At 49.3% G+C, this 144,179-nt stretch overlaps 1 protein-coding gene across 1 annotated transcript; it reads right to left on the minus strand.

The window, feature by feature from the left end:
- Window positions 1-642: 642 nt before the first annotated feature.
- On the minus strand, window positions 643-70,536 carry Fbrsl1 (fibrosin like 1). Its single transcript, XM_051176392.1, has 19 exons — window positions 70,233-70,536; window positions 56,550-56,750; window positions 44,432-44,536; window positions 42,567-42,602; window positions 25,872-25,901; window positions 14,224-14,269; window positions 12,484-12,796; window positions 12,108-12,328; window positions 11,710-11,778; window positions 11,310-11,539; window positions 10,695-10,745; window positions 9,758-9,826; window positions 9,640-9,669; window positions 9,394-9,465; window positions 7,598-7,727; window positions 5,688-5,765; window positions 5,380-5,463; window positions 5,002-5,206; window positions 643-2,126 (listed from the first exon to the last, which is right to left on the minus strand). Exons 1-19 carry the CDS (start codon window positions 70,518-70,520, stop codon window positions 1,271-1,273), a joined length of 3,114 nt encoding a protein of 1,037 aa, XP_051032349.1. The 5' UTR covers window positions 70,521-70,536; the 3' UTR covers window positions 643-1,270.
- Window positions 70,537-144,179: the final 73,643 nt, after the last annotated feature.

Here is a 144,179-nt window from a genome sequence, read left to right on the forward strand (position 1 = left end):
GCTGTATTTATCACTGCTGATTGACATGAAAAGACTGTTGAAAATAACCAGAGTTCACAGTGGAATCACAGGGCTGGGAGGGAGGAATTGAACAAAGCAGACAGGGGTGCTGAAGCTTGATTAGGCACAAAAGTGGTGGTCAAGAAACCAAAAAGGGACAAGCTGACAACACATGGGAAAGGCTTGAGAGTATGAATGCAAAACCCAAAGCTAAGGAGCTATGATAGTCTTAGTGCTGGGAATGGTAGTGGGGAGGGCAACACCCAGACAGACAGATGCCGGTGTAGGAGGAAGAAAACCAATCTTTTTCCCGGAACCAACTTCTAAGATTCTGTCTGGCTTATGCAGATCCAGAGAACACTGCACTAAGGTTAGCACATGGGCACAGGTTTGTCCTTGTAACTAGAGTCAGTCCTGAAGTCCACAGTGATCCTCAGCAGATGCCCAGAAGTGTGGCTCTCTGGGAGGTCCAACCACCCTGACAGGAAGCTCAGATCCTTCTCCCCTTAAAACATCCTGTCCTGCCTGCGAGGCTTGCATAGTTGAAGGACAGTCGCTGTTGCTGAGTGTGTTCACAACTAACAGCCACAGAGTGGGCTTTTGTGACCATGTACACAAATAACCAGAGAGGTTTCTAGAAACTTGTTATAGACTGTCCAGGTTAAGAATTTAATAAGTTTTATAATTATATCAACAGAATATTTACATTTTTTTCTAAAAAAACAAACCAAAGAAATCCTCTTACATCTATGCATAATAGAATAAGGCAGAAAAACCAGTTTTGTACATTATTATTAATTATTATTTTAATATACATACATATATATATATCTGTAACTTCGGTTCCAAGTACCAAGGGAAGGCCAGAGCCGGGCCTGAGTGCGGAGCCTCACAGTGCGCTGACAGAAAGACCGTTTCTTTCCATAAATAAGACAAACTCTGGGGCTCAAATGGGATCTGAGAAGTGAAACAACTGTAAATCCCAACTAAAAATTCTTTTTCTTTTTTCTTTTTTTTTTTTTTTGGTTCTTTAAAATGTTAGAGCACAAAATTAAGAAAAATACAAAACCATTAGAAATGCTTGTCACCTGTGGGGGGGGGTACAAAGCTAAATTTCTCCCAGTGACCTAATCGCAAGCTCGGAAAATGAAGTCACCCCCAGAAAGCTTAAAGTTCTCGACTATGCAAGCTGCAGCCTGCAGCGAGCTGTGCTGCTCCTGTGCGTGCTCAGGTCCCAGGAATTCAAGTGAGCCAGTCCGTCATGCCGGGACTACCGCGCCTCCACCTCGGGCGGGTTGCACGTTGCTGGCGAGTAGTCGCGCCCCTCGCCAGGTCCGAGCGCCAGCGGCGTCGTCCTGGGGCGCGCAGGTGGCGTGGACACTCCTCCTGCAGCCACCAGTGGAGGAGGCGCACCAAGTGCGGCGGCAGCCGGCGGGGTCCGGGCCAGGAGCGCACCATGCAGCGCGCCAGGGGCCAGGCGCGGGTAGTGCATTGCGGGCAACAGCGCGGCGGCGTCTGGGTCGGGCGCGTGCGCGTGCGCGTGCTCCAGCTCCTCCCGGCGCACCTCCCTCAGGCGCTCTGGGCTGTAGTCGTGAGGCTCGCGGTCGCGATAGGCGCGCTCAGAGAGCTCGAAGGGAGCGGGGCCCGCAGCGGGCGGCGGGGCGGGAAAGGCGCGACGAGGCAGCTCTAGGCTCCGGTAGGAGTCACGCGGCGGGTCCCACACGAAGCCCGACGTGCCCAGGCCCATGTGTGTGGCCGTGGAGTGCACACTGACGCCCATGAGCTCCGGTGTCTCGTCTTCCCTGCGCTCCTCTTTTACCTTCACGTCGCCCTGAGGCCTCTCAGGCGTCTGCTTCCCGGACTCCCGACCCAACAGGCCTGCCAGGCGCAAGCAGTCACCCAGGGCTGCCTTGCAATAGGGAGATGGAGGTCGCACGGCCAGTTTGGCGCCATCCTCTTTGCCAGGTGAGTGGCTCTCCTTGATCCGAGGCTCAGCCTCTCGCTCTGTGAGGATCCCAGGGCGGCCCAGCTCGCTGGGGCCCCGCTGCAGGAGGCTGCTGATGGGGTGGCCCACTGGTGCTGCAGGTGAGGCGTGGCTCAGCAGGCGCGTCTTCTCCAGGAGGTCCCTGGGGACAATAGGATAGGGCTATCACCTACAGCAGCTATAGCTCCTAGAAAGCTGTGAAGTTCCTGGGACCTCAAGATTCCTGCTGTGTGGAGCCTCTGTATCCCGGGCTCCAGGGCTTGTCCAGGGTTAGAAGTACCCCAGCTGACACATTCCTTCCTCGGTTTTTGGCTACAGTTCTCTATACTGCCCTGAGTGGCTGCAGGATGGCAAATTGCTCGAGTTCTCCCACTTGGGAGTTGGGGCTGGGGAGGCAAGGCAACATGACTGCCCCAACCCTGGAATTCCCTGCTCAAAACGTAAACATTCTCAGGCTCAGGGGTGTGCAGTTGCTTTCTGGTGATTTAACCACAGGCGGCTGGCTATCTGCCTTAATTAAATACCCTCAGCACTAGCCTAGTAATGCAGGCCCGTTATTGCAGTTGAGAGGCTTAGACTGGAAGACTGAAAGGTTCAAGACCAGCTATAGAGTTCAGGGTTAGGTTGGGCCACTTGCCCTTGGGCTCTTGAGGGTCCTGTGGCAAGGATAATGCCACCATAGGGCGAGGAGAGGACCCTGAAAACCCTCCTCTACAACCACTTTTTCTGGTAGGGTCCCCAGCTGTGCCTACAGCAGGCCCTTCTCATAGTATGGGGAATTTGCTCATAGTATGGGGAAGCCCAGGGCTCACCTAGATGAGTCTGTCACACTGGCCAACTCTGCTCTCACAAGGCAAAGGACCCTGCTCCTTTGGCCCACGTGCAGGACAGAGGCCCCAGAGCCTGACCAGGGACCTCGGAGAGCATCCTAAGGAGTGTGTGCCTGCTGTGGGAGCCTTTGCCTCCCATGGAGAGCCCTGATCTCTCATCCTACCTTCAATTATATCCTCGGTGCTGACTGTGGGCCGCAGCACATGTGTAGGCCCGAGGACATCCTAAGTTCCGGGTACTCTGACCCACACATCTGCTTTATACCTTTATTCCCTTGTAAGTTCTTCTTTCCAAACAGCTTCTGCTGTTGTGAAAGTGATCTGTAGGGTAGCCCTCACCCAAGCAGGGCCCCCAGTGCATGGCTTTGACCTGACCTCAGATCAGCTGTCTCACGGACCCCCATGAGGACAGGCTGTCAAGAGTCCACCTGTCCCTGGGTATGGACTTTAGCTCCAGCACTAGGTTACTGTAATTGGGGAGGCCTGGTACAGGCCCTGGTCAGTTGCTTCCAGTCATTCTCCAGTTGTAGGTGACCCCTTATTAGCAGAAACAAGTTCCACACTTACCTGGCCTAACATAGGGTACAAGATTTCCATTCTACACACTTTTGGCTTGCCTTAAACCTGAAGACAATAGAAAGTCTGTTGACTGAGGTCTGGACCCAACACAAACTGGATAATACTGGCTTTTAACGTCTCACTCCCTCAAGAGACTTCAGAAGACAGAAGGGCAGGAGCTCTGCAAGCCTCTGGCTACCTCCACTCCTGCCATTCCCTACACTTCTCCATTTTTGCACATCAGCTGTTATGAGCTCAAACTTTTTTATTCCTTTGAGACAGGGTTTCACTATATAGCCCTAGCTGTCCTGGAACTAGCTCTGTAGACCAGGCTGGCCTCAAACTCACAAAGATCCTCCTGCCTCTGCCTTCTGAGTACTGGGACTGAGGACATGTCTGGCCCACATTAGAATTGCATGGAAGCCTGGTACCCCTCCCCATCCTGAAATTGGGCTGGTGACATCCTTAGGGAGATTCAGAAGTTACTTTCCACCTGGAGACAAACGTTTTTTAAACAAGCACCTTTACCTCTTTTTCCTTTTCTTGTCTATTAAGCAACTCTGAGAAGTCAGGCTGTGATCTCTCTGTTAGCTAAGCTACCTATGAACTCTGTTTCCTCCACCTGAGACTATGGCATTCTTTCCTGTTTATTTGGCTTTTGGGCCTGCCTCTTAGGCCATAGATACCACCTCCTCCTGTATCCATCCATATTAACTGAGGTGTCTTCTTAAAGAAAAGGGTATAACCCACATTTGAACTGGGAGATGGTGGGTTCCACAGGGACTTGTGCTCTGGTGGAGGATGGACTCACTTTGCAAGGAGCTGAGCTCGCCAACAGAAAGGAATCGTGTGGTTTGCTGCCATCTTAGCTGGAAGCAACCATGTGAGATGGTCACCATCTAATGATATCATAAAGAAGGCAAATGCCATGTGACCTTGCCACAATCTTGGTTAATATAGCACGTGGCATCAAAAACAAGCAAATAAACAAACAGCATCTGTAAAATTCTGTACTACTAAGTCCTCTGGGGAATCACTGTATCCCTTTTATGTTAAATTACGGATGAATCAGCCTGCTTCCATCTTGGGATTGAAAGCCATCTTTAAAAGAAAAGTCAATGAAATGATTCCTAATGATAGTCTACTATACTCATAGATTGCCTAACCCAATGGTCATCAAAGAATCTTCACCCAGTAACTGATGGAAACAGATACAGAGACCCACAACCAAATACTAGGCAGAGCTTGGAGAATTCTGTAGAAGAGGGGGGAAGGAGGATTGTAGGAGCCACAGGGGTCAAGGACACTACAAGAAAACCCATAGAATCAACTAACTTGGGCTGATAGGGGTTCACAGAGACTGAACTGACAACCAGGAAGCCTAGGCCCTTTGTTGGTATTTACAGCTTTGAGACGGAAAGGGAATAGATCTGAAGATGGAATCTCCCACCTCAAAGTTCCCTTTTCTGCTCTATAAAACCTCTAATCCACCCTGTGTCTGCATGCAGTCTGCACTCCCACGGAGAGGTAAGGACAGTTGTCAGCCTTTTATTTTAGTGTCATTTCTTTGATCAATCCCAGTCTAACAGACTAGACAGGTAAAGAGGTCTCAGGGCCAGATGAACTCACCGCTCATGCTCTTCCTGGCTCTTGTCAGGCTCTCGGTCGTGGTTGGTCAGGGCTGAGAAGCGCTCTGTATCCATTGGCTTGGGCCATGGGGGTGGGGTGGGGAAGGAAGGTGGTGCCCGGTGCAGCCGGTTCCAGGTGTCATGGGGGCTGGTCAGGCCAAGTAAAGCTGTGCCCTCCTTGGGGGCAAAGATGCTACCCCCTGGTGCTGAATCGGGAGATAAGGACAGAGGGCCAGGAGTGAGTTGGCAAGATGCTCCTCAACACTGTGCATTGCCCAACCCTAACAGGCTGTAAGAAGCCTTAGCCTAGAGGGAGGTTAAACGTGCAGGACAGACAGGAGGGTCAGGGGCAGTGGAATGGATGTGGTCAGTTACTCACTCAGTGCATGGCTCCCAAGACCTCCAAAAGCGTGGCTGCTCAGGCTCCCCAAGCCTCCAAAGGTGCTGGATCTGCTGAAGGGGTCTGCGGGGAGGGAGGGGTGTGTGTGAGGGGAGGGCAACAAGGGGTCAGGAATCCGCAAGGCTTCCACCCTGCCCCAGTCTAAAAGGGTGACCCAGAAGCTTCTTAGTCTGGACAGCTGCCACCCATATTGATCCAAGAGGATGTGGTCTTCCTTCACACCCATTCACATCCTTCTAGCCTTGAGGTCTGTGGAAGATGCCACCCAGGCTTCTCAGTTCACCTACCTGTCAGATGACCAGTGGACAGGAAGCTGCCATGATGAGCTGAGGGTCCAAATGGGTTGGCGGTTGGATGAGTGGCACCTAGGTGGAGGGTAGCCAGGTTGATAAGAGTCCCCCAGACCTGGGACTCCCTGCCTCTGGTAGTGGGGTCACAGGTGGACCACCCCAGCTTACTTTGGGAGCCTCTCTCTCCCATTCGCTCACCTCTGCATTACTGACAGGTGTATGGTTAGACCATGAGGTGGAAATTCAGCCTGTATCCTAGATCTGAGGCCCCAAGGTGGACAGGGGCAGTGGCAGTGGTACCTACTGTAGTAGAGCTCCCTCACTTTCCCAGAGAAGGAAGCCAAGATGTGGGTAAAAATGGGGAGGGAAGGCCCAAGTGGGTGAGCCGTAATAGGACTGATCCCCAGGCTAGTTACTCCAGGGTTTAAAACGGGAGCTAAAAATGATCCTGGCTAACCCAAGGGAGGCAGGTGGTCTTGGGTCCATAGTCTTGGATACACCCTTTATTTTCTAGCTAAATAAATTTTAAATGAGTAATGAGAAAGAAACAAAACACCCAGAGGATGCTTCTGTAACTCCTAAACACCTTGTTGGTGGGTTAGAAGATGATAGCCGAAAGGAATGAGTTTCCTTTTTCAGGTCATCTCAACTCAATCCCAGTAAAAACATAACATATCAGATGTCTGGTGGACACTAGGCAGGTTTAAGAAATAGAGAACTTTGGGGAGTGCAGAGAAGGTAATGATCATCTAAGATAGGGACTGAAGCATGGAGGAGAGACCAGTTACAGAACATGACACCTTGCAGAGCAATAAAGGTATGTTATAGGGTTTGAGCCAGCTCTGTTAGCTAGCCTAACATGCTAACGAAGATGAAAACATACTTGCCCTAGTCCACCTACAAGTGGATACCAAGTGGGAAGAGGATGAAAAGGACTAGGGTAGGCTGGGCGGTAGTGGTACATGCCTTTAATACCAGCACTCGGAAGGCAGGGGCAGGCACACCTCTTTGAGGTCAAGGCCAGCCTGGTCTACAAAGCAGATGCCAAAAATGTTACATGGAGAAACCCTGTTTCCAAAAACCACAAAAATAGATAGATGGATAGATATATGGACAGACAGACAGACAGATGATGGATAAAGAAGAAAGAAAAAAAAGGAATAGGGTAGCTGGGGCTCTGAGGAGAAAGACCTGAGACCTGCTTGTGGACGAAGAGGGATCCTGCAGAGGGAAAGGCAGACAGCATCCACATATGTCTTTTGTACGTGTGTGCATGCATATACACAGGTTTAAATGACATTCTCAGAAAGGCCTGAAATTGATGCTGGCCCTCGATCTGTCTCTACCAATTATCTAGGTTCAGATTTTGAGTTTAAGAAGTTCCTTTTATGACCCCAAGTGCACACACACACTGTCTAGACTTTACTCATGTAACCTCACACTGAGTCGCTTTTATCTGGGGTTTGGATACATGTCAGGTAGTTGTCCCCAATAAATCCTGGGCATCCGGGTTCCCAGGGCTGAAAGCATATAACGCTACACTGCCATGCACTTAGGGAAAGCTGGGACACAGTTGTTGGGAACAGTTCCCTGCATGTCCTGGATGTGTTGAGCTTAGAAAAGATAGGGCCCCCACAATGATGAGGAGGGACCAGGTCACCAAGCATCCAGTAATGTGGGATAGAGGCCCAGGTGATGTACACTGGTTAGGACCTTTAGGAACTAGCACCAGGGTCCCAGGGTACTTGGGCTAGATTTGGGAAGTTTGGGGACTTAGGCCTGGGGCCAGCAGTAGATATAAAGAACACTGTGCAAGGGCCCTGGAGAGTTTTCTTCCTCCCAACACAGGATAAAATAGATGTTTTGACCCCACTCAGACCCCTGATCCCAGCTACTGTTGGTCTCACCTGTGCTGGAGAAGAGGGGCCGGGCCAGGTCCTGTGGGTAGTGGAACCCAGAGAACATGCCTGGGGCAGGAGGCCTGCTGAACAGGTCCAGCTTTGTGCCAACCTCCAGCTTGTGAGGATCCAGCTGCATCTGCAAGGGGACAGAGTGTGTTCCAGGGCTGTGTGCGGGGGCTTGACCACTGCTCCAGGTAAAGCCTCAACTGGTGGCCTGGACTACACAGACACTTCACTGGCGGCGCCTCCTGAGGAACTGCCCATGTTCTGGCAGCCCCAGATAAGGGGAAGGAAAGGCAGTTTTAGTGGGCTTCATCTGGGACAGAAGAACCAAAACCTTACTACAGTACGCAATGCATGGAGTCACAACGACACGCTCCACTCCACTTTATATCATAGCTTTCAATTGGTGTGCTTTTTTTTTTTTCTTTCCAGACAGGGTTTCTCTGTATTGTTTTGGAGCCTGTCCTGGAACTAATTCTGTAGACCAGGCTGGCCTTCAACTCACAGAGATCCGTCTGCCTCTGCCTCCTGAGTGCTTGGACTAAAGGCATGCGCCACTAATGTGTGGCTTTGGTGTGCTTTTCAAATAACAGCATATTTGCTCATATCATTTCATAGAAAATACCTTCATTTAGATTTCACAAAATTCAGTTGGAAAAGCATATCCATAGGCCTGAGTTGTTCCAAACATGCTTGCTTTCCATCAATGCAATTTATGTTTAGAAACAGGAATCTATAGCTGTAAGATGGCTTAGCAGATAGCTCCTGCCAGCAAGCCTGAGGACCTGAGCTCAAACCTTAGAACCCACATGGTAGAGAGATCCATCTCCCACAAATTGTCCTCTGACTTCCACATGCATGCCATGGCACACATGTATTGCATGTACAGATGCACACACATTTACACACACACACACACACACTACAAGACCCCTCCCAAACCATGACTCTATTAAAATTATATAGACCTGAGGTGCTTGTCCTCCTTTGTGCTGCCCATCCCTTGAGGGCTCTGTGTTCAGAGGTGGCCCTGTGGCTCTGGAGACCATAAGGACAAGGTCTTTGTCCCTCTACCCTCGCCTGTATGACCTGCCCTGCCACACCTTGCTATGGCCAGGAATTGGGGGCTCACATTCCTCCCAGTATGTTACTGAGTGTGTGTGAGGGTGGTGTCTGCACATCATGTAGAGTGCTCAGTGCTAGGTGGGAGCAAGTGGGAGGCATGTAGACTTTCTATGTCTACAGCTGCCTATTCAACCAGGGTCACAAACTAATCTCAGTTGATTAAGAACCATGCATTTACTTATTCCCAAAGGTATTCACCAGGGATCACTGTGGGCAGACCCTAAATTTTACCACTCCTGTCCTGGAAATCCCACACTGCCAGCACCTACCCACCTCCCCTAAGCATGGGCACTGGAATATAAATAGCACTCTTTCTCAGGAGTCCCTCTCTGGTGACTTCTTTAAGGTCTTTTAGGAGATGATTTTTACAGCTGCACACAAAGGTGCGGTGTCATGGGTAACATCTGTATTGCAGACTGTGCTGACTGTAAAGACCCTCTCCCACTCCCAGCCCCACCCACCACCTGCCCTCCAGACACTTGTGCACATGCATGTGGCCCTCATCCATGGCCTCTGCACTGTCTTCCCAACCCAGGTTCCTCCCAGGCAGTTCCGTGAGTCCTCGTCACTGCAACCTTGGAGCTGGACAGAGCCTCTCATCACACACCCTAGAGTCCTCCCAAATGGCCCCACCAGGGAGGCCCCAGCAGTGCACCCGCCTGGCCCGGCCTCACCTTCATCTTCTGCTGCTGGTGGTAGATCTGCCAGGCGATCTGCACGTGTACCGCACACCACTTCCCTGGTTTCTGTGGCAGGACCGGGATGTGCTCAGAGAGCCCAGCGCCTCTTCCCAGGCCTCATCTTCCCCAGATTTCTACCATCGGGACCACCCCAAGGCCACCCAGGAGAGAACCGGAGTCCTTCCCAGCCATAGCCCTGGGTATGCTTCCAACTCCTCCTCCCCACATGCACTCACTCACCCTGACTGCTGTCCGGTAAGGATCTGACACCTGTGGTGAGAAGGACAGATGGGTCATGTCCAGGCTCTCTAGGAGAGACAGTGTGCTGCCAACTATGTGAGTGAGTGCCAACACCTACCCCAGGGGCTTTCTGCAGCAAAGTGTGAACCGCACTGGCCCGGCCCGTTATCTCGATTGAGTTTGAAGTCTGAAGGTGCAAGGGAGAGAGGGAGAGAGCATTAGCAACCCATATGCTGAGGAGGAAGGAAGCAGGAGGCCTCTCGGGAGTCCCAAGTTCTGGGGTGGTTGTAGTTTGGCCTACCAGTGGGACCCTGCACACTGTTACATCAGTCTCATCACAGGACCCCCACCCCCACCCCCTAGTCAAAAGGCAGAAAGACTGGCTAATGACATCACCTGGGAGAGTGGACTGCCTCACCATGAGAAGCACTTACATACCATGATTAAGGCAGTAACTAGGGGAAGGCAGCAAGCCCGGGCCTTAACCTGGAGGCTTGGGGAGCTGTTTGGACATAAGTGGGCTTAAGCGAGATGGGGCCCACATTCCCTGTTTGGAGGGAGAGGCCGTGGAACCTCTCCTACTCAGCTCCTGGCTCTTCAGCACCTTCCCTCCTGGGTAAGGCTTGAACACTGTGTCAGGTAGGCAAACTCATGTACTGCTCAGGGACAGGCTTTCTGACTGCAAACAGGCCCCCAACCAGAAGGGGGCGTTCATTCGGAGGCCAGATTGCAATAAAAACTGGAGCTACTTTGTAGCCTTGCCTCATGCCCTAGACCCACCCACCTGCCAGTCACCTCCCTACCAGGAGCAGTTGTACCTTGGGCTGAAATGTACCCTGCAGGGACCCAAAGGGGCCAGGGTGTATAAGCAGGATGGGCAGCCCAGGGCCTGTGGGGGGGAGGAAGGGCAGGAGGAGCTACGAGAGAGAGTGTTCTGGGCTATGACCCTTGAACCCTGCTTCTCCCTCCCTAGGTACCCAGAAGGAAGCACAGAAAAGTCTGAGCTTCCCACACCCTAAACAGACAGTAAGATGGACTTGAGCACAGGGACTCACGTTGGAATGTCGGAAGTAGGGGCTGTCCAGCTTGGGTGAGAATTTGTCAAACTGCAAGGGAAGAAAGCAAAGGTAAGGCTTCCTGTACAGGCGTGAGGCCTTCCATTGGCTCAGAACCCGCCTACAGCTGGGTTGGGCAGTGACCAGGATGGTACTGCTTTCTGAAGAAGGTGACCTGGTGTCACCTGGCTCCTTGAGAACACTGGCCTCAGGCCCCATGGGGCCCAGGCTTCTGGTTCAGCTGGGTGTACCCAGCTAAGGCTCTAGGTAGGGGAGTAGGCGTGAAGCCCTGGCTGTGGAGGTAGGATGGGAAAGTGATGAATGACCCAGGCTGCTGACAAAGAGAGGAAATGGCTGCACACGAGGTGGACATGGACTAATGGACACACAAGAGAGCTGCAGTGGACTGGTCCTCATAGCCCAGTTCTGTCTAGGGTCCAGACCTGGTTTCAGTCCTAAGACCCAGGACTAGTGGAGCCAGCCCAGGCCCACAGTCCAACACCCAGCATGGGCCTAAGTGCATGGGAATGAGCGTGCGTCTAAGTGTACAGTTGCCTGTCCCACCCAGCCCGCCCCGCCCCGCCCGGCCAGCAGCCAGCACTTGGGCCTACGCACCGGCGAGGGTGCGGTGGGCGGCATGAGCGGCGTCGGGGGCAGCCCCGCGAAGGGGGCAAATGTGTGTTGGTGCTGGTGTGTGTGCTGGTGTGTGTGCTGGTGCGTGTGCTGGTGCGTGTGCTGGTGGAACTCGGCCCGCAGCAGAGCCCCCGGGCCCAGGGAGGCGCCAGGCCGCTCGGCGTTCTGCACCAGAAACCGCGTGTTCAGCTCTTGCCTGAGCAGTTCGTGATCTATAAGAGAAAAAGAGAGAGAGACGGAGAGGCACGTCGGCCGCGGGCTCCCAGTGGGGCGAGGCGGATAGTCACCTGGCACTCCCGGGGTCGGCAGGCCAAGCCGTGGTGGCCGCTCGCTAGGTGTGGGCCCAGGGGTGGAGGTAAGAGAGGAGCCTGTGACCAAGTACCAATCAGAATCCCCGAATGAGGCTGGCAATACATGATTGGTTGGTTGAATGAGATCAACAGGCTGGCATCTAGAGGCAAGGAGAGAAGTCGGTGAGCCCGCGGTGCGCGGCCCAAGGTCAGGGCTGGGATAACTGCCCTAGGTAGAGTTCCTGCCTCTGCGGGATGGCTGGCTGACTCCATTTAGAAATCTTTCAAAGATTAAAACTTAATGAAGGTTCCAGCCAGAAGTAAGGGGAGCGACGTGTGCCCCACTTGGGGGTCTTCTGGAGGTCTGGAGCAGCAAAGGCAGGCATATGACCCGAGTCGTCTAAGACCCAAACCCTGAATCTTCAACTCTTCCGTCTTGCCCCCGGACCCCATCAAAGTTAAGCATGCATCCCTGGGTGTTAACACTTACCGGCGGGGTGTCCTGGGATGACCAGGCTGCTGGCGGGCAATGCCGGGGGCGGGGGCAGTGTTGGGGGCGCAGCGAACATTGCCGCGGTGGGGTGCTGGTGCTGCGCCTGGGACCTGAGCGCCAGGTGTGAGGTAGACAGGTGGGGGCCAGGGCCGTGCGGCGACAGTGTCACGTGTTTCGTCAGGCCCAGAGGGGTGCCGCTGACCGTGCTGCTGTTCCTGCTGTAGGACACAGGACTCAGAGGCATGCTTTCTCTCAGAACCTGGCTGCCCCATAGCCACACACTCCTCCCAGGGCCAGCAGGGCCTCCCTCAGTCCTGAGGTGGGTAGGAAGTCATAGCCCCCACCCCAGGACATGGTCTCACCCACTTCCCACCTGAGGCTGTGTAGGCTGTTGGGTGCCACCTGGCCAGAGCCAGGGCCCACGAAGGCGCCCAAGGACAGAGGCACGTGTGCTGGGAGTGAGTCGCGATGCTGCGGGGTGATCTGTGGCTGCGGGAGGTGGTGAGGTACTATAGGGGCTTCCCTCTTCACCAAGGGGCTGGCTGGAGCTCCTGGCGGAGGTCCTGAGGGCGCAGGTGCTGTGGCAGGCAGGAAAGACTCGGTGCTGAGCTCACGGCTGCGCTCCAGGCCTGACACCTTGGGCACTGCCCCCGCCTTGGCCTCTGACTTCTCACCTCTCCCAGAGCCTGCAGAGAAAGGGTTAAGTGTGCTGTTGGACCTGGTTCTATGTGCCCAAGCACCACCTGCCACTAACCAGAATGTTCAGACCCTGCCATTGCTCCTGGCACAGTGTCAAAGGTTCTGTGGGGACACATGAACAGAGAGAGGTTAGTTGTGTTCATGACCTGAAGTCACACAGGTAAACTCAGCCTATGTGCTCACCTCTTCCCTGGTGTCCAGCCCCAGGTCTTTCCATAACTCCAAAGGACTAGGCCCCAAAGTAAGGCCAGGGTAGAAGGCTATAATAACCCCATTTTAAAAGTTGCTGTGAGGTTTTTCTTTTTGCTTTCTCATCTATATTTTATGTGTGAGTTTGGCTGCATGTATACCTGTACACCACCAGACTGCCTGTGGAGGCCACAACCCTAGTCCTTCAGGAGAGCAATCAGCACCCTTAATCTCCCCAGCCCCCCTCCTTCTCTTTTAAAATAATTATTTTTAAAATTATGTCTTTGTATGGATATGTGCAAGGGTCTGAGGTAGATTAGAGGCACTGGATCTCTTTGAGCTGGAGTTACCGGCATTTGTGAGCTGCTGGATGTGGGTGTTGGAACCTGAACTCCAGTCCTTTGACAGAGCAGTATAATTTCTTAACCACTGAGCCATTTCTCCTGCCCCTTCTCTCTCACTATCTTGAGACAGGGTCTCCCTATATAGTCCTGGAGCTTGCTCTGTAGACCAGTCCGGCCTCAACACAAGATATCTCTTGCGCCTGCCTCCCAAGTGCTAGGACTAAAGGCAGGTGCAGTGTCCGGTTCCCCTTTTCCTCTTCACACTGTGCACATGAGCTTGTGTGTGCACATGCCATGGTGCACACTTGGAGCTCAGAGGATGACTTGTGGGAGTCAGTTCTCTCCTGTCACGAGGATTCAGGTCTTCAAGCTTGGCAGCACCCGAACACTGAGCCATCTCACTGTTGTCTTGAACGTTCTAAGGGAGTACTCTACTACTGAACCATCTATTTAGCCCTCTTTGACTTTATTTTGAGACAGGACTGCTTTAAGTCACCCAGGATGGTCTTGAACTCACTCTTTAATCCTCCTACCTCAACTTCCCGAGTAGCTGCCACTAGGCCCAGCTCTTATAACCCCATTTTGTAGACAAGATTAAGGTTCTATAAGGACTTGCCAAGGGTGATACTTGTCCAACTTCTACTTACTCCCTTGGCTGCAGCATGCATTAACATACATCCATGCAGCCACACATGCATGCACTGATTCCTGCAGTGGGCAGTGGAAGCTGGCTCTTACACTAAGACTACTTATTTCTCTTTGCCCCACTGCATCTTGACCACCATCCCTACCCAATAAGATAAACAAGCCCACCCGAGGCTCCTACTGCTCTTGAGTCTCTACAACCTGAGACCCAGGAGCTGGGCTGGGGATGCACTCACCTTTGTCAGGTGCCGGGGCAAAGAGCTTCTCAGAGCCCACAGATGCCTGAGGAGAGAGAAGAGGCTAACAGGCTGAGCTGGGAGCGACTATTACCCATCACCCCAGCAGAACCCAATCCCTGGTGTACTGCACACTTCTGAGGAAGACACACTTAGTTCTAGACTTGGCAGTGTGCACACATGCTTACAATGTCCATATTGCTCCTCTCTGCTTAGAGCAATGGACTTCCTCAAAATGGGGCATGACAGCCTTGTCGTGAAATGAGCTGAGAATGCCACCAGGCTGGCTCATCTCTGTGCTCAGGGCTCTGCTGGGTCTCATGCACAGGCTGAAGGCAGAGAATGGAGGAGAGTCCTTACTGTGTATCCCTCTTGTCCACTGACAGCACAGTGTCAACACCAAGAGAATTAGAGAGGGAAAAAGAACCATCATGGATATGCAACCCTTTGACATTGTGGCTTGACTATGTCATTTACAAATGTGCCAGGCTACATTCATAGCTATCTTGGGATACATTCAGCTGTGGGTCATAGTTGGTCATACTAGGTACCAGGTGGGAGATGTGCCTGTTCACATGCTGTGGTACAACCATTCATTCTCAGTGTCTGGGACTGGCCAGACATGTGACCACTCTGAGGGGATCTATGGTTCTCTTTCCATTTCTCCTAGAAAAACATAGTTGCATATGTTGAACTGAGCAGGCACTCGCATCTGTGCAAGTAGTTAGGATGAGAATGTGGACATGGAAATGAATGCAGGGCCCGTACTCTGAAGGACTTTGCAGTTTGGAACACTGAAACTCTTAATGTGATGGCACAGGCAAACTGATCTGTGGGCAATGAAGAAATGTGTGAAGCTGTGGTGAACGGGATCAGGGTGCCCTTGTGACAGAAGCCCTGACACTCCACCACGACAGGCAATGCTAGGCTGTGTCTGTGTCGACGACCGTATCCACCTAGTACATTTCTGAACAGACCTCAGACACTGCTTCAAAAAGGGATCAATTATGAGATGTCATGCATCGGCCACAGACATGCTTACACAAGCTGCCTGTGTATGTGCACTGTACATGTGTTTTATTTTCATGGGCACTGTACAGGTATATGCACACACCTAGATATCTGTTCTTGTATATGCATGAATTTTGCATGCCTGTACTGTACTGTACTGTACAGGCATAAGTCTGATCATGTGTAAGCAAGTATATGGGTAGACACATTAGTGTACATGTCTATGTATATGAGTGTGTGTGTGTGTATGTGTGATTATGTCAGTAAGGCCTTAGGAAGATCCAACTGGAGATTGGTGGATGTGGGACCGTGGACCTGGATCAAACTCTTCTAATTTATGATTTTACAAAGAAGGAATTCAGTTTTCACTGAAAATGATGGCATAGCTTCTGCAGGGAGAGGGAGGACAGGCTTGCCCCAGTGTAATTCATGGGAGACGGCTCATAAGAGTGGTCTCAAGCCAAGGAGCCCATACATGGAGGACACATAACACACCACAGTGTAACTCTAACTACAGCTTCCCAAGCTCAATAAAACAGGACAATGTCCACAGAGCCTCTAAATGGTCCAGCCCAAGGCCTAGGGTGGGGTAGAGTGTGGACACCCAGGGTCTATCAGTCTGCCTACCTCAGCACAACCAGGAAGAGCTATGGACACAGGCAATATGATGAATCTCAACTGCCCAAAGAGCACATGCTGCAGGTTGCCATCTGCACATTCAAGCAAGTGAAAGGCAGCCAGAGGGTGCTGTGACTTGGTGGGTGCTCTCAGAATGCATCAAATCAGTTTTGGTGCATTTTATTGAACATAAACTATAATCCCCAAATCAACAAAAAGATGTGGTTTTGAAGCTTGAACAGGCTTAGGGGGGTACCCAAGCATGTCTATGGGAGGCGCCCTCACTTAGGAGAGCAGAGAGCTAGGCCTTACTGTTTTCTAAGTCAAAATAACCTCAGGCAGATCTCTGATAGGAATGCAAAAAAGACTGTAACGGTACAAAGCCATCATGGGCATAAAAATGGGGCCTTCCCTGCCCACACTTCAGGAACTCATGCCACAGAAGAGGCAACAGATTCAAGCCTTTTACATCCCTACCTGTCTCCAAAGGCTCTAGCAAAGGCCAGGACAATAAACTACCCTTGGGCCGCACTGACCATTAACATGCTTAAGTTGGGATCCATTTCCTTCTTTTTGATTGGTAAAGTTAAGAAAAACCCCAGAACACTGGAGCTAGGCAGAGATGGCTCACTGTTTAAGAGCACTGGCTGTTCTTCCAGAAGACCAGGGTTCAATTCCCAGCAACCACGTGGTGGTTCACAGGCATCTGTAACACCAATCAATCCCAAGGGATCTTCTGTCCTATTTGGTATATGTTGTGCATACATGCAGGCAGAGCACCATGCACATATTAATTAATTTTTTTTGTTTGAGACAGGGTCCCATTTTGTGCCCTGGCTGGCTTGGAACTCACTGTGTATAGCAGGTTGACTGTAAACTCAGAGATAGACCTGCCTGCCTGCCTGCCTTTGCCTTCTGGGTGCTGAGATTAAAGGTGTACACCACCATCCCAGCCTTTTTTTCTTTTCTAGTTAAAAACAAGTACCCTAGAACAGTGAGAGACAGAGAGGTGGTAAGCAAGGAGGCAGGGCCCTACACATAGGCCAATCCGACCACCCAACTTTGTTCTCTCCTGGTGACAGGCTATCTCCCATGCTAAGGTACGTACTACAAACTGGGTGAGTGTGGTGCTTTTAAGCATAGTGCAGTCCACCTCACCCCCGTACCAGAGTTTTCAGGGTCCCGATCTTGGATGTCCAGTCTCACCAGTGAGCTGTGAACTTCTGCAGTCTATAAGCCTCTGTGCTATCTCACACACATGATATAGAACCAGCGGTGCTTCCAATTCCCTGGAGGTAAAGGGTCTACCGGTCTACCAGCTAGGGTTGGGTAGGAAGAGAGGCTACAACTCCAAGTGTGGTGTGTGCTGGTTTTCAGTCCTGGGAGGTGGAGCAGAGTAGCTTCAGATACAAGTGAGCACACAGCCCAGGTCCCATCATAGGTCTTTACAGTTAATGCCAGTGAGGCCCAAGATTACGCCAAGTCACCTAAATGCTGAGAACACTCTGCCCACCTCAGTCCTTTTGTCTCATGTCATACCCTGTAGCTGGGGCTTCCCCAACCCTGACTCTCTCTGCCCTTCCTACAGCCACCACAAGCTAGTTTGGTTTAGGACAAACACGATTCCTAAAGGTCGAGACTGTGTTCCTTCTTAATCCTGCTGCTGGGGTGCTGGGAGGCGTGACCATTGTAGAGTCTGCCCTACACAGGACCAGTGAGTCAGTCAGGGACTTGCTCAGCAGGTAAAGAGGACCTTGTGGAGTTAGAATCAGCTGTCACTTATGACGGCTGTCTGCAGACAGGAACACCAGGGTACTGGAGATGACTGGGCTTCCCTGACCAAGCATTGCCCCTTATTACTATCCCCGGTCTAACAGGACACCCAAGGTCACAGGGGGTTCTGATGGGAGATGTCATTCCGTAAATATGTTTTTCTTACCCTATTAGCTAAGGTAGCCACTTGGTCATCAGATCTTATACTCAAGGGCCATTTGAGCTAGATTAACTTTTACAAAGTTCTTTACAATAAACCAAAGAAGAACTAGTAGCCCCCAGCAGAGAAAATGTTAGGCTCACCCCAGTCCAGAGCCCAAACATCTCTATGGCTGTGGTGGAATTCTGTAGAATCCCTGAACCCCTACTATCCCATTCTTTTGCACACAGGGCTGCCAAGGTCCCTATTAATCTCTCTTGGCATCTCATAAGGCCCCTCTGGGGTACCATCTGACAGCATCTGTCCTGTCTCTACAGCCTCCTATGTGGCAGCTCTGGGAACCCCAAGTGTTGGTATCCTGCTACATAACTAGCACCACAAGGCACCTGGGGATGGCAGCTAGCATCCCTCTGCGGAGGCTGTCCTAGGGTCTTCATTACTAACAGAGCCCCGTAGACGGGCCTCTAAGCCCTTACCGCGCAGGAATTTCAGCATGTGCTCCACATGCAGCCTCCAAGTGAGCTTGGGGCCCAAGCTACCACCTGTAAGCCAGAAAGGAAGAACTCTGGTCTCCCTAGGCAGTAAATGAAACAAGACATCAGGATCTGCAATCCTGCCAGCTGGTGGTGGCACATGCTTTTAATCCCAGCACTTGGGAGGCAGAGGTAGGTGGATCTCAGTGAGTTTGAGGCCAGCCTGATCTACAAAGCAAGTTTCAGGACAGCTAGGACAGTTACACAAGAAAACTCCATGGGGGGGGGGGGTGATCTGCAATTCCACATCCAATCCAAAAGGCAACTTCCAAACCTCCAAGATTAAGACCTTGTTTCTTGCAACAAACAGTAAGTAGCAAATGAAAACACCTGAGTTTGGGTGGGGAGAGAGAGGGTGGAGTGACCACTCTGCTCTGCCTGCCTCTAATTGAGACCTAATGACTCCTTACTGTACCTCTTAGGAATGTTATGTCCCAGAGGGGCCATGAGCTCCTCGGTCCTCAATCTGCTGGGGGGGGGGGTCCCAGAGGGAACTGCTCCCTCCAAGGGTAGTCGTGAAACCCAAACATGCTTGTGGACTCAGATCCATACCCTATACTCCAGGAGAGTCAAGGGGAATAGTGTGGAGGTAGGGAGCAGAGTGGTGAAAAGCTGGGGTGGCATATTCTCCCCATCACAGGACAGAGCCTGGCATGGCCACAGCCAGTTCCCTTCATCCATGGGCAAATCTGGTCAGGAAGACATGTGCAAGCAGGAATCCTAGTGCTTTGCAGGGTTTTTCGAATACATGGCCAGGCTGGTTGTCCCTGTTCCAGAAAGCTCTGACCTAGAAGACCCCAGTTTCCAGGAGCACGGGGGAACCAGTGGTGTCAGTGGCACAGGTTTGAGCTGCAAGCACAGAAATGTTCCTTCAGCCTTTTCCTTTCTGCCAAACTTCAGAGCTGACTAGTTAAGCCAAGACGGGTGGGTGTTTTACGGGGTCTGCCAGACCTGCGTTAATAACTTTCTGGGCATTATCTACTGGGACATGACTCAGGCACTAAGTCTTCCTCCAATTTTGGTATGCAGCCAGAGTACAGAATAAAAGAATATGGTCACTTCATATCAAAATGCATACGGGAAATTCCCAAGTTGCAGGCTTGTGGGTCTATGCAAAAGGCATGTTAGAAAGACACCACTAATCCTCAGAGGAGTGTCAATCTGGCCCGGGGCTAGGGTCACCCTGCGCTTTGTTTGAGACTATTGGACCCTAGGGGCAGCCTCGGATCAGTCAGGAAGCGTAGTCTCTGCCGGCCGCACCCCGCCCCAGACAAAGAACTCAACTCCAGGCAGGTGAGCAAGGCACCACGCACCCGGTGGCGGACTGCGCACAGGGGTACAGACAAAGACGCGCGTACCCACCGTGCCCCGCCTGCCTATGACGCGCGCCCGACGGGCCCGGGACCCTCGCCAGACAACACCCCTGCTGCTTGCCACCACGTGCACCCCCTGGGTACAGCTTCGTGAACACGGAGACTCTGAACGACCTGCTCCAGCATAGGATGCATGAGCAGGGCTCCCAGGGTCCTCCTCTTGCCCATTCCTCAAAGGGGTCGGTGCTTCCCCACCCGCGACGCCCAAAGTCCCGCTTTGCTCTTCGGAGCCCACAACGCGCACTGACCTCGCGGGCACCCAGATCCCGCGCGCTCCGCAGCGTTCGTCGAAGGTCTGAACCCTAGGCGCTGCACGAGCGCGGGTGGCAGCGAAACTCCTGCGGGCCTGCCACCCAGGTAGCCTCTTTCTGCATGCCCTGCTGAGCCGGGGCTGGGGGGCGCGCGGGGCACACAAGTCCCCGCGCCTTCTCTGAGCGCTGCGGGCGCTCTAGGCGCAGCGGCCAGGAGCCGTCGGACGGGCGGGTGGCGGTGGCGCGGGCAGGCGGGGCGCTGTGTGGGCGGGGCACGGGCAGGCCCAACTAATCCAACCCCGAGGCGTGGATCTGCCCGTGCTGGGCGGCTGGCCTCATTCTGACTTTCTGATCTGACCTAGTACCCCGGGCTCTGGCGCATCAACCACAAGAAATGCCCGTGGGCTTGATTCCATGATCATTTTAAAAACAAGTTACAGACAACTGATACTCCGCTTATATTAGGGGAAACAGAAAGAAGCGTGATCACTGGCAAGTACAGGAACTGGGACCTGAAAGGCTGACAGGAACCAATAGCAAATATGCCAACCAACTCTGTTTTTCCTATGAATCCAGTTTGGACTCTAAGCCATTGTCATACTGAAAAGGGCCGTGTGCCCCAGTGACTTTACAGAAAGCTGGTGATGCAAAGCATCTGGCATGTTTTTTGTTTTTGGTGAGGCCTGGGAAGCTGACCTGGGTCCACAAGAAAGCTTAGTATACCTGTTTACCACATAGACCTTAACACAATGACAAGGCCTCTAAGCCACGTGGACACAACTTAAAAACAACTCAGAACAATCCCATGCAACCCATTGCAATAGTCTGTGGGATCTATGGACCCACAAAGCTTAAAGGGGAAGAAACAGCCCCCCCCCCTTGAGCTTCAGAGGCCTGGTTCAGGATGGGCATCCACTTTGTGTGAACTCAGCCATTCCTAGGACTGTGGGGGGCCAGCTCCATGGTTTGCAATAGAAGCAGAATAACAGGCTGGGCCAGCATTTATCTTCTCAAATGAATATACACAAACACAGCACTTGGAAATCCAGTGATTCTAGAGACCTGTCAGAAGTGCCAGCCTCAAACAGTATCTTCAGCCCTTTCATTGTATTTGAGTTATTTACCAAATAAAGGCCCTCTTCTTACAAAGGGAGAAAATTAACAAAAGCAAGACCACCATCAAATCCTGATATTTACTCCCAAAAAACAAAAAGCATTGTGCTAGATGTCTGACAGCTTCACAAGCATCAAGTCACCAATAAGGAAACTGAGACAGGGGGGAAACTGTTGACACCTTATCAAACAGTTAGATTATGGCAGAGGGAGGGAGGCTGGGCTCTGTTGTGAGATGTCAGGGACCTGGGAGAGATACAAGCAATTCTGACTGCAGGAGGGTAGACCGTGTGTGTGTGTGTGTGTGTGTGTGTGTGTGTGTGTGTGTGTGTAAGGGGGGGCATGGTCACCTGGAGTGGGCACACACACCATGGTGAGGTCTACAGAAAGGCCAGCAGGGAATATGTGGGAAAGGGGATATCTAATCTAATGCTGGTTTTGACTCTCTGCATGCCAGGTCCAGGGCAGGGCCCTCCATCTATGATGGGCTTCTGGGACTTCACTCTGTACTGAGTGGCTGACTTGCTGGCTGGCTGGCTGGCTCTTTGAACTCTGGGCTATAGCTGGCCCTCTAATATCCAGGGGAGGCCAGAATTGGACTGTGCCATCTACCAAACCCTTGGTGTAGTTTCTTCCAAGCACCAACTGGCATAGAGATGTTTTGCCTTAGTTTTCAAGTAGGTTTGTGGTGGAGCGGTCTGTGTGGTACACACTTAGTCTGGAAAGGTTTACTGTCCTGGCGCTTTCTACATAGGCAGAAAGGCACAGAGGTATGACAATGACAGATCTCAACCCTCAGGTGGAGGCCAGAGAGGAGAACTGCATCCCTGGCAGTAATTTGGGACCCAGGAGCCAATGGAGTGGGACAGCATAGCTAGGAAATGAGTGACTGCTGCTGGAGAAACTTGGGGTCTATGAGAAGGCAAGACCCCTGACCTGAGGCTCCCTTCCAGAGGCCTTGTCTACTCACTTATCCAAACTACAGAAAAGTTATTTATCCTGGTGCAACCATGATTGTCATTTCTTGTCACTCCTGAGGCTACCTTGGGCAGAAGAGCTCTTGAAGAAGAATTAATCCAGGGTGGGAGGCTGTAGGCTTAAAATTCACAGCCAGGAGACAGTACCTAAACCTGCCTACAGCCTCCCACCCTGGTAGAGAAGTAAAATTAGACTTACAGAACCCGGGGCAGAGCTGTCTAATTTTATTTAGGAAGGAAAGCAGTTGTGATATTAGAGGTTTAATGAAGTTAGAAATTGAGAAGGAAGGAGTGGGAATAGATTACCATGGGAAATAAAGGCAGCCACCAGAGACAACACTGATATCAAACATCGGGCTTCCAAACCAAATATCTATAACACACTGGGGCTTAATGGTGGTTTGGGGGGCATATTTATCTAAAACCTATGGTTCAACAACTCATAAGTTCAACACTATCATTCTGTGTCTCTAGGGGAAGGATTTTGTCACTGGGGGGATCTATCTGGAACTGGGGCTGCTGGAAGTATCTGTCTGGGGTCATTTGCTTATGCCACTCTTGACAGTTCTGGGGTACCCAAACCTCCACTTGACTACAGCGAGTAACTGGGCCTCCTTGAGGGTCTAGCACTGTCCTACAATCCCACACCAAGCACGAACTGCTCCCTTTTGGCTGTTACTCAGCCACCAGATGAATGTGAGGCCACAGGGCAAACACCTATGAGGTGTGGCTACATAACAGTGGCATCCTCCAGGAGAGGCAAGGGCAAGTGTGCTGGTATTGGGATCTGGGGAACTGTTGCAGATCTGACATGAATAACTGAGCCAGCTAGATAAGACATCAGGATGGCAGTGGCTTCTTGGGCCAATGGCAGGACCATGGTGTTAAGTGTGTCAAATGCCAAAAAGTGCTGCCTAAAAATATTCACTAATGAGTGGCCCTAACACCACTCAGCATCTGTGGCCTGCAGGCCATGCTTTGAGAATTGCTGCGCAGAGGCATAGGGGAGGCAGCCATATATCAGAAATACCCTGAAGCTGCCAGGAGCTGGGCTAGGCAGGGGTTAAGTAAGCTGGGGCCTACAGATGGACAGGCTTGATAGCACCTTGACTTTGGGCTGCTGGGTTCCAGTATGGAGAGATCATCAGCTGCTGACATCAATGCTCAGCATGGGGTCAGCATTTAGACCAGTCATATCTCCTCACGGAGCCCCTATTCACAACAGGAAGTTTCTGACCCTCAAAGGCCTTGCCTGCTAACAAAGCTGACAAGTAGGAGATACCCTGGGGTTGTCTAAGGCCCAGGAAATACCTGCCACACAGTGGTAGATGCCTCCACACTCTTGGACTCCTTGCCCCTGCATCTTGTGGATGCAGACATCCACAGATGGACTGTAGACTAGTCCTAGAGGCTAGCCACAGGCTGAGGCCTCACATAGCAGGGAGGAGTCCTGGCCAGATTGCAGCTAGGGCCACTTGGGCAGAGCTGGCAGCCAGCTGCAACCTCATGAGCTGCCTAATGAGCCCCCACGCAATTTTTCACCCATATTTTTCCAATAAAAAAAGCAGTTAGACTCCAGCCACAGACCTGAGGAGGAGCCATCTGTCTGCCCACTCCTGAGCCTACAGCTAGCACTTCCTACACTGCCAGCTGCTGTAGTAGAGTGTAGCCCTGGTGGGTGGAGGTGCATAGCTGTCCTATGAAGGGCCAGTAGAGCTTGTGGGCTGCTGAGCTTTAGGAGACAGGTTAATAAGTCTATTTGAAAGAATTTGCCCAGAGGCTCTGCATCCTGACCTGCAGCAGAGCTCCAGGCTTGTCCCTGGAGGAGGGACACAGAGTACTAGATAGAGTCCTAAGCTCAGATTCTGTAGGCTTTGGAAGAAAGATGCTCAGATCACAGAAGCACCACCCTATCTAGGTGAGCTGTCCAGTCTCCCCTTCCTGTGACTACAGACCTAAGTCTATTGGACTCAGTGCCAAGGCTCTATACAGTGAACATATTGTGCCCTCCCCCACTCCAGAGTCTCTATGGCACTGGCTGTCCTGGAACACACAATATAGACCAGACCAGGATGGGCTCAAACTCACAGAGCTGTCTGCCTCTGCCCTATGGAGGGTCTAGCCACCACTTGTCAGTGACCCTGTTCAATGTTTCCAGGCCACATGTGTCAGGGAATGTGAGACGACAGTGCTGTGAAAAATCAAGTACAAGTTCCAGGACCCCCTGTGAATATGGGCTGCTGAAGGGCCTTTCTCCCTCCCAAGTTCTTGCTGTGTTGAAAAGATAGGGACATCACCACCTCAGAACAGGGCAGTGGCTTAGTCCTGACTTGCTTCTCAGTAGGGAACCTGGTCTGGGTATATAGCCTTGAGGCAAAACACTGGATAGCAGACCGGGCATCCTGGAGGCTCAGGGTCAACTCTGGCTACTGAGAATAGTTAATGGAGGGAGGTAATGGAAACCAGTTAGCCCTTCTGGCCACTTGTCCTCAAGAGAGGGATGCATTTGCTTCCTCTAGAAGATAGGATGAAGGAACAGGAGCTTGAAACAAACCCCTTCCTGTCTCCCTCCCATCCCACATACTATGAGCAGCTCTAGGCTACAGAGAGACTTTTCCTAAAGTTAGCTTTATACCAAAGGTGGTACCAAGGGACCTGCAGGCTCAGCACTTTCCCAGGTGCTTGTTTAACAGTTATGTCTGTGTAAGGCCTCTGTCAGCAAAGGAGGCAGCAGCTCCAGACAGGGGCACAAGTGCCCCGCCCTGAGCCCCAGTGTCTCCTTCTGGACATACTCATCTACAGGGCCTTGTTCCCCCCAGACGTGTTCTGTTCAAGGGACCTATAAGGAGATCCTGTACTGCAGAGGGACACAGTGGAGGCAGCAGAGGGACCTGAGACCAGATGATCCAGGCATGGAAACCACCAGAGCCAGAATGACCTGGCCCTGGGTCCTATTAATAATGCCCCTTCCACCATCTGAGACCAGTTGAGCTGAATCCTGCTCAAGACCGAGAGGTCAGACATGGCTCCATGGAGCCCTGCACTCTAAATAAAGTACGCATGAGCAGACACCAAATAGCCTTAAAGCACCCTCAAGATCCACACATACAAAACCCTTTTCACAAAACCTTGCCTCAAACCAAAGTCCAAGTCTAACTTCTAACCCCCTCCCATGCCGAGTCTGGGACACACCTTCTCCCTCTGTGTCCTCTCTTCCACATTTGGGATTGCCGTATCCAACCCCGGCTACCTGCACCCCAGTCCTCTTGGTTAGGCCTTTATTTGCTCAGAGGCCAACACCAGTAAGATGGGACCCTGCACCTGGCTACCCCAACTCATTTGAGAAGTGTGACCTTTGCTAAATCCCTTCCTTCCTGTCCTTAGATTCTTCAACCATCTTTGATAAAGTGCTACCTGGAGGGCCCTGAGAAGTTGTACTGATAGCAAGTTCTCCAACACTAAGCACTGAGGAGAACAAACCCCGGATTAATAGGCATATTTTGTTTTAAAAGGTAGAAAGCAATAATGACCAACAGCTCCCACCTGACCTCCTTGGAAGTGCCTGCAGCTGCTCAGCAAAAGCCCTGCTATTCTCCTTGAGGCCAGCCAGGGCATAGGGTGACCTTCATCAGTGTTTCAACAATGGCTGTCTATCTGAGGTCTACCGTTGGGATGCCTAAGCCACTATCATGGCAGGCACATCCAGCCAGGGAGAGGCTTCCTACTCTGCCTATAATAGGAGAGAATTCCCAGATACTGCCTCTTCCTACTATCAGGGCCTGCCCTGCTCTAGTGAGTAGGTATCCCAGGTCTACAAGGAAGGGAGAAGCCAGGCTCACCTTGTCATCCACGCCACTCTCACTGTCGCACTGTAGGTCAGAGAGAGAGAAAGAGAGAGAAGTAAGTCAGTGCCTTTTGTACTACCAGGGTAACAAGGGAACAGGATACAGGTGGGCATTCCTAGCCACATCTCAGCCAGGAGGAACAATGGAAAGGAACAGGGACAGATGAAAGGCATAATAAGGCTGGCTTGCTTCAGGGTAGGTAGATCCCAATATCCTAGGACCAGGCCAAACCCTGGAGCTTCTGAACGACCTGTGATGTTAGGGAATGTGCGAGGAGCTTTACCAGTCCAGATGAACCTAACTGTCCCAGGAAACCCCATGGGCCTTACCCCATGAAGAGTTTTATGATGAAGGCCTGGGTTGAAGGAGTCCCCCCCACCACACAAGAGATTTCCACTGCCAGGCAGCAGCTGCAACAGCTGTTCTACACCCAGATGAGATGGGGTACAGAGGAGACAGGTGGTACCACAAAGGCCAGTGGAACAGTAGACAGTGACACACTACCCAGCTCATGCACCTTCTCACGGTCTGAAACGGGGATTTAACTGGAGATGCCAGCATCCTACCCAGCTTCTCTGGCCTCTGGAGAAGACCACACTTATGCTCTGTAGCCTTGACGAGTCCCTTGACCTCTCAGTGCCTCAAGCCATGCTTCTGTAAAGCAGGGACAACAGCTTCTCTTGGTGGGAGTGTAAGGGGCACAGGACATTGGCTTTCAGTTTGGACTTGCCTGGGATACCCAGGGTGGAACTCAGGGTAGTCAGACTGTAAGAGATCCATTTCTGAGTACAGCTGGTTAACTCAAGAGTGTGATAATCAAGAAAACAAATCTTTGCTTCCCGTTTTCAGTAAGCAGATCTGAATAGGACATACTTCTATAGAACAATGCAGTTTCCTCTGAAATAAAAGGGGGGAAAATTTGCTAGCAACTGCAATTATGATACATTCACGTCAAATGAATTATATTGCTGAAAATAAATCTCCTCCAAGATGCATGAGATGATGGAGATTGGGCTGTAGTCAGATGTGTGTGGTATTGGCTTTATAAGTTGTGCTCAACTTGATTAATACACATCATCAAATTATACTTCCTTCTACTGCCCCAACTGAAGGCCATTCCATCTTCAATGACCAAGGTCAGATGGATAAAAATGTGTTCACCAGCCACTCACTGCAGCTGAAGCTCTATTCTAGCTCAAGGACAACTTGTCAAGAACCAGGGATGGGCATACAGGGGTCCACCCAGTCATGCAGTGTGGGTCATGGCCCCGGGTGGGCAAGCACTGAGACTCTGGATGCTAAGCCCACAGGTAGGCATCATTTCCTAGACCAGTGTGGTTCTCAGTCTTCCTAAAGCTGCAACCATTTACTACAGTTCCTCATGCTACTGTGATCCCCAACCTTACAAGTATTTCATTGCAACTTCATGACTGTAAGTTTGCTACTGTTGTGAGTTGTCATATAAATATCTGATATGCAGGATATCTGATATGTGCCCCCCCAAAGAGATGGTCACCCACAGGTCCTAGAGTAAAGAACATACATGTGACTCTTCAGCTTTGCACATAGCCAGGCCCCTCCCAAGATCCAGCATCACTGGCCTTTCTCAGCAGGAGCTCAGCAAGGACTAGGCCTGGGCCCTTCAAAACCTTGGCACCCCCTCCTACTGTGAGGTACACAAGATCTGGTGAGATAGCATATAACAGGGTTATGAAGGAGTTTGTAAACGAGGACATGATTGTGGGGGAAGGAGGGATGACCAAAACAGAGCTCATGGGACCTTTGAGGAAAGTGGGGGATGAGAATATGGAGGTGAGTGGAGCCTGAATACAGCTGGGCTTCCTAGTGCCTCTGGAATAGGACACTGCAAAGGGCATGAGCCGCCCCTCAAGGTAGATTTTTTTTTTGGTCAGGTCACTGAAACAGGTAGAGGGGAAGTGGTGGGGGCTGACAGTCCCTCCCTCTTACCTTGCTGCCTGGGCTGCCAGGACCCATGGTTAGGCCTCTTACCATCAAACCTCGGTAAACTGTCCGTGGGGCAGCCTGAGGACAACCGGATCGCCTGCAAGCACTAACCTCTGTTCCTTCTTCAGCCCCAGAGCCCACCTGCACCAGATCCTATGGCCAGAACAGCAATTCACAGACCTAGACTGGCCACCGACTGCCCCATGGCTTTCAGGTCTGAAGCCAGACCAGCAGGGCTGAGCAGTAGATAGAGCCTGAGGAAGGGTTGCTTACGGTGTCTGCCAAGTGAGAGAGAACCCTCTAGAATGTACACAGGAGGCCACCCAGATCTTATAATTGCCAGTCAGTGTTACATCTGCAGCAATACGTAGGCAGGACCATAAAGACCGTAAACACAGTCATATGATTAAGTGCTACTGACTAACATCTAACTGCAATGGAGTTAGAATTGAGTGAGGCAAATAATCAGGGTGAGGAGGGGAAAAGAGACACATCCATGTTCTGAAAGCAGCCCGTGCCTCAGTTTATGCTTCCAGTAAAGCAGAGATGATAGGTCATTTATAGGAATGTATTGTGACTTATATGAATATATACACACACAACATTAGGACAGTGCTGGATACATAGTGTAAGACATGTGTGGCTGTATGGTAATAATACCATCACCATGATTATTACTTCTCCCATCCCCATTCTGATGGTTAATCTTGTGAACTTGACAGGATTTGGAATCGTCTAGGAGACGAACTTCCAAGCATGTCTCTGAGGGCAATTCCAAAAAGGTTTCATCAAGGTGGTAAGGCTCACCCTCAATACGGGTGGCATTGCCCCATTGTCTAGAGTCCTAGACTGGGAGAAAAGGAAAACCTGAGCTATACAGTATATACCTAGGAGTCTCGATCCTGCTGCCATACTTTCTGAAACATGATGGACTGTATCCTCTAATTGTGAGCTCAAATAAATCCTTCTTTAATTTGCTTATTCCAAGTATGTTGTCATAGCAACAGCAACAAACTAAGAAAACTGGAACCAAGAAGTTCTGTGAGATACCCAACCATATATATCGTTCATAGGCCTTTAGAATTGGTTTGTGGGAGGGATGTATAAGAGTCTGAACCTGTAGTCTAGGGAAGCCACAGAATGGTTTAAGCAGAGCCTTAATGGGCCATTCTGGTAGGAGTCTGGAAGGCTAGAATGCCAAAAGAAATACAGTTGGAGTTAAGCTCGTTAAGGTTTAGAGAACAGGCCTCTACTATGAATTGGGCTAGCAACTATTTGTAACATTTTTGTTAAAAACGTTTGCATTTTACCCATGTCTTAAGGACTTCAATGAGGCCAATTTAAACATGACAGAAGAATTCATTGGGTGGAGGACATTTCAAGACAGCACAGCATTCAAGCTGTAGCATGGCTACTGCTCACTGTCCTTACTCAGTTCTATAATGATAGCAGCAAGCAGGACTGAAAGAGAGGGAAAATGTATGGGTTGGCTAGGAAGGGTGTTTGAGCCTGTTTAAAGTTGCAGATGAAGAAGAATAGGGAAAGTGGTGGTAATTCTTGAAGAGGCTACTGCCATTAAGGAGATGGCAAAGCCAGGAAATTACTTGACACATGAACGTGAAGACCTAACTTTGAATAAAAATCCAGGCATGGTGGCATGTGCTTGTTATCAGCCTGGGGATATGGAGGAGCCAGCCTAGCCTCGTCAATGAGCCTTGAGCAGCAACTTTTGAGATGGGCTAAATGCATTTTGCATCAAATGGACATGCCACTTTAGGGACCAGGAGTAGAATGATGATGTATTTGGATTTCAAGTTCATACTGAGTGGGAACGTGATAATTAAGGTTAACATGACAGGATTTAGAATTGCCTAGTAGATATATTTTAGGATGTTTCTCCCTCCCTGAATGTGAGCATACAATCCCATAATTTCTTTCTTTCTTCCTTCCTTTCTTTCTTTTTATCATTCATTCATTCATTCATTCATTCCAGGCAGGGTTTCTTTATATAGTTGTGGCTATTTTGGTACTAGACCAGGAACTACAGACCAGGCTGGACTTGAATTCACATAGATACACACCTGCCTCTGCCTCCCAAGTGCTGGGTTTAAAGGTGTGTGCCACCACTGTCTGGATCTTTTTTTTTTTTTTTTTTAAAGACAGGGTCTCTCAAAGTAGTTCTGGATGTTCTGTAATGCACTCTGTAGACCAGGCTAGCCTCAAACAGAGATCCACTTGATTCTGCCTCCTAAGCACTGAGATTAGAGGTGTGCACTACTGCTCATGGCTAAATAAACCCTTTTCTGCCTCCTAAGCACTGAGATTAGAGGTGTGCACTACTGCTCATGGCTAAATAAACCCTTAAGTTGAATTCGTTAGGTATTTTGTCACAACTAGAAAAGCAATCACCATCGCTACCCATTGAAGCTCCATCCCTTCCTGTCACCTATTCACCTTTGCAGCCATCCCTCACATGGACTTCTTAGTTTCCCCATCAGCCAGGCTTTCCTACACTCCTTCTAGAAACCTGGTAAGCTGCCTTCTGGGGCGGAAACTACTTATCACTCCTACAGAGAAGTCAGCATGGTTAAGGCAGGAGCAACACTGTCCTTTCATTTCTGTGAGCACATTAATTACAGCTTACAACAGTATTCAGAGGCGCATCACTGTCTCTCACCACTCAAGCAAAAGCATGAAAATTCATGAGGAGACCTTGTAGCCAGAGTCACTCCCAGTGATAACCCAAAGCCCACCATGTGGATGGAGCAAGGAGGAGGGACAGAAAGGGCCAGGAGGCGGGCCTCCCCAGATCCCACAGGTCACCATACCTGGGCCAAGGCCGGGCTGCAGTAGGCTCACACAGTGCAAAGTGTAGGTTGGGTTTCTGCCCAGTTACCATGCAAGAGCTGTGCAGCTGCTGTGAGATATTACTTCAGAGCTGTTTGGGACAAGGAGGCCTGGCCCTCCTGACCAGCTGAAAGATGCTCCAATGGCACTGCCACCTGCAGAAGCCCAAGGAGATACAAACTAAACAGAATAAAGGAACCAGAACATCAGAAGATGTAGTTTTAAGGCCATGCTGTGCACAAGGAAGTCTCAGGATATTCTATGGAGCCTGGCCCAAGAATGGGGTGGGGTCTCAGCTACAAGGACATTGAATACCAAAGGTTATCACTGGGCTGTGTACAGGTTGTGTGTGGAATTGGTAGCATAACATACAGGTGCTCCACTGGCATTGTATATTCAGAGCAGGTGGCAACTTTATGGTAGGCATGAGGTCACCTGTGAGTGACCAAGTGACATGTCACTAACTGGGCTCAGGCTTCTCTGTCCTTAGCCTCCAACACTTGAATTCCAGCTTGCACACAGGCCTGGTGGTAGGAGCAAAGGCCCAGCCTAGAAGATGCATTGCCTCTGCAGGTGTGGAGTGGGAGAAGGCTCACCACCTCCATCTGTGCATGTTTTGCTTAGCAATCCAGTTAATTAATTAGTCATGAGTCAATGAGGGACGTCTTAGTCAATGAGGCTATGGGGGGCAAGTGAGGAGGTCATATGATGAGCTCAACATTGGAAAGTTCTGATGACCAGATTGGGATTAATATGTGGAACCACGTTGTTCACTTTTATGCTCACCTCTGAGAGTAAGTCAGTGAAATCCTTCTTCCCATCCATCCCCCACCTAGATGAAGTGAGTTGGCAGGTCAGTGTGTCTACCCCATGCAGCCAGGTCACCAGCTGGGTCCTCCTGTGGCTGCCCTGTACCCCTAGGGACCAGGCACCCCACAACTGTATGGACGGCTCCACAGACTTCTCTCCCACTTGTGCTTTGCAGTCCTTGGAGCTGATGCATTTTTTGAGGACAAGGGTACAGAGTGTGGATGCTAGGATGTGAGAAAGGAGCTGTGGCCAAACACTCCACGCTTACCTGTCCATTTCAGAGAAGACTTGGAGGCTTAGAGGGTAAAGGACCTGCTGTGGCAAGTTAGCCAGCAGAGACTGGGAACTTAGTTTGGGACCCAGAACCAGGTTTTAGGTCCTTTCTAATAATATAGGGCTGGTGACCGTTTAAGGTGAATCCAGGCAATTCAAGCATTGCTACCTAGTTCCCACACGCTAAAGCCAAGGTGATGGCCAATCAGAGACCAGGAGGTGCCAGGCAGGGCAAGACGTCCCTGACCAAACAAATGTGATATCCCTGTACTCCAAACTAGAGACATCAGTCTCTTGTGCCTCCCTCCATTCAGTGACTGCAATGATAGATCTTGTGGTGCACACCACAGACCCAACCTCAGAGAGAAGGCCAGTCACGGGAGAGTGAGCATGCACTATTGAAAGAAGAGGAGGCAGGGAAAGGGAAAGGCCTGGGAGGCCACAGAGAGAGATGGCTGGGAAGGTGAGAGGACTAAGATCCAGTGATAATGCTGCACATGGTGGAACCACAGGTAGCAGACTGAGCTGAGTGAGGATCAGTGTGGATCTGGGAACCCAGGCTGACACATGGTGCCCTTTGAAATGGACCAGCAGGGCCTGGTAGCTGGGGGTGGGGAGGGTGGAAAGAGAGCCACATAGTGTTCATATACAGTCAGCTTCCAAGATGGGGCTGGCTGGGACAGGACAGGACAGGGCCACATGGTTGGGTCAGCAGGACTTCTGCCCCAAGCTAGAATCTATAGCCTACCTGATCCTCATTGTCTCCTTCATACCTAGCTGGGTCTCTGGCAGTCACTGGCACAAGCCAGATGGGGGTGACATGCCTCATTCCGGGTCCCATCACATACCTGATCACTAAACTGAAGCCCAGAGGGGCGGGGCCAATCCCCAGGCACAACTAGGGGTAGCTGAGTCCTGGGTTTAGGTTGGGCACTCTGCCTAGTCAACCCTCTGCATGAGGCTATCACAATCATACCTGATTAATTATGTTGTATTTGGTAGACCTGGAAACTACTTTTCTGTCTACTCAGCTAATTCACTTTGAGTGTTTAGGCTTTAAAACCAAACAAAGCACTAATTATATAATTAGCAGTCAATTAAGTTACAGGCTAATAGCCTATGCAGACAAACCCATTGTGGGGCCATTTGACCACTCATGCAGCTATGGTCTCTGCATATGAACCTTGAATCCCTGCCAGTCTCCTCTGTAGCCTGAGCCTTTAGTACAGGAGGACAATGGGGACAATGGCCACCCACACTGGCATCCTGCCTCCTGCCAAACCTTAAGGTGTAATGTTCAGTCAGCCTGTTTAGGAACCTTGAATATCAGTTGGCACATTGGTGTGACATGGAGCAGTATCTGTGGGGAACAGCCTGGGGAAGAGGATTGTTCAAGGCAACCTAGAGTGAACCTGGTCCTCCACTCTGCCTCGGCCCCATCCCCCGACTAGGGATCCAGAGCAAGTGACTCCCTATCAGTCTGGCCCCTTCTCTAACCAGGCTCAGAAGTGCGAATCCTTCCTCAGCTGTGAGAGCTAGGCCTCAGCTCACTTAACAAATGTTTATAGCTTTGGTGGCTCAGCAATAATGCCATCACCCTCTCAGTAAGACAATTCTATCTTGAGGTCAGTCTAACAAGGTGAACAGGCCAGAGTATGATGCCCTGAGCCCCATACATTTGTCTGCAGGGTGACTGTCCTGGTGGGTGCTCTTCCTTGCTCTGTATGGGGGCTGGGGGTGGGCAGTCCTAAAAAGAATACTTTCCCAGCACCTTACATCATTTTGAAATGTTCCAACAATTTTCTCAGAGCTGAAAACCTGCTTAGGCCCGATTTATGGTTGAACCTAACTCTATTCTGAAAAGTGTTACTACTTTTCTCAGATTGTGTTTAAATAACAGCAAGGAAAAGCAAGACAAGTGTTTCCCATGTATTCTCTGTGGGGTCACCCTTTGGAAAAGCACAGAACACTAGAACTCATCTGTCTGCTCCATAGGATCATGTCTGGGACACTTGCTAGTTCTGCCTTTCAGACAGCCTGGCACTCAACACACAAGGGATTCTTTGTGATTTTGCTTGAAGCTTCCTTTCTATTTTCCATTCATTTCTCAAGGGTACACGCTCGCATTTTAATTATGTTATTGATTTCATGACCTTTGTGTTCCCAATCTCCAGTGAGGGCACTGCACAACTGTGACATGTCGCTTAAGTCCCACCCACCCCACCCACACCTGGACATCACTCCGTTCCTCAGCTGTCTACCCACTCTGCTTGGAGCTATCTAGGACACTGCATTATCTTCTGTCATTGTAGCATCACTAACACATAATTACAATCATACACAGGTGCAGTCACAGGCATATGCTTGAAAGAGTACAGGCAGCTCCTGGAACATCCCCTCCCCAATGCTCTGTGTAAGTCACATAGGGAATCCTTCACAACCAACAGGGGAGGGCATAGGGATCCTCCAGCTGCTCACTTTGTGTCAACTCTAACACAGTCCCTACTCCACTTCCCTTGCCTATAACATCCCTCCCTTAGATGTCCCCAATCCCTCCCTTAGATGTCCCCATAGCTGGGCCTGCCAGGTTTCTGACCCTTTAGCCATGGCCACAATCCCAGGAACTACTAACAGTAGCTATGCCCAGGCCTGGTGCTGTCATCGTTGCTCTGGCCCCTCTCATCCCCAACACGGCCTTGGTAAAGCTCTGGCCAGTATCAGGGGATAAATAAAGGATGACCAGGTCTAGAACATAGCTGACCTTTCTCAGAATCCACTGTATTAATATATTCTCATGTTGACAGACTCAGAGTGCTAATTGCCTCATGAATTATTTATCAACAAACTCTTAAGCAGAACCCCTGTTAACATTAATCCCTCACCTGTCACAGCAGCTGAATTTCTTCTCAATAACTGAATTTTTGGCTTTGATAGACACTATGCTTTGGCTTGGCAAGGTCATCCTCCAGAGAACCACCATCCAGTTTTGCTCCTAGTAGCCAGCTATGGCTTCTGAGGCCGAGGGGCCTTTTCCAGCTTTCAATCATAATTGGTCACCTACCTTGAATAGGAGGATTATTTTAGCACAGATAGCTGGGAGGTGTAAAGGGTGTGTGTGGAAAGATAGGGCAAGCAATCCAGGGCCTAGGCTGCCCTGAGAGGCCTGATATGGCTTAGGGTAGGGATGAACACACGAATTGGCTACCTGTAATGACAGGAAGTCATTGATAACCCCAGGAGGGGCAATGGAGGAATGGGGGCAGCAGACCATTGTACTCCTGGAGTTAGAACTCCTGGAGGGGGAGTACCCATCCATCTCCTTGTTGACCCACTGACCTGTGGGTCATGGACCCGAGGCCATGGAGCAGGATGCAGCTTCTATACTGGGTCAGCCCCAAGGACTGTCCAAAGAGCCTAGTCACTGCAGTCCAGGACAGGGTCCAGCTTGAAGAGCTGGGAAAGTGTGGTAGCCCCACAGACCCTCCTTATGCATGGTACACGTGGTACATCGTGCTAGCTGAAAGTCCAGTGCCCAGTGTGCCAAAACAGCTACGCCTTGTAGCTCCACTGTACAACACGAGGGAAGCTGGGCAGGAAGGGAAGTGGAACCTCTAGCCCATGAGATGCTCCCACTTCTCATGGCAAACATCACTAGCCCAGGCATATAGGTTAAGGGAGAATCATCTCAGAGCTAGAGACAAGAAAGGACTGACTCCTGAGAAGGCAGCAAGGAGGAATGCCCTAGGGGGAAATAGAATCCTTGTAGCACTGGGTCTATCCCCTGAGCCTAGAGCAGTACCACTGGGCCTAGGTTGATTTAGCTACAACTGGCTCCAGTTTCCAACAGCCTGGAACTATGATTCCCCACTGGGCAAACCCTGAGAAGGCCCAGGGTACCCGGGAGGACCCTGCCCACGACCCAGTAAGCAGACATAGTCACGATGGCCTCTGGTCCAGCCCAGCCACCAGCTTATGTACCCATTCACTGACACCTGAGGGTAGAAGTCGTTTGATGGCTAAGCTTAAGTCACAAGATAGAAAAGTGACAGAACCCCTCACATCAGAGGCCAGTGTGAGTAGAGGCTTGAGGTAGTCTCTGTAGAATCGTGTCCTATCTCTAGAGGTAAAATAGGGACAGGGAAGGACTATGTCCACTGTCCCCATCCAGACATGGCCCTCGAGGGAACCACTACTTCCCTATACAGGGTTCACACAGGGGATTTAAAAGCGTGCCTGAATCCCTAAGTTGAGCTATGCCTCTTTTAAGAGACAATTGCTACTCTGAAGTAAAATGACACGGAGGAGCTCTTAGAGGTGGTTGGGAATGCCGTGGGAGAAGAGCAGTCTTCACAATACTGCGGTTCATGCTGCACCCACACAACCTCCAAGCAGAACCACAAACCCACATGTCATTTGTGATTGATGTCCGGGCCCCAGTATTGCAGTCACTGGTTCCAGGCTGGCAGGTCATCTCCCAGATCCTACAAGAGTTACCTATGCACTAGCCGATAGTGCCTCCAAGCTCATCAGGGAGACCCCTCCAGACAAGACCCAAGTGCAGTTAAGTCTGAGCCACTGAGACAGTTCTCACCTCACATCACTCCCTCGGTCAAGGGTGTCTCACCACCTTTACCATCTAACCCAGCATGGGCAGATAAGGACAAATATGCTGCCTCACAGTCCCTCACCTCCACAGTCCATTCTCTGGGTTCTTCATCTGGCAACACATCAAACTACCACTGCGTAAGCCCTCGCCCGACTGCTTGCCAGTTCTCCTCTGACCACTAGGGTGGCGATCTCTCCAGAGTAACTCAGTGCCACTTCACTTTCTTCCAAGCAGTTACTCTGAGGTCACTCACCTGTCTTTTTTGGGGGGAGGGGGAGAGGCAGGTCAAGAAAAGGTTTCTCTTGTAGCCCTGGCTGTCCTAAAACTCACTCTGTAACCAGCCTGGCCTTGAACTCAAGAGATCTGCCTGCCTCTGCCTCCCATGTGCTGCTATTGAAGGCGTGTGCAACCACCACCCAGCTTCATTTGTCTGTCTTTGTGGGCTGCAGTCCTGCAGGATATACCCCTGTAGGGCTTCCTCTGAACTGGTAGCCATAACCCCAGTTCCCCCTGGGGAGGGACCAGCAAAACACAACTAGCTGTGCCCAAGCTGTTTCCCTCAGACTCACGGTCATTCTGAGAGGCTGATGAATGAGAGACATGGATTTAGTGTCCACTTCAGCTTTAAAGACTCCTGTGCAGAGAAACGAGGAGTAAGTGCCCCCCCACACACACGCCTGGGAGAGGCTGGCAGGTTTTATTGCTTTTGTTCAAATTATGATCACTTGGAAGTGGCCTTAGGAACAGCACAGTGGGTGTCATAAACCTGCCTCACGAAGATAGCCGACAACTGCAGGGTTGCAAGGCTGAGGCAGACTTGTGACTCTGACCAGGATAGGGCACTGGCAGCAGCCCTGAGTGGGACTCACTTTGTCACTGGAAAGCACAAAGTGGAATGAGTAAGTTAGAGGGGTTGTGTCCCCCTCAGGACTTTAGGAAGGGGTGACAGCCCCGCCCATGTGCACTGTTGGCCCAGACTGTGGCCCATGCCTACCTCAGAGCATCCCTATGCTGTTCCCTTTCTGATGCCTCAGCCACATGACCAAAGCACAAGTGATCCCTCCTCCTGGGGAAGTGGCAATGTGACCCTGTGCCCAAAGAGGTCCAAGTCTATCCTCCCTTTTAGGCAGAGCAGCCCTGACTGCTCAGATCCCACTGTCTGTAACCCAGGGAACTCAGTGACACTCAGGCCAGACCTGAGGGCCTCAGCCACACAGGATGGGCACAGGGGCTAGTAGTGGCCTGCCTGGGGTCTGGAAGAGCCCTGCATCCTCTCCTCCACAAACTGCGGCCCTTCCTTTGACTGTTCCTGTGATCAGGCAGGGCTCCCACTGCCTTGGAGTTTGCAAAGGCTGGCACCCTGGCTGAAGGCTGAGGTGACACCTCAAATAGAGGCCAATGCCCAGGAAGCATGCGGTCTCGAAATCATTCTCCCTGCCGTGAACAGCATTCCAGTTTACACTCAACCTCTGGGGATCCTTCCAGCTGTGCAAGGGAGTCCCAGGCTCCAGACACACACTAAAAATAATGAAAAACCTTTTTAAGTTACTCAAAAAATAACCATCATAACAATCAGCTAATTATACCCTGTGCAAGGTGGCTTTTCTGTCCGGTACCACTTTCTGATAGGATCCTAAGCCCTTCTGTACCTGACCTTGAGGCCTGCCCTCCCACAAAAGCATCCTCAGCCTACTCTACTCATCAAGGCTGGGAAAAGACAGTGCTGTTTTCTCCCCCATCACATCCTATTCTCCTGTAAACCCTCAAAGACTCTCTTACACGGCATCACAGCCAGATCTTCCCCTGGGCTCCACTGCCCAGGTGGAACCTCACTTCTACAGCTTCATTAGACTCTGCCTGTGGCTCCTCAATCTTTTACTCAGGCTTCTACTCCAAGGCCTTCCTATGGCCACCCTCAGGTAAAGCTGACACATGCCTACCTGCCCCTGCCACACTATGTAAATAAGGGCCTGCCTGGCCCTTCTGCTCCTCTTGCTCACCGCCCATAACGAGGCTTCTCCACACACAGTACCCAGAATGTTCTGGACGTACCCATGCCTAGAAAGTGTGGACTGCACCTGAGCCGACAGGACCAGTGTGATGGAGGCTGGAGGCTTATTTAGCCTATGACATGTTGCTAGGGCAGCCATGCATTTGTTGTCAGTAGGACTCTGAACTGTGTGCTACTGTGACTGACACACAGGAAATGTCACTGAACCCTTACTGGAGGAAGAGTAAAGAAATAAGTAATTCCTTTCTCAAATCTCTAGCTGGGTTCCAATAATGGAAAAGACTGCAGGATAATGGAGAGACCACAGGGAAGGCTGTCTGGGGGCTACCAGGGTTCCTTTAGGTGCTCCAGACACCAAGATGAAGGGTCTAGGCAGGACACTCCTTTCTAACATTGACAAGATACTAGGGGAATTTTGGGCCAAACTGCCCTGTGGAGGACCCTGGGTTGTGTGTGTATGGGGGACGGGGGCAGATGAAGGTCTTGGACCTGGCCTACTCTCCCTGAAGCCAGAGCCTGGTAGGTAGGTGCTGTAGCTTCTTTGAGCCTTGAGACCTCATCTGGAGAGCTAGGGTAATACTTGAAATTCAACACCACCTTACAAACTACCTAGGTCTCCAGGCCGCATCACACCAGCACTGGTCAGCTCAGCTCTACTATGGCTACTGCAACCCCCTCTGCTGCTGGTCCTAGACAATGTCTACACTTTCTGGGCATGGGCACTTCTACAAGTCTTGGTACTAGGTGTAAGGAGGCCGACTGGCATTTTTACATATGGAAATTGTTCTCATTTATTTTTCATAAAGGAAGTCTCTAAGCCCTGCTTTGCAAGAGACATATCATCATACCCTTGGCTTTGAGCAACCAAATTAAGAAAATCACTTTCTGACTAATTTTATGGCAGTAACAAACATTTGATGACATATTGGGAAGGTGGTGCCTAGCTTTTTAGATGAACGCTATTAAGGATGAGCAATAATTGGGGAATTTTCTGAAGATAAATCTTAGCAAAATTAACCTATTTTAAAATGCAGTTTGCAGGCTTGGGGTGTAATTTAGTGGAGGAATGCTTGCCTCGTATGTACAAGGCCCCTGCATTTGATTCCTAATACTACAAAATTAATTATTTGTTTTTTAAAAAAGTGCATCTGAAGGCAGGTGTTGTGGAACTATGTAAAGATAGGTTGCATTTATTTGCATTGCAGAAAAATTGATTAGCTATGTAAAGATGCATTGCTGTTTCACCTTGCCTGCATGAGTCACCTGATTGTCTAATAAAAAGCTGAATGGCCAATAGCTAGGCAGGAGGGATAGGCCCGACTAGTGGGTAGAAAGAAAAGGGGAGCTGGTCAGCCAGCAGGGGTCCAGCAAGCAAGACCCAGAAGAGGCAGGATGGACAGTACATAGATGTAAACGAGCCTCAGGACAGCACATAGATGGATAGAAATAGGTTTAGTTTTTAAAAAGTAGCTGGAAATAAGCCCAAGCTAAGGCTGAGCAGTCATAATTAATAATAGGTCTTTGTGTCATGATTTGGGGGCTGGCAGTCCAAGGAAGCCTGCTACAGCCTGGTATGGTGGAACATGCCTTTAATCTCAGCACTGGGGAGGCGGTGAATCTCTGTAAATTCAAGGCCAGTCTAGATAAGTGGTTCCCAGGACAGTGAGGACTACATAGAGAAACCTTGCCTCAAAAGCAAAACAGCCCTATGAAGCTAGGCTGAAAATACATACTGACGTCACTCAGCATGATGATGCTGTGGGGCAAGAAGAGGCTATGTCTTCTACAGATATTCAGGAATGCATAAACCACAGAATATAAAGATAGATACATAGGCCAAGGAAAGACAATACTCCACTATACACAAAAGCCAGAAGGCACATAGCCTCATTCTGTCTGTCTGGAGCTCAGTTCCCACCCGAACCCATGGACATGAATGAGGTCCCTCGTGGAGATAGCTTGCAGGTGTCAATACACTCTAGAGCAGGACATTCCACACAGGAGGACCCTAGGGATGTGTCACAGTTCAAGTCAGGTCTAATACACCTGCACATGCTAGAACCTGTCTGTGTAGGCCTAGGCTCTACGTGCAGACTCCCAGGCCCTCTTGGATTTTTGCTCAGATGAGAACCTTATAGCCTGCCATACTGTGGACCAGTTGGTTCCCTTCCTGCCACCATCTGTCACTCCTATGCAGCTGCCACAGGGGGCTAAACTACAAGCATCTGGCAAGTTAATTGTAGGCTTTCTAAGGAAACAATAGAAAAGCAAGGTTTGGGAGAATGCTTGGATGATGACTGTGGACTTTAGAAGCACAGGAGTGACCTAGTAGCTCAGAATAATGATGCCCCAGATACTCCAGGGGTCTCAGGTCTGTCTGCTTTATCTTAGGTAGGTCAGAGATCACCTGTTGTCTAATTTGCATTAGCTATATAACCTCTGCCTAACACTAACACACACACACACACACACACACACACACACACACACACATACACACACACAACACAGGGCCACAACATCAGGAACCTACCCATGAGATGTTTCAGACCCCTGGATATTTAGATGACAGAGATGGGGCTCGGATTTACCCCTCTGTCCAGGGGTATGGGTGACTCCAGTTGGCTTGAGTTTCCGCTGTTTCAGTCCCCATCGTTCCTAGTACTACCAACAGGATCTGCTGTGGCTATCGGAGCCCTCTTCAAAATAGGCTTTGGTCTGAGTTCTTAGCAGCTTACTCCCCAGTGCCCAACACAGCCCTGGGCAGAATGACATTCTCAGGAACATCAGGTCATGGTACAGGGGAAGCAGGTCCATCTTACCTGGGGCATCTACAACCACTCTCAAGGGCTGCTGTCCTCAATGCTCGGATGTTAACAAGGCTATAAAGAAGGGTGTAAGTCTCCCTATGAAAGGTCCCTGTAGGTGACTGTCTGCAGGAGCCACCTCTTCAAGATGTCCACAGACCCTAAGATCAAAGGTGCAAATACTGGACTTTTTTCAGTCACCCAGGCTGACAGTGGAGCAAGGTCTGATGAGCCCTGACCTTCTACATTCTCAGGCACAAAATGGGGTTAGGGGAGTAAGGAGTGCAGATGGACAGAGACTAGGCCCCTCCTCCAGCCAAGGCAGGTATCCCTACCCATGCTCTGGCCTCTGAAAGACCCACTGAGCCTGAGCTGCTGGCCCATCCCAATCCCTTCCTTGCTTTCTTCCCAGTGCCCAGGAATCCCAGGTAGATAGCAGGCTTGGGGGAGGTGCCCCACTGGGTAACTAATGGGTTAATTACATACCCCATAAAAAGCCACTGTGATTTAGAGAGTGAGCCAGGCAGGCTCTAATGCAGTAAATCAGAGCTGCAGGGATGAGGCAGGTGGAGTCCCAGCCCCAGCCCTCCAATGAGCCAAAACGGCAGTAAATCTGCAGAAATGGCTTTTATGAAGCTCTGGGTTTTATGATGTCATTAATGTTTCTCCTGATACTTAAGAGAAAATGAAGTAAGTCACGAGGAGGTGTCAGAGCGGCTAGGCCACTCCACAAACTCAGGTAGATGAGGGAATTGCCTGAACCTGAGTTCGTGCTCCTAGTGGGTTTCACAAGCGGGTATCAAGGACCCCCCAGTTGACTTGGGTATGCTTGTCCACCTGGGGAATTATGCAGCATGGGTTTATTGAATGCTAACCTGCCCCATTGGAGCTCGCCATGGACCAAGAGCCCATCATTTGAGCACACACTCATCCCCACAATCTCTCCACACAGGATTAGCTCTGGATTTGTGTCTAGTCTAAATCCAAGCTCCTTCAGCAGACAGATGAGGCTGGACACTGTTATCTTTTACAACAAAGAACCTTGGTCCCTAACCAGACCCCAGGGGCAGAAGCCTGTTCAACTTATTAACAGCAACTTGGCTCTCGACTTCTCAGCAACCCAAGGACCCACCTCAGGTTCCTGGCCAAAGTCCTGGAGACTCTGCCTTATGTGTGTCCCTGAACATCAAGCTCCCCATGCAGGGGCATGTCCACCCTGTGCCTGTCCAGCAGCTGTTGAGGTCAGAACCAGCCAGGATTCTGATGGGGAAGATTCCAGGGTGGTGGAGCCCTCTGGGCATAGGAGCTATGAGGCAGCTGTGGCTAAGGCAAGGACAAAAACAGCAGGGGAGGAGGGACTGGAGACTTACTGAGTAGCCTCTCCCGGAAACCGCCTGTGCAGAGCTCTGTGGGAAAAAGTAGAAAGACAGTCAGTGACAGGCCAGGGGACAGGAGGGCCTCACTGGAAAGGGGAAAACAGGGCTGAACATAGTCTTCTCATGCACCAGAGAGCTTCTGGAGTCTTCTTTGAAGCAGTAGTCTCTCTTCTGGTTTAGACAGGCCATCAGTTATTGCAATAGCTCTGGGTTAGCCTAGGAGACAGGCCCTACCTAATGAGGGGAAGGGGAGGGCACAAAGATGCCCTTAGACTATCCACAGCTCCTTCAGGACTAGGATGCTGAAGCCACGCCCCAAAGGGCAGCAGAAAGACCCTTGCTGATCTCACCACTTCTGCCTGGGGTCCACAGATAGACTCCTCTGGAGGAGGATGACAGCATGGGCCCTACAGGCCAGGCGGCTTGAGGGTTAGCTAACAACCATGGCGGAGGCTGGCATGAGAACCCAGGAGTACTGGAAAGGTTCTTTCTATTTGGCTTAAGAACCACCAGAACAGAGCCAGCTGCATCTCAAGCTGGGCCATGTACCAGGTTCAACCACTTGTGTGTGCACGTGCAGCAGAAGCTGTGGCAGGAGGGGGTGCAAATAGAGGGCTAGGCTACTGCGAAGTACATAGTTGGGGCTGGGGCTGTGTGGCAGGGGAACATGATGACTTGCGACAATAAGATGGGGACAGAAAGTAGCGGGCACAAAGGAGAGTCAGCAGAGGGAAATGGGACCCAGTAGCCAAGCTGCAAGTCCTTCCTTCCTTCGGAGCATCCCGATACCCTTTCCTATACATACAACACTGACAGGGCTAGGCCTAGGGTCTCGGCTTGGAGGGTGGAGCTCACCCAATCCCACCCCTGGTCAGATCCCACCTGCCAGACACAGGCAGCTGAAGGGGTGGGGGTGGGGCATAATTGGTGAGTTCTCAGCTTCATGTCGAGTTGTGTTCAGAATGCTGCTTCATTCATCCTGGGCTGCAATTAGAGTGCTAACTAGGGCAGCCCTGCGGCCCCAGACAATTACCAGCCTATTTTCCCATCTTGCGGCAACAAGATCAGGAGCCTGGCAATTATGCCTCCCTCTGCGGCAGCAGGCTGCACCCCCAATCCCCTATTTAAATGATAATGAGACACGGCTCATTCATTTTAGTCCTTAAAAAAAAAAAAAAAAAAAAAAAAAAAAAAAGTACCACCCTGAGGCCACTTCAGGAGCTGGGCAGGGTTGATGTCAGTGGTCATCTCCTGAGCCACCAACTCAGGGAGTAGCCCCTCTGTTTCTACCCCAGTAGTGGGCCAGCCCTGTGACAGGCTCCAGATCCCTTCCATGGGGCTTTGTGGATGAGACCTAGTACCCAGGAGCCTCTCTCAGGGACACTGGCACATCCCCAATTCAGATCATTGCATGTGCACCCCTACACTGCACCTCCAGCCCCAGGCACCTCAGGACCCATGGCAAGGTATGCAGCTAGCTGTCCACTCTGCTTTGGGCAAGGTTAGCCCCTGTTTTAAAATGGCCTGACATCTATGAAATCAGACACATTAGTGGAGTCATTTACACCCAGGCATCACTGCAAGATGCTGGTGTAGCATCTGCTCTAGGACACAAGGATGTCCATCTTAGGGTTCCAGGGCCAGTTTTCAGGCTGCTACACTGTACTATGAGATACTTAATATTCCTGATGGGCTCCTGCCAGCTCCTAACTGCTGTCCTTCATTTAAACCCCTCCTACTGGTGAGGTCCTAATTTAACTCCTAATTGCTCATGAGCAGCCTCCATGTAAACTGCCAGGCATGGTCAAAGCCCGGGACACCTGCAGGAGATCACCAGGATATCAGTGAGGGGTACTTACATCACTCAGCTGGTCCCGGGAGCTGCTATGCTGAGAGCTGGAAGCTTCAAGGACACTGTCATCATCACTGTTCCGCTCACCCCCTCTGGCCATAGTGACTTTCATCTGAGGACAGGGAGAAAGAGTCTCAGGCAAACATGCACTGACCAGTAAGACTTCCTGGCCAGGGTCATACCCTCCCCCACAAAAGCAATTGGAACTAGGCGCATTCCAGGGCTGCAAGTGCCCTTAACTTGAAGGCTTGGGTCTTTTGGGAGAAACAGCAGAAAGAACAGAGATGTTTGGCCAGGAACCTGCCTAGTTGACTGCTTACAAACTTATCACCTGACATGACAGGAAAATGCCCTAAGGAGCCACACAACCACTGGCTCTGTCCTCGAATCTTCCAGTCACTGACTTTGAAGACACCCCAGGGACCCAGAGGCTACAAACCAGGCCTACTCTCCCTGCCCAGAGCCTGACCTCTTCCTGATGAGGCCATGCTGGGCTGGGCTGCCCTTCCCAGCCCACATCAAGACATTAAACCATGCACCCTCAGTGCCTCCTTCAATGGGCACAGCAACTCCTTAGGTATATGACCTTGACTGCTTCTTAGCTCCTGGATGTCTTGGCTTGCCATTTGCTGGTCAAAGCTGTAGGTACACAAAAACATCCCAGGGGCCAATTGATAATGGCTGTCCAAAGTGCTTTGCATGTTCTGAGACTGTTGGCTGTTTGGAACAGCCCTTAGGACAACCCACTTCACTTTCAGCTTAGAAAAAGAAAACAGGCCCAGGCAAGGTGACAGATATCACTGACCTTGGTTGGCATTAGACACCAGCAACAACAGGGACATCCAGCTACATAACTAGGTTCATAACATCCTGGACTATTTGCAGAGGCCATCTTCTGGTCCCAGCCATGAACACAACTGTCCAGGTATGATGACCTCACATTTCTGCCCGTATAAGTCTGTGGTCTGTTTAATGGGGCACATTCCCACATACTTTTTTTTTTTTTTTTAATTATTATTTTGGTTTTTTTGAGACAGAGTTTCTCCGTAGCTTTGTTCTGGAACTTAGTCTGTATACCAGGCTGGCCTAAAACTCACAGAGATCAGCCTGCCTCTGCCTCCCGAGTGCTGGGATTAAAGGCACGTGCCGCTACTGCCTGGTGTGACATTTCCACATCTTATAATAGATGAACTTGGTCTCTTTATAAACAAACTGGGTGCAGGGTTCATCTAGCATGGGATGTTGAGGGGCTATGTGAATCCATGTGAACATTTGTCCTCCCCTGGTCTCACATCCCAGAACCACTGGTATAGGTTTGGTTAAAGTCCTTAGAATCTAGCCCAAGTATGTGCCAGACCTGGAATTTGTTTAGGGCCTGGAACTGGCTTAAGCCTCTGAATCTGCCAACTTTCCCCTAGTCCTAGACTTCCAGAAATCCACACCCTTTCCTCCTTGGATATGACAGGGTACCAAGGCCAAGGCACTGACTGGATGTTAGTTCATGTCCAGGTGGCTAAACTGGGGTCCCTCACCCAGGCAAAGTAGGGTGCAGATGAACTGGGCTAGCCTGAGGAGATGAAGGTGAACATAGTTACTGACTTAACTGCCCGTGGAGACTTTTCGTTATTGAGAATCTACTAGTATCTCTGTCATTGGTTTGTCTGCTACGAGGGCATTCTGTCTTCTGACCTACAGTGGACAAAGACTGCCAACTCATGAGGGTATTTCATATGCATACATATGCGTACAGAGGGCATGCTTCCTGCTTGACACATACATACATACATACATACATACATACATACATACATACATACATAAGTTATCTTTTCTGAGCCAGACACTGGAGTGAGTGATGAACCCTGTGACTCCACTTGTCTTTGCATCCGTAGGGCTGGGATTAAAGGCCTGTGCTACCATTGCCTAGCATGTAGAAGGATGAGATAAGTATACCTGGACTTTTGTGTCTGCCTGGAGCCAGAAGGTGGCCTGCTTGCTCCAGGAGGGCAGATGAGAGTACTTGTACTTATTTATACCCACCTTTGAACTTTGTAGACCAACCACCAGCCCATCCATCCACTTATCCGTTTGTTCACTAGTCCACCCCCGTAACCAGCCACAATCACTCATCCATCAATCCGTCCAACTATTTAGCTAGCATTCCCTGGGTAAGTTCTTATACATTTGGCTCTTCTGAACAATGGACATGCAGACACATATCCCTTTTCTCATGGAGCCTTCAAAAATCACATGGCTCTCAGTAAATGTAAGAAAGGAAAACAAACAAACAAACAAACAAACCAGCCTGAAATACAGCAGCAGGCACTAAGGCAAACTGCAGAGCTGGTGGGAGGATCACCAGAAAAGGCTGCTCTGTGCCACAAGGCAGGCAGACCCACTCACGACCTATGCTGGGCAGCTCTTCATTTGTTCTGTGACACAACCACTTTGATGGACGGAGTTGAACTAATTTGTACATTCCAGTTTGGGAGGCTCCGGACATGGAATGGAGGTCAAAGCTGGCCCAGTCACTTAAAGTTTGCTCCTGCAACATGTCTGGGTGACTGCCCTGCAAGCTCCTGTGCAACCTCAGCAGCCCAGGAGGTCTCCAGGGAATGGCTGGAAGCCAAGCCCCAAGGAGGAACCTGTTACTGTACCTCTCATAGCTCCCTTATAGGGAGGGCCACAGGCTGATGCTGTCTGTCCTCGTGGGCTAGGGTGTGGAGCAGGATCTCTCAACGTTAAGTCTCTGCAACTGCACATTCATCCCAGGTGGGCGCAGCCACATTCCGTCTCTATCTCTTCCTTATGGCCTCTGTGGGTTTCTGAGGTCTTGTAGGCTGGCCATGTTGGGCCTCACATCTGGTCTTTCATCCAGCCTCATATAGGAACTTAACATATACATTATCTTGTGTGTGTGTGTGTATGTGTGTGTGACTATGCATGCTACAGTGCACATGTAGAAGTTAGAGGAAAACTTGTGGGGCTCACTTCTTTCCTTTTACCAGGTGGGTCCCAGGGATTTGAACACAGGTTGTCAGGCTTGGCAGCAAGTGCTTTTTACCCATGAGCCCTCTCTCTAGCCCCATGGGTTTGATGGTTTATCTTTTATCTTTTTTAGGTTTAGTTTTTATTTTGTGTATAGGTGTACCCTACATATATGTCTGTGTACCATGTGCATTAGTGCCCATGGAGACCAGAAGAGGTCATCAGATCTTCTGGAACTGGAATCACAGATGTTTGTGAACAACCATCTGGATGCTGGGAATTGAATCCGAGTCCTCTAGAAGAGCAGCCACTGTTCTTACCACCAAACACCTCTCTAGTCCCAGGTTTTAATTGTTCTCAACCATGTACTCACCAGACAGCAACATGAGCCCAGGGCATCTCTGGACAGCACCTAGGGCTCACAGGCCTAGGGTCACTGGCAGCTCCAAGAAGCAGGTTTAGAAGCTAAGCTGGCAGCTTTGGTGCTAGAACTTTCATGGGCCCTTTGTCTTGGTGGGAGTCAGCCTTTGGCTGTACAGGACTATCTATGGGGGGAATTGCAAGGAGAAAGTAGGCTCTCAGCCAAGGGGACAAGAGAGTTCCAGAAAGAAACATGGAGGGAGGTGGGCAATGGTTAGGGGTCCAGACATACAGAGCTCAAAAGATCTCAGCGAAAGGCCAATATTATCCTGCTGGGTTCGCAAGCCTACAGTGCTGATCAGTGTCTTCTCTGCACCAACCTTGCAGCCCAGCATGTCCAACGATCCATAATGTGGGTGGGATAGACTATGAGGCAGGCCCCACCACCCAGAAGCCTCTGTTAGCATGTGCTAATGAAACACTCCCTATTTCCTCATGAGTATGAGCCTGGGCAGGACACTGAACATAAAAAACCACAATTAGCTGACAGGATCTGGCTATTTCTGTGAACATGCCACCAACTGGGCAGAGAATCTGAGGCACAGTCAGTGGTGCATTGACTTCTGCAGGTAGCACATGTGATAAATGGAAGCTTGAGTGGCATACTCCTTGGCTGCCAGTGCCTGCCAAACTCTCTGGAACCCAAGCAGGGTAAACAGAGGGGTAGGATGGAAGGAACCCTGGACTCACTCCAATTAGCAGGACCAAAGCAAAGCCAGTGTTGTGTGGTAAGCCAGCTTTATGGGAGGGAGGCCCCCAGGAATGCGTGCCAATTTCCAGAGTAAATGCTCACACCAAGGTGTGCCTGAAGCTACCAACAGTTTAGCAGCTTGTGAATTTTCTGGACACTTAGCAACCAGCTTCTGCAAGCTGGTGATCCTCTCTAAACAGGGCAAGCAGACTATCAGGCTGGGAAAGAGCTCCGGTAGCCAAACATGGTGACTCTAAGCAATGAGGTGTCTCCTTCCCCCTACTCAGCGGCAGGCTGCACATGGAAGTGATTGTTTCCAGGGCTGGTGGCCAAGTGCACTGCTGTCCCAGGCAGGAAACATGTGCTTTTTTCTGATGCTCACATATACTAGGGTTTGGGGCACAGAGCTAGCCTGTCCAAGGGTTGGGCCCTGAGCCATGTACTGCTTAAGATGAAGTATCACCTCTCACTTGCAGTTAGAAAAGTCTACAAACACTCAGAGCCAGAAAGAAACAAACATGAACATACATGCCAGCATTTACATACCCCAGGTTGTTTACGAAACATATATGTACCACCCATTGTACACACCTCATCTTCTCCCCAAGATACCTTCATGTTCTGACGCACTTCAAAGAGGCACCAAGGCCCACTGGACCCCAGAATCCCATTATTCAGGCTGAGAATACACACAAGACAGAAGGAACAGCTACTCTGAGTAAGGGCAGGGCATGACTAGGATGGTTTACATGGAAGTCGATGACTCACACAGGGAGACATGCACACTGCCTCAAACCGTTTCATACTCAGACAAATGCTTAACTTGTGAGCCCCTACAGCCCACCTAACCTCTGTACTTGTAAGATGGAGGCAGGGTCGGGTATTTCACTTCCTGGACTGAGGAGGAATACGGCTGCTTTCAACTGTAATCCCTGGGAAATCCTTGCAAAGGGCAGCAGGTCCCTTGGGCATCCCAGACCCAGAATTGGTTAGAGGTGGAAGAGGGCTTAGGCTCCCCACACCCCAGTATGCAAAACCAATGGAAGACATTCCTGTAGCACTACCACCTTACACACAGTATGTCCTGTATACACAGAATGTCAAATTTACGCACCATGCGTACATTTGTATGGTACCTACTGTATGCCACAGGTACATCTTGAATACATGGCATTTCATGAGCATAGTATATCCTATGTACACAATGTAGTCTATAGGCAGAATATACCATATGTGCATGGTGTGTCCCTGAACACACAGTACATTTCCATATGTGTTCCTCCAGCAGCCACTCTATGCCTACTCTTCTTGGGGGATTGACTCCTCCTCCCACATCCTCAGGTCACTGACCCCTCAGGTCCTGCTGTAGGCAATGGTTCCCCAGATAGAACACATCTTGGGTCCAAAGCTTGGCTCTGGCCTAAATTACCCAAATAACTGACACCCTCCTATAGTAAGCTGTGCCAGGAGTTCACAGCCAGAGTAATCCCGATTCACTTCAGCAGATCAAGACCATGCTTGTGAGCTGTGACTTTCTCTAATGCCTTCTGCTCCCCAACCCATAGCCCCTATTAATTGTCAGGCATGAGCCCTGGTTTCCCATGTCTTCTGACACCCCAGAACAGGTCCCAATACAGAAAAAAAAAAAAAAAAACCTCAGCCAGCCAGCAGCACAGCAATGAAACTCACTTTTCTGTTTTGCTGTTGCTAGGCCTGATGGTACCTTACCCCCAACCACAACACTCACTGAGCACTGTGGACTTCCCCTACACAGGTGCCCAGCTGTGGCTTCAGACCTGGGTACTCCATACAGTCCTCTCTCTTCAGAACTGAGCTTCCATGTCACCTGACCAGGAGGGGACCCATCTCAGATCTACCTCACCAAGACACTCCATTTACTTCCCCGTCCCCAATACTTAACACCAAGAAGTTATTGTTTACTGCTGTCCCCTGTGGAGGGTGGGGAGATGGCTCAGGTTAAGGGTAAGGGCATCAAGCTGCTTTGCATCCTTCTAGGATTTGTAAGTTCTGTGGTGAGGCAGCACAACATGAGGGGGAAACGAGACAGACTAGCAGGGTTCCAGGGACCCACAATGCCCTTCAGGAGCATGCATGCCTCCAATGATCTGACTTCCTCTTAAGCCCCACTTTCTAGGGTTTCCACTGCGTCCCTGTAGTGGCAGAGGCTAGCACCTTTAGCACATGGGTCTTGAGGAATGCCCAGATCTACACCACAGCACAGTCCCATTTCATTTTCATAGGGATTTGCAGTGGAACTTCACCACCTCTCACCAGCCTGCACTCTGGGTCCTGCATGCTCCTCCTTGACACCAACCCAAAGGTGCTTCTCCATGTAGCTGTCACACTCAAGACGGTCTCTGCTTGCTTTACTGTACTGAAGTGGGTCTCAATCTTTCTCATGCTATGGCAACCATTATTTTGTTGCTACTTTATAATTGTAATTTTGCTACAGTTATAAATTGTAAATATCTGATATGCAGGATATCTGAGAACCCCCACGTGGGTTGCAGCCCATAGGTTGAGAACCAGTGCTCTACTGTGTCTTCCAGACAAAACTGAATTTCATACAGAAAGAAGTCTTGTTCCTTCCTGAACCCCAGGACACTTCAAATCCTTGTGGTTCACATTACTTTTACCAACAATGCTGCTCTGAGTCCAGACCCTTTCCATACTCATTTCTCAGGAAACTGCCTAGGAGGTCCTGTAGTGGGATTAGGAAACCTGGGGACTTTCCCATCTCTGCCAACTGTGAGGGACATACACTTGCCATTGTTGCTTTTAAGCCGAGGAGGGGCACACTCTGCCACTTGTGTACTGAGCCCAGCTAGAAGGGTTGACAGGCAGCTAGAGATCCCAGGTCAGGCCATACCATATGGCCTACCCAGGTGTGGGGTCACATATATATATAAATACCTCATCTCAACCAGATAAGCTGCTCCAAGGCCTTAATACCTTGGCCCTTCTATTCTGGCCTGGCCTCACTTCCTTAGCTAGGTAGGTTGTAAATTGTTCCCTCTGCCATATGCCTTTCTTCTAAGACTGCTAGGGTGCAGCCATTGGGGCTTTGGCTAGAAGAGGTCCCATGAGGCAGAAGTCAGCAAGCTGGGACTGGTGTCTGTATGAAACCTGGTAAGCAGGTTGGGAAGGCTGGTAACTTCCATTTCACAGGCTGTGTTGTTAACACGGAGGGCAGGATAAGATGTCATGAGCATCCACCTAGCCAGACACACCTTGGCAGTCATGCAAAGCAAAGTGAGGTGTTCATGTATGCACGCATGTGCGTGCACATACACACACACACACACACACACACACACACACACACACACACACACACACACACGAGACTTGGGGATGTGCTGTTGTTCAAGGTAGCCCGTGCTTGCTTTCCTCCCTCCTAGGTTGTCCCAATTCACGTTGGTAGAACCCAAGGGTCATTCTAGTTCCAGGTATTATGACAGGGGCTACCCAGGCTCCCAGGGAATTTACCTCAAATACTACCAACTACTCACAAGGTTCGCCTTCCTGTTATAAGACCCAGCAGGGGAGCCTCTCTGGCTTCTTTAGGCTTCCCTTTCCCTTCTTGGTTACAGTACCTTGCCCGTGGTAAGGAGGGCTAGGCTGAACCTGGTGCAGAGTATGAGAGGCCCTAGCAGTAGTAAGTAGATGCTGATGGCCACTCAAGTGATAGCACTATCCCCAGACCCCATTTCCAAAAGGTCTTCTCTGGATCCCAGACTCATGCCACCCCAACAGATATGAGCCCACTGCCCAATACAGTGGTCAGGACCCAAGTCTCCTTCCAGGGCAGCTAGCTCCAAGCAACCTCTCCCCGGGGCTCCCACCTCTAGCAGCCTGTCCTTTGGTCAGATTGGTCAGCAACACTAGAATCTGCCAAATCCAGAAGAACCTGGGTCTCCAGCTGTTCTTGTGAACTTGCCTTAGAATTTTCTATTCCATGCAGCCAACCCTCCTCAGAAACACTGGCATGGAATTTTCTAAGTATATCACAACAGCAGCTCCCTAGACAGGCCCCAGAATGTGGCCCATGTAACCCAATCACCAGGGTCCTGGTGACGCTTCCCTCCCCAGGAACAACTCACAAGAGTCTGTCCTCTCCTGCCACCTTGTGGCATCTGAGGATCAGGGCCTGTACACTTTTTGACTACCACCTCTCAACCTGCTGGTCCACTAGGTTTAAGTAGTCTTCCTTAGCGAGCAAGTGTGTATAAATGCCACATCCTAGAAACCTATGGCAGCCTCAACTTTCTGGGCTGACCTGCCCTCCACTGTAAGTTTTGTATCTCCCTTCCTACGCACAACTAAGAGGCAGCTTAAGGACAGCAGGCAAGAGACACCTAGAGTGGTCTGGTACAAAAGATACCCTCAGGTACAATCAACCAGCCTTTCAACCCTGGAACAGGCTAAGCAGGGCAGTAGAGGATAGTAACAGGACTTTACAATGCACTTTCTGGCTCCAAACAGACACAGGGACTGGTATGTGTGTGCAGTGCAGCATCAAGAACAGAATTCACCTAATCCTTCACACAAGCTAATAATCTGCAGAGGGTAGATGCAGGGCAGTGTAACACAGGCCCTAGGTCCCTTGGGCCTCCCCCATGCAGCCAACCCTCCTCAGAAGCACTGGCATGGATGGGCCTGGTTCAGAGTGTGAATCCTGCCCTCAAGAGCTCCACCCAACACCCACCCCAAACCTCTGCTGCTCATGCCTGGGTGTTACAGCACTCTGAGGGTCATGGTCAGGACAGCACCTCCCCACACCAAGAAAGAATGTGACTCCCAAGCCTCTTGTCTAGCACTTAGTGAATGAAAGACCAAATCTAGACAGACAAAACCACTCAATGGAATAAATCATGGGACACATTATCTATTTGAATTATATAAAACACTAATACTGTTATAAAAATGGCATGGCACTTTATTTTTAAAATCAGAAAAATAAGTCCCAAATTCTCAGTTCATAGGCTGTAGTGGAGCATCGGAAAGGGGGAAAGGGAGGTCTCTTCAGTGTGAACAGGACTAAAGAGAACAGGTACTAGGTATGTGACTGAGGCCCCTGGCCCACTCAGCCAAGAAAGCTCCAGGTGGCCAGCACAGAGGTTCCAAGCCCAGGGTCCTCTGGCCACCTCCCCTTCGGGGGCTCAATCTAGCCACTGGAACTCCAGGGATTAGCTGCCCTGAGATGGGACTGGGGGCAGGGGTGAACAACCCCTGATCACAGGTAGTGGGCCCAAAGGTGGCTCTGTAGTAATAGGCATCAAAATCAGGGCGAATACTGTTTAACAGGGATGAAGAGTCTCGATAGAGGCTTCTAGGTGCCCAGTCAGTGCCTCTAGGGTGGAGAAAGAGCCCCAAGAGGTGAGGAAGCAGCCACTGGGTCTCCGCCCCTTCACATCTCTTAGGCAGCTGGAGGATCTTCAAGCAGACACTAACATCATCCCACAGCCAAGAGAAGGTGTGACCTGAAACTCGGGCCAGCCAAATCCATACCATAGCCCTGAGTCAACGAAGCCATTCTGTGCACAGGGCAGGGAATACAGTGCGTGGGAATTGGGGGGCAGGAGAGTGAAGCCTAGGCTGGCACTCCATCACACATGCCAGGCATACGTGTACACACCAGTCACACTTGCACACAAGCACGAAACTCAGAGATGCAAAGACATTGTTGGCAATTAGTTAGAGGCACCAAAAGATGCTGAAGGATCCCAACAGTCTCCAAGTCCTTGGGGTGGCTGCGTAACCTCTCCTAGGAGTGAGTTAGTTATCCAACACAAAGCAGCACATGTGACGAGCACAGTAACAGCAAGAGGCCTGACAACCATGGAGGGGACAGTAGGATGGTGGCATGCCAGAGTTCATCTCTCCTTCTGATGCGATGAGCCTGGGCTTAATCTTGGCACAGCAGGGGCTCCTGCCTTGGCCTCAGGCCCCAGTCAGCCAAACAGTCTGGATTCAGCCTCTGGGCCATCTAGGAAAGCATTTTAGGCCTAAAGAGAAAGGTTCTCACTAGCGCAGCCCCATCACAGCATGACAGATTCACCCAGGGAGTTATCTACAAGCCTCAGGCTCCAGGACTCACAGATGGGGCTTGGCGGGCCACCCCTGGGGCAGAGTGTCGAGTCCACTGTGTCCTCAGGGGTCTGAAGGGATGGCCCAGGATCGAAGGCGGGGGCTGAGGGGCTGGTATTAGACCCAGCAGGGACTGCCGCCTCAGCTGACAAGGGGGCCTTAGAAGAGGCTGGGGGGCCAGGCCTGGCTGCCCCAGAAGTGAAGGGCGATCAGGTAGGGGAAGTAATGGCTGGGGTTTGCGAGGTTGGTCTGGGCCCAGGAGCGACCTCAGGGGCTTCTTTGGGCCCATGAGGGGCTGTTTGGGTAGGTGGGATTGCTCCGGGCTAAGACGTGGGCACTTCTGTTGTTGTGACTGTCTAAGGGTCATCAGGGCAGGCTTGGGAGGGCTACTTTGCTCTGGGCCTTCAACCAATTGCTGGGGCTGACTGGGGCCCACCGATGACTGTTGGGGGCAGCTAGACTGGCCCAGGAGGGGTCTATGGGGCTGGCTCTGCTGACGTGGGGCCAAGAGTGCCTGCTGGGGGCAGCAGCACTGGCCAGAAAGGCAGCTGGTGGGGTGACGACGTGGTTGCAAGGTGAGAGTCCGAGGGGGCTGGCACTGCTGACACTGGGCTAGCAGAGACTGTGGGGGCTGGCACTGCTGTCCTGAGGCAGCCCTACAGGGCTGGTCACAGAGACACAATGTGGTCCACGACTGCAAAGGTCGGCAACGGTGCCACACGGTCAGTAGAGACCGGCAGAGGTGGCACGAGGTCAACATGGACCGAAGTGGATAGCGACGCCATGGAGTCTGGATGGACCGAAGGCGCTGCCTGGAGCCTGGAAGTGCCAAGAGTGGCCTGCGGGACTGAGCCAGGCGTGAGCGCTGGGTCTGGCTGAGCTGATCTGGGGCCGGAAGCAGATGCTGGGGCCGGTGGTGCTGACCAGGGCCCAGAAGTGGGCGCCGGGGCTGGCAAGGCTGTCTCAAGCCTAGAAGTGATCCATGGGGCCAAGCACGCTGACCCAGGGGTGGCCGCTGGGGCTGGCAGGGCTGCCCCGGGGCTGGGAGGGGCCCCTGGGGCTGGCTGGACTGGCTGGGCTGTTGCTGCTGCTGGTGCTGGGCCGGGCCGTTCTGGTGCCAGGGGCTGGCTGGGAGCGGCCCCCCTTCTGGGGAGCACACCTGCATGGAAGAAAGAGTATGTGTCCACCTGGGCAGGTGCGCCCGCGGACCCCCCCATCCAGCCCAGGCCCAAGACATGCTATTCCCTCTCCAGAGCCCAATACCCAAGGGAGCTCAGAACAGAGCCTTAACTGCCGAGAAAAGCCCTTTTCCATAAAGAGGGCACAGGCCTAGGGTCCCCAGCAGGAACGCAACTGCAGCACTGAGCCAATACCCAGGACAGGCCCATCCATGCTCAGGCAGCCCAGCCCAGTTTCTACCTGCTCTGACAGACCTCATCCTCCTTTCTCTTGTTGTCTCTCTCCTCTCACTGCTGGACCACCAACCTGAAGCCTTTGGCTGAACATTCCCCTCTCTTAGCAAGAGTCTGACTCCCAAATCCATTTACAGAGACACACTCTGGATGTCTCCAGACACCTAGTCGGCGGAACCTGACGGACGCAGTGGGAAACGGGGCCGGCCTATCAGCTTGGCACTGTCATCCATCCTGGCCAGCATACACCCCTGTACTCCTGGGGAGAAGCAATAGCACTGGCCAGGCAGGCCTTTCCAGCTGGGCAGACAAGACAGGTCCCCGAACCTCTGTGACCAGCCTGGCTCCTACCTGTCTACCCCATACCCCAAGCCCAGCAACGATGGAGTGCATTGCTAGGCAGGCCAGACACCGAAGGCTGGGGTTCAGGTGCATGTATATAGTCCTGGTGCAGATCCCGCCATTGCAGAGGTCTTGAGTAAGGGAGGGCACAGGATGCTCACCTGTCTGGAGGGCTGCAATGGGACCTTCCTAGTCCCTTCATCACATGTGGGTTCTGCATCCGGCCCCGGACTGCCCACCTCCAGGGTCTGTCTGTTTTCACTCAGCTCAGCAGATGGGCAGTTTTCTGACTCGCGGGGCTTCTTGACAAGGCGTTGATCCCATTTCTCCTTCCGTTCATGTGGCTTCAGAGCCATATCTTTCTGCAGAGGAAGAAGGAAATGCCTGTCAACCTGTGGGAACACCCTAGGGAGATAGAGTGCGCTCTCAGGTTATGGTGACTCCTCAGGGGAAGGAGCCTTTAACCTGGAAAGCCATGTCTGAAGGGAACTGGACAGGTGATGGCTGGATAATGTGGGAAGATCCCAAGTTCCCAGGGGTCTAGTAAACAGTATTGTAGAATCTTCATGTGTGACATACTTGAGAATTCTCTGAGGTGACGAATTGGCCTGGTGCTAAGTGTACCTGTGTACAGGTGACACACAGGAAATGTGCCCTGGTGACATGCTACATAGAATAGGGAATGAGCCCAGGTGATCCCAATTCCCCCAGTTCTTCCCAGTGACATAGTTCATTCCACGGGAAGCACCACTACCCAGGAGCCCGCAGAGAGCCTTGCCAATTACCCTTCATATTGTCAAACTTCAAGGTCATTGCAGTCAGCTAACCCTGCCAGTGGTCATCTGTCCCCCCCCCATGTTCTGGGGCCCCCATTTGTGCAGCAATGACCAGCACTGATGACTGATCATGGCATAGAAATGAGGTAAACTTAGCTCCCCTCAACCCCCGCCCCCAAGCAGTGGCCAGGGAAAGAGGTCTACAGAAAGACAAAACCTCCCGTAAGACAGAAAATCTGTATGGAAGCAAACATCACAAGGAAGCCAAGGGAGGGCCACCACAGGGCCATTCTATCCACACAAGGCCTCAGAGGCAGAGCCATCATATGCCTTCTGAGTTTCCTGCCCTGCCTTTCTATCCTGGACAGGTCAGGGCTGAACATAAGGACCTTCTACAATACACAAGTATTTTGAAATACACTGATTTCATTGTCCCATACTACAGACTGTCTAGTCACCTGTCCACAAAGGCCCTGGGCTGTCAAGGCTGTCTTGATGCTAAGGGCTGAGATTGATAGGCACTCTGGTGTTACAGCTGTGATGGGGCTGCTTGCAGGGTGTTTTAGACTCAAAGTTTAAATAAACTGAGGTCAACTTTGATGGATACTGAGCAATGATAGTCTCTGACTAGGACACCATAGGGTTATATATGGGAGGGGGCAAGCCTGGACTTTCCCAAAAGCAGAAGGCAGAGGGAGAGAGGAAATAATCAGACAGGGATGCTGCTAACAGTCAGTGAGTGCAAAAATCAAGGCTCAGACCCCTATCAAGGGTTTGGATTTACTAAAGGCTCCACTGGCTCCTCCCATTCTGTTGATCTACTTTCTGGCTTCATCCTGCACACAGAACTGTTTCTTGGTCATCTGCCTCATTAGCCTAGGATACTGAGTGATAGTAGCCAGCCCCTACCAAGACAAGAGACCTTCAAACTTCCCTTCATGAAAGGATCTTGTGTGTCCACTCATCTGAGGGAACAAAGGTGACTCACTCAAGGGGTACTAGCAAGGCTGTCACTAAACCTCACCTCTGTAACTCTTGGTGTAAGCCAACTTTGACTTTGTACATTAGGAGGGCATAGAAAATGCTCAAGCACCACTGAGACTATCTGAAGAAAAATGGGTTAGTCATTCTGTCTGGCCATTCGGGAGCTTAAGCCTGGCCACAGCACTGCTCAGTATGTAGAACTTGTCTCTAAAAGTCCTGGCTTTATTTAGACCACCGGTGACCAAAGGGACTTCACTGGCCTAACCTGAACTTAGATCATCACACAACACAGGGCTGCCTTTAGCAGTGTTCCCTGGTTACTGTACTACAATCTACCTCCCCCTGCTGGGCAAGCACTGAAGCTCAGAGAGATTTTGCATCCATAAACCAGGGCCCAGGCAGCCAGCACTGGAGCATGGGACTGCAGGCTGCAGCACCAGTTTCAGGTACCTCAGGCTTAAGAGCAAGGAGGGCTGTAGACTAGCTGCCTTCAAGTGAGCCAATGCAATTGCAGGGAAAGTGTTAGCCACTCACAAAGGTGCCAGGACACCAAGGAAAGGCTCAAAACATTCATGGATTACAAAAATGAAACAAATTCCAGATTAGGAATAAATTCCAGTGTAGGCCCTGCCTTAGGCTTCTGGTACACACTCACTAGATCCACATAGTGGAAACCTTAAAACCACATACAGACACCAGAGGCTCAGAGAAGTCATCCTGAAAGATAGCCTGGTCTCTGGTATCCCAGAGCTTTGTGTAACCAACCTCTACTCAAGAACCCTGGGAAATAGCAGCTCCTGCCTGAGGAGTCTGGCAGAAGCCAAACACTGGGAGCCCAAGGAGCCATCCTGTCAGGACCTGTAGCTACAAGTTCATAGCAATCCTGACTACCATGTGCATCAGAGTTAGCCACGAGCAGTCAAGCCCACACACAGGGGCCCTGTTTGTGGCAACAGCCCCACAATCATGCCAGGCTTCAAACTTGTATTCCCTCTCAAGAATAGCAAAGCTGAGTACCTAGTAAAGGAAAATGCCCGTTCCATTTTCTATTTCTTTCTTTTTTTTTTTTTTTTTCTATCTGGCTTTTTGAGACAGGGTCTCTTTATGTAGCCCTGGCTGTCTTGGAACTCACTATATAGATCAAGCTAGCCTGGAACTCACCAGTCTCTGCCTCTTAAGTGCTAGAATTAAAGGCGTGTACAACTACTGCCCAGCTTCCAACCCCCCCCATTCAATTTTCTAATGATGGCTTGACATGGCTGTTCCCACTGTGTTACTACTATGCAATACCAATAAAATTTCTAACTGCACTACAGTAAACGAACCACGAGGAGACTTACTTCTCTCCAAGAGGGCAAGCTGCTTACCTTCCCCCAAGGCTCAGCCCCATCCCCTTTAGCCAAGAAGGTACATGTTCACTCTTACTCCTGTTATCAGCAAGCTTAAGGCTGTTCCCTTGGGCAAAGCACGAAGGTTTGCTGTCTGAAGCCTTGTTCCCAGCTTCCGAGTCCACGTGACAACATTGCCCCTGGAAATCTGTGTCTGGAGCTCCAGGACCTTGTACAGGCAACCACTGCTCCAGCATTCCAGGCTCCTTTCTTACCAACTACTTAAAAATCCCAGCAGCCTTCCTCATACTTCCCCTCATGCTTTATCTACCATTTACTTGTTCTCTGGGCTGCAGTCTATCCCAAGTTCAAGATCTCCCTGCAGTCCCCTGACCCTGGGGAGTAATAGCGCCAGCCTACTGCCATTGGCATCTTCATTGCTTCTCTAAGGTAGAGAAATAGGGCTCTCCCACCCCAATCTCCCTCTCTTCAGCTTACCTCTCTCTTCTCCCAACTGTCATACATTCCTTCCCAAGAGGACTGTCCATCTCCACCAGCCCTTATGACTTCTTACCTGTTGTAAAAGGCTCTAGACCACTGCATCCCATCTCTGAAATTTCCAGGTTCATGGACATCACCTTCATACCCACTACCCAGCTGCCAGCGTAGACCAAGGCTTCTGAATGTCCTGTGATCAGTGCAGGCTCCCCATATGATACCAGGAGGCAGAGATCATGTTGCTACATACAGACCTACTGCTACATTGCTAGGGTTCAGGAAAAGTTGGGGAGGCCAGAGCACCAAGGGGTCCAAGATCCACAGCCTACCCTGCAATTACCATGAAAAAGTGTTTTTGAGCATTCCATCCACCGGGGTTCTGGCAATGAACCTTCATCCCTTCAGATCTTATTCCAGCAGCTGCACTATGCACAACACTGTCTGGGCAGAGGGTCACCTGGAGACAAAAGCAGACCTTGCCCGATGGTAAGGTGTAGAAGGCATAGAGCACTGACATTAGCAGCACTATCCAGGGAGGAGCATGGAGACCACTTGCTTGGTGTCTATATCAAGCTGCTGGATCGTGTCCACATTGCTAGCCTGAGCAGTGGTTCTGAAACCAGTATCCACAATCCTTCCTCCCAGCTCCAATTTGCTGAGAAGCTATGTCCACTCAGACACACCACAACATTGTTCTCTGATCCCATGCCTTTGGGGGGAGGGCATGGTTTCTCTAAACTGCTGTTGAGGACTGAGGTCTAGGACAAGGTCAATGAGGGAGATGGACTAAGGGTAGACATTTGCCAGAAGGTAGCTGTAGGAGGGAGGGACCTAGGGGACCTCAGATCTGAGGCCATCCCACAGTCATAAAAGAAATTAGATCATCTAGATTTGAGTGAGGACAGTGAAAAGGTGGTCCCAAAGCAGAGACAAGCTTCAACCTATGTGGCTAAGGCAAGAAAGGGGAGGTCTGGGGCTCTAGGGCAGAGCCATGGTCCCTGCACATGGCTGATGCCTGTTCTAGGCTATCCTAGGTATGGTAGCCTTCAAGCCCCTCTGCCTCAGTCAAGACAGACTGGATCCTTAGTGCTCTCCCATGAGGTCAGTACTCGTGAGAGGGACAGTCCTACCCTAAGCCATTTTTCCTGGCCTATGCTCTTCAGCCAGAAAGCAAGGCAGGCCAATAACCCATCTGTCCACAACAGTCCTGGGGAGACACACCTCAGGTCTGATTTCTGCCACACTCTAGGCTCCTCTAAGCTTCAGCATGGCTACTGCTCAGCTGTTGTCCAGGGTGTTCCCCAAAGCCTCTTCTGTAACACAGGGGCAGCTGAAGCCAGCCTGAATGTTTCTGATGCCACAAGCCTGAGACAGGAAAGGATCTGGGCAAGCATCCAAACTGAGCCTGATCCTCTCTGCACTGGATACCACCAAGTGGTCCAGTTCTGGATATAGGTCTAGCAGGGTCTGTCTGGGGTAGACGGATTCTAAAAGGAAGACATGGGGACCAAAACATGTTCACAACAGGATTCTCATCCTGGTGTCCAGTGGGTGGCAGGGAGAATAAGCACATGTTGCCTCATTACCCTTCCTGCAGATGAGGAACTAAGGCCCAGAGCAGGAAGCAGGTTTTCCCAAGCAATTTACAGACTTCCCTGCTATGCTTAGCTGACAAAGCTGAAGGCCTAGGAAGCCCAGGGCCTCTTCCTGGGAGCTAGGAGACGGTGGTTACACTGCTGGAGAAATGTGTAGAAGCCCTGAGACAGACTCACTGGTATTCCTGAGACCCTAGAAGAAAATGTGGGTTTTATTCCCGAATGACAGTAAGCCCCTGGGGTTGGAGCCTTGAGAAGCAGCAAGTATACCCCCACCTCTGCTTGACCAATCCCTATCTCAGATGGAGGAGAAGCTAGTGATGATAACACCACTTCACCTTATCAGAAGCCACTCCTCTGCCCAAGTCGGGCTCTCTAGGCCATTCGGTCCCCGGTTCTAAGTGTATTGATAACATCATGGAATGAGGGACAGGCCGAGGGGCAACAAAAGCCCAACATTATGAGCAGTACCCCCAGACAAGGGCCTGAGGGGGCAGGGAGGGTGGCCAGGGCAGATCAGAAGGATCCCTGTGAGAACTCTGGCTTTTACAAAAGAGGAACCTGGGCCTTTTGAAGATGAGAAAGCTGTCATGTCAGGCTGGAGGACCAACTTCAGGGAGGGCAAGGACAGCCAGGATGCAGAAAGCTGGGGATGGAAGCCAGGAGCAAAATACAACAAAGTAGGAACAGAGGGATCTGGCTACTCTCCAGGAATTTATGTGTGAATCTATCTCACTGGTGACTCTCGCTTTATATTCTGGGCCTCAGTTTCTCCATGAGGATGGGCATAATATTGCAGTCCTCCAAACACACCTGCACCCTGGAGACAGTGCAGCATTACCTGTTTCTGCCATTAAGCAACAGGTAAACAATGCACTGGTTGAGTAAGACCAGGGTAGCTATACCAGAAACTTTGACACTCGCTCCTCTGCTCCTTACAACAAGAGGAACTGGCTGGTGGTACAGGATATGTAGGCACCACCCAACACATCCAGAGAAATCTAAGGGACAAGTGGCCGTTCCTCCTGAGATGGCTGCTTCAAGTCGGAATCAGAGCTGGGGCTGCCAAGCCAGGCCAAGGCCAGGTTTCTACCAGGGATCACCCCTAATACATAATTACATGCACCACACACGTATACAGCATGAGCCCACAAATCCAGTGGGTTCTCCAGAACACTCTCCATCCACAGAAACCACACAGAAAAGCTCATGTTGCACTGAGGGACATCAGTACCTAGCTGGTACACTTTCCTTTCTTTAACTACTCAGGTAGAACATGGCACTAGAACACTATCCCCAAGGACACAAAACATCCTCTCACACAGGTTTCAGAAAAAGACACCTTGGGTAGGTACTTTGGGGGCCCCATACCCCAGGCCCCACACATTCCTTACCTTGCCAACCTGAATTGAACACTTGCTAAGCTGACACCCAATGGCCATCTTCCCCAAGAAGCCACCAGCACCCTCTCCTCTTCCAGTTGTACTCTGGCTGGTTCCCTCTGGGAGGACCTGAAACCCACCATTCTGTGCCTCTTTCTCCACAGCCCCCAGACTCAACAATAATACCCCTCTCAATGCCCTGACACTGAATAGTGATAGACCTTATAGGTGACTGGGGTTGGCAAGGTAGGGAATGGATAGAATAGAGCCTCACCCCCACTGGCCCAGTCAGCCCTGGTCACCCCAACACAACACCCAGGCTAAGCCAGCTCATGTGCTGTGAGACGGACCTACAGCCACCAACCTCATGAAGTCTGATTAATGGGATGCAAAGACTTCAATGGTTATATACTTACAGACCTCCAGTCCTGCAAACTGGAACAGAAGGACCACTTTTAACCTGCAGTGCAGAGGGCAGAGGAACAGGCTCTTCTCAGCAAAGAGGAGTGAGCCTAGATGGTCTCACCCTTCCCCCATTTCTCTAGAGTCTTGCCAGTCCAAGTCTGTGAAAGTTTCAGAATCATCATGCTCTCCTTGCTGGGTCAAGCAGATCCTCTCCACACACCCTTAGGTTTAGCATACATAGTCAAGAGCTGCCTTCTGCTTTGCTTAGCATAGAGAGAAAGCGGCTCCCTGGCACAGGTGACACTGCACCTCTGGAAGGGCAGCAGGAGAAGGGTTCCAGAGGCAAAATGCCACATGGATGGCTGCAAAGCAGAGCTCTGGGGCCAAAAGGCTGGTGTGTGGGAGCCAGCCAGGTACCCGCCGTCCCCCTATAATGTTCTGACTAATTTCATACCCTCTTCACAGCCTGCATCATATTCCTCCTACCCCAGTCCTGAGTTATCATCCAAAGCTGGAAACCACAACCACACCCAAGCACATGTCGGGAGTGGAGGTTCTAACCCACTCACGGCAGTTGGGGATCCAGTGGGTGGAAGAGCTGTAGGCTAACAATGGGCCTGCATCATCGTGGCAGGAACCAATAAGACAGGTCACCGAAGGGAACAAGGAAGTTGTCTAGTGACTGGAGTCTGAATGGAGGGCTGCTAAGGTGAATGTAGATGGAGGGGCTTGGGTCACAGGGACTTGAGTAGACTAGGCCCCTCCCACACTACACAACCCTACAACTAGAATGCATGCCAGGGCTTTATCAAATGGGCACTGCTACACCATGTATACCTCTAGGTTCTGCCAATAAGTGGGCCTCCAGAAAAGGTTTCTTGACTCAAAAGCCAGGCCCCACCACAAATGATGCTGACCAACTGATCACTAGTTAATAAGGCTGGATTCTGGGACCTGAGAAATTTGTGCAGTAAAAGAAGCAGCTATTTCCAGAGTTCAGGACAAAAAGAGAAAAATATTCCAATCCAAACAGTAGGGCTGGTGGAACAAGACAGCCTCAGACCAGGAACACAGAAACAGAACTCATGTGTGCAGCTCTCTATGGGGTTCCAAAGACACCTCAAGAGTTAACAGTTGTAATGTTACTGGATCCTAAGTACAAAACCCAGGCTCACTCAGCAAGGCAAAGGAAGGCACAGAAACAGAACTCATGTGTGCAGCTTTCTATGGGGTTCCAAAGACACCTCAAGAGTTAACAGTTGTAATGTTACTGGATCCTAAGTACAAAACCCAGGCTCACTCAGCAAGGCACTTCAAGACCAGTGTTCCCACGACACGCTACATATGAGAACCAAAACTAAAGGGACCCCACCCACAAGGGAAGGAAAAATGCCAGAGGAATAACATCAATCTGTGGCTTTGGGAATGCTATGCAAATGATAAACTGGCAGCACAATAAAACTAGGGTTACAAACTAAAGTAAGATGAGTCAAGTGCTTGAGGACCCAATGAGAACTCAAGAGCATTCATTGGGGAAATGGCTTTCCCATAGAAGCAGACAGGAATGGGGGGGGGGGGTAAATGGGACACACACACACACACACACACACACACACACACACACACACACACACACTCACAGTTCTATTCATTCAAGATCAACCAAGGGGACTAGGAATGTAAATAGAGTGGTAGAGTCCTTGCCTAGTATGCCCAGGAAGACCCAGCTTTAATTCCCAGCACCAAATCAACTCTGTTTCTAATTCCAGCACTTGGGAGATAAGAGGCAGGTTATCAGCTACACAGCAAGTTCAAGGCCAAATAACCAAGGAACCACCTCACTTCCCCAACAACCAATCCTGGCTCAGTCTCCTTCAGGTCCCTGCCACACTAGGCTTGTTCCTAAGGCACCACCCATGCAGATCTAGATCTGTATCCTGGTGGCTGGTGAATCAATGAAGGAGGGAACAGACCAGAACCGGTACCTGTTGTCACCTGGGGGGGGGGGGCACATGCCAGAAAGCCTGTTAGAGGACAGCAGCAGGGGGGGATAAGAGCCCCAGTGGGGCAGGAGATGCCCCATTATGGCCTTCTTGAGGAGCAAGCAGACAGTTGGGTCTTTTAAGAGCCTTCCAGGCAGAGGGTAGCTCCAACCCAAGGCTTGGGTTTGAAGTGAGTGTGGGGACTCCAGGAAGGCAGATGTGGCCATAAGGATCCCCATGGGTATAGAAAGAAGCTCAAGCCAAGAGGTTAACAGGCCTAAAAACCCAAAAAGAACTTCAGGTGACATAGACAAGGGATTTCTAGGTACAAGAGATAAATGAGACCCTTCCAAGAGCTATATGGTTGGGGGAAATGCTCTCTTGTATCATAGTGCCAAGCAAGAGACAGACTAAGGACCTTCTGGTGGCTCCTGCCAAGGCCTTGGCACTGGACGGGCTGCCCAAGGTACACTATGCACTCATATGGGGATGAGGAACCTGAGGGAGCATTCCTTCCACATGCTGTGTCCACTCTATACCTAAGAGGGACTAGTTTTCCCCCCAAACCTGTAGAATCAACACCTCCTGTGAATAGCCCAACACAGTCTAAGAAGAGGTTACGGGTTCAGGCCTCTGACTCTGGAGAAAGCATGCACACACACTGAACCTCACACCAGGAGGCAGTCATAAGGAGGTACTCTTAAGGCTCCTGAATAGAAAATGCTTCCTGCCATACATAGCTCTCCTCTCCTCACCTAGAAGTCTGTGTGGTTTCAGTTCCCACAGTTATGTACAAACATAGGCAAGACAGGGCCCACAGACCCTAAACAATATAGGCACTATCTTACCCAGCCTAACAGCAGTTTGCAAAAGGACCACCTGCCCAGAAGACAGTCAGGCTGCAACACCTTCCTAAGCTGTGTCCCATAAGCCAACAGTCTAGTCTGCTGCTCGGTCATTCGAGAAAGTCACAGTGCAGGCTGGTGGTTGTCAGCTAGGCTGACAATATAAGTTACTGGTTTGTTTTTATCCCTTTAAAGACAGTCTCTCTACAAAGCCCTGCTGTCTTAGAACTCATAGATCAACCTGCCTCTCCTGGAGTTCTGAGATTAAAGGTGTGCACCAACCACCTAGCCTAGCAGTTGACAGTTTCTTAAGCACAGCTCTGTACAGTGTGGTTTTATGAAAATATTTTGTGAGTTGTAAGTCACATGTACTGACCAGAGAATGCAGAAACCTAAGAGTTAGAGAAAAGAAGTCATGGGCACCACAACACACAGCATTTGGGGGAATTCTCCTTTTCACATTTGTCCCCCAGTACAGTTCACATGCACAGGGGTGAGGAACAAATATATTATACTCCTTCTCTATTTAGACAACAGCTAACTCTACCAAGCTGTTTCCACTGTGAGGAGTCTCCCTTAACTCAATGTAGGTGACAGCCTGTATCCAGCTGTGTGTGTCTTCTCTGGGAATTCCCCTCTGCCCTTGTAGATGATGTAGCCGTCATATACCCAGCTGCCTTCTGTGATGATACTGTGTGAAGTTGTGTTTTCTGTGATGAACATTCTTCTTTCCCTGTGTAGATAGCACAGCTCTCTATGGCCACTATGAGGAACCGTCTTTGTGCGAGTGACATAGTTGTTACTTGGTTGTATCTGGTTGTGAGTAGTGTGTAGGGTTTATGTGTAGGGTTCATCTATTCCTGGCTATTTCCCCCAGCCAGAGGCTCCAGAAAACAGCAGACACCCATGGAATGTGGCAACCTTTTTTTTTGGGGGGGGGGGTTTCAAGACAGGGTTTCTCTGTATTGCTTTTGTCTGAAGCCTGTCCTGGAACTAGCTCTGTATACCAGGCTGGCCTCGTACTCTGAGATCCACCTGCTTCTGCCTCTCAAGTGCTGGGACTAAAGGCGTGTGCCACCAACGCCTGGCTAGCACCCCTATTCTTTAGAGCTTGACTTTCTAATCACCTCAGTTTGCTGTTAAAACAAATTAATAAAAATCACATGACATGAAACCACAGGTGGTTTCTGCTTGGAGGTGGTGGTAAAAATGCTCTCTGGCCCCAGAGTCCTAGCCCTAAGGCTAGAAAGTGCTTGTCTACCTGAGGCTGGATGCAGGGCTCAGCCTGCCTCCTAGTAATACAGGTACCAGCACAACTTGTTCCGTGACCTGAAGCACTTGTGTTGGGTAGACCTACAACCGTTCCTCACCCTTTCACTGCTGGGTGTGGGAAGAGTACATACAGTCCCATTACCTTTGTCTGTATACCAAAAGAATTTTGTCACAAGAAAGATGGGCAGGCCTACTTTTCCTCAATGTCCAAAATCCCATGCTTCTATGGACCCCTGTTCTTCTCTACCCAACCTGCTCACCCTCAGTTCCAACATGAGGCTTAGTCTAAACCTGTGGATCATTAAGTGTCACCACACACCCTCTCACCAACAGCCACTGCCATGGCACTCGGGAAGCACCTACTGTACCCACAGACTAAAAGAGAGTTGAGGGCTACAAAGGAAGATGTGCAGAGAGAAATCTGAGGCAGCCCTGGTGCGGACAGCCTATACAGGCGCCTTCAGATGAGGTAATGGGGCATTCTTCCATCATCTCAAGTCATTCACATCCACTGAACTAACTGCCTTTGCAATTATGCAGGCTTCTCTGACACTCAGTGTCATGACATGTAGGGATCCTAAGGAAGCTACTGTTGAGACAAGTTCTGCCTCTGGGCCGGAGTCCTGCTAACCTAAGAATGTAGCTGGCCATCTCCCCCAACGGGTGAGGCTGCAGGGCAGGGGAACCACACACATTCCAGACCATGCAGACCCCAGTCTGGATGTGCCTGGGATTTCTCATCTGTGAAAGTGGCCAAACCTACTTAAACGGCCATTTGAAGGGATACATGAATTCATGTCTGTAAAAATAACTGGTAGAGTTAACTAGTCGGCACTGGGATGGGATGGGATAATAAATTACCTGATCTCAGGGAGAAATCTTTAACAGTTCACCAGTAAATGAGACCCAGAAAAACTCTTCTAGATGAGATCTATACATTGTGATCTGCCCAGAAACCAAGTACTTCCCAAGGCCGGGCTCAGAGGGGCAGAAGTGAGGCTCCCAGGAGGATAGGTACCAAGTTTTTGTACAGGTGTACAGGAGAGGCAGGATAATCTCTCAGTGACCAGGGGGTAAGCTGGTAAACCTATACAAATCAACCCTGTATATGTGGCCTAGAAGAGGTGGGGAAGGCCCAAGCCAACACAGACAGAACACTTAAATACAAATGGGCTGGTCTCGTGACAGTATGCTGTGACCTTAAGGCAGTGACTCTGGGCTTCCCGGAAGGCCATTCCTCTCTTCACTCCCCCTGCACAAGCATTCAGACACTCCCCACTCTGTTGAGTCTTGGTTGCTCTGTTCTGGACTGGGAACCCAAAGACACCATCCTCCCACTGACAAGTCTGAGGGGCAGAGTCCCAGGGATACCAATCAGTCTCCAAAGTACGGGAAAAGGTGTGACCAAAAGGGACAATGAAGGGACATTAAAAAAAAAGTCCCTTCTTCAGATGAGATCTTACATTGACAGCTGGGCCAAACTGTCACAGCACCAAACAGTACGCAGGCAGATAGAAGAGCAACTTGCTCTAAGACCCAAGAGAGGCTCGTGTGATAGAGAAGAATTGGGAGGAGAGACCAAACGGATGTGCAGGTTCTTTGAGTTCTTTCTGGGCCTGGCAGCAGACACAGGTGTGTCGAAGTAGAATGAGATTACATATCCGAAGCCTGTAGTGCCGTGGCTGCAATGTAGGGGCTTCAGCACTGTGTCTGACTGGGTCATTATTACCGCTAAGGCAGAAAACCCCAAGCCATCCTATACATCAGCACCCGACACAATACAACTACACCCCATCAAATCACCTTAGCTTGGGATCCCTGACTTGGGCCCAGAACTCCTTCCTCTCAAGCTCTCCAGAAGATGGCTGAGCTAAGCACAAGGTATGACTGGGTACTACATTCACTCAGCTGTCTCAGACAAACCCACCCCAGGCCTACTTACAGTAGCCATCACCCTCAACTCTCTACAGACCCGGCAGACCCCAGAATTAGGATATGAACTTGGTGGGAACTCCCTTTAGAGATCTGCAATGACAAACTCCCCTTTCCTAAAGCTTTGCCTGAGACTGGAGAATCACATTTTGTCAGTCAGGACAAAAGTAAGAAGAGCCACTACAGAGTGGCCCCTGGACCACAGCCCAGCAGTTGGAGAGATGTGGTTCCCGAAGTGCTCACCTAGATGGAGTTCTCTGAATTCCTAGGGGCTAGTAGGGCCTGTGAAGGTTCTGCTGGTGCCCTGAAAGCCGGACCAGCATTTCCAACTACAGAGACACATACACAAACAGTGGCTACCCACTCACTCACTCACTGACTGGCCATTTCTCTTACAGTGTTACAGCGTCTCACTTCCTTCTACTAACTTGAGTTCAGGTAGAAAGGATACTGTGATAGGCAAATACTGTACACGATAACTCAGCCAGACAGGTGGTATCTTTAGTAAACCTATTTCTTCTACCCGTGCAATAATCAGTCACCACCAAGAAGGGTTTGCCAGTTGACTCCCTGTCCCCTCCAAACAACCCTTGAGAGCCCTGAACAGGAAGAATCCCAAGTGTCCACCTTATCGTCGCCAACCTCCCTGAGACCCAAAACTGCCCCATTCCTCAGCTGATCCTGGACACAGCGATAACTTGGCAACAAGTACCAGCCGCTGCAAAGATGGCTTGGGCGGCGTGGTTTAAGTCCTCCCACACACCCCTCACTCCGGGTCCTCTTCCTGGCAGGCGGCGTGCGGATAGGTTTCCTTGATCCCCGGTCCGGCCTTCGCGCCCACCTACCTCCAGGGCCTCCAGGGTGCTGAAGCTGGCTATAGCGAAGCCGTCAATAACCTCCTCCTCCTGCGAACTGGACTCACGGCGTCGGCGCCGCGGGGGGCGCGCGGCGCGCAGGGGCGTAGGGCGCTGAGGCGGCGCGCCGTGCAGTCCCGCGTTCTCCTTGCCGGGACTGGGCTCCGGCTCGTCACCCGACGACGGGCTCTGGGCGCGGGCGTCGCGGGTGGCTTCCCGACGCCGGCCGCGGTCTCGCTGCGCGCGCGAGCGCCTGCTCGACCGGACCTTGGCCTCCATGGCGGCGCCGCGGCTGTGACCTTGGCGCCCCGCGCCGCCTGCTACGCCGCGCCGCCGGGCTGGGAGGGCGCCGCGCGGGCTCGGGGCCGGGGCGGGCTCGGGGCCGGGGCGGGCATGCCGGGCGCGGGCGCTCAGCGCCGGGCGCCGCGCGGGCTGGTACCCCGGGTCCGGGCCCGGCGCATCGGAGGGCGGCGGGCGCTCAGCAGCCCCAGATCGGGCCCCCAGGGACACAACCCATGGCGATCGGCGGGCAGCGGAGGCGGGTGGCTGAGGGCGACGGGTAGCGGAGCTTCAGGGCACCGAGATCGTGAGGCAGAAACAGTAGTGGCAGCGACCGGAGCGGATAACAACTGACGCACTTCCGCCGGGCCGGAGTGCCAGAGGAAGCGGGCGCAGCTGGGGGAGGCTGACCCGCCGACTCCGCCCCACCCTGGCCCCGCCCTGACCCCGCCCTTCCGGACTCGGCGGCTCTAAGCTGAGTGGTCCCTCGCCCCTTCACATTAAGCCCCGCCCCCGAGGAGGGGGGGTTCCTTTTGCCCCACCCCTGCAATAGGCCATACCTGTCTGCGCTTCTCAGAATCCCGCCCCTCCCAGGCGGACCACGCCCATTTCTGCCCGGCTCCACCTCTCTAGTCTAGGCGGTCCCTTAAGCCCCGCCCTTGACTTCTGGTCCTGCTCACCTGTGCAGGATGGTGAGCACCGGCCTGATCAGATCCCGCCCCTTCAAGCCCCGCCTTATTGACCACGCCTACTCGGCAACAGGCGCAACTTGTAAGAACTGCCTGGCCACCTGCGGCGAGTTTGTAGTGGTCAGCGCCGCCTCTTCCGCCCTCCACGTGGGAGGTGATGGGTCTCTGCACCCACAGCAGGTTCCGGCAAACTGAATGGCAGCACGTGAGCGAGTGTCCCGTCAGTTCTGGGGGCCCACAGTGCTGGAGTGTGTATGTCGACCTCCACCTGCAAGCCCTCAAATACAGAGGTCTCACCCTACTCTCCAAGATAAATTAGGTGCTTCTCTGCTGAAAACCAAAGCCCTCTGTTTTCAAGTATGCTTCCTTTGGGAACCTGTCTCTCCCTGCTAGTCCAAGGACCTGGAGACTGCTGCTCTTGTGAGACGTGGAGAATAGGCAGCTAAGGAAGTTCGAGGCTAGACAAAATGATGGTTCTCCTCTTTTAGCAGAAAACAACTTCTCCAGATGGGTGTCTGGTGCACATGGACCAGGCCACCAATTCATACATCAATTACCCAAACACCTTGTTCTGAGGTAGCTTGAGGGCCCTTTCAGAAGTGGAAACTGTTCTCTCAAAGAAGCTGGTAGTGTCACAGCTTGGCTTGGGCATTGAGTGAGAAGTGACATTGAGCCATGCCTGTACCTGAGCAGTGGAGACCATGACAGGAAGAAGACACAGGGGAGAAAGCCCCTGGGCAGGACCTCAGGAGCACACCATCTGGCTCCTGAGAGGCCACAGGCTTGAAGCCCACCATCCATAAGTGCCATTCTTCCACTTCCAACACAGGGACCAGCACCTGCCAGCCTAGCCCAGGGGGGAGGGGTCTCCTCCTCTTCTCTTATACCAGGGTTTATTGTGAAAACACTCAATGGCCAGCATCTATTTAGGTAAGAATCTAGCCGGGAAGACTGCAGAACCCTGCCCACTTTATTCTCCTTTAGACACCCCACCTTCAGCTTGCAGAGTTTCCCTCCCCTATGTCAATCCTTTTCTACTTTTATTCCCCCGACACAGCCCTGGCTGTCCTGAAACTCTCTTTATAGACTAGGCTGGCCCTGAACTCACTGAGATCCGCATGCCTGAGCCTCTCAAGTGCTGGGATTTAAGGCATGCACCACCACAGCCCCGCACCTTTTTCTACTTTAAGAACAACTGCTGAGACCCACTTTTTGAAGTTTTCAATAGAAATAAAAGGTATTCTTGCTTATCAGGTCTCCTACTTCCCTCAGTGAAGGGCAGGGTCTCCAGAGGCCAGACTTTCTTCCTAGGTTTTTTCCCAGTTTCTTTATCTCCTTTAATTTGTTTCCAACTTAGGGACCAGCCACAATCTCCCTGGGGGAACGAGGCTTTAGCTCAGTTGTTCCCCAGGGAAAGCTGGCTGTGGAGAGACATCTGTACTAATTTTCTCCCACAGGACACAGCTCAGAGGGAGGCAGGATTAAGATTTGCCTGAGCTGTGGACTGGGCCCATTTGCCTACACCTAGAGGACCATTTTGATAGCCCAGGTTTGCAAGGACTTGCTGAAGTTCGTCTTGGTGCAGTTCAGTCTGCTTCATTCTGGTTTTGACTAACCTATGTGCACACTCATTTTTCTCTCATACCTCTGTGGAACTGGGGCTGGGCAGATGGACTTCCTTTTGTGCTCTGGTGATATGTTCAGACCCAGCTTGTCCAAACTTGAACACATTAGCATCACAGTATGGAGGATGTATAACACACACACACACACACACACACCACTCCCCTGACCCAGAGTTGCAGAGCCCTAGACTGAGGAGGAGGATTGAGAATTATTTATAGGCTGCTGATGTGGGGATCACACTTTGGGAATTCCCCCCCCCCCGTTTTCCCCAGTATTGGTTGTTGAGCTTAGGAGCTGCCATCCCTTCTATTCTATGCATAGACTCTAACAGCTCCAGCCTGGGCACTGGGCTCAGCTCTGTAACCTTTATACCAGCCCACATCACCAAGCTTAGTACTCAACTTCCTGTCTATCCATGGAAGTGATGATCTTGTCCTTCTGTAGGTGGAATCCTCACCAACACGAGGACTCTTCAAAAAAAATAATAAAATAAAAAATAAAAAAAAACCAGCTGTTTCCCAAGCACATTCCCAGGCCCTTGCCCAAATTCCCCACAGTTCTGGTACTCACCCATTCCTTCCTCCCTAGGTTGAGGCCCTCAGACGCTCCCTGTTAAAAGGGAACACAGGGCACTTTTATGAGTTCTCAGTCTTGTAGATAGAGGTATGTACAAATGCTCAGGAGAAAGCTTGAGAACATTTTTATTAGAATTTGAGAGGAAAAATAAAGCAATAGGCTAGGAGAGCTGTACATCTCAGAAGCAGCCAGAAGGAGGAAGCTGGGTAAGAAAGTCATGCTTTCAATCGAGTAAGAAGACAGGCTCAGCAATGTACTTATACAAGCAGCTGCACTTGTGTGTGTGTGTGTGTGTGTGTGTGTGTGTGTGTGTGTGTGTGTGTGTGTCTGCGTTAGAGTATCAGGGTAAATGGGCTAAGAATTCTGACCACTATCTGAAAAGGGAGAGAGGGAGATGAAAAAGAAGTTAAAGAAAAGGTTAGGTTTTTCTTGTTGTTGTCTTTCTTTTTATTTTGAAGCAAGAACAGAAAAAGGGCAAGCTCAGCAGTGAAGATCTGTAAACAGCTAGATCCAGGGAAAAACTTCTGGTGTCTGTAAAGGGATGGGCTTCTTTACCTTCAGTAAAGATCTTGTCAAGCCCACAAATTTGATTCTGAGGAGCCTGAGACTCAGTAGTTACGAGCGCTGGCTGCTTTCTCCAGAGGAAACTCCCAGCACCCACATGGCGGGTCACGACTGTCTGTAACTCCAGTTCTAGGGGATCTGACACCCTCATACAGATATACATGTAGGCAAGACAGCAGTGCACATAAGAAATAAAAATAAATCATTAGAAAAAAAGATTTGACTTTGAGATAGAGGCACACCAAGCCCTGGGTGGCCTCCACTATAGCCTACCTTGAACTTGATCCACCTACCTCCACCTCCCAGACTGCTAGGATTACTGGTGTTCATTGTGGATTGACTATAAAGGGAGGAGGCAATAATATAACATTGTGATCTTACGATCTTTGGGGCAGTTTAGGATGCTGTATTTTCAAGCAAAGTAAAAGATACAACTCAAGTTCTAGTCTTTAGAACAAAAGTCATATAGCAGGCACTCAGGAGGCAGATGTAGGTAGGAGGTTCTCTGTGAGTTCAAGGTCAGCCTGGTCTACACAGTGAGCTCCAGGACAGTAAGAACTACATAGAGGTCCTCTCTCAATAGAAAAAAGAAAAAAAGAAAAAAAGAAATGTAGCTGTAGACTAAGGCAAACAAAAGAAAAAAAGGAGGTAAATCTATAAAATCACCATATTTGAGCAGGAGTAGTTTCCCCTACTGGCTTCAACAAAGCCCTGCTTTACCTCCACACCCTCCTCCCTTTCATATGGTATTTTAAATCTTCAAGGGGGGCAATTGGAGGGGTAATTGTGATACTTTCTCTTTGCTTTCAAATTTTAAGGAGGGTAATTGTACTATTTTACATTTCTATTTTTCCCTTTTTATTGAAAATAGGTTTTTCAATTTCCCTTCCCTCTACTCCTCCCAGTTCCTCCCCACCTCCGCTCCCATCTGGATCCACTCCCTTTCTGGCTCTCATTAAAAAGCAAGTAGGTAGTTAGGTATGGCGTGCATACCTTTAATCCCAGCACTCAGGAGGCAGAGGCTGAGGCAGAGGCAGGTGGATCTCTGTGAGTTTGAGGCCAGCCTGGTCTACAAAACAAGTTCCAGGATACCCAGGACTGTTACACAGAGAAACCCTGTCTCTGATCTCAAAAAATTAAAGAGAGAGAGAGAGAGAACAGTCTTCTAAGAGATAATTAAATACAACAAAATAAAATATAAAAGATATCACATCGGATTTGGACAAGACAAAAAGATGGAAAAGAACCCCAAAAAAGGCATTTGTTTGAACACTCAAGAATCCCATAAAAACAAAACTGGTGCAGACACCATCCTCCCCCCCCCCATCCTCACCACCACCACCCCCTGCACAGGCCCTGTGCATGATGCTTCAGGCTCTGTGAATTCATCAGAGCTTCCATCATGTTGATTTAGAGGACCTGGCTTTCTTGGTGGTCTCTATGCCCTCAGGCTCTTATACTCTTTTCACCTCTTTCTTAGAATTCCCTGAGCCCTGAAGGGAGGAAGTTGATAGAAACATCCCATTTAGGACCGAGTGTTCCAAGGTCTCTAACTCTATGCCTAATGTCTGGCTGTGGGTCTGTATTTGTTCTCATCTGCTGCAGAAGGAAGCTTCTCTAAGGATGGCTGAGCAAGGCACTGATCTATGAGTGTAGCAGAATGTGATTAGGAGTCATTTTATTGCTACTTTTTGTTTGTTTGTTTTATCCTAGGTCCCTGGGCTCTCTAGTCTGTTTCTTGGCCACCCAAGCAGTGTCAGGTATGGGTTTCATCTTGTGGAGTGGACCTTCAGTCAAATAGGATATTGCAACAGTACACTAGGAGACACAGTTTAGCACAGCTTAGCAACACATCAGCAGTTTGGGCAATTCTCTTACCCATTAGAGACCTCCACTAAAATAAACCTAGCCAGATTCTTGACTTTGTTGCAGGAAGTGCATTTGAAGTAGTATGAAGCAGAGCTGGAGTTTGTTAAAAAAAGAAAAAGAAAGTTTAGCAGGGCTGGGGAGATGGTTCAGCAATTATAAGAATACTTGTCCTTGCAGAGGACCTAGATTCTGTACCCAGATTCAATGTAGTAACTCACTATGTCTGTTACTTCAGTTCCAGAGGATCTGATACCCTTTTCTGACCACCAAGGGCACCAGGCACAAATGTGGTACACATACATAGTTGTAGGCAAAACACTCATATGCATAAAATAAAATAATAAATCTTTTTTAAAAAGAAAAAAGGAAGTAATTAATAGAAAGCTTGGTGCTCATGGAAAGTCTAAGGCATACCCAAGATTGGCTTCTCAAAGGAGAGTCTCAGGTAGCTTTTGAAATTGCTTCCCAGATAGTCTGGCCTGTGGTGGTGCACACCTCTAATTCCCCCAGCACTGAGGAGGCAGAGGCAGTGGATCTCTGTGAGTCCAAGGCCAGGCTCCAAAAACTGCAGAGAAATCCTGTGTCAAAAAAGAAGAAGGAGGAGGAGAGGGGGGAGGAGGAGGAGAGGGGGGAGGAGGAGGAAGAAGAAGAAGAAAAAGAAGAAGAAGAAGAAGAAGAAGAAGAAGAAGAAGAAGAAGAAGAAGAAGAAGAAGAAGAAGAAGAAGAAGAAGAAGAAGAAATTACTTCCCAAAGATTGCCTAAAGGCTGGGTGTGGTAGCACCTGCCCTTAATGCTTTAATGTCCCTCTCACTACAGAGGTAGGACAGATCTTTGAGCTCAAGGCCAGCCTGGTTTACATAGAGAGGTCTTGTCTCAAATCATTGCTACTGCGAGTTAAATGCAATCACAAGCCGATTCCTGGTGTCTATTGGCTGGGAATCACAGCTGCTGTGGGAAAAAGCTTAAATCACAGGGTTGCAGAGAGAGTTAGATGCTTTTACTATAAACAAAGGTTTATTTAGTGTTGTTTGTGAGGGTCCCATAAAATATCTGGAAAAGGAGTAAAATCATACTTCAAAGTTGTGCACACCCAGGCCTTAAGCCTGTGTGATTATGTCAACAACTCTCATGGTAAAAGTCCCTAATTATGTTAGAATTCATTCATCTCTTCCAACCATCCATCTATCTTTCTATCATCTATCTCTTTCTTTTTTGTACTAGAATTCTTGATTCTCAGCTGGCAAGAGGCTTTGAACAGACTCTGAAGTAAGGGGCTTAGTTTTCTACCCAAGTCACCTTAATCCTTAATTCGCCTGTCTACCCTTCTTCACCCACAACAGCCTAGGCCCTTTCCTATTCCACTGTCAGCCCAGGACTTTGCTTGACCACTGCCCTAGCCCAGGCCTGTACATGGCCACCACTGCCTCTGGCTATGTCCACCCCCTGGAGCTCTGACTGGTACCTTTAAGAACACATAGGCAGTGGGTCCTGGTTGCTTCCAGGCTGTCCATCTGCTGAGCTCATCAGTCATCTGTGGACTTCGCCTTTGAGTCTCACTCTTCCTGTGCTGGACTCTGTGAAAAGCCAGTCAATATGGGCATGAATTCAGCCCCCAAGCATCAGTTCACCTCCTCAGCTCCATGCTTCTATGGACAGTCAATACTATGGCCAGCTCAGAGGTCCCACTCTCCCCAACCAGGAAATGTACTCAATTCTCTCTTGACACTGCCTAATACACAGCCTGGAGACTTAGGGTTGAAACTGCAGCTGTTGGTTGTTACTTTGCACTGTTTGGGACAGGGTAGCCTTGAGCTCACTACACGGTATAGTCCAGGCTATATTCCCTAATGTTGGGAATATGGGAGTGAGCCACCACACCTAGCTCAACTGTTTGTTTTGAGATAGGGTCTCATCATGTTACCCACGCTGACCTAAAACTCTTGGCAATCCTCCTGCCTCAGCTTCTTACGTGCTGGAATTACAGGCATGTGCTACCACACCTGGCTTTCAACTGTTGTTTTCTTGCTCACCAAGCTGTAGGCTGCCTGGAGGGGCTGAGCTTTAATTGGTGGACAGAGCAAGCCCATTCCATCGTCTTTTTTTTTTTTTTTTTTTTTTTCCAGAACACAGAGTGGAGGGGAGGGCTTAGCTGGGCTGAGCCTACGCTTTTAGCCTTACATGAGGCAGCACTCCAGCAGGCCTCGTTCTCTGGTGTGGCGGAAGCTTGGCCCTGCAAAGCTGCAGGGTTACAAAGAGGAAGTACAGCACTGGACATGATTCCGGTGTAGCAGCTCAGGAGGTCCAGGCTGCTAGCCATTTGTCCTGTCTTAGGAACTAGCCTCTTAGAGAACTCAGCCCAGCCATCCTTAGTGGCCCCTCTTGCTGGTTCCTCTTCAGCGGATCTGCTTTTCCACTTGCTTATTCTGGGCCCAGGCATGTCCTTCCAGGTTCAGACCTGTGGCTCCTTGGCTTGAAGCCCTCCTTCTTCGTGTAGTCCCCCAAAAGTACACTGCTGCTCAGAGTGAACAGGAAAGACATTCCTGGTGGGGCCGGGCATTGGTGGCACATCCCTTTAGTCCCAGCACTCAGGAGGCAGAGGCAGGTGGATCTCTGTGAGTTCGACGGCAGCCTGGTCTACAGCGCTAGTTCCAGGACAGGCTCCAAAGCAACACAGAGAAACCCTGTCTCAATAAGCAAAACAAAACAAAACAAAAAAACAAACAAACAAAAAACCATTCCTGGTTGGTGGCCATGGGTCAGTGTGTCAGGCACTTGAACAATTTGTGTACACTCAGCAAAGCTGAAAGAAGGGTAAAAGTTTGTTTTATAGCCCAGGGAGACCCACGTGGCCTGATCACAATCAATTTCTGCTTCTGACTTCTAGGCTATGAGCTTGTAGGCCTCCTTTTGTCATAGGCAGAGGTAAGGACAGATGCATACTTGTCTTGAGAATTAGCTGTTGCCTATGGATACCAGTATAGGCAGCAACTTGCAGGGACAACCCAGTACCTATCCATCCTGATGCTCAAGTGGTTCCTGCCTCAGCCCTCTAATGGGCTAACTAACAGGTATCACTTCCCAGACCATGCACATGGCCCTATCCCAGAAGTACTGCCTCCCCCAGTCACTAGACCCAAGCTCATTGAGAGCAAAAGGCAGACCTTCATAAATATGTGTGTTACACCTCTTGGCTCTGTGAAAGAGCCCAGTTCTGAGTGCAGGGATGGGAGATGTCAGAACTTGCATGAATGGCAAGCAATCTGATCTCCTAGTATAGTCTGTGTACATAGCTTGTAGGAATGAGGACAGACTGGGGAAAATGGTCTGAATTACCAGTCTTGAGAGCACACACCTTTAATTCTGGCATTCAGGAGGCAGACATAGTCGGATCTCCACTGTGGTCTACAGACTGAATTTCAGGACACCCAGGGTTACACAGAAAAGCCCTGTCTCCAAAAATATGTCAGAAAACTAAAAGCAATTGCTATGAAGGTTTGACATCTGCCTGGGTTTTAAGTAGGGCTGGATTCAAACACTGGATGGCTTTGGGGTTTCTTTCTCTTCTAGAATTTCTCATCTCAAGTTACCTGTTTACTGTTTTGAAGTATTGTCTGTCTGTCTGTCTATCTGGGTGTTTGTCAGGCATTCCTCCCTGCTGCCAGAGAGCCTAAAGTTCATTTTGGAGTGACCCTCTTTCTTTGATCATCCTCGAAACAAAGAACACCCAATGGGTATTTTGTCTGCATGTACATCTACACACCAGAAAAGGGCAGTTATAGATAATTTTAGGTCAATATGTGGGTGCTGGGAATTGAACTCAGGACCTTTGGAAGAGCAGTCAGTGCTCTTAATCACTAAGCCATATCTCCAGCCCCTACTTTGCTTTGTTGCTTTGTTTGGTGTGTGTGTTGGTTATTATTTTTGCTTTTGTTTTCTTGAGATGGGGTTTCTTTGTGTAGCCCTGGCTGTCCTAGAACTTACTCTAAACCAGGCTGTCCTCAGACTCACAGTGATCTGCTTGTCTCTGCCTCCCGAGTGTTAGGATTAAAGGCATGTGCCACCACCACCAAGCTGTTTGTTTTGTTTTTCTCTGTATTGCTTTGGAGCCTGTCCTGGAACTAGCTTTGTAGACCAGACTGGCCTGGAACTCACTCACAGAGATCCTCCTGCCTCTGCCTCCTGAGTGTTGGGACTAAAGGCATATGCCACCAATGCCCTGCTGTTTTGTTTTTTAAAGCAGATTATCATATTGTCTAGTCTGTTCTTGAACTTCTAATATTCCCTCTCCCAAGTGCTAGGATTATAAGGCATGTTACTACCATGTCCAGTTTACATAAGGCATTATATGGAGAGATGAAAGCCACAAGGAAAATAGGAGGGTTAAATCCCAAAATCTTGGGTTTTGATGGAATCATCTGAGATCACTAAGTCCCATGCTAGGGGCATAGAGTTCTGATTGGCATGCCTTCATGGTGGAAGAAACCCTATGGGCAGTATCTGTGGGTTGTGGACAACACTGCACCTTAGCAGGAACAAGGCAGACACAAAAATCTTACCAAGTTCAAGCAAAGAGGTAGATCACAAGGGAATAGTTCAATAAATGACACCTAGTCATTTCCTTGAGGTCATTGTGCGAAAGATCTAGAAAATGTACACTATGCTGCCAATGTCAGCCAAGGAACACAACAGGCCATCCCCCACGTGACCTGAGCCACAAATAGGCAAAGCTGCTGCCAAGGATTCCAGGCACTGTAAGAGGCCTGAAGTCCTGTTTGGTTCTTAGAAGAGTCCAGAAGTCTGGAAAGCAGAACAATATGGAAAGCTGAGCTCTTTGGCTTTCCTTCTACTTAGAACACGCTTTCTCCCAATATCCCGCAGTGAAGCCTATATAACTGTCTAGGAAACTCTGGCAGTACTTTCCCTTGATTATACTGCTCATATTGGGAGGAGTGCCACCAACCACTCCCTCCTGTAACATAGTCCCTCCTTTGGGGGTCAAAGGTAGGGACAGCAGACAGGTGAGAAGATACTGCAGCCCCAGAGAGGCTGTGGTATCTATCTGCACCTGTCCAGGCTTGGAGAAGGTTTGGCTTAGGGTGTGACCTAAGAGAATATAGCTGGGCTGGAGAGATAGCTCAGAGGTTAAGAGAGTATACTGCTCTCGCAGAAGAACAAATTTGGCTCTCAGCAAATGTTGGGGATCTACAACCGGCTATAACTCTAGCTCCAGAGGATCCAGTACTTCTGGTCTCTACAAGATACCTGCCCTGCATTCAAGTGCACATACTCATACACATCCACACACAAGGTGCACTTGGAATGACACATGGCCCCAGGCACCAGGGTCTGTTTTTATCTTGAGCAGTGTTCAGAAATACTTATGAGTGGGGTTCCCATATCTGCTCATGTGGCTAGGGATTCACAACCTTAGGAGACACATGTTGTGTTCTAGACAAACAACTGAGAGGTTCATATATTTGTGGACATGGACCACCATGTCTGCTTGATTTGTACCAGTATCAGCATTGACCCTGCCAAATGTCCCTTCATTGGTGAGTGGGTGAATGAGGTACAGGTTTACCCATCAACAGTTGGCAGAGGTGCTTCTTTGCCCTTAAGGGTTACTTTAGGTATGCTTTGACTTTTCATATCTTATTCCCTGAAAGATCCTTGCTGTCCAGAGTATTACTGCTGTGTAATGAGCTCTTGGACCATGTTACAATGAAGGTACTGGGAGCCAGAAACTCAGGAATGTGGGAAGAAACAGGCCCTTGGCTGGAGAACCACTTGTGGGCAGGAAGACCTCTGAGGAAGTGGAGATGTACACAAACTTACTATAAAGCACACAAGCAGAGTGGGAGTGGGCACAAATCAAACCTTACAGTGCCAGGCCAGAGTTCTGAAGTATGGCTGGGGTCTGCCCTCCTCTCTGGCTTCAAGAGGCACACATTCCTGATTCTCCTATATCTTCAGGGCCAGTATGGCCTAGAGTCTATCTACCCTCCTATCTCCTGACTACCAGATGCACTTGGAAGGACCTTGTGATGGTCTAAGATTGAGGATGCACACATATTGGTAGTCTCTCCTGCCCTAAGTAGGATTCCATCAAGGTTCCCAGGGTGGATGGGGGCCGTTCTCTGAAAGCCATAATTTAGATGATCATAAACAGAAACCTTGGTAGCAGGTAGTTTTGCGGGAGGCCTGGGAAGAGCCTCCATAAAGTACCAGATCTATCCAAATCTCAGACAAGCCTGTGCATTTATACTGGAGGTGTCAAGCTGGGGCTACCTCAGGTGTTGACCCCAAGGCAGATCTCTGTCCATGCAACCTTGAGAAAGCTCCATGAAAGCTGAAGCCCAGGTCTCTTGGATGGGAGCAGGTGCAAGATGATACTTCTCTTTTGTTGTTGTTTTTGGTTTTTTTTTCGAGACAGGGTTTCCCTGTGGCTTTGGAGCCTGTCCTGGAACTAGCTCTTGTAGACCAGGCTGGTCTCAAACTCACAGAGATATGCCAGCCTCTGCCTCCAGGGTGCTGGGATTAAAGATGTGTGACACTGCCGCCCGACAATACTTCTCTTTAGGAAGCCTTAAGTTGAAGGGAGGATGTCAGCTTTCAGGCCTGTGCACTGAAAACAGAATTGCCTGATTAGAAGCCACATTTAAAGAGGTGGCAAGATAAAATAAGGTCCCTAGAGTAACTAATTCTGTGGGACTGGTGACTTTAAAGGGGCCCCCAAAAAGAGTAAAAGCAACCAACAATACTTGGGGTTTACTGCAGTCCAGATGCTGCAATCTCCAGGTTCCATTCCAAAGGACTGGACATCTTATAATTACACCTCTGAAGCTTATGGACACTTCAGAGCCTCAGCAAGGGAAGGGAATGCCAGAAAGTAGTCATGTGACTGTGGCTAGGATGAATTTGAGGACTCTCTGGAGCTGGGCACTTTAGGGAATCAATGGGGTGAGTGCTGTTTCTCTACTAGCCTTGTAAGATGGTCTAGATAGGATAGGGACACCATACTACAGTATGACAGGAAATAGAAGTGGTCAGGAACCAGAAGAAAGCATATTCCTCACAAAACAAAACAAAAAAAAATCATGCAAACACAATTTAACACGTTTCATATTATAAACAATAAGAAAACTGGGTGCTAGGGCTCTAAGTCAGTTAGTAAAGTGCTTAGCTGGCATGCACAAGCCCCTGGACTTTCTCCCTAGGGCTGTATAGAGTAGAGTGTGGCGGACCAGGTATGGTGGCACATACACTCTGTATGTTTTGTTTTGTTGAGACAGAGTCTCTCTATGTAGTCCTGGCTGTCCTGGAAGTTGCTACAACATAAACTGAGCTGGCCTAAAAGATCCGCCTGCCTTTGCCTCCCAAGTGCTGGGACTAAAGATCCCAGCTAAACTGGTGGTGCACATTTTTAATCCCAGCATGGGAAGCAGAGACAGTAGTATCTCTTTGAGTTCAAAGCCAGCCTGGTCTACAAAGCTACACAGAGAAACCCTGTGTCAAACACCTACCCCACCCTTCACCCCCCCACCCCCACTCCCCTACCCACCCACTCCCCACCCTCACCCCCTACCCACTCACTCCCTCACCCCCCACTCTCCACCCGCACCCCACCCCCACCCCCACCTCAAAAGATATGCACCACTATGCCTGACCCATGGCTTTAATCCCAGAACATGTTGACAGGGCAGTCTGATCTCTGTGAGTTCCAGCCGTAATGACAGGAGCAGAGGTATTGGAGACAGAAAAAAGCTGTGTGGTATTGGAAATAAGAAACTCAGGGTTATGGTTATGAGAAACTAGAGGTGTTTACAAGAGTTCCAGGGAGCTGCCAAACCTTAAAGGCCAAGAGTACTCAAACTCTAGGCCCAAGTGTTGTATCATTAGCTACTAAATGTAGGAACTGAAGGTTCCAGTTTCCAGGCTTATTCAGGAAATGAGGTTCTAGCAGACACAACCTGCTACTAGTTCATAGTCACTGCTCCTGGAAGCTGGGAATTACAAGCTACCAAGCGCTGGTAACTAAAAACCCAAACAGTAAGCCACCATTGAAATCCTTGAGTCTCCTCAGGCTTTGAATGCCTAAACAATTAGGATCCTAGCGCTCTCTAGTACAAAGCTATGGTACAAACTGTGGCTGAGGCTTCATGACAAGCTGCCCTGATCCCTCTGCTTCTATTTCTATTGCTGTATGTGAGAGACTATGCCACTGTTCCCTAACATTGATTGTCCCTCCCTGGGGCAATAGATCTAGCTGAGAGCAGAAGAGCTGATGGCACATAAGCCACCAACCAGGCCCCAGGGCTGAGAACTGCTCACAGCATACCCTTACTTCCCTCCGACAAGAGACAGGCAATGGCTTGGTTCCAGGGACAAAGATGATACGGCTCAGAGCCCTGGTGACCATAGATGACATGGAATGTGAGGAGTGACCTTTTGTGCAAGTGGCTAGACGGGGCCTGCTTGTTACAGGAGACACTAGAGCTTTCCCGACTGACGCAGTGTGTCTGCACGGGCTGCCCCCATACCCCTCAGGGGTGGTCTTGGATCAGAGCCTCTGCCCCACTACCACCACCATCAGTTGCTCTAAATTAAGGGGAAAGAAGCCAGAGAAATGACCCAGTTAGTTTTCTACTCATCCAGCAGACCTCCGATAAATCTCTCTTCTGTGTTCTGCAGTTATTCCAGTGGCATACACACATACATTATACATAAATAAAAGTAAGTCTTTTTAAAGACCAAGGGAAAAGTCAGAGAAAGGCTCTCCTTTCAGGCAGGTCTTAGAGGAATATATGTAGACTTCCTGCCCAATTTCTCTGGAATAAAACCCCCTTGTGTAGTAGATGACCAGCAGGGCTGTAAGTGACTGCCTGCCCTTGTTTCCTCCACTCCCAGAATTTTCTTTTTTTTTTCCAAGGCAAGATTTCTCTATGTAGCTTTGGAGCCTGTCCTGGAACTCTCTGCACACCAGTCTGGTCCTGAACTCACAGAGATGTGCCTGCCTCTGCCTCCTGAGTGCTGGGATTAAAGGCCTGTGCCACCCACCATCTCCCAGCCATGCCCTGAATTTGTAAACACTCATGTTGATGTCTTCCAACTCACCCAGGCACAGAGTTGGATGAGAATCTCCAAATGAGTCACTGGCCTGAGCTACTCTCTCAGGGGTGTACCCGACACCGCCTTGGTCCGGTTTCTCATTTTGCTACACACAGAGAGTGGTCACACACTCATTCATTCTTTCCTTCATGGAGATTTCCTGCAACTCCTCTTGTCTGCTTGAAAGCCTCCATCACAAGAGCATTCTTCTATAAATGATATCTGATCATGTCACTCCCCCTACGGACACCAGCAGTGACTAGTATCTGCAGATAGCAGCAAGCTCTCCTGCGGTGGCCTGTAGGGACCTGCCAATGGAGCTTAAGAGCCCTCCCAGCTGTTGGTTCACTGCCAAGGTTGGTACAGCAGCCTCCTGTGCCTCCTGCTTAGGGCCTTTGGGAGAAGACTTTGTATAGTTCAGCTAACAGGATAAATGGCTCTGCTTGTCCTTGTCAACTGGGCTGGGTCCTCCCAACTTCCTGAGATCATCTCCCACCCCAGGTCACAGGCCAGCCTCAGGATCTCGTCCCCCCCCCCCAATCTCTTGGGTCTCTCTTGTTCCTGTCCTACCTAGGTTGCCTCTCAGACCATCCATCCCAGTGGGGCAAAAGTCAGGATGGCACCTATGTGCACCAGGCTACACCCACCACCATATCTCCATGATCTTCATTATTTGTGCTAGCTCTTTTTTCTTTCTGTCTCTCTTTTTTTTCCTTGGGACTTTTGTTGATGTTTGTTTTTAGATAGTATGTAACCATGTAACTTTGTCAGACCTAAAACTTGCTACATAGACCAGGCTGACTTTGAACTTTCAGCTACCCTCTTTCCTAGGACTCCCTTGTGCTGGGATTATAAGCATGTGCCACCATTGCATCTTTTGTATGTTTTCTTTTGGAAAATGTTCACTTAAATACTTCGCTCAGAGCTGGCTGGTGGTACACGCCTTTAATCCCAGCACTCAGGAGGCAAAGGCAGGCGGATTTCTGTTAGTTTGAGGCCAGCCTTGATTACAAGAGCTAGTTCCAGGACAGCCTCCAAAGCCTCAGAGAAACTCTGTCTTGAAAAAGAAAGAAGAAGAAGAAAAAAACAAAAAACAAAAAACAAAAACAAAAACAACTTTGCTCAGTGTTCAATTAGGGTATTTATTTTCCTGCTATTGAGTTGTTTGAGTTCCGTCTATATTTTGGACATTAGCTCTCCCTCTGTGGTTTGTAAATATTTCCTCTCCTTTCATGTGTTGCCTCTATTGGCCATTTCCTTTGCCAGGCAAATGATTTTTAGTACTAAATTTGCTTTTGCTGTCTGTGCTTATGGTTATGTATCAAAACAACAATGGCCAGTCCAGTGTCAAGAAGCTTTTCTCCATGTTTGCTTCTGGTGGTTTTATAGTTTCAGATCTTTCCATTAGATCCTCAGTCTACACTGAGTTGATTTCCTTATGCAACGATAGACAAGGATACAGGGCCCCTTCTTCTGCATGTACACATCCAGTTTTTCTAGCAGTGCTCTTTGAAGACCCACCTTTCTCTACCCTATGTTTAAAGCTTCTTTTTTGCTAGTGACAGTAAAGGACATGGTTGAACCTTCTTGACCCCCTGAATCCTTATCCCCAGAATGCCTTACCCCTCCTTACTCCAGTTTTCTTCATAATATGTATTGTCCCTGACTTGTTGCATATTTTAAACTTTCTCTTATTTTTTTTGTCTGTTTTCCCCATGTGAGCTATAAGGTACCAAAGGCAGGGTTCCTGTCTCAGCCATTGTTCCAACATGGTGTTCAGGTTACCACCACCACTACCACCACAGCCACTATCATGATCTCCACCACCATCTTTTTTTTTTTGTACAGATTTATTTTTATTTTATGTGTATGAGTGCTTTGTCTGCATGTATATATGTATACTGCTTATGTGCCTGTGCTCACAGAGACCAGAAGACAGTGTCAGGTCCTTTCTGGAACTGGAGTTACAGACAGTTCCCTATGGGTCCTGGGAACTGAACTTGGGTCTTCTGAAAGAACAAGTGGTCTTAACCACTGGGCCGTCTCTCCCATAGTTACCATCACTGCAATCATCTTAATCTCCATCATCACCACCATCATCTTCATCATTACCACCACTGTTACCCTTACCATCCTCACCCCTATACTCACTGCTATCCTTCCATTCACGATTTTTTTCACTATCACTGACACAGTAATCACCATTGCAATGAGTAATCTTGATGGTCAATTTAACAGGCTTTGGAAACAGGCGTTTCCAAAGAGGATTGACCTGTGGGAAAGCAACTGACAGGCTTTTGATTGTGTGCATCATGGTTATGGGCAGTTCCATCCACATCCACTGGGCTGGGATGGAAGTAGAAGAGGAAAAAAGCCAGGCAGGGTATGTAAGCCCCATTTCCCTCCCCGCCAAATGAGTGTATTTATTGCTGCTGCCATGCCTATGGACAGCTTCATCTTTTCAACACATTCACATACCATTGGCTTTGTAGGGAGCTTCTAGGCCTTCAACTTTGGACAGAGGCCACATTGTTAGTCTCCCTCCTGAGGCTCTCAGGGCTATGTGGTCCTCCAACTCTCTAGTATGCAGATACTCACTATTGGACTATCCAGCCTCCAAATGTGTAAATCAATTCAGTAAACCTCCTTTGTAATAACATTCAGCCTATTGGTTCTGTTCCTCTGGAGAACTGTCGTCGCTACTAGGTCTCTCACCATCCCATACACTAGCCCAGGTGATCAGGAGAGTGCTTGACCAGGCATTGATCCCAGATGTTAGTGCTAGTTTTTAATTCCTATGAAAGCTGAACATCCTGGGATTGGTACCATGTGGAAAGGCCTCCTACCAGCACCTGCTCTGGGTTCCACCTTGGTGCAACAGGAGCTGACTTTCTCACCTACCCAGTGGCCCCACCTGGTAGCAGGCAGAACTTGTAAGCCTGTTCTGGGAAGGCTGAGGCACAGTGGTGGGGGTTGTTGCAGTGAGGTCCTCTCAAGAGGACCTGCTTGTCCTTTAAAGAGATATACTGTCCCGCATGAAGGCTGCTAGCTACTGTCTGGCCAGAGTTCAGATGTTTGTCCCCATTGATCCTGCTACTCTGGGGTCCTGTCTCTGGACTCAGATGTTCCTTGGTCAAGATAAGCTGTAGGAAGCTTAGGTCTGGTTCCTTTGGTAACCAGGGCCCTGTTCCTCAGGAGTGACCATGAGAGGACACCTAGAAACCCAGGACACCTCCCTAGGGAAGAGCCCAGAGGCCCAGGGTATGCACAGAGCTGGGGGCATCAAAGTGACCTGCTAGGGTTTCCCCTCCATGTAATTCTTTGTGACAGAGGCTGTGAGGGCTGGGCCAGGACCATAACTCTGCATATTGCTCATCAGGCCCATGCCCATGTCCAGAGCTACCCTTGAGCAAGGCAATAATAGCACTGGTGATATCCACAAAGACTCACCTTGTTCCCTGTGATGGGCTTCCAGCTATACCCCCAGTGGCTCTGGCTGCCCCTAGGAGGATGATCCACCCTCTGTTTCTCACCACTTGGAACTTAAAGACAATGGTGTCCCCATCCACAGCTCCTGGGTCACATGGAGCTTCCTCTAACCTCAACTCCCTTTTGAGCACTTCTTAATCAGCAAACAAAGGGACCCACTCAATGTGGCCATGAGTTTTGTGCACTTTCTGACTCTCTGGGATCATGGCCAGCCTTGTGAGCTCTGCTGCCTTTCCGGAAACAGTGCTGAGTGCAGAATGGGTCTTGGATGAAAGCAGAAAAAGAAATGACAGAAAGGAGGTGATGGTGTCTGTGGGCATATGCAGTCCCTATGATCCTGCTTGTTCTGGAGTTGCAGCAAATGTTTAATCTTCCTTGCTGAGTAATCCTTGTTTAATCACCCTTCTCTCTGCTCCTGTTGCCTGCGTTACTTCCAGTATTATAGGCCTGCCAGATGCAACTTCAGAGCACAGCAGTCTCCTCTGCTCATGGTAGCCCAGTACCTTCCCTAGAGAAAACTCCTGCATGAGTGCCCTGGGCTACCTGACAGGGCCCTGAAGGAGGCTGCTTAAAACCACAGGAAGTTTGCTCTTACCCTTAGGGCCAGAGGCCTGACCCACAGTCCACAAGCACTCTCTCCTGTTGCCCCAATTTGGGATCTACCTGCTAGGAACACTGATTCATAGCTTTTCACCTAGCCTATGTCTTAGCTTCATTCAAGTTTCCTGGTGTGTCTCTGCTTCTCTCCCTATAAGGATACCTCCCCTACATATAGGGCCAACCTTTGTCCAGTGTTCACATCTTAACTACATTTGAAAAGAAAGATCACATTCCAGACTCCAACAGGTTTTAAAATTTTGTTTGCTCTTTTTTTTTTTTTTTTTTTTTTTTTTTTTTTAAAGGCAGGGCTTCTTATAGCCCAGTTGAAGTCATACTATATAATTGAGAATGACCTCCAACTTCTGATCTTCTGGCCTCTGCCTCTCAAGTAATGGGATTACAGTCAGGTACCATCATACCTAGTTTATTTGCTGCTGGAGATAGAAATCATGCTAGGCAAACACTCTCCCAACTGAACTATGTCCCCAGCCCTCCAACTTGTTTTTGAAGAACATAATTTATTCCATATGGGCACCTACAGGTGCTTCCTGAGGACTGGGGTACCTGCCTGGGTCAGCTTAGCATGGAATTGAGGCCAAGGCCTGGACCAAGTAAAGAACCAGCTGTATGGGGTGTGGGAGTGATGGGTATATGGAGTGATAATGGTGGGTAGACAGCTCAAGGTACTGTTCCTGCAAGCAAGTGCAGGGAGGAACCCAAGACATAAGGAGAAAGGCCAACCATACTTTCCCTGAGCCCCAGGCTAGCATTGTGATTAATGGTCCTGCCGGGAGTCCTGATACTGGGTAACAGAACACCTGGAGTCATTATCACCTAGGATAGCATGGCCTTAGGTGAGGATGAGGTGTGAGGGTGAAGCTGAGTTGTGTGATCCCTTCCCACTAGCATCTGTATCTGTTTCCAGGAGTGAAACTACAGTAGATCATCCAATACCAAGTGGACCCAAGGAAGACTCAGGTCTGCTATCTCTCATCTTTGGTGGGTGAATACTGAGGTATAGCTTAGCCCAGTGGTCAAAATCACTATATCAGCAGGTTGGAAGCCTTGTCTGGGGTCAGTGGTCCACTCCAGTTTGGTGCATTCACTGATTAGCAAGTTGGTGCAGGACGGAGGTCTTGACTGTGCCACACACATGCTTGGCACTGCAGAGCCCTCTCCACATAGTATTCCTTTCCCCAGAGACACACAGAAGACTTGGCTGAGGTTATAACACCCTGGATCAGCCAGGAGGTCATGCAGCTCCCCTCTGGCAATATCTGCTCACACAGATTCTGAGTCAGTCACAAGCCTTGCAGGAAGCAGATGGTCATCTCAATGTTGATAATTTTAAGAGTTTAATGAAGGCTTGTTTGCATAGGGAGGGGGAGTGTGGGGAAAGCAATGGAGCCTGTCAGTGTGCCTTGGAGAACTACAGAGGCGCCATATGGGAGGGGAACCCTACTTTCGGGCTGTAAAAGATTACTGAAGGTTATCTACAAGGCTCTTTCCCCTTGGTGCCAGCCTCACCCTTGATGAGCTCATCTCCAATTTCTGGATCTCTGTCTCTTTACTAGGACACAGCTTTCCTGAGAGCAGGAACTTTCTCCTCCCCGTGCTGATTGCACATTTACATATTCATGAAATGAAGAAATGTGTATTATGCCCAGCCAAAAAGGCCCAAGGTCAAGGCTGCCAGCTGACCTCTGTGGCTCCTTCTGTGCCCCTCCCCCAGTCCTGTAGAAAGAACAGCACAGACTGCCATGGCGCCTGCTTTTCCTGAGCCTTGGGCTAGCAGGGCTTGGGCAGCTGGCAGCAGTGTCTTGCTCGCTGGGAAATGTGCCTGTCTGCCTTGGCCAAACCCAGCTGTGTGCCTGTCAACCCCGTTCTCTCCCATAGTCGGGGATCGGGGAGGTTGAGCCACTAGAAACCTTAATGCCACATCCAGCCATGCAGTCTCCTAAGATGTCCTTGAGCTGTGAACACATAGTATGAGGCTTACACATGCACCCACATGCCAACACATATGCATACCCTGCATACATATGAGAACATGCACACAGTTTACATATGTACACCGACTTCCCACATGTATCCACAGGCAAACATTCGATTCGAACATGCACGGACATTTGCTTTCACCACCACCCCCCCCAACAAACACACAGACACACTTGTATGCACATAGCACAGTGTTTACCACACACACACACACACACACACACACCAGGTATATGGAGCCAACCCTGCAGCCACTGTACTTATAGAAGTACCTCTGTCTTTCCAGATCATGGGGTCCCTAAAGACTGCACAGGGGATGGCACCTGTAGGCCTGTGAGAGAGGAAATAACTTAGTGACAGGCTGGGATGGTTCTAACCACCTTCAGTTTTACTGACTCATGAAGGGACTATGGTGGTAGTACTGACACATTTTTGGGTAAACAAAGTTAAAATGGGAGTGGTCTGCACACCTTCTGGGAAATGACAATCTTTTGTAGCTCCAAAGGACTACTCATCTACTACAGTCATTTGTTCATTTAGTAAGTGTGGACTGTGAACCTAGTGTGTGTCTGGCCATGCTCTAGGCAGGTTTTGACTTTTTTTTTTTATTCTAGGTGCATGTGTGGGTGTTTTGCCTGTCTGAATATGTCTATTGCTCGTGGAGGCCAGAAGAAGTGTCAGATCCCCTGGGACTAGAGTTATAGAGAATTGTGGGTGCTGAAAATTGAACCCAGCTCCTCTGGAAGAGCAGCCAGTGCTCTTAACCCCTGGGCCCTCTCTCTAGTCCTCATGTCTCATTGTGGGTATGCATGCCCATGCAAGTGCTCATGCACACAGTATATGTTTGGTTTTGTCCTGGAACTTGCTTTGCAGACCGTGCTGGCCCTTGAACTCCAAGAGATGTACCTACCTTGATTTAGGATTGCTGGGACTAAAGGCATGCCCCAGAATACCTGGCTTGTTTTTGTTTTTGTTTTTTTTTTTTTGAGACAAGATTTCATGTATCTCAGGCTGGCCTTAAAGTTTGGTGGCATACACCTTTAGTCCCAGCATTAGGGAGGCAGAAGCAGGCGGATCTCTGTGAGTTTGAGACCAGCCTGGTCCACAAGAGCTAGTTCCAGGACAGTCTCCAAGGCCACAGAGAAACCCTATCTCAAAAAACGGGAAAAAAAAAAAAAAAAAAAAAAAAACTTTCTTGTAGGTGAAGAGGTCCTTGAATCTGGGATGCTCCTTACTCCACCTCTCAAGTTATTGCTTGAATGCCAGGAATATAGCACCATTTAGGGATGGATCGCTGATTTTAAGCAAATATCCAAAGATAAAGGCCCCAGATATGAGGCAAACAGGTCCTTCCGCTAAAGCTAAGCAAAGAGGAACTCCCTCCCCAGCCTTTATGCTGAGGATGGAAGCAGGACCCAGGCTTACAGGCCTGGGGCTGTGTGGGTTGAGGTTGAAAAGCCATCCTGTGGGGGAAGCAGGGACAGTAGAACATTGGCTGCTGCTGGGGACTGGCTGCCACCACAGGCTGCTTCAACTGCTGGTCAGATTTCAGCAAGTGGGGGTGGGGAGGATAGAGTTTTGCATTAAAAGATTCTTTCTCCACCCCATAACATTTTATCATGAGAGAATTTCAAACCCCAGAAAAGCCTCAGGCTTTCAATGCCCGCTGTGCTCCTCGGCCATCCTCCCCTCTCTTACTTGCCAGTTGCTCCAGGGCCCTGTCACCCTTATCGCTTCTCTTCTTCAACATTTCGATATGCCTTCTGCCACCTCCCCTGATAAAAGCACTGGACCTTGGTCCCTGGCCTGTCCTAACCCTGGCTGACCTATGGAGAATTTTTTGTTTGCTTTGAGACAGGGTCTCTCTATGTAGTCCTAGCTGTTGGAGAACTTACTATGTAGATCCACTGCCTCTGTCTCTTGAGTGCTGGGATTAAAGACGTGTGCCCCAGCACCTTGCTTAATGATACCTGAGATTTTCCCAATGATGCCACATTTTAAGGATTTCAATAGATAATACTTAAGGGCTCCTGGCTTTTCCCACCCCCCTAACTGGCTCCTTGAGATGTGTTTTGAAGAAACTTGCTGAATTTGGTGTGGTGGTACATACTTGTAATCCTAACCCTGTGGCTGAGACAGGAGAGGTGGGGCTAGCCAAGGCTATACAGTGACAGTTTTTTTTTTTTTTTTTTTAAATATATCCCTCTTTTTATTTTGCCTTTGTTTCATCTTTCTTATGACAACATTATAAAAAAAAAAAAAAGCAATCTGTTCCCTCTTCTCAGGAAGCAGGGAACAGATACAGTGAGACCTTGTCCTTTTGCCCAGGAGCCCTGGGGAGCTCCCTCCAGGGTCTTTGGGTCAGTAGGGGCAGCCCCTCTACTGTCATATGACCCCATTAAGCATTAACAAGTGCCTGTTGCTTTGGTAACTACTGCTAGGCTATTTCTGCTCCATCCACTGGGCAAGAGTGACCTTGCTCAGACTTTGGGGAACAATCACCAGGTGAGCAGTTTCCATGACTCCCTTCCCACTCTCCTTGCCCACTGTTTTATTGGTCATGTGCAGCAGGGGTCATCCTTAGAGAAAAAGGTCAGGACTGGACACTCACTTCACCCTAAAGGCCAACTGTAGGCTAGGGATAGGAAAGGCACAGCTGGTCCTGTGCCAGCCACAGCATCTCACAGCCCTTCTGGGGCTAGAGAGGCTAATGTGAGCAAATCCCTGGGCAGCCAGCTGCCAGGCCACCTGCAGAGCACCCTAGCTTCAATAAATCCCCATTGAAAGTAACAGGGCCCTGGAAGGTGCCGGTCTGCTCAGCTCAGCCTCACAAACTGCAGGAATAAATTTTCTGGCTCCTCTAGGGCATGCTGGAATCCAATTACAGATATGGGGCCTTGAATGAGGGGCCTAGCTTTGGGGATTGTCTGGGTCTTCCCTCCCTCAGTTTAACATTCTGGAACCTGGGTGGCCACGTGGGACAAAACCTTCATGGGGCTAAGCCCTGACCCATGGGACTTAGTCTGTGCAGAATACATAAATGAGGAGCTTGGAACCTGACAATGCCACACGTGTGTTACACAGGGTCAGCTGTCAGGGTACCTTGGGACTACAAGAGAGAGAGAGAGAGAGAAAGAGAGAGAGCTCACAGTGTTTGTGTTTCATGGGTGTTAGGAAGGTGCCCCCAAGAATGGTATTAGAAAGGAATAAAGGAATGAGTACCAAAATTGGGAGTGGGGTGGGCATGAAGTGGAGGGAATAGCAGGGAAAATGCTTGGGGACTCTGCAGGAGGGTAAATGGCGAGAACAGTATCAGAGAGGCAAGAGAGGGCCAGGGGTCAGAGGAGACAGAAGTCAGAGGGGTCAGGCACCAGATGCGGACAATAACAAGGCATGGGACAGGGAAGGACAAGAGCTCAGGGACAGAGAGGATGGCTTCACAATGCTCTTCTCTCTCTATCTGCCTCTTTATTTTTCTGAGACAGGGTCTAATGAAGTCACCGTGTAGCTGAGGATGACCTTGAACCCCAAGCCTCTTGCTCCCAATTCCTGAGATTACTATGATTACAGTGTACCACTGTCTTAGTTAGTTCTATTGCTGTGACCAGACACCATGACCATGGCAACTCTTATAAAGGAAAACATTTACCTGAGGTGGCTCCTTACAGTTTCACAGGTTTAGTCCATTATTATCATGTCATAGAGTCTGTCGGCATCCAGGAAAACACGGTGCTGGCTACATCTTGAGTGGAAGACAACAGGAAGTGGACTGAGTGTTACACTGAGCAAAGCCTGTCCCTGCAGTGACACACTTCCTCCAACAAGGCCACATCTACTTTAACAAAGCCACACCTCCTAATATTCCCATGGCCTTTGGAGGGCCATTTTCTTTCAAATCACCACAATTACTATGCTCCAGTTTTCCAGTATTTTGAGGACTTTGACGTTTATCCATGGGTGCTGAGTCAGAGAGGAGACAACTCCAATGCCCTGAAGGTCTGACACTACCCCCACCTCTCCATCTCCACTCTCCGCCCGCCCTCCTTAGCAGGAGGGTGTCTGCAGGTCTTCCAGACAACACTTGGTTCCTTGTTCCTATTGGCCACTAGCTTTCCCAAAGCTGGTACTGGCTGGTTTTGGGTCAACTTGACAGAAGCTAGAGTCATCAGAGAGGAAATAGCCTCTGTTGAGGAAAAGTTTCCATGAGTCCAGCTTTAAGGCACTTTTCTGGATTAGTGATCAGTGGGGAAAGGTTCAGCCCGTGGTGGGTGTGGCCATCCCTGGGCTGGTGGTCCTGGGTTCCATAAGAAAGCAGGCTGAGCAAGCCATGAGGAGCAAACCAGTAAGCAGCACCTCTCCATGGCCTGTGCATCAGCACCAGCCTCCTGGTTCCAGCCCAGTTCCTGTTCTGACTTCCTCCAATGATGGACCATAACCTGGAAGTATAAGACAAACAGTTTCCTCCCCAACTTGCTTTTTGATCATGGTGTTTTGTTACAGCAATAGAAACCCTCAGATAGCTGCCTTAAGAAACCCAATCACTGGAGGGGATTTGCTTAGGCATTGAGAAGGATGCCCTGTTTTTTTTTTTTTTTTTTTTTTTTTTGTTTTTTTGTTTTTGTTTTGTTTTGTTTTTTCCAGTGTGTTCCTCTAACTAGACTGTAGTTAGGAGTCTGTCAGGTGAGAACAATGTTTCATACTATACTGTCCACTTTGTAGCCCTGAGCTGTGCCTTGATGAGCGAATGGGCATAAATGGATGAAGGTGAAGAGAGGGAGGGAATGAGACAGAGAACAGAGCAGTGGCCCAGGGAGAAACTGGAGAGATCCAGCTGAGAAGTGGTCCAGACGCTCGCTAATGATGCACAAACATCTTAAGCTTGGTGGCACCAAGCTGGACCACCAGTCCTTTTTATACTTCATGGATCTAGAGTTAGGCTGGGCTCTGTGGCATTGATGGAAGTCACTTGGGATTCTCACTGGTAGGTGGATTGGTTGGGAGGGTCAGGATGGACACCATGTCCTGAGCAGCCTGGCCTGCTGGATCTTGAAAGGCTGACACAGCCCCACATGTAACAAGAAAGGCAATGAGGAGGGCTGGGTACCAGTGTCCAAGACCATGGTCAGGGTTGTGTCTCCTGTCTCCTGCTCTGCCCCCCAACTCTGTTGTTGTCCATTATTGGGCACAAGGTGGCTGCCCCCACCTCCTATCTCACAAGGCTGCTCACAGGAGGTGGGAACTCCGTGCAGTTTTCTCTAAGGCTCTGAAACATCCCTAGGATGGAATAAGCATCCTTTGTTAGGATGAACCTTTGTTATCTTCTTTGATAATGACTCGATATGCTCCAAGCAGCTCCCTGCATCTGTTTCTCTCTCTGTTCCTAAGTCCCCTCGTCTGGTAGAGATTAGCACACGAGTGAAGGACACACTGATGAAGAGCAGCTGATTTCTCCCCGAAGAAGGCCACCAACCCTCCGTCTTTCCCAAGCCTCCCACCCAGCCCGCCTGCTTTCTGAGGCCTGCTTGCTTCCCATCAGTGTGGGTGAGTTTGGTCAGGGCCACTTCCTGGCCTTGGAAGCTTCAGGTGGACAGTTCTTTAGGAGTACAGAACAGTGCTGCCTCAACTATTCCAGGGACATCTTTCCCTGCTCTGGCCCCTTCCTCAGCCCTACACTACTGTTTTCTTCTCATGCCCTGCTTGGGCTTCCCTGGTTTCCATTCTGCATTGTACTTAACGGTCATATCATGGCCAGTGTGTCCCTCCATGGTGGTTGCTTTGAAAGGGACTATTTGACCCAATTCTGGCTCAGAAACTAGGAGGGAATGGGTAGCCACTGTGGTCTGCAGAAATCTAGGAACATCTTCTATCCCCTCCAGGGGTTTTTATAGACTTCAGTCTTTGTGGGGGAGCTCATGGCATGTAGTTTCTAGGAACTTAAGGACTCAGAGACGGCAAACCAAATCCCTGGAACCTTTATCTTCATTAAAGAGTAGTTCCCAAGCTTGAAGCTGTGAGCTGTCAAGACCACCATGGTCTCATGGCCCCACCCATCATGGTCTGATCATATCTATCCAAAGGTCTGTTCCACCTGTCTGGAGGCCCACTCCTCCATTTGAGACCCTGCTTGTCTCTACTTGCAAATTTAAGTGACATAAGTCAGTTGTAAAAGGGCAAATGTGGTACATCTGTTTCACCAGACATGTCCAGAATCTATATTTTTGTAGGGATACGTAGGGCATTAGAAGGAAGGAGGCTCGTTACATAAAAGTACAAGGTTCTGTCTGAGATACTGGAAACATTTTGAACTAGATAGGTGTGGTGGGTTCCCTAGGACACACACTCCTCCAGAACCCATCAATGGGCCTGCTCACTGCACAGTGACCTCAGCCCTGTGTCTTCTTTGTCACTTGGCCCATGGTCCTTTGCAGGATGGGTTGTAGATACTCACCCAGAGGGAGTTTTTTGTTTTCTTTAGGTCTCATATAGCTTGGATCAGCCTCAAACTTGCTACTGGCTGGTTGCTGCTTATTGTTGCTTTTTACCTCACAGAGTGCTAAGATTACACACACACACACACACACACACACAAAAAAAAAATAAGAAGAAGAATAACAACAGTACTAATATAAAATTCAAAAAAGGGAACCCTGTCACAGATTGCTACAACTTCTGAGACTCTTATAGTTGCCAGATTTATTTTGTTATAGTATTTATAAAAGATTTGTGTGTGTGTGTGTCTGCCTCCCCAACACCAGCCCCTTTATGGCTGGGGGAGTTGCCATGGTAATGGGTTATGAGGTGGATAAACAGGTTTCCCCATTCCCAGAACAGCTGGTGGGCAGGGGTGAGTCCATCTCTGGGCATGTGTCCATGGTCCCGTTTCTAGCTTCTGAGCTGTAGGGATTCCCCTGGCAGTTCCCATGGCCTTCATCTCAGTGGATTGCCTGTCTTTCCGAGTTTACATACCACCCCCACCTCCCACATACCTTCCCAGTACCCTGGCAAGGGTTGGTTCATTAGAGTGTGATTTCTGTAGGAAGGGCCCCCTGCCCTTGTGAAGCCAGTATTAGCTGAGAACTTCTGTTTCCACTGCAAACTTCCTCCTCCACCTAGGCCTTCTTCAGCTGGTGTCACAAGGAAAAATTTAAGGGGATGAAGCCCAGATGTAAGGGGCTGAAGGGCCAGGTGTCAGGGTCTTGAGAACACCTGAACCCTGGAGTCTCAGTGGATTTCCAGCGTCCCTGATTTCTAGCAGGTTGCTTTGTCTGTTTTTTTTTTTTTTTTTGATGTATTTAAAATTTTTTGAGATTTAATTTTATATGCATGCGTGTTTTGCCTAGATGCATCTGTGTGCCATATGCATACAATGCCCAGAGAGGCCAAAAGAGGATATCAGATAAGATACCTTGGAACTGGAGTTATAGACAGTTATGAGCCACCATGGGGTGCCAGGAGACCTCTGGAAGAGCAGTCAATACTCTTAATCTCTGAGCCATCTCTTCAGTCCCATTTTTTTTTTTTTTAATGGGGCTCAGATGTGACTGAACTGTAGCCAAATATTCATGGTGTGTGTTGGGTCATTGTGGGCCAGGGGTCCTGTGAGTGAATGGGATCATACTGCATGGCTTCCTTTCTGGATCATAAACAGAGGGGGTCAGAGGTTTGTTTCTGTGGCGACTCCTCTGGAATGGTCTTCCTGAGCTGCTCTACAATCACCTGATGTCCATCTGTTTTCCTTTTTGGACCCCAACTAGTACATTTCTATGCATGGGTTTTAATAGAAGACTCACCCTCCAATGCAAGAGGTCCCACTCGGTAGGCACTATCATTGAATAGTGACAGTCATTTATTAGTTCAAGTGAAAGGGAGCTGACTGTGGTGGCTCACACCTGCAATCTTGGCTCTTTGGAAGCTGAGGTGAAGGAGTACAAGTTTGAAGCCACCTTGAGGGCACACACACACACACACACCAGGTGCAAATATATGTACACAAAGGCAAAATGCTCATATGCAAAAAATAAATTTTAAAAACCCTTAAAACAACAAAACTCGGGGGCTGGAGAGATGGCTCAGTGGTTAAAAGCACCAACTGCTCTTCCAGAGGACCTGGATTCAATTCCCAGCACCAATATGGCAGCTCACAACTGTCTGTAACTCCAGTTCCAGGGGATCTGATACCCTCGAGCAGACATATATGCAGGCAAAACACTAATGAACACAAATAAATAAATATTTTTAAAAAACAACAAAAACCTCAAAGAACAAACCCAATTTGAGGTCTCAGAGTCCTTCTATCCAAGAGGATTACAGGAACAGGAAAAATTGTCGAGTGTCCTTAAAAACATGTTCTAATCAGGACTGAGCACCCGACACTGGACAAAGCAGTGGTTTCCCAGTGTTGTGAGGAATCTGGTGAGGAGGAGGAGGAGGCTGAAAGCTGCTGAAGATTAATTAAGTATATCGGACCAGTGCAAAATACTTAGGCAGGACTGTAAGTGAGTGGCAAGAAAGAGGGGTGAATGTGTCAAAACCAAGGAGGTTATAAGTGCTTGGAGAAAGGAACTACATAACCACAACTCAATAGTTTTAGCTGACTATAATGGTTAGACAAAAGGGGCTTGTTGAAGTTCAATGGGTTATATTGGAGGTACAGAGAGGTTGGAAATCCAGTTACTGAGACAGGAGGGTGACTGGATCAGACTAAGCAACTTAGTAATACCCTATCTCAAAAAAAAGATGGGTCATCAAGAGATGGTTAAGTTGGTAAAGGTACTTGCTTGAGTTCTATACCTGACGCCGACAGAGGGGGAAGGAAATCCTAAAGTTAAGTTATCCTCTGACCTCTCCACACTGCACTGTAGCACACACACACACACACACATACACACACACACACACGCACGCACGCACACACACGCACGCACGCACGCACGCACCTTGTGGTGGTTTCAATAAGAATGGCTTACCTATGAGAGCCATCTCTCTTATGTGTTTGAATGCTCGGTCCCAGTTAGTGGAACTGTTTGGGAAGGGGTTAGGAGGTATGACCTCGTTGGAGGTGGTATGTTGTTGTGGGCCTTGAAGATTTAAAAGCTCAACCCAGTCCCAGTATATCTCTCTCAGCATGCTGCTGAAGATGGGAATGTAAAGCTCTCAGCTACTGTTGTTATTAAACACAACATTAAACAATCCCTAGGCAGGGCCTTCAGGGCTTCCCACCTAAACCCTCAAAGTCCCTTAGGTTGAACTCCAAAGTTTACTATATTAGAATTGCAGGGATTCCCAAGATTCCAAGGCTGAACCCATAGGATCCCCAGACTGTATGAATAAAGGTTGTTCTTACAGATAAGGCAGCTACCCTAGAGGGTTTTCTGCTTCCTCTTTTCTCTCCTATGACCTTCCTACCCACCTTGTGTCATGTGGTAGCTTAGGCTCCAGGCAGCTCAGAGTGAAAATCAGAAAGCCACAGTGGTAGGAGCTGTAGGATGGAGTCCCTCTGAGAAGTCCTGTGCTTGCTTACTCTGTAGTATTTGCTAAAATCTTTTCCAGGGAGAATGTTCCAGCAGGTACAGGATTTGGGTGAGGGAGCAGGAAGCAGAGTACCATGGACACAGTCGAGTGGCCAGCTCTACCTTGCATCATCAGGCACTGTTGTTAACAGTCCATTAGCAGCACCCTTGAGTGCTTCCTGACCAGCAGCACCACAGCAAGCACCAATGGTCTGTCTGAGACACTGGAGGTGGGCCTTTGTGAGTAATGGAGTCTGTGAGGAGCCAGGATCCTGCTCAGATGAGTGTTGCTATACTTTCCCTGAAGAGAATAGATACCCAGTGAAAGAGGAGGAGGAGCAGGCAGGCTGCCACGGAGCACTAGGCTTATGCTATTCCTTCACTGCACATAAGAGCTTGTACACGTGGCATGCACGTGAATGCAGAGTATGTGGCATGTGTCCATGCAGCAAGCTGTGTGCACACATGTAAGGATACATCTGGATCTCCTGAAGGCAAAACCCACTGTGTTATGTGGAGAGGAAAGTGGTGAGAGGCTGGTAAGGGGAAGTTCCTTAAGAATCCTAGGATACAGCAGCCCAGCCCTTAGTACCACTTGGCTACAGCTCCAAGAGACATGAGCTGCTAGTTCTGGTCTCAGCCAATTCTGACTTATCCCACCTGGGCATGTCAGGGAGCCATGGAGGCTACCAGCAATGGAGAGGTCTACAGGACAGTGGCTACTGGATAGGTGCACTTCTTGAATGCAGGCCGGTGTTCCAATTTCTCCCCTGCCCCAGGAAGAGGCTAGACCCAACAGGTGTGGCTGTAGGATGGTTAAGGGGCTCAGCCTTCTCTCCTCCTCTGGGTTTCTGTTTTGTGTATCACACCAAGACAATAGACTATTTCTACCCAGGAGAAAATGTGGTTCTAGGAGAGCTAATGATGCAATCCTATTAGGAGCTAGTGGAACTTCTGGAAGAGGATTTCATTATTTTTTTTTTTTTACTACTACCTTAAATATTCCAGATTATTGTGTATGTGCATGTATGCTTCATGAGATGTGTATATGTGAGTGTGGGCATGCATATACCTTGTCACACATATGGGGGTGAGGAGAAACCATAGAATTAGACAATTTTTATGGAGTTCTGTACTCTTTCCTTCACTTGAGTTTCCCCAGTTAGACTCAGGTCTCCACAATTGCACAGCAAGCAGTTTTGGCACCCGACCCAATTTGCCTTCAAACTGGGACTCTTCTTCTAGAATCCAGCAAAGCAAGACTCTCCCAGAGACAACATAGGCAACAGTAACTGCTTATACATGTGTGTTATATAGTGCCATGACAGGATGTGTCTTTACCCAGTTCTGGACCCTAGAGGTGGTTCCCTTTTAAGACTCTGGGGAAGGCACCTCCTGTCTCCTCCACTCCAGATCCTCTGTACCTGTGACCTTCTGAGTTGACATGAGGATCTCCTCTGGATCTTTCTTCCTCCTTTTTTCTCTACCAGCTCCCTCTTCCTCCTCCTCCATCTTCTTCTTCGTTTTTAACAAAATCTTGCAACGGTTGCCCATGTAGCCTGTGAGTGACAATCTCCCAGTCTCAGCTTCCTTAAGTGTGGTTACAGGTGTGCTCCATGCGCAAGGTTTGACTATGTATGTCTCTTCTTGTAAGGAAAGCAATCACTGGATCCCACCCAATGGTCTCATCCTATTATATCTCCAGAGGCAGGAGCATTAGTTCCTTTTCTCATTGCTATTACCAAATGCCTAACAAGAAGCAACATAAACTGGGTGTGTTGGCATGTTGCCTTTAATCACAGCACTCAGAGGCAGAGACGTGTGGATGTCTGTGAGTTCAAGGCCAGCCTAGCTACATAATAGAGAGACCTTGTCTAAAGAAAAATCAACTGAAGGGAGGAAGTTTATTTTGGCTCAGAGACTGATGAGATATGGTCCATCATGGTGGGAAGATATGGCAGCAGGCCGCTCCATGCAGTGGGAACATGCAGCTAAGATTCTTCAAATCCCCACACATCTGTGGAAAGTGGAGCAGAGAAAGGAATGCCCAGCGTACTTAGTGACTTTCTTCTTTTTCCTCTTTTTTTTTTTTTTTTTTTTAATTATCCCACATTCAGGGTAGTTCTTTACAGTTAATTTTCTCTGAAAATGCTGTCCCAGACACATCTGAATCCATCAGGAATGGTAATCTGTCCCTGTAATCCAGGTTATTTTTGTTTACCTAGTGAGTTTGAAGCTAGTCTGGGATAGCATAAGACCCTATCTCAAAACAAAACAACCCCAAAACAAACCAGAATAGGGCTAGAGAGATGGCTCAGCTGTTAAAGAATTCTTCCTGCTCTTTCAGGGGACCCAGCTCCAGGGGCTCTAACAAACCTCCTTTGGGACTCTGCTACTCTGTGGGCACTGAACACATGTAACACACACACACACACACACACACACACACACACACACACACAAGCACACTTAAAAACTATTGAAGAAAAAAATCATACGCCTTTAATCCCAGCACTTGGGAGGCAGAGGCAGGCAGATCCCTGTGAGTTCAAGACCAGCCTGGTCTACAGAGCTAGTTCCAGGGCAGCCTCCAAAGCCACAGAGAAACCCTGTCTCGAAACCCCCCTCAAAAAATATATATGTATACATACATACATATATATATATATATATATATGTATATATATATATATATATATAAAGAACGCATTGAAAAAAATAACCTCCCCAATACCTGAGAGGTAGAGGCATGTGAATTTCTGTGAGTGCAAGGCCAGCCTGGACTACACATCAACTTACATTAAGTTCCAGATCATCCACCATACCACCCCAAAACTGCTGGTATTTAGTGTACCACAAATTCTCAGTATGGGCTGACTATAGTGGTGACAGATCATCTGCTCCTTTTGGCTGGAGCTGTTCCTGTTCAGAGTCTTGGGGCTGAGGTTATCTGAGGGTTCGTGTGTCTCTGGTGGGTCATGATGGCTTCCCAGGACCTCCCTGGGACTTGGATGGGTATCTATGGCTGTTGTGGGGTATTCACCAGAGAAGACTGCTCAGACATGGGTTTAAGTCAATAGAAAGGCTCTACCAGTTAGTCAGCATAGCCCTGAGCCTTTCTCAGGGTAAGCTTTTAAGCATAAAAACTGTGTGGTGGCTTGACATACTTTGGTTAGCAAGAACAGTTAGCCAGAAGCCAAAAAGCAAGGTTAGTCTGTTTAGAGACTTTCCTGTAACAGTGGACTTGGATGGATAAGATCTTCGTTTTGTTTTCGGCAGGTGGTGCTGTTTACATGCTGTAATTTTTTTTGTTTTGTTTTTTAAAGTTTTATTTATTTATTTATTATGTATATGATGTTCTGTCTGCATGTATCCCTGCAAGCCAGAAGAGGGCACTCATATCTCATTACAGATGGTTGTGAGGCGCTGGAAACTGAACTTAGGACCTCTGGAAGAGCAGCCAGTGCTCTTCACCTCTAAACCATCTCTCCAGCCCTACATGTTGTATTTTTCAGCACTTTCATCATGGAGTCACTTGTGCTGAGGTCTGGGCCACGATTACTATACCTAGCTGCCTCTTGGCTTGGGTGCCATGAATAAGCATCCGAGCTCAGTGTGTTGTGTATGGTCTAACCCTTCCTGATCTGTGTGCCTAGGCACCTCAAAGACTGATCCGCCCTCAAGAGAGGAATTCTGGCCCCATTTCAGCTGGGTGACGTTCTTGGTGGAGCAGGGAGAGTTGAAAATGGGTCTTTGGCCTTTGCTTATGTGGCACACTCTCTAAACTGACAAGGTTTAACCCAGGCTTGTTGGTCCAGAGCTGGTTTGGAAACACAACTGTTTCACGTATGCCGAGTGTCTGCTGTGTACTAAGTCTGAGGAAGTGACGGCGCTTCACAGAAAACTGCTGTCAGCGCTGTCTTTGTCTTCGTTGTACCTGGCCGGCAGTGCTCTGGCTCAGGCCTGCTGGGAACTGATCATCAGTTCACAGTGAGGTCGGATAGACACAGAAGCTGACCTTCCCAGACCCTGGAGCAGATGTCCTCTGGCTCTTGGGCCCTGTGCAACCCACAGCTGTGCTTGTTTCTCTTGTAGTATTTCCAAAAGCGAGGCCTTCACTTGGAGTGTCTCATAACCAAGGAGACCTAGTGAGGTAGCCATAGCCGTGGTTGGTTCCTTGCGGTAGCAGCAGGGGCTGTGAGTGAATGAATGGACTTTCCTCACAGCTGGCTTTGAACCCCTGCCTCACACTTAGAGAGGTCTGGGTTCCTAACCCTTCAGAACTGGCCTCCTGATGGGTCTGCTGGAGAGAACACCAAGGCTGCAGATCCTAGCACGGTACTGTGGAGTTGTAGTTGTTCTTGGGCGTCTGTCTATCCTAACTGGGTGAAGTGGCCTTACATGAGTGACCCTGTTTCTCCCCCTGACTCTGACAGTGGTCTGTTAGGTGCCAGGTTAGGTCACTTGCTCAGTGTTATACTATGGCAATGTAGTGAAGCCTATATAAGTGGGACAGAGTTCAGCTGAATGACAGCCTCAGGACCCTGGGCGCTTCCGTGTCTTACCCTAGAACAGTTCTCTGGAAGAAGGACCACACATACTTACCCAGTCCTTGACCATCTGTTAGCTCAAGAGGTCCTGGTGGAATGGCTGGAAGTGGGATGTCTCCCATTGCTATCTGGTTGCAGGTTGCTCAGAAGAGGTCCCTGAGCCCCATTCTTGTGGGTCCTGCAGGGCTCCTTTGCCTCTGGGGAGTCCTTTTGGGAAATTGCCATCCACATGGGGTACTGCTGTTAAGAGGAACAATTGGACAAAACTGCATAGACCCTCTGACCATGACACAGGGTACACTGGCCTCAACTCGATCTCTTCCCTCCATCCAGGGTGGATTGCTAAGTACGCACATTCTCCTTGGGGCCCATCGCCACCTTCTTGCTCCATCAGCATCCTGCCTGCACTCACTTCCATCTCCTCCTTTGCTTCCTCCCTAAGGGACTTTCAAGGCCTTGACTTCTGGAACTTCTAGACTGAGAAGACAAGGTGGGCCCACAGACTGGTTGCCAGTTGATGTCAATCAGTGGCAAGTGCCTTGCTATGCTAGTCCAAGAAAGTAACATGGGAAAATGTAAACCAAGGCCTTTCAGATCTGTAAAAGTCCTGGCATCCTGTCCTGAGGTTAGGGAAACCTCATCAAGCACAGGAAGAGAGATGGGAGCATCACCATTTCTTGTGGGGCTGTGGCTTCCCTGTTCCTAAGGAGGGCAGCCCTTGGGAAAGATGGGATTCTGCCAACTCTGCCTTAAATTTTTCCCCTGGAAACTAAATCTAGGTGTGACTTGGTTTCTCAGAGAATCAGCCTCTCTGTCTCATGGATCCTGAGCAGATTAGCTGCTCAGGTGATGCTTTGAGAGGTGAGGTCATAGAGGAAGCGGAAACTGACAGAGATGAATTCCTGTCATCTGCCTGCATGTTTCCCACACAAATTCTTCATTGCATGCAAGGGCTGTGACACAGCTGCTAAATCCCCTCTCCACCCTGGGTGGTTCAGGATAAATGTGTGTGGATGAATAAACAGGCGGGTAATCCAATCTCAGCCTGAGCTAAAGCCCTTTGTGCAGTTGCCCCGGGCAACAGCTGGAGTGGGGCTATTGTCTCTATCCTTAAAACCCCATTAGGAGCCCTCTGCCGAGCTTCTTCCCTAAAGTAATTAGTGGGAGGTTTGATTGGTTAGGGCTGGACTGGGGCTCAGGCACTGGCAGTCTGCCCTGAGTAGAGATTTCCTTATTTACTGACAGGAGGGCTGCTTTTGATTAGGGTTGGGTATTGAACTAGATGTGTGTCTCTCTGTTGAGAGTTCTGTCAGCCTCTGTCAGGCAGAACACAGTTTAGGGTGCTCTCTCCATCGAACTCTTCTGCATGGGAGAGTCCCTTTTCCAGGGTGGGGCTAGGCTGTTTTTATTTCCTATCGTGACAAACCCATCTTTATGCCAAAGGGTGGACACTCCTCATATGCATGCCAAGTCCTGCTTTATGCATCCTCAAAAAATACAGAGTCTAACTGAGTGATGGTGGCACACGCCATCAATCCCAGCACCTGGGAGGCAGAGGCAGGCAAATCTTTGAGAGGTCAAGGCTAGTCTAGTCTATAGAACTAGTTCCATGACAGACAGGGCTACACAGAGAAACCCTGTCTTGAAAAACTAGAAAGTGGAGAGGGGGGAATCCAGTCTGGCTGCTTCCTACCGCTGCCACCATCTCAGGTCTGGATTGTTGCAGTAGAGCTGGTCCTGGCTCTGCTTTCAAGTGGCCCCACTCCAAATGCTAGTGCTTGTACCCTCTTGTAGTCCTTGGGGAGGCAGGAAGGACAGGGCTCATGTCACTCCTGACAAACAGAAACAAGAAAGGGGATAGCTATGGGGATCCAGGCACTCTCATCTGGGGTCAGAGCCAATGACCCAGTTGAGCACTGTCCTGTGTGAGGAGGAGACATGTGTTCTCCCCCAGCAGCCATCAGAGGCTACCCACCCCCTGACATCAGAACTTCGAACTCAAGGATCTGGCTGGACCTAACTTAGTTCCTAATCCATGAAATGTGTGAGCCAATTCCTGCATGTTTAATGTTCTTAATTCAGGAGCTATTAATTTGGCAGTAGTACCTGACCATTTTGTACCCCATGCTGTGTCTCCGGCAGCCAAAGAAGTTTCCTTAAAAGACCCAATCACCTCACGTTTGTCTTCTCTTCATGGCTTCACAATGTCATCCCATTGACTTTGCTTTTATGACCACCCCATCCTGCATCCAATGTCCCTATCCCGTTCCTTTCCTCTCCTCCAGTTTGTTCTTTGAACACCCTGACTGCTCTGTCTCAGGGTCTTTGTACTGGCTTGTCCCTCTGTTGAGATGCTGTTTTCCAAGACCCTTGCATCTTTCAGTTCTCACGTTCTTTAAATGTCAGCTTCTCTATGGATCATTCTAACCCCACCTTGTTAAGCCCACATCTCTACCACTGTCCAAGAACTTGCTGACATGAGACTCTCTGTTGCCTCCCCTCCTGCAGGACATAGACAATCAGGAAAACAGGGATTTTTTTCCCTCCCTGTGACTTTTTTCTTCCCTGCTGCACACCTCAGGCCTAGAGCAGTGTCTGATGTACAGCAGCTCCCACCTCTGGTCTCTCCCTTTCCCAAAGCTGGTGAGTTTATGAGCCAGTGACTTTTTTCACAGAGAGATGGAGGCCTCAGCAGGGGGATGGATCCCTTCAGGTTCTGCAATATTCACAACCCACGGGAGGTCTTCATGGCGTGCCTGAGCACAGGCAGTCCAGGCTGGGTTGGTTTAGCATCTTCCCCACCCAGCTCAGGCTGTGTACTATAACACCACAGAGAAAGCAGCTAAAACATCAGGCATCGATGCTCCATTGCTCTAGGGGTTGGGAGGAGGCACATGAGAGAGAACATAGATAAAGAGAGTCAGAAACAGAAGAGTGAGACATGAGAGAAGAGAGAGACAGACAGAGAAGAGAGATGGAGTCAGGAATAGAGACAGACAAAGACACACACAGAGACAGACAGATGGGTGAGGGTTGGCTCTTGTTCTTCCCTCTTCCTGCCTGAGCACTGTCTGTATCAGTTCAGAATCCTCCCCTCATGGCCCCATCAAACTTGTAAGTTCCCCACAGGTCCATGTCCAAATGCCTCGTGGGGTCAGGGCTACCAGCTGTGAGCATGGAGCCCAAGCCTTTAGTTTGTGACAGGTTACCAAGTGCAAGTTCCATTGACTTCCGTTGCCACAATTTGGGGGTCATCTCATTTGGGCAGAGGGAGTAGACCTGGTCTAGATGCTGATCCTAGGAGTTGTAATAGCTGTTCACAGACAGTTTGGTCTCCTTTGTGAGACATACAGAGAGAACCATCTTTTATTGTTCTCCAGACATTAGGCTTGGCCATGTACTTGCTTTGTTGGCTGTGGGAGTGTGTGTCGCCCTGGGTCTCTGGTCTTTAGTAGTTACAGACAGCAAAGGCAACCTGCTGACCCATGGCGGAGTAAGAAGCACACCTTTATGTGCTCAGTGTAGTGTGTGTGTGTGGCTATTTGTTACACAGCTCAGCATTACCCAGCTTGACTCATACAGACTTCTAACATAGATTGGGGGGGGGGGTCTGTCTCTCTACTCCTATTTCATGGCACAAAGATCCAAAGCTGTTTTACAGGCATGTCCCAAACTCCTTATTTTCTAGGTTCCTCAGAAATAGTAAAAATAAAACCAAAAACCAACCAACCAAGATGGAGGATGTCTAGGGAGGCATTGCAAAGCTGCTGGACTCTCCTCTGGTGAGAGGGTTAGGAATAAACGTTCCCCAGGATTCTATCCCCAACAGAGTTGCAGATCATAGATTCTTTCCCGAGCAATAACTTGGGTCCAGCTGATGTAGTAGAGCCAGTCTTCCACAACTCAAGCAGGGAAGATAAAACTTCACAGTCCAGGGACTGGTAGGTCCACGCTGCATCCCACAATCCCAAAATTCCTGAGAACATATAAATAGGAAAGTTACCAGGAGCCTTCGTTTTAACATAGCCATTTGTTGTACGCTACTCATTGTGGTCATGGTATGTGTGTATGTCTCCATAGAGGCAGCCTACTCCCAGATGGTTCATTGGTCTATTCACACATAATTTCCATACATCTCTAAAGATTACCATTTTAACAGCTTTTGGTAGATACCAAGAAGCAGTTACATTTTACAGTGCATAAATCTAATTTCCTCTGCACTCAATTTTCTCAGGCTTCAGAATCAATTTGGATCTGTCAGGATTTTATTCCAAAGTCTATTACTGCCCAGCCCTTTCCTTCCACCCTTCTCCAAACTTCCCCCTTTCACAGGCTCCATCCCCCTGAAAAAAGATGCCTTGCTGATACAAAGTAACAACTTTTTATCTCTTTACAACAAAATCCAATTAGGCTTGAAGGAGACTCACTGGGAAGCCCCCTGACTTGACATATGTCACAAGTCTACTCCCTGATAAGGGTTGTGTCCTTATATTCTTGACTGGAAGGAAGGGAAACTATTGTGTCCTGTAGGAAGATGTACTTTCTGGGGTGTCTTGATGTCTATAGCCATTTGGCTCTGAAGCCCCCTGACTTGACATATGTCACAAGTCTACTCCCTGATAAGGGTTGTGTCCTTATATTCTTGACTGGAAGGAAGGGAAACTATTGTGTCCTGTAGGAAGATGTACTTTCTGGGGTGTCCTGATGTCTATAGCCATTTGGCTCTGTGTTTCCACATGAAACTTACCAACCTGGCTGGGGTAAGCTTTCACTGTAGAATCCAAACTGAATACCAACCACATTTAAGTCCTATAAGCAGGTGCCTCTGCTGGACCAGTTTATAGATGGGAAATAAACACTAAATGTGTTAGTTGTTCTAGGGAGTGGCAGAGCCGTCACCTGTCACCACAGGCAGTTTCCACATTTGCTAGCCTACCTGAGCAGAGCATGGCGTATACACCTGGTTTTCTGCTTAAGAGAAGCTGTCCTGATCTACACTGAGCTGGCCAGTTAGCTTCTGTCTTCTGCCTACCTGGTGCTTGGACGGTGGCGTATTGGCCAGCTGTTGAGAGGTGTTGAGATGTCTGTCTGTGTTTAGTCTAGATGATTGTGAGCTGTCATACAGGTGCTGAGAACTGAACCTAGATCCTCTACAAGGACTCTTAGCCTCTGAGCCTGCTCTCTATCACCCCTGACATTTTTGAGGTGGGGTTTTTACCACAGAGCCTTGTTTGGCCTGTAGCTCCCTATATAGACCACATTGGCCTTGGACCACATTGGCCTCAAAACTCAGAGATTTGCCTGTCTCTACCTCCCAAGTGCCATCTCCCCTCTCCCCCCCCCCTTTTTTTGAGACAGGGCCTCTAAAATCCATCTGTAGGTCAGTCTGTTCTCAAACTGGAGATTTCATGCCTGTCCAGGTCTGGGATCAGAGACACATGTCACACAACTCTGATTCATTCTTCTCTCATTTGGTCTCATTACTGTTCCATGATTGCATACTCCTAACCAGGCTCCTGTACATCCTTCAGAACCCTGCTTCCCCCCCCCACCCTCCTGTCATAGGTCTGCCTTTAGGGTTCTCTCTACCAAGGCGAGGGGCAGGACCCTCATCCATTCCTTCTCTTTTTTCTTTTTAAAAGGCCAAGTTCTACACTGTAGCTCAAGCTGTCCTGTCTCAGCCTCTTGAGTGAAGGGATTACAAGTGTGTGCTACTGTGCTCAGCTTCCCTTCCCCCTTTTATGTCCCCCATCCAGTGTCTTTTTGGTTTCTCGAGACAGCTTTGTAGCTTTGGAGGCTGTCCTGGAACTAGCCCTTGTAGACCAGAGGCAGATCCACCTGCCTCTGCCTTCCAAGGTCTGGGATTAAAGGCATGAGCCACCACCGCCCAGCTCCCAACTAGCTTTTAAAACTTAAATTAACCTGTTTATATTATTCTATATTTTGCCAAGTGGCTCATTACCTCTCCTCTGTACTGTACATTCAACCTCCATGTCTAGCTTGCAAATCTCCGGTCTCAGGTTCTTTCCCAGGGTTCATATCTCTGTCCGGAAGTCCCGCCTATCCTATCCCGCATAGGTGTTGTTCATTCAGCTCTTTAGTAAACCAATTAAAAGGTGCCTCAGGCAGGTAAGGTTAAAGGACACATTGTCACAGTGTACAAAAAGATTATCACAACAGTGAGCTCTGGCCCTCCTCCTCCCCAGCTCATGCTGGTGCAGCTGCTCTGAGGTGGGAGTGAGAAGGTGGGTGGTGGGTGGGTGGGGTTAACATTTGTACCTCATTATAGCTCTCAGAAGCCCCTGTGATACTGGTCCTGAAGAGGCTTCCACTTATTACACATCTCCAGCTCCTGCTCTCCTATGCGACTAGCGTTTCTCAGCCTGTGGATTGCCACCCCTTTGGGGGTCGACTTTCACAGAGCTCACCTAAGATCATTGGACAACACAGATGTTTATGTTATGATCTATAACAGTAGCAAAATTGCAGTTATGAAGTAACAACAAAAATAATTTTATGGGGCTGGAGAGGTTAAGAGCACTGGCTGCTCTTCCAGAGGTTCAGAGTTCAATTCCCAGCAACCACATGGTGCCTCACAACCATCTATAATCAGATCTGGTGCCCTCTTCAGGCATGCAGGTGTACATGCAGGCAAAACACAGTATACATTATACATAAATCTTTAAAAAAAATAATTTTATGGTTGGGGGTCACCACACAGGAGACATTTATTAAAGGGTTGCAGTACCAGCAAGGTTAAGAACCACTAGTCTAAGTAAATGACTCACTGTGGGATTGACTTGAATGAACCCCATCAGTAGGCTCTGCACACAGGACTTAGGGACCTTGTGAGGCAGATGCTCCTCCACCCCAGCTCCTCCCCCAGGCAGTGGTCTGAGCTTTCCCTATGTGGAATCAAACCAGGAGAGGAAACAGAGGTACTGGTGGGTTTCTGGGGTGTCCGGGTGCTGCTCTGTCATGGCCCTTATTAAGCACCCACTGTCTGCAGATCCCATTCTATGTTGCTAAGAAAAGTAGAGGGCAAGTTCCTGCTGCCTGAGCTCCAGGGGTGGGCAAGGACACTAGGGGAGGGCAAGGGGGGAAAAGCAGTGACACCTGAGCCAACAGGTATCCCCCAACCCCCACCCCTGCATCGCTGGGTGCGGCTGGGCAGTGGAAAGGGAGGTTGGTGCCCTCTTCTGACCTGTTGTGGAATTTTTTTTCAACAACAGCACTAATTTTTGCAGTTCTCCAGGTTTCCCAGAGACTATTTCTTTCCAAGGCAGAGGGAAGCGAGGCCCACCGTCCTTGGCCAGCACAGACTTCTGAACTTCATCTCCCCAGACATTCTCTTGAATCTGAATCCTTAGGTCCTTCCTGCTGCCCTGCCCTGCTGTTGCCTTCCACTCTGTACTCTGCATGGGGAAGCCCTAGGCTTCTCAAATGGAAATGGGGGGGGGGGAGCTGGGAGACAGCCATATACAGTCCTGTAGACTAGCTGGATTCCAGTTCCTTTCAGGTGTGTCTGGTAGCTGGGTACCTTAGGCTGTGTCTAAGGACTTGAAGCCCCAGAACACATGGACAGAGAGCCCAGACTGTAGCCACCTCAGAGGTGCAGCATAGGATCAGAAGGCACATGGCCAGGACCCAACATGGCAGGGATTGTGTCTTAGTCTTGGGATTCTCATACAGCTGTGGTGATCTGAACTTCAGGTAGAGAAAGCTGGTGGTAGGGCTTGTGAAGAGCTGTTGCAGGGAGGTAAGGCTGTCCTTCCCTCTTGTTGAGCTCATACAAGCAGGACAGAGCGACTTACAAGGGGACCACTGAGGCCTGATCTCAGGCACTAGGTTTTCTGTCCTCCCCATCCATCAGCCTGATTATCTGCATCTGGGGTCCCTCTGACCAGCAGCACCACTGTTACCTGTCACCTTGGTAGAGAGTTAGGGATGCAGGCCTCCCAGACAAAGCCTGAGCCTCTGGGAGCTTCGTGCTCTGTGACACCCTGCCCCAAGCCTAGTGCAATAGAGTCCCATATTGAGCTGGGCTCTGCCAAGGACCAGGATGGAGCCCACAAAGGGTAATCTCTGCCTCAGTACACAGCTGGGCCCCAGGTACTCAGTTCTGTGGTTGTGTCTTAGGCTGAGGCTCCCACAGAGTGTGCAAGTGTAATGCCTAGTTGTTCAAGGAATAATTTGCCCAGGTGGGTAGGGTAGCTTTGCCTGTGGGTAGGGTAGCTTTGCCTGTGTGATGTGGTGTGTGTGTGTGTGTGTTTTATATGTGATATGAGGTGTGTGTGTGTGTGTGTGTGTGTGTGTGTGTGTGTGTGATATGGGTGTATGTGGTATGTGTATGATGTATTTGTGAGTATGTACTATGTGTGATAAGCAGTATGTAGTGTGTGTGTGTCTATGTGTATATGTTGTAAGCGCCAGAGCAGTCTAACCTGCCTCAGGACTATCCTCCCTCCTTAAAAATACATGCATGGGGCCCATGTGTCAGCCTGCCAAAGCCAGTTTTCACCAGGACTAGATTCCAAACACAGCCGGTGTCATTTAGGTAGAACAACATGTCTCCTTTGAGCCTTGGCCTGCAGCTCAGGACAGCACACTCTTACTTTGCTGAACTGTCACCTGCTTGTGACTGTGCAACTAGCAAACAGATTGTATGCTGCCAGTTAATTCTACCTCCAGAGGATATGTTGGTGACTAGAACAGCGCATTTCTAGAAGAAGGCCTGGCCAGCCCAGCTCTCATCCCCTGGAGTAGATCTCTAGTTAGATGTTGGGAGAGGAGAGTATGTTCCCTTCAAACTAGAAACAATCCCCCAAACTGAGGGGTCCTGTAGAAAATGCCCGAGTGGTTTTCTTTAAAACGGTTAAGGCAGAGCCCTAGGCCAGGTCCTGAACATATGGGGAATCTGGCAAGAAATTTGAGATCTCAACAGCTCCTATGATCTGCCAGAAGCAGGGCCAATGCCACTGTCTTCTGAGGGTACAGAGTAAGCAGCAGGGACCTCCAGGAAAGCCTTGGTAAGGGAAGACTCCAGGCATGTAGAACCAGATGTGGCCACAAGGTGACAGCAGCACCTTTCATACCAGCCCAAGAGGCCGGGCCTGGAAACAGGGCAGGGAGATGGTTGCGGGCCAGCTGTGACTGACTAGAAGAGGCTTGATTTAGGGAGCAGGTGGAGGGCAGGTACACCAGCTTCTTCAGGCTGTGGATGAGCACTGGACATGTGCTTCAGGATTCTCTTGGGCCTTCTCAGTCAGCGCTTTGCATTCCTTGTACAGATGAGCGGAGTTAAGCTGATAGCCAGGCAGAGGTTCAGTCCCCTTCTAGCTCTCAGGGTCCCATTATCTCTGCAGTTTGGCAGAAAGATGTGCTGAGGTCAATAACCTGCTTGGACTTCATAGTTCCAGAGCCACTCTAGGGTTGTGGTCTTCAGTGGCCCAGAAGCCTGTGCCTGGCTATTGTTCTTGAAGTCCCTCTGTTTAGAAGAGAGGACCTGAAATGTACCAGAAATATTCTACACAGCTGGGCAGGACAGCCCACATCTTAGTACCCACTCCAGAGCCCAATAGATACCCAGAGCTTACAATGCATTGAAGACCCCACCTGACACCCACTCTGACATCCCATACACACCCTGCCCAATATCCCTGCACAGCCTGGGTTCCTAGGCAGGCAGGCTTCTTGGCAGAGTCGGAAACCTCACATATAGCAGCCAGCTGACATAAGCATCATGGGGCCTGTGGCCACATCTCTTCTCCAAGCTGCTGCCATTGGCCCAGGGGCAACACTTCATTTTGTTTGTAATTAAAAGAAGGTGCCCTTTAAAAATTGCTTGCTGTTTCAGCATCTAGGCAGCAAATTATCTCAAAGTGGATTTTCTTTGTTCTGGGAAGCTAATTGATGGGCTATGTGTATGCGTAAGCACGTGCATGTGCGTGTGTGTACATAGAATGTGCTTGGGGCTTCTCAGTCCTAGTCATATGGTATAGACGTTCAAGGACTTTACAAAGACACAGAGCTCCATGCTTGCCCCAGAAATAGTGGCTCAGCTGGTTGGAGGGGCCTTGTCTCCCAGGAGGCTGCAATGGGTATCTTGGGAAGATCTTGAAAGGACAAGGTCCTCAGATGATTGGTGCATAAGGGGCCAGGCCCTGATGCAGAGGTCCCTACCCAACCTTGATGCTTGAGCTATGGGGAGGTCCTACCTTGCCTTGGAGTTACCGGTAGGCTCATCACCAGGCTGGTATTCTTGCTTTTGAGGCTCTAACCTAATCCTGATCCAGGGAATGAGAATCATTCAGAATGGGTAAACAATTCCAACTTAGTCATGGTAGGGGTGTCACTTCTGTTAGGGTCTTAAAGGACATGTTGAGGCCCCACCCTCTACTTCAGAATATGGCAGTCTTAGGACATGGATCATTGCGGATGGAATTTAAGATGAATTCAGAGTAAAGTAGCATGCTCTAACCTAGGGTTGTGGTCTCCAGTGGCCCAGAAGCCTGTGCCTGGCTATTGTTCTTGAAGTCCCTCTGTTCAGAAGAGAGGACCTGAAATGTACCAGAAATATTCTATACAGCTGGGCAGGACAGCCCACATCCTAGTACCCACCCCAGAGCCCAATAGATACCTAGAACTTACAATGCATTGAAGCTATGGGAATTTGCATCAACACACACACAAGAAGCCATGTAAAGCCAGAAGCACAAGGAATTCTAAAGATTTCTACTTCCCCTAGTATCTTAGAACCCAGCCTGTGACCCTAATCCTGATGCATAAACCGTCCACTGGAGTGGGCACTGTCTGGGGGAGGAGAGACTCATTGGAAAGGCCCTGTGGGTAGCAGTATTAAGGCTCGGCTTAATCTGTGTACCCTGGCAAAATGCTAACATCCTCACGAAGGGGATCCTGCCCTCCAGACTCTGTTTTCTTGAGTTAGGTGTTTGGTTTTCCTTAGGGAAGGAAGTGAACTTTGAGGTGGTGGGTATGGAAGGATCCTCCCTTCCATGGTGGACAGGCTTTTTCAACTCCAGCATTAGTGTCCCTGTGTCCTGCATGTGCCACACAGAACATCCCCAGTGGTTGCTCACTCAGCCCAGGCTTCAGTTGGCCCACAAGAGGCCACCAAGTCTTCTACAATACAGGTAAAGCCAAGGCACTGTATGACTGAGAATGTCTCTGTAGTCAGAGAAAGTAGTTCACTGCCTTGGCATTTCTGTTACACTGGAGTCATGGGCAGGCCCTGTAGAATGTCCTCAGTTATAGTTTTCACCTGGGGACAAGTGTGCTTCACAAGGATGCCTCTAACTAACCAGGGTAGGTGCACAGTGCCTTTGAGCTATTCAACCTTCAGAGCTGCATTGCTGGTCTTACAAGAAGAGCCTTCCAGGGCTTTTGACTCCTCATCCCAGCTGACCTATGTGTGTACCAGGTCCTGGAGAATGAACTTGCAGGGATTCCACTAACAATTTGGCTCCCTGACTATCGTGAAGGTTTAGGGGAACAAGGACCCTCCAGATCCAAGAGACACACTAGTCTTATGCCTAAGATTCAGCAGATAGGGAGGGGCAGGGGTCGTCCCGTGGTGCTGCTACCTTCTGTCCCTTTTCTAGGGTTCTTCCCACATCCAGGAGTCCTTTCAGGTGGGCATTATGTGCACCCATGTGTTCCAGGCTGCTGACTTCCCACCCCAGGGCAAGAAGCTATGAAAAAGGGGGCATAGGGTACTGTGGCTTGATTTCTCAGAAACGACATTGGCAGTCCTTGGGTAGGGTCTGGGTGGGGACATCAGTGACCTTGGTTGCTTCAGTTACACTGATGGGCCCTGGTTTTCCTATCACAGGGTCAAATAGGAGCAAGGGGCATGAGACGTGTGAAATGGACAGCTCAGGGAAGGACACTCCTGAAAATGTCGGAAAAGGCTGTGGATGTGGAGATATGAACCAACAGCTCACTCCCACAGTCTACCCCCACTGAGCCCTGGCTTATCTCTTGACCATAGAAAGGGCACTGGGGTGGAATGAAGCCCAAAGAATGTCATCTGTTGAACTTAACGGCTGAACTTGGAGCTTGGACAAAGCCTGGAGCTCTGGCAGCTAAGATCTGGGGAAGACTGGATATGACCTTCATGGTTCATGGCCTTCTCTAAATACTGGGAGGCACAAACCTGCAGAGGGGAGGGAGGCCTCAGCGGTCTAGGCTTCAGCCTCAGTAGCTTTGAGAACCATTGCTATTGGCCTGAGAGCATCCAGTGGCTCCCTAAAGCTCTTTGAATTCCAATCTGGGAACTGCTGTTCTCCCTGCCTTCCAGGTTGCTCCACACATTCCCCCAATAAAGTAATGCTCTCCTAGCTCAGTCCCTCCATTGAGTTTTCAGATGCACATCTTTAGGACCTCCTCGTGGCTCTCAGCTTATAGCATCCAGCCTGTAATCTGTCCTAGTTTGTGGACAGACGGTCCCCAGAGTTGTATGGCAGATTCTTCTATGGATACTCTGGAGGCGTCTGTCCCTGTGAGAATGAATTCTCCGCACGCATCTGCCAGTAGCAAACACAGCACTGGCCTTTGCTGTCATAACCACTCACTTCCATCTGCAGAGCTACATAGCCCTTACAACCTGTTGTCACCGGCTACCTTTTAACGACCTTGCTTCTCTGAGGTGGTCTGGCCTGGTCTGCATGTCCCCTTCCTGTGTCTCTAGGGTGGCCCTCCCCTCCTTTCATCTCTATCAACATGAGGACATTAGCATCCAACACCTTCCCCAGGTGTGCCCCCCACCCAGTAATCTGCTCTGCATCCCATGGCTGGCGCTCCCTCCCAAGCCCCACCGGTGTAGAACTAGATTCATCCATCACAGCTTGGCCTTTCTGCCCCAATGCTCTTCACCTCAGCAATGTGTCTTCATAAAGTCACGGTTCCTTCCCAGCGATTCTTTCCTCCTTAACGCTAGTCCGTGGAGGTAGAGCCTTCATCATCCTTTTGACATTAGTGGCTCTGCAGAGGAAGGGGAAGCTGGCGTGTCCCTGACACCGGAGGACAAATGTGATTTCTAGAACAGGGAGGTGACTTTATTTCCCACAGGCGTGGAACATTGTTTGGTGTGTGCAAGGCTGTGAGTAGGTCAGAGAATTAGCAGTGGTCTGATGCTTGCAGACCTATTCTGTGCTGGCCGTGGCCCATAGATCTGCTCAGGTGTCCCTCAGCTTTCCTGAGCCCTGCTCCCAGGCCCTGAAACTTATAGCCCTGGTTACTGTCCACCCAGAGCCCCTGCTGGAGTGGCCCTGACTTCATCTTGGGCTCAGCCTGAGTAGGCTGGGCCCAGACTTCCCTGTAGCAGATCCTATGTGGTTCTCTTACAGAGTCCATGCCCCATAACCCTCTGGGCTCTGTGCCCAGCTTGTCTTCTACTACCCTGGAATTCTGCTGCGTGTTTCTTTGGTTTTGTGTCCTGGTGTGAACCCTTGAGGGTCAGAAGTATGTGGGGTCCTTCTTCAGAGCACAGCCCTCATTTGGTATTAGTTACAGGTCACATGTTTTAAAGCCCCCAAATCTCTCTCATTTCTCACCTCCAGCGTCCACAGTTAGAGACTTGGCGTAACTGAGTCCTTTGCTAGGGACTACAAGCTGAAATCAAGGTCGTGTCTGGGGGTCCTCTCAGAGGCTTAACGTCATTTTCTAAGCTCATGGGGCAGGCAGAGTCCTGAAGCACCAAGCTGTTTTCTCAGTCGGTTATCAGGCTTCTTCTCAGCTTCTGGGATGTTGCCCTAGCAAAGCCACCAGGGGAATCTCCATGGCGTTTTAGGGACTGTGATATTGAGAACGGCTGTCCCACCATCCTTGATATTAAGAGTGAGCCTGGCCGGGCAGTCAGTGGTTGCGCACACCTTTAATCCCAGCACTCGGGAGGCAGAGGCAAGTGGATCTCTGTGAATTTGAGGTCAGCATGGTCTACAGAATGAGTTCCAGGACAGTCAGGGATATACAGAGAAACTCTGTCTCAAAAACAAAACAAAACAAAGCAAAACAAAAAAAAAAAACCATATGCGAGCCTCATCAAAGGCACAACGGCCCAATCATGTCAACAGTCCAGGGAGGCCTGCCACCTCAACCTCTACCCTCACCCCCTGGGAAGCCAGCATCATGTTCTGTGGCTTCAGAGCTGGAAGCAGAACTTTCTGTAGCCAATGGGACTGGGAGCTTCATACTCAAGGTTCAGGAAGCCCCAGAACTAGAGTGTTCTCTATGCTTTCTCATGCTTTTAAGCTATGCTTGATGTGGAGAGACCCTTCTTGTTCTGTTTAGCCCTTGCTGGGGACCTGAGACAGGACTGTGACTTAGGGCAGAGAGGGCCAGTTTAGATGATATACCTTGGGTTGTAGGGCTGGCCAGGAGGATGCAGTTGCTTCCTACTTTTGCCCAAGCTCAGATTCCTTCGGTTAGCATCCAATCTATTAGTAGGAGGTTCCAAGGTGTAGAAGCACAACCCCACAGTTGAGGATCTGCCTCCTTCTGGTGTGGTGGATCTTGCAGAAAACCAGGACACTGTTCATGACCTTGTGGCTAGACCACAGAGGCAGGTATGAAATTCTGCTGGGACTTTGAGGCCCCAGAGCTATGCTGCCATTACTGATGGTGGTCAACTCTCCTGAGAATGACATGTTTTGTTCAGTCTTTCTATTACTGTACGTGGCTGGACTTCAGTAAATCCCAGCGGATGTCTGGGTGGGTAGCCAGTGGTATAGTCTCTGTCCATGTAATGTAAATAAGAGTCTGAAGCCTGGGGCTTGAGCCCCACCCTCTAAGGTGCACCTTACACTACTGATTTAAATGTTATCAAATACATACCAATTTTAAATCCCATTTTTCTGTATTGTATTTTGAAGCCAAGAGGTTTAGTTTTCCTTTACTTTTAAGGTCTCATAGCCAGGAAGATCAATGGCCCTGCTGATTGTGACAGTTTGTGACTCTTAGCCCTAGAAATGTGGCTTTCTAACCACAGCTTCCTGAGTCTCAAGAGCCCAGCAGCAATGTTGGTTGCCCTCCTTAGGAACGCTTCCCTCAAGATTCCTGCTTTTCTGTGGCTGCTCAATTTTCTGCCAGCATGCCTCTTCTGTTGCCTGTTGAACTCATTTGAATCCATCTGTGAACCTGGCTGACTTCAAGTATATCAAACATCAGATCTCAACCCCCATCCACATGCCACAATGTCCTTCTGCAGCTTCCGGGACCCACATCCTACTCTGTTCTGGGGCTTCACAGCTATCTGTGACCTCTGTCCCCACCCTAGCTGGAGAACCGCTACCCCAGTGGACACTGCCTTAACTTGGCAGCTGCAGAAAAGAGGTTCTTGTTCTTACATAGGTAGAAGCAAGGTCTGCCACTCATACACTCTGTTTCTAGCAGAGCTCCCACTAACATCTCCTGAGCTCATCAAGTGCATTCCAGTGTGCAGGACAGAAGCTGTGAATCTTGTTTTTAAATTAATTACATTTTATCGACTGCTGGGCAAGAGATCAAACACAAACAAATCTCCTGTAATCCCCACCAAATGCAGAGGGGGCCCCAGCGTGCTCAGTATGGGGGTCTGTGCAGCCAGCCACTGTTCTACCTAGCAGGAGGTGGTGTGGCCGCAGGGCTTAGACCACACAGCACAGATGGTGAGAGGACACAGATAAGGAAATCTCTGTGCTTCTCAGGTCCCACCGGAGCATCTGGGGGAGTAACTTTTTCCAGACGTTCAGTCTTTCCAGTGTGCTCTCCCTTGTTGGGCGGAGTACTCATTCGTATTGGTTCTTTTCTGCTACTTACTTGCAAAAGCAAGCTGAATGAGGCAACAATTGTCTGCTTGGCAGAGCTCTGCAGTCACAGAATACAGAATAGCAACACATGTTTGCCTGTGCATGAATGATGAATGTGTGCTTGTGTGCATGCCCGAGCTCAACATTGGGCACCCACATCCCTGTTGTGACCTACAATTCCATGAGGGGGGGGGCTGGCTCCATTTCCTGTCTGTCTCTGCCTGTCTCTGTCTTCCTTTCTTTTCTATTCCTTGCTTTGCCTGTCTCTCTTTCACTACCTCTGTCCTGGCTTTCTCTGTTTTGCACTGCTCTGTACTTGGGGACTTTCAGGAAGTATTCCTCCATAGCCTCCCCAGGAGTCATCTGGGTAGAACTGTGTCACACACCTATAAAACTAGCACTTAGGTGACTCAGAAGGAAGATCATGGGTGCCAGGTAGGCCTGGGCTACAGAGTGAGAGCCTGCCTCAGCAAAATGAAATGAAACCAAATCAAAGTGAGTATGTAAAAAAAAAATTATTTTCATGAGTATTTGTTTTGTCTGGGTGTATGTATCTGCATGCCTGATGGCATGGAGGTCAGAAGAGGATGTGTTGGATCCTCTGAAATTAGTTTCTGAGGGTTGTGAGCCACTGTGTGGGTGCTGGGAACCAAGCTCAGACTCTTTAATCACTGAACCACCTCTCCAACAACAACAACAAAATTTAAAGGATATATATATACATATATATCTTTTAATTTTTATTTATTCTTCTCTCATACAATACATCCTGATTTAAGCTTCCCTTCCTTCTACCTCATCCCCCCCCATCCCACCCCACCTACCCTCTCTTCTAGATCTACCCCCAACCAATCCCCCCCCCCCCAGGAAAGAGCAGGCCTCCCAGGGGCATCAGCTGAACATGAGACATTAAGACTCAGTAGGACCAGACATAAACTCATATCAAGGCTGGTCAAGGCAACCCGGTAGGAGGAAAATGGAGGAGCTGGACAGATGGCTCAACCCTTAAAGGCTAGGCTTACAAACAAAAAGTTAAAAAAAAAATGTTTTTTTGAGACTAGGTTTCTTTGTGTAGTTCTGGTTGTCTTAAAACTCACTCTGTAGACCAGGCTGGCCTCGAAATCAGGGATCTGCCTGTCTGCCTCCTGAGTGCTGGGATTAAAGGCGTGTGCCACCACATCCAGCTTAATAAAAGTTTTTGCACCGTGGTCTCATGTATCCCAGGCTGGCTTGAATTTGCTTTGTAGCCAAGCCTGATTTTAAACTCTTGATCTTCCTACATCCAGCTCCTAAGTGCTGAGATTACAGGTGTGTCCAATCATGCTTCACTCCATTTCATCCGTAAACTATAAAGTAGCCCTAATCCTGGGAAGGAGGAGGTCATATCTGGATATGGGTCTTTGTAGATATAATGAGGTTGATTGTAAGTGACTGAGGTGAGACCATCCTGGGTCATCCAGGAGGGACCCAAAAATACAAAAAGTGTCCTGATAGATTCAGAAAAGGAGAAGAGAGGCAGCCCAGTGACCATGGGGGAAGAAACTGGGGCAGCATGGCCTCAAGACTGGGAGGGGTAAGATTGCAGAGTGCACCAGTAGCTGGAAGGGAAGATGAACCCTTGCTGGAGATCCAAGGCAGTGTCTGTCATTCTGTGACTTGGGCTTTCTCGCCCATGCTGCTAGAGGTCAAATTCTTGCTGTTGCAACCCAGGGCGCAACTCTTGGCAAGCCAGCAGCTGCCACACACCACAGGATGTCAACATCTAGCCCAATGGGTCCTGCTGAGCTCTGTCCTGTATTTTAGAAAGAAAAAATCCAGCAGACCTCAAGTTCTTGGGTAAAATCACATTGTAGCCATGAGACACAGGCCTACAGAAAAGACCTCTCTGGCTTCACCTGGAAAGCCCAGGCCTGAGAAGCAAAGCCTAAATGACCCTGATAGCTTCTTGTTCTTTATCCATTTATTTAATTTTGATCAGGGCTTGTCATTGCTTTCTCCCAGATAGTCTTGATGAAGGTGGATAGGTCCTTGGAGAGGGCACCATCCATGCTCAGGGCCACACCTGAGTACTGCTGCTTTCTGGTGCCTCCAGACTCGTGTCCTATGGGTGTCCCTGAGCCTCCCCCTAAAGAAGCTCTCCTCTTAGCTCCAGCACCTGTGAGAAGCCCAGGGCAATGTTGCCATCCTGTAGAGAGTTCAGCCACTGCTGGCCCTGCCCCTTTTCCCCTCTCCAAGGTTCCTTTCCCTTTTCAGGGTCTCCTGTCCCTGTCAGTCACCTGGGACATGGCCAGTCTGTGGTTCCTGCATCAACCTCCCTCTGTGTCACCTTCGATTTTCCTTCTGGGAGCCTGTGGCTTTTGTTCACTTTGCTGGATGTCTTTGTCACCCACCTGGGCTCTGGATCTTGCCTGCTTGGTACCTCCTGGATCTCTATTCAGTCAGGCACATTCTAGTGCTGGGCTGTGAATAGATCATAGTGATGATCGTGGCTCAGCTGTAGTGGTCACCCGTGTGAGTAGACAGCAACGTTGAGCTCAGGCACCCAGCCTGGAAGAGCAGCCCAGTCTCACTTACTTGAGATTGAGCTTTGAAGAAGTTGCCAACACCTGTGGATACTGCAGCTTCAGGATCAGATAGACAGGTGGGTTCATAGGCCCTTCACATATTCACAACTGGACATTGGTGGTTGATTCTGCATTCTATCTATCTATCTATCTATCTATCTATCTATCTATCTATCTATCTATCCATCCATCCATCATCTATCTGTTAACAGGGTCTCACTATGTAGTCCTTTTGGCCTGGAACTCACTATGTAGATCATGCTGGCCTTGAATTCAGAGATCTGACTCAGACTCCCAAGTGCTAGAGTTAAAGGTGTGTGCCACCAAACCTGGCTGTCCCTGTGCTTTGGGGATGTTATGAGCTATCTTCAGAGGATTCATGGAGATAAGTGTCCAACAATATTCCCAGGGTTCATCACAGTTCTCCCTTGTCCTGTCAATCAACGCTATATATAAGTATACCTGGTATATCTGCAGGGAGCTCGTGACCAGCTGGACTTGGGGAGATCCCGAACTCTGTTCTTAGAGGCAGTTGACCTTCCAGGAGAGTCCTCACAGGGTATGCCCCAGTACTGGGGGTAGGGAAGCAGCCTGGCTGGCAGGATCAATAGTGAACAGGGCTGCAAGCGAGATTGGAGTTGGTCTGAGGGAGGAGGTACAAGCCCTGTCTTCATCTGCAGGGACCATCTGTGCCCATCCTAGGAGGTCCCTTACACACAGCTTGGGAACGCAGGTGTATAGTGGCTTGGGGACAAGAAGTGCTTTGGTATGAAAGCCTCTGCTCTGTCTGCATCTAACCTCCTGGCCAGCTGCTACTCCAGCACCTTCCTATTTTTAGCACTCTGTACACATTTGCCTGGCTTCCTCGGCACCTCTGGCCCTGGACCCTACAAATTACAGACATGTTATCTGAGGCTGAGCCGCAGGCAGAAATTGCAGTCTATTAAGATTTGGAGAGATTTAACATAACAAGACAAACAGGGGAAGGAATTTAATTTAGTGATAAAAAAAAAGTAATCAAATCTCTACTGTGGACACAGGGCAGTCGCCTGAATCACCGATTGTTTCCATACATCAACATGTAGTCCATTATAAAGCAATTAACATGGTGGCTGGTTTTGCAGCATGACCAGCCTGGCAGGTCCCACCCCTCCAGTCATTCCAGAGTTTGGTGGACAGTGTGAAGACACCTGGGAAGAGACACCAACTTGAAAATAGTTTTGCAAGCAAGAGCATGGTCTTGATTTGGACTCTCCGTTGTCTTTTTTTTTTTTTTTTAGCAAACTCAGACTTCTGGAAGTCTCATTTGCAGGTATTGTGTGGCATCAATGCCTGGTATCGCCTGCCTTCTGCTGCTTCAGCGAACATCCAAGGCTTTGTTTCTCCTGTTCGGTTGTCTGCTCTGAAAAGTGCCAGCAACTTCATCACTTTTGCATCTTCTGGAGAGCAGCTGTGGCCCTTCTGGTCATCACTCTGGGTGCAGGGGTTTACGTAAGAGCAGGAGCCCCTTACTCACATCCACCACCAGAGCAGCAAGGGCTGTCCTTCCTTTCTTTCCTGAAATAAATTTCTCCAGCAGCTCCCTCAGCACATGGAACTCAGCCCAGATCCTTGATGACTTGGCCTATGACTTCCTCTCCTATCTTGAATAATGGCTAGGACTTCCTGCTTCATCACTCAAGCTGGTCTCTGCCCAGGACCTTTGTATACTTTTTCTTCTTCTTCTGCCTAAAACTTATTTTAGGCCTTTACATAGAGACTGTAAAATGACCCAACTCTTTAGTGTATTTGGCTAGCGTTATACATAGAAAGCAGAGCTGATATGAGGGATAGGCTTTTACTGTAAGTACATACTTTAAAATGTTTATTTTTTCCTTTAAGTTGAACAAAGATGTTGGGGGCCAGGGCAGTTTGACTCCGTAATTGTTAGATCTGTCCCTGCTGTCCTGCTCCCTCGGCGGAGGACTACCAGCCTATCATCTGGCTAGACTGCCTTTATAAGATAAGCTGGCCAAGTCAGGCCAGGCCTGATGGCACATGCCTTTAGCAGAGGCAGGGGAATCTCTGTGAGTTCAAAGCCAGCCTGGTTTACAAAGTGAGTTCCAAGGTCTGCCAGGATTATGTAGTGACTCTGCCTCAGTCCATCCCCACTCCCCAAAAAGACAAGCTGACTGCTGTGAGTATGGCGGGCAAGCCTCAATAGAACTATGCTGCCAAGGCACAGCTCTGGTTCCCGAAGGTCCTGTCCCAGCCATAACTATTTGGACCGCTTTTTTTCAGACACCCCAGTTAACTCTAGCAGTCACTCCCACTCATCCAGAGTGTGGCACAAGAGCTGTAAAACTAGTAGTCGCTATGGACCCAAGGGTCCTGGAAACTGAAGCCCATCCAGGAGGTGCAATACTGGTAAATGTTGCCTGCTGCTGCTGCATGCACTGCTGCTGGAAGCTGGGGATTATAATAGCTGCCAAGTTCCAGGGCTTCTGGTTGGTAATGGCCAGAGCAATAGCCTCCAAGCTGAGAACAGGCAGCTTTTTGGCTTCTAAAGCTGTAGCAATAGGCCCTTAGCTCCCAGGGCCTGAGGTTGTGAGCCTCTAGGTCTGCTAGTCTAGCCCCTAGGCCATGGACACTTTAGGACCCAGAACTGTCGGCATGGGAAGAACATCTTCTTGGTACCCACAATTCCTGTCTGGGTGGAACAGAAGGACCCAGCCAGCCGGTGAGGAACAGTGTGGCTGTTTCCCCCACTCTGTTCTCATCCTGGAGCGGCAGTTAACAAACAAGAACAAAGCAGCTGGAACTGTCTTCTCAGCAGGAGGCCATTGGCCTGGCTTTTCGTGAGCCTCTGAGTCTTGTGGGCTTCTCTCACCCCAACTGTGGTGATCCTCCAGATTAAGCCTCCACCCCTCCCTTGTCTTCACAGCTCGTGTGTGTGTGTGTGTGTGTGTGTGTGTGTGTGTGTGTGTGTGTGTGTGAGAGAGAGAGAGAGAGAGAGAGACAGACAGACAGACAGACATACACACACACACAGAGAGAGAACACCTCAAATTTTCTCTTCACATGGTTTCTTTTTATGTAGTCTCGGCTGCCCTGGAACACACAGAGATACACCTCTCTCTACCTCTGAAGTGCTGGGATCAATGTTGTGCACCACCACACCCAGCTACTCTTTTTCACTCATAATTATAAGGAGAGGTTACTGGATCTAAGATCCACCATAAATTCAGGGTGGTCTTACCTAGACACCTTTAATTCATTACAAAGACCTTCCTTCCTTCCTCTTCCTTCCTTCCTCTCTCTCCCATTCCTTTTTTTTTTTTTTTGGAGACAACGTTTCTCTGTGTAGTCCTGGATGTCCTGGAGCTCACTGTACAGACCAGGCTGGACTCAAAATCAGAGATCCACCGGTCTCTGCCTCAAAAGTAATAAGGTCAGATCACAGGCCCTGAGGCTGAGGACTCGGGCTTCCATTCAACCTTTATTTTCCTTGTATAGATGGAAGGTTGCCTGGCCCGGAGACTCATTGATCACCACTTTCTGTGTCACCCTCATTTCTCTGGCGTCAATACTTTGATATCTATCAGTGACAGACAACCTGGCAGTCAAAGGATCAGAAAAGTAAAATTCAGCAAATGGCCATGACATGGCTTCAGGAAAGGATATTAAAAAGGTGTCAAAGCCTTTGTCTGTGAAGGTTGTTTTTGAATGGGAAGTTGCACCTGGGATGGTAGAAGGCAGGTCATTACTGCTTACAAGTGGTGTGGCTCTGTTCCACTGGTTGTCAGAAACCAGACCATTGCTGTGCTTGATCCCAAGACTTCCAAGCCAGGAAGTATACAAGTGAAAACTCTTAACCCTTTATTGTGTGTGAGTATATATGCCACATGTGCAGGCGTCCGCAGAGACCAGAAGAGGCATCAAGTCCTCTGGAGCTAGAGTTACAGGCATCTGTGAGTGGCCTGCCATTGATACCCAGACACAAACTAGACAGACCCTCTGTAAGAGCAGCACACACCCTTAACAACTGAGCCTCAGACCTCATAGATAAGGCCATGGCCCTGGAGTGGAGCCAGACAGAGTGCTTGGCTGTTAGGAACATGAACTGCCAGAGTCTTCCAAGCTCAGCTCCTCAGGGAGGTGACCAGAGTACATTCACAACACTCTACATCCTGTACCATGAGCTAGAAGACAAGGCTGAGCCTACTGTTGGTCCTTAGGCCACAGTGCTAGGCTTATATCACCAGGGTCATAAGCTTCTTCTCCAGAGGTTTCTTCTCCAGAGTGACACATTCACTGGAGGTGGCTCATCATCAGTCCTGCAGAGCAGCCTTTGGCAAGCTGCCTGGGAGTGTCTAGTGAACCAATGGCCCCGGTTTTAAATGAATGTGGAAATGTATTTCACCAAAGAATCACTGTTATTATTTGGTGTTTGAATTTTGAGTACAGATAAAAATTCCCAGCACCAGCTTGACTACTATCATGAATCTTGATCCTGTTCCCCAACACAGCAAGTCCTGTATTCATGAATTAGTCACACTGGTGGATTCAGGGTTGTGATTATATTGGTAATTGGATACATACATTAGCTATTTCTTTTGTGTGTGGGTGCTGGCTCAGCTGACTGTTTGCCTAGCATGAATGAAACTCTGGTTTGACCCCAGTGTCATTTGGTAATCTGAGTGTGGAGGAAGGAGGACCAGAAATTCAGGATAGGGTTGGTGACCCGGCTCACTGGGCAAAGGCACTTTACGCTGAGTGTGAACCCTGGGAAGAGGAGAATACTAACTTCCTGTTGTTCCTCGACTTCCAGAGGAGTACTGTGATAGTATACTCCACCTCCTAGCAAGTAAATAAATGAAATAAATGCAAAACCATGTTCAACATTATCAGCAAGTATCAGGCCAGCCTGAGCTACATGGGACCCTCTCTCAAAAACAAAACAACCAGATGCCTTTAATTCCTGTACTCTGGAGGCAGAAGCAGATGACTTCTGTGAGTTCAAGGTCAGACTGGCATACACAGTGAGTTCCAGGGCAGCCAGGGCTACATCCTGTGACCCTGTCTCAACAAACAAACAAACAAACAAACAAACAAACAAACAAAAAACCAGAAACAAAACAAATACAAACACACACACACACACACAAAGTCATCTTCATCTACATAGAGATTTTGAAGCCAGCCTGAGCTACATAAAAGTTGTCTCAAAAGAACCCCCCAAAATACCCTCAAAAAACAAACAAACAAACAAAAAACACAGCTATATAGCTATACCACCCTTAACATGCGTAATCTCATCTGACCTCAGAAACTAAGTAGGGTAGTACTTAGAGGGAGATTGCCTGGGGGTACCCAGGGCTGTAGTCTTACAAACAACAAAAGGGCTGGAGAGATGGCTCAGTGATCAAGAACATTTGCTGCTCTTTCAAAAACCCCAGTTCAGTTCCCAATATCCACTTCTGATGGCTTACAACCACCTATAACTTCAGCTCCAGGGAACCTGATGCCCTCTTCCGGCCTCCATAGAGAGCCCTGCGCACATGGCATTTACTCACAACATATACATTAAAAAAAGGACATAGTAGCACACACCTTTAATATCAGCACTTGAGAGGCTGAGGCAGGTGGAGCTCTCCGAGTTTAAGACTAGCCTAGTCTATTCGTGAGACCCTATCTAAAAAATAAAAAGAGCTGGAAAGATGGCTCAGCAGGTAACAGGACTTTAGGACCTGGGTTTGATATTCAACATACATATGGCAGTTTATAACTGTCTATAGTTCCACTTTCAAGGGATCCAGTATTCTTTTTGGTTTCTATTGGCACCAGGCACACACATTGCAGATGAAAATAAATCTTGAGTGAGGCAATGGTGTTGAATGCTTTTAATCCCAGCACCTGGGAGGCAGAGGCAAGACAATCTCTGAGTTTGAGGTTAATCTGGTCTACAGAGTGAGTTCTAAAATATCCAAGAGTACACGGACAAACCCTATCTAGAAAAAGCAAACAAAAAAATAATAAAAATAAATGATAGATCTTGAAACAACCACATAAATACATACATACATACATACATACATACATGAAAGTGGTATAGTGCAAGAACTACATGTGCAAATGCTTGCATAGTTGTGAAGATGTGTGTGAGTATGCACATATGTGTAAGAACATTCTGTGCATGTGTGTATGAGCATGCATTTGTGTGTGCACATCTGTGTGCATGCATATGCATGTATGTGTATGCATGTATGTATGCATGTGTTCATGTGTGCACATGTTGCACTTGTTTATGTATGCATTCATGTGTGTGCAGTTACCCACTCATGCAGCAGATATGCACTGACTGAAGCTCCCTCTCCAGCCCTGCTTACTCAGGATAGGGAGATCCCACAGCATGACACATGAATGGGCTCTGGCTTGGCCTCCTGTTGTTGCAGAGGGTGGAATCTGGATACACTAGGCATGTAGGGAAGGTAACCGGAAGTTGGCTCATACCCACTGAAAGCCTCTTCAGCTTTGGGCTTTTGGAGACAGAGTGTCTCGTACAATGTGCCTAGATATACCAGAAGTTCCTTGGAGTGTTGTGGGTCACAGTCTTCCTGGCTGGTGGCCTTCTGTGGATTTTCCATTCCTCCTTTTAATCACTGGGCTGTGTCTAGCAGAAGAGCTCAGGAGTTGTAGAGATGGAGTGATCCTGCTTGTTGCTGAGGCAACCAGGGCTACTGGACTCCTTGACCTACCAAATGGCTCAACCAATCCTGGGGCTCCACAGGCAGCTCCAGCAGAGGGACTCAGGCAGAGAGTGTGTCAGGGCTACAGAAATGGTTCCCATTCTGGAGATAGACACAGGAGTTCATATCATAGGTGATGTGAATATGGACCACTGGGGCACTGGATGCCATCTCAGGAAGCACTTTGCTGGACAAAAACATCCCATCTAAGCAGATAACCCCTGGAGAAAGCAGCTAATCTACCCCTATTGCTTTCGGACGGTCAGTTGGGTTTTTTGTTCCAGTGGAGAGTGTACAGGGATATTTGTAATTTCACACCCAGTCTGAATCAAAGGTTGCTACCTAGTGAGTAGAGTTTGTGTGTGTCAGTTGCTCTGTGAAGGTGGTGCTGCCTCATGGCACAAGCTGGGTGAATTTCCTTCTTCTTCTGTCTTCAGAGTGACCAGTGTTTCTGGGCAATGCTTTGGGGGGTCCAAGCTGTGGATTTCAGGTGCTGGTGTCTTGCTAGGAGTTTTTCCCAGCTGAGCTGCTTTGTCACTCAGCCGGCAGCAACTGGAGATGTTCACACACCATTAAGGGCCAAGGCTTTGCTCACAGCCTCTGATCACTGTGTAAGCTGTATAGCTTGCCTGCTTTGATTATTGGCCATTTTGGTGGGAGGAGGCACTCCGCAGTGACTTTAAGAATGCCACAGGAAGGGCTGGAAAGATGGCTAGAAAGTGGCTAAGAGCAACCTTGGCCCAAGCTCTCTGAAGCTGTGAGCCAGCTCAGCAGTTTGCCCTCTTCCAGTGCCTCTCTCAGACATTTGGTCACAGCAACCGAAAGCTAATCCACCGTACACTTGAAGAGGAGAAGAGAATGTCCTCTGAGCCAAGTTCTCTGGAGCTGCTAGAAGTCTGGACAGCTGGCACCATCTTGTCAACAGAACAGACAAGGAATCTGGAAACAGCCAGCTATGAGGCACCAGCCTCATAGAAGAAAGAGGCTTAGTCTTGATGACATTGGCTGAGTTCCTGGATCTTGATGTGCCTGAAGTTCACACTACCCCGGGCACCAGTACACCCTTCTTTTCTGATTTATGCTGTTCCTAGTTGGGGTGTCTGCTGTCTGAAGCTACTGAGTGAGCCCTGATTATTGCATGCCATGGACCACCCCAGCTGGGTATGGGGGTCCCTGGGATGAGAGTTCTTGAAGACTAGGTGGGTAAGAATTCAGCGGTGACAAACAGAAACAAACACGGAGGCAGTCTGAATCTGAGTGTCTTTTGCAGCTTTCAAGCAAGGCTTTCTATCCAGGATAAAGCATAGCTTCTCAGAGATTGTGTTCACTGAAGCAAACCCAGATAGAACACATGATATCATCATTATTAAGCACAGTAACACACAACTTATCCAAGGCTAACAATAAATCAGAAAATCATTCAAAGCTAACCATAGCTAAATGCCTGTTTTCTAAGATCAGGTTAATAAATGTTTAACATTTGTTGCCTAGCTCTTGTGAATCTTTGAAATATTGAGCTATTCTGACTTTTTCTTATCAAAAGGCTTTCTTTACCAAACGTTTAAACCTACTCCCAATTACACATGTACAGCCATATGAAGTTTTATTGTTGGGAAAGTTTTCATCAATACCATTTGTACTTATGTGAATGACGTGAATAATTTGAAAAGCGCTGGTTTTCCTGGAGACGACAGTTTCTCATTTATATCTCTTGTTTAAAATGTCAGCATAGGCTTTCAGGAACATTTTGTTAATATGAGAAGAGAACAGAAGAACAGAGATTGCCATGAGAACTACAGCTCAATACTTTCCTCTGGCTGAGAGTTCCACAACCAGTTCCAGGAGACCTCCTTCTTTTGAAGTTATCACCTCAGTCTTTGGAACTTGTCACACAGAACTACTCAATTTGGTGTGGCAATTGCAGGCACCATTATTCTTTTTTTTTTTAAAGTATATTTATTTTATTGTATGTGTATGTATGTCTATCATGTAGATGCAAGAGCCCATGGAGGTCAGAAGAGGCATTGGATCCCCTTGTATTAGAGTTACAGACAGTTTGTGAGCTGCCATGAGGATGCTGGGAACAGTTCCCCTGTGAGCTCCTCTAAAAAGGATCTGTCACCTGGGAAAGGCCAGGAAGGCTGAGCAGAGACTCAGGATGTGCTCTGGGGCCCAGCAGGGTTTTGAGAAGCAAAACATTCTGAGAAAACGTGAAGTTCTTTTTTATTTAAACAGATTAAGAGGAAGCAGGGCTTGGCACCCATCTGCCCATGCCATTTGCACTAACTGGGTGCCTGCGGAGGAATCTGTCTTCTGCATCCAGAAGAGAGGCAGCTTTGGGGCTTGGGCCGGGCCTCTCTGATCCTACCTCTGATGATCAGAAGCCTGGCATCTCCACACTGCTCAACTGAGGAGTAGGAACTTTAACCGGGCACATAGGAGACTCCTTCTCTCATTGTGAACTGATTGCAGACCTCCTGAGATGTCCACCCACACATCTCCACCCTCAGCTCCATGGAGAGCTCCCATTGCTGGAAGCCAGGCTTTCTCTGTGGGTCTGGATTACTTGGTACTTCTGAGTATTTGGCATGAAGCCTGAGTAACAGGTGTGTTGACCAAGTCATGATATGAGGTTATCTTCCATGGATCATGGTTGCTGGATCTAACCAGGTCGATCTCCTTTGAGAATAAGTTCATTTGCATCAAACAGAAACCCAAGTACAATAACAAGAGGATGTGGGACAGATAGGCAATGTGGGGCTCAAAGAGCTGTTGAAGGATGTCAAGGAGACTCAGACTTGCTTCCTGTGTCACTCACCATCTTTAGTGTCTTTAGACTTCATTGCTAAAAAACAAAAAATGACTGCCACACCCTAACCATCACATCAACATTCAAAACTGAAAGAAGGAAAAGGAAACAATTTCTATGTCAAGACAAAGCTTTCCCAGAAATTCCCCCTTCCCATGTTTTATGCCTTGGGGCTCAGACTCTGATGCATAATGTCATTTCAGGGCACCAGGCAAATGTCATTATTTATGGTAGAACTACAGAAGCACCATACATCAGACTAAGTTGGATTGTGTGAGGAGATTGGGGATAGATTCAGTAGACAGCTGATGACTGCAGACTCTGACAGATCTAGTGTGTCTTTGTGTACAGAGCAGGGACCCTGCCACCTGTAAGAGGGAGCCTGAGGGCCTTGAGTGTGGAAACTAATAATTCAGGCTTTTTTTTTTTTTTTTTTTTTTTTTGATAAACAGGGTTTTCTGCGTAGCTTTGGAACCTATCCTGGCACTAGCTTTGTAGACCAGGCTCGCCTCCAACTCACAGAAATCTGTCTATCTCTGCCTCCTGGGTGCTGGGATTAAAGGTGTGCACCACCACTACCCAGCCTTCAGGCTGGCTTTTAAAAGTACCACACTCAGGACTGGAGAGGTGGTTCAGTGGTTAAGGGGTTAAGGGCACTGGCTGTTTTTCCCGAGGGCCTGGGTTCAATTCCCAGCACCCACATGGCAGCTCACATCTATCTGTAACTCCAGTTCTAAGGGATCTGGTACCTTCACACAGACATACAAGCAGACAAAATACCAATGAACATAAAATACAAATAAATAAATAATTAATTAAGAAAATAAAAAATAGAGAAGAAACAGCAGAAATCATGACAGCCTCACTATTAACCCACTCCGTGAGAGGAGATGTCACCATTCTTGGACTAGTAGTGATACGTTGGTGATGTGTATCCACCATCATGTACCCTAGGTCAACCCTTAGCTCTAAGGCAATGCTGCTTATTTAGCCTTTCAAAGCCCAAGATTTATCATGCCCATTTTATGCAGTGAAGCCCTGAGATGTCATCACGTGGGTGCTAAGCAGCGATTGAGGGGCAATGCCAGAGTGGGATTCAGGTCTTACAGATCCCCAGCAGGATCTGAGGACATCTGGTGCAGGCAGTCTAGGAGCCTCTTGCAAAAGGCTGGATAGAGAGGGGTCAGCTGGGGTTCGTTCTGTGTATGACTCCTGCCACCCGATGCAGGGCAGGCTTGCTGAGTAAACATGGAGCCAGTGATGGCACCAACAACTTTGTCTGTAATTGGTACACTCAGTCCAGGAATAATTACCCATAATTTGAGGAGGGAAATAATCTTGTATTTACCTTGCAATTTGCAAGAGCTTCTTAGGTGGGTTGTGTTGTTTCTTAATCACTGCAAAAACTCTGAGCCCTTGGAGGATATGTGAGGTACCCTTATATGAGATATGTGGTACCACCAGCCAATTGCCTCACCATCTGTGCTGCTCTCTGAAATTCCACTGGGGTGAGAAGTCCTAGAGAGCAGCCCTGCTAGACCCTGTCTCAAGGGTCACCAGACTGAACTTGCCACTGATTCCCGTAGTCATACAGTCAGTTCAAGGGAGTGTCGTGTTTGCAGAGAAAATTGCCAAGTCGTCTGTTGGAAGTAGACAGGCCACGGAGGAGGCCTCTGAAGCTGTTACATGAGAATATAGGATACATGGCCTACAGGCCCAGTGAGGGCCTGGCAGGAGACTGAGGAGGCCGTATATGCCAGCACCTGGCCTGGCAACTTGAGGCATTCGTTCCTACCCACTAACGGTGCTGATCTCCTTGCCCCTGTGCTGAGCCCAAGCCCTGCCTGGTACATTTCTAGGCTTGTTTCTTCCAACACTAGTCTCTTCTCTATGATTCAAGGTCACCAGATCCCTTGTGGCAGAACACATTTTCCTTTCCTCCCTCCCTCCTTCCCTTCCTTCTTTTATTTCTTTCTCTTGAGATAGCTCTCATACAGTTGAGGCTGTCCTCAAACTTGCCATAGCTGAAGATGATCTCGAACCTCCTGGCTCCCCTTTCTGAGTGCTTAGGTTACCGGTATGCTCCACCACTCCTGGTTTATGCTATCCTGGGGAATCAGACTCAGGCTTTACACATGCTAGGTGTGCTGGCTAGACAGATATCCTGGAACTGGCCTCAGGCAGCTGGGTGGTCAGTTCAAAGGATCATGTCTATAATAGTTTATCAAATCCAAACAGGAGACAGAAGCTGAAAATCACAGCCTTATTGCTGTCACTTTACGGGCTGGCACTATTGGATATTTCCCAAGATACAGTTTCACAGTGTGGTTAGACGACAAGTTCATTGCAACCCCCCCCACCCCCGCCTTAGCCTCCTGTGTGCTGGGATCACAGGCATGAACCACCATACATGCCACTACCCTTTATTTATTGATTTTTTCCCCATTTCATTTGTAATGGACAGAAATGCTATTTATACAGAATCTTCCAGGAAGTCTTCCTGTAACTGAACATCTAAGTACAGAAAGCTCCACGCACAGCTGTACCCAGCTGTTTCAATCACATCCTCTAAGCTCCCTTCCCCTTCCTTCCCCTTTGTCCTCCTTTGACTGTTTTCACCCACAAGCTACATCTCATGAGCTAGCCTCCAGAAAACCCTCTTTCAATAATTGGAGCAAAAAATCTTGGCCTAGCTTGAACCTGCTCCCCTCCTGAGTCAGTCTTTGGAGCAGGATAGAATGTGCTAGCTGGCCAGAATGATGGCAGGCGTTTGCCTTGGAAGCAGATTGTGGCAGGTCAGTATCACCAAAGTCTGGGTGCTGGGAGTTGAGGTGACTCCTAGAGGTGATCTAGGGGAGTGGGGAACACTGTGTTCTGAGTAGACAGTGGAAGCGATGCTCTAACACACCAGCTAAACCTAGTGCCTGGCTGAGGGACTAGAAGGGGAACCCAGGAAGCTTGCTTGGGGCTCCCCTTTCTGTTTTTACCTCAGTAGAAGAAGAGCCTGCCCAGGGTCCTCCCTATACAGATTCTCCTGCGTCTGGGTTTCTGCTTCTGGAGTGGTGACATCATTCAAGGGGTCCCCTAAGGGTGCCCTTGGCACTGTAGCCCCCTCCACTCCATCCTTCATACCAACTACTGAATAAAAGGGCTAGAAGGCAAAGGGGAAGGGTTTCTCCTTCATGGCAGGCTGAGTCAAGCCCATGAGCTTGCTTATTAGAACCTGGTGCAGCATCCTCTGTCTTTGAAAGGGAAGGTCCACAGCATGAGCAGTAAAAGCTCAGAGATAATGAGGACAACTAAGCCACTTTGTCCCGGTGAAGGACTGGTTCTCTGACGACCTTCCTTTCCCTCTAGGCCAGGCCTCCAAGATCAGCCACTTTGGGAGTCAGAGACAGCTGTGATGAGGACAGAGAATTGAGCTTCAGAAGGGGACACTTCTAGGTGGTAGTGTCTGAGGTGGGTGGGAGGGGCTGCACAGGTTTACCCCTCCCTCCATCTCGGCCTGCCTGTGCTTTGTTCTTGAAGCATTTATCTAATTATTCTTTATCAATAAAACATCAAGAGGGAGAATCCGAATGATCAGAGAAGCTTCAGAGAAGCCATCAGTGACCTCCTACCTCTTCAGTTCCTCCATCCAAAAGGACTGAGATCCTCCCTCAGCTCCTGCCTTTCTACTTCCTGTCTCCTGTCTGTCCTCAATCCAAGACCTCTGTGGTTAATTTTGGTCAGCTAGTGCCTACCTCCGTCCTCTGACTCAAAGCAAACTTTATTGTCTGAATGTGATCAAAATATCACACAACACTTTTTGATCATTGGGAAAATAGCAATCAAATAAGCATGCCCATATTGCCTGGAGCATTATTGCCTCTGCCTTCTCAGTGCTGGGATCAAAGGTGTGCTCCACCACCACCCAGGTCAGTGTGACCTCTTTAATGAGAATAGTTTTCATCTTTCACAGAACAGGCTTGTTCCTCTGGTTCTTGTCGTTTGGAGGTACCAGGTTGTCATGCAGCCCTGATTAACTGACACTGGAAGTGATTTTTGATGACCCTGACCCAAAAGAGGCCAACCAGAGTCCTGGGGGCTCTGAAGTTGGGACCAGAGAACTGAAAGACAGCATAGCCACACCCAGAGCCACTGGTCTTGGTAGCCCCATCGCCATTTGGCTGGGGGTATCAGCTGGATCACCTTCCCCCATCCATGTCTGCCTCTCTCATGAGCACCGAATGCTGGATGTCCTCCTCCAGAGAGTGGGATTATGCCCACTACAAGAGAGGCTGACAAGGGTCCTTCATTCTGTACAGCCCACACTGGGGTCTACCACTGTCTGGGGTGCATACAGAAAGAAGACAAGATGCAAGTGTGGCTCTGGGAGCTTCCAGGGAGACATCATGGAGGAAGCAGGTGAGGATGAGGTTGGCAGAGGGAGAAACTATCAAGATGTGTGATGGAGAGCAGAGCTAGGGGTCCCTGTTCTCCATCCCATTCTATGTCACTAACACCGGGGTCTTCGTCATACACCAGAAGGTTTCCATTGCGCCCTACAGAGAGTGCATATACTCGATGACAGGAACAGTCAGTGCTCAGGCTTCTCTGCAGGAGCCAAAGATGCATTCTTCTGGTTCCCAGATGTCATGCCCCAGCTCTCGCCCAGCTTGTCTGCAGAGTCCTAGAAGAGACAAGAGGTTCAGAGGGCACCCTTAATGGGACAACACATCTGATGCTTTTTTTCCCTCTGCACCTTCTGACACCTTCCCATCACACCAGGTGCCAGGTGACCCCACCATTCAGAGAGAGGTTCTTCCCTTTCTGGAGTCTCCAGCCTTCCTGCCTCAGTGGGGAAAGGGCTTGGCAAGCCTTTTTCATTTTCCCTTTCTGGTTTGTTTTTTAAAGTACAGAAAGCAAGCTGTTCTCTGCCACTGGAACATATGAGAGGAAGCGCAGTTTTCCACACACAGTCGCTTCCCATCTCAGACCCCATGACTGCAGATCCAAGCAGAGTGCCAGATGGTGGGCTGAATGCTAGAACCAGCTCGCGGAGGCTGGAACATGCATGCAGGGCTGGGAGCTCCTTGCTTCTCCTCTGACTATTCAGGTGTTCCCGGGTTCAGGAATTGAAGGTGAGGGTAGGATGGGCAGTCAGATTTCTCCCTTTCTGTGTCTTCCACCATGTAGGAACGTGTTCCAGCAAGCACGTGAACCTCTGGGGAACACTGAAGTGACACCCAGACTACAGCAGAGACTATGGAAACTAAGCCACATTTTCTGAGGCTACATTTAACATTTATAATGTAAAATTAATGAAACATTGACTGTCAGTGGGAAAAAATGATCATTTCTGGTTAGTAGTGGCACTTGAGGCCATTGGTGCAAATGAGATAGGAGGTAATGCAAGGGTGTAGAAGGTTCCCATGGCTAGGTTAAAAGGGATCCATCCTCACTCCGCTTGCACATGATAGGTTTGTTCTTGACCATGGGGAGGTTGTGTTCAGAGACATAGACAAGGGGAAAAGCTTGGGGGAGGGGTATCACAGTTCCAAAGAAAGACCCACCGGTGAGCTTTGGCTTTTCATATTGTTGGTGCTGCAACTGGCCGCTGGGAAAGGCTGTGGGTGGAGGGAAGGAGTGCACAGCCGGCTACAGGGCTCTAGGGGTGCTGAGTTCTCTGGATCTGTTTCTCAGATTGTCTTTCGCCACAAGCGGACCCCATGCTCTATGTGGCTCTGTCTCAGAGCTCCTAAGATATCCCCAGAGAGGCTCATCATTGCTCTTGTGTGGACTCAAAAAGGAGAGCTCTGGTTGGTCTGGCTGAGAAGTCAGTGCGGTTCGCTAAAAGTGATAAATAGCAAAGAGGTGCTACCAAGGACACTTCTGGAACCCATAAGCCAGGTAGTGTCTCCTCACCATAGAAGCCCGGTCATTCACTGCTCCTGTCATTGTGGAGGTGCCAGCGAGGGAGTCCCCTCTTTGCTTGGAAACTCATCCTCTACCCTACTGTCTCTGAGGCCAGGACTCAACGGGCTTTGTTCTGGACAGTCCTGGCTCCCCCTTTTCAGAGAGTCAAAGGGGAGCTGTCCCTATACATAAGCCTTGGTGGAGTGCTTTTAGAGGGAGCAGTTTGGTCTTTGAGGACTCTCCTGAGAGCTCAGCAGAGTCCCTGCAGAGTCTGGGTGATCCCAACTATCGCTCAGGAACCGGGTCCTGGTGACTACATATTGAGCAGCTGTGCCTGGAGCATGACAGTTCCCCTCGGGGACCCAGATTGGAAAGTCAGTTTCTGGCAGCTTCATCTTATCTCCAGGCTCATCCTGTGAAGGAGGAGAATATTCAGGAAGACCTGTCTTATTCATCTAGTCTGACTGCCTTCCTCCCCCATGTTGTGAAGACAGGGGAGGATGCGTTTGGAGCAGCCTGCTGGAAAAGAGAGGCATATAAGGTTGGCAGGAATCTAGGGGCTTTAAATCCATCCACTCGAGAAACGCGCCTTTGAGAAGGAGCATATGGCTAGACTGAATTGAGGGCACTATCCCTTCCAGCATCTTCCACCGGTAGCCAAATCTAGGGCTGGAGTCTGGGGATAGCAGAGAGGAGTGGGCATGAACAGTAGGTTGAAAGCTTTGCTGTGCTCCTCGTGTGTTTGAGGCAGTGGTGGCTCTGGCTTCTGGGTTTTGGAACTAGAAATATGACACTTGGGGCTAGGGGGCTCTTACTCACAACTGGACAGGAGGTTCACCCTGGGATACTGGCTCTTTTAAATCTGTTTCTAGCCATCCTCAAGGTCTGTGGGCCTATTTGTCTTCAGTACCAGAAATTATCCAGCAACTGCTGTGATGATATCTGTCGTACCCTGTTTGGGAGATTGTAATGTGAGGAGGGCTGGGCCCTTAAGATACATGTGCAGCTCGCAGGTTTCTGTGTAGGTTGGAAACGTGGGAGGTCCAGATAAAGAAAGACTGTTGAGAGAAGGAGCTCAGGATTGGGGCTGGGACTTGTGTGTCCAGCAAAACACAAGGACAGTCTGGTCCTCTGACCACAACTAGGGTTTGTGGAAGAGAAGATCTGAAACTACTGTAGCTCCTGTCTTTCTTATGGCCAGATGGAGGGGGGGGGGTCAGAATATGTCCATATAATGAAGGAGAGGTAGAATGTCCTTGGAATTCTGTCCGGTGAGGAGTGACACTCCACAGGCAGGACCAACCTGGAGATAAATCCTTCTATCCAGAGAGGCTCCAACCTTCACCTTGGTGCTTAGAAATGCAGACATTCAGAATGGTTTCCAGTTCTAGACTGCTGTACTGTCTGACATCCAGAAAGTATTAATGAGAATAAGGAGCCCTGTGTGTGTGTGCGTGTGTGTGTGTGTGTATGTGTGTGTGTGTGTGTGTGTGTGTGTGCATGTGCGTGCATGCACGCATGGATGCATGCATCACCTCTCCCCATATCCCCCCATACTTTCTTTTGGTCAACTTTCACTGAAGAGACATCAAGCAGCTAAAGATCACTTGAGACAGTGGAATGCCAGGTGCACAGTGGGAAGCTCCTCCCAGAGGGTTACAAATAGATGGAAAGAACAGAAACACAGAAACAGGGATGGATAAAGGGATCCTGAAGCAGTGGGGTGTGTGACACCTCCTACTTCTTGATTTTTTTTTTTTAAAACAGGGTTTCTCTGTGTGGCTCTGTAGACCAGACTGGCCTGGAATTCACAGAGATCCACCTGCCTCTGCCTCCCAAGTGCTGGGATTAAAGACGTGCCACCACCACTGGGCTCTTCATTGGATATTTTAATCATAAGTAAATCACAAGTACCTTTAATTAGTTATGAAGCTATAAACCAAACCCGGGGTCTTGGGCTAGACAAGAGCTGTGGGGATCCTCAGAATCAGCACAGGACACCCAAAGACAAATAAGGTTTATTTGCCCTAGAGGGACAGAGGGCAGGGACAAGGGACAAAGACAGGTGACGGATGAAGAGGGAGAAGGGGAAGGGAAGAAGGGAGAGGGGAAGGGGTATTTGTCCAGGGGTGGGGAGGGATTGCCTCTGGATAGAGAGGAGACAGATGTGGCCCATAGGCAAATGGCAGTTTATAAATGTAAAAGGGGAAACCGTGTGTTTAATTTTAATTGGGCATGCTAATTAGGAGAACCAAAGAGGGCTTTTGATTGCTGGGCTTCATTTCTTTAATATCTGGATCTTGGTAGTCAGCCTTAGGAGGAAGAAGTGCCAAATAAAGAATAATGACTTTTAGCAAGGCAGAGGGAGTGGGGGAGAAGGGTAAGGCCTGCCAGAGCCGTGTTTGCCACGCTTGGGCTGGCTAGAGTCCCTTCAAGTGCTCTACCACTGAGCTACACCTGTAGCTTCCCGCCTTCAGATTTTGCTGACTCCACAGACAAGAAAAGCGAATGCTTGTTTGAGTGACTGGATTGTGAGAAAAGGACCAAGATGTGCTTTTCCATTGAGGTAGCACAGTGGGGAGAAGACTCTTGTAATTTATAAGTTAGTATCTTACTTTATCTTCTGTTGTTGTAACAAAACACTCCAGGCAGAGCGCCTCTTGACAGAAAAGTTTATGTAGCTCCTAGTTCTGCAGGCTCAAGGATATGGCGCTGGCTCAGTCATTTTCCATTATATCCTGTCTCTTAAAGTTCCTACCACCTTAATACCATCTTTTATTAGGGACCAAGCTTGCAGAACATGAAATTTGGGGTGTCAGAAGCTGTTTGAGGAGGATTCTGAGCGCTTGTGAGAAAACTTCAAGAAACCAAGTCAAGAGTATTGTGACTTCCGTTTCTTTTTCAAAAACACAGAATCGTTCTTGGATTATGATTTTGTACCCCTCCCAGGTGTAGCAGACAGGATTGGGTTCACTTCAGATTATTCATTACAACTGAATAGAAAAATGTATTTTAGCCACATGCTGCTTGTCTGCCGTGTGCAGCCTGCCCTTGTGATCGTATACTTTACTTATGTGACTACTTTTAACCCTCACAGTATAAAGTGCCCGAGGCTCTGAGCTCCTCATTTATCAGCCACATTCTCCCAGGTCTCACGCCTCGGTAAACACAGGGGACTCATGGAAACCATACGCAAACCACAACACTGTTCCATGTGTGCTGGGGAACAGTGTTGGGCAGAGCTTTTTGGCAGAGGAGCAGGAGTTGAAACAAGACCACAAAAGATTCAGGAGCCTGGAGGACTTGTTTGCCCAGAGCACAGACAAGGAGCCCAGGCCTCTTCAAAGGCCTTCCTAAGCAGTGGGCCCCAGGGATGGGGCAAGATGTCTAGATAGGCTGGAGGCTGTCAAGCCTGAGTCTCAGGGGACCTATGACTGGTCCCAGACCAAGCCCAGGAGATATTATTTGCTTGTATCAGAATCTCAAAACTTAGATCTGCTGGAAAGATAGGTGCCTGGAGAGGGATAGCATGGGTCAATCTGTTTCCAAGCATTCCAAACGCAGGGCTAGGTTGATAGACAGGCAGAGCCTGGGCCTCTGAGCATCCTCATCCTGCTGATTCCAGAGAGGCTATTTGGCTGACATAGCCTGTGCCTTAGCTGTGAGAGATGGGGACAGTCATCCCACTTTAGGGAGAAGGAGATTGAAGCTAAGCGGTTGTTCAAGAGATGTTCAAGGGCTGCACAAGTCAGCCTGGTGGGGACTTTCCCAGAAACGTCCTCCATAGGCAATGAGCGTTCCAAGACTGTTTTGATTGTGAGTGGCAGAGCTTAGCCAAACACATCAGAGTAAGCACTTTGGTTGTGCATCTGCCTCAAGCACAGCTGCCACAGGCTTGAAGGCCTCCCAAGATCTCAGCTGTGTCATCTCTTGCTACTAGCTCCTCAGTCCAGCTTTCTGTTGCTAGGGAAGACATACCCAGGGACTCCTTACCCATATTCCACATGGCACACAAAACTAATAGTAAAAGGGTATATTTTGGCATCTTTTTAAAAAGGTCAGGATGTATGTCATGGGCCATGGGCTTCCCAAAGGCCAAACCTGGGTAAGGGCTGGGAGGGACAATGTTAATGGACTGTGATGCATAAATCATTTTTGTAGCTGAGAGTTGGTTATTGTTACCCCTACCAATGGGTTTAAAGTAAGTGGATCCTCAAAGAAATCCTGCAGTTCAAGAAGAGGGGAAAATGGATGCTTGCTAGACAGATAATAGAGGTGACTTGAGTATAAGAAATGGCATAGTCACTCTTTCTCAGCTAGACACATAGGCAGAGCAGGATGCAGTGTGTGATCAAGTTTTATTTCTATCTTCCGAGCTGTGCCCACTGGATGTTATTAACAATGGGTTCCAAACCTGCCTCCATTCCACCTATTCCTGTCTCAGCTCTGACCCAAACGGACTTATATGGACAATACTAGATCTATTGAGAGAACTCTCATGGAGCCAGAGTTGCCCAAGTCAGTCTGATGAAAGAGAGACTCCATTGTGCAGATGTGATGATAATCGTGATGATGGTGGTGATGGGTGATGAAGGTGATGGAAACCACAGTGATGAAGACCAGGTGTAGTGGCGCATGACTTGGGAGGCAGAGGCAGGCAGATCTCTGTGAGTTCAAATCCTGGCCATCCTGATCTACACAGTGAGTATAGTGAATTATAGGACAGCCTGGGCTGTGTAGGGAGACTGCGCCTCAAAAAGAAAAACCCAAAACCAGAAACAAACCAAAAAAGAAAAGAAAAGACAGAGAGTGACACCAATGGTGATGGTGATGACAGTGATGATGTTGGTGATAATGGTAATGAGATGGTGGTACCAGTAGTAATGGAGGTGATGGAGATGATGGTTGATGATGGTGATAATGGTAATATGAGGATGACTGATAAGGTGATGTTGATGATGCTTCTGAAGATGCTGATAATGGTGACATTTCACTGTTACCAGTCTAGGAGATCTGAAGTTAAGTCAGGGGCCTCTACAAACACTACCCCAGGTTTGATCACATGCAGGGAGGGAAAACAAACGGCCAAAGTTGGCTGAACAGGAATTGTTGCAAACTGTATGTGCACCAAGTTCTTTTAGAAGCATCACCGCTTGCTCAGGTCCACTTTGCTGTATTGCTGAATACTTACAGATGTTCAGCCCTAGATGTTCTAGGTAGGAACTGCTAAGATACACAGATATTGGGGTTAGGAAGATGGCTCACTCAGTAAAGTA

Source organism: Phodopus roborovskii, unplaced genomic scaffold (genome assembly GCF_943737965.1).
Source record: "Phodopus roborovskii unplaced genomic scaffold, PHOROB, whole genome shotgun sequence".
Lineage (NCBI taxonomy): Eukaryota > Metazoa > Chordata > Mammalia > Rodentia > Cricetidae > Phodopus > Phodopus roborovskii.

Bases quoted from the DNA above. Each gene is read 5' to 3' on its own strand.
- Fbrsl1 (XM_051176392.1), bottom strand. From the start codon at position 70,520: ATGGAGGCCAAGGTCCGGTCGAGCAGGCGCTCGCGCGCGCAGCGAGAC. The intron at 10,746-11,309 runs GTGCGTAGGCCC...CTTCCCTTGCAG, and splicing joins CGCCCACCGCACCCTCGCCG to TTTGACAAATTCTCACCCAA. The intron at 9,670-9,757 runs GTAGGTGTTGGC...TTCTCACCACAG, and splicing joins TGCTGCAGAAAGCCCCTGGG to GTGTCAGATCCTTACCGGAC.